We start from the raw sequence: 139,135 nt of genomic DNA, 5'->3' as shown, positions 1-139,135 counted from the left end.
GCTGCGTCTAGGCAGGCTCCTTCACTGAGTGCCAGGCTCTTTGCAGCTCGCTGCCTCCTCCTTGTGGACATTTGTCTCCAGCAGGGTCTCAGAACTTGGTGACTGTGTCATCAGAGAATTGAAAAGCTCAGCAGCCCCAGGGAGGAGGAACTTCTATTGCCCAGTATTCAGGGAGGGCCAGTCGAAGTATAAAAAGCCAGCAAAACTTACCTGGACTTCTCTCAGTCACTCTTTCTGCTCTGTTTCCTCTCTCTCATGTGGCATAGCCCTCTTTCCATGTGAGAAACTTACTTTTAGGAGAGAAGATATGTCATTTGCATCATACTGTGATTTTAAATGCACATGTCACCTTTGGGGAAGCATTTGCTCTTCAGGTTTTCTCCTGGACTGTGGATGTTACAGGTGGTTTTTTTCCATAGCAGCAGCTGGTGTGTGCGCATGCACACATGTGTGCTCTCTGTGTGGGAGGCATCATAGTTTTGAGAGCCTTTGCTGAAGTCACACTTCACTTGGCCGTGGAATCCCCTCTTAAACAACCTGCCCTGCTCGCAGTGATCAGTGGGTTCAAGTTCATATATTCTCTCTGGGCTCCTTTGTGCTGTCGTTTGTGATTGTTTTCCTCAAGGCACACAGCTGAGGATCAAAACTGGGAAGAGAATTCAATCCCTCCTTCCAAGAGCTGATAATGCATCATGCCAAATCATTTCTTCATCAGTTAACCTAGCTTTTCTTTAAATTGGACCTCAGGGTGCTCAGAATTGGGTCAATCATCATAATGGAATTCTGACACACTCATCATTCACCCATGGACAGTCCACTTTCATTCATTTGTTTATTCCAATGTAATAAGGCTCTGTAAACCCAAAGCAAAAGCTAGGGCCTTGGCAATAACCTATGTTTAACTATATACTCATCCCACCCCACTCCCCAAATTGGGAATCATCCTGATTCCTATGTCCATCAATCCTTTGCTTTCATTTTTAGGTAGTTTTATTGCATCTATATGCATTCCTAAAGATGCATTTAAAAAATGTTAGTTTCTTTTTTTTTTTTTTTTTTTTTTTTTTGAGATGGAGTCTCACTTTGCTGCCTGGGCTGGAGTGCAGTGGTGCGATCTCAGCTCACTGCAACCTCTGCCACCCAGATTCAAGCGATGCTCCGGCCTCAGCCTCCTGAGAAGCTGGGACTGCAGGCATGTGCCACCATGCCTGTCTAATTTTTATGTTTTTAGTAGAGATGAGGTTTCACCATGTTGGCCAGGCTGGTCTTGAACTCCTGACCTCAGGTGATTCACCTGCCTTGGCCTCCCAAAGTGCTAGGATTACAGGCATGAGCCACTATGGGCCTTTTCTTTCTTTTTGTAGAGATGGGATCTTGCTATGTTGCCCAGGATGGTCTCGAACCCCTGGGCTCAAGCAATCCTCCTGCCTCTGCCTCCCTAAATCCTGGGATTACAGGTGTGAGCCAATGTGCCTGGCTGGTTGCTTTTTTGATTTAAGATTACATTGCTTAGATTCTTCTGTATTGTGGCATGTCTGTTGTTTTGGCTGCTGCATAACGTTCTGCTGAGTGAATAGCCCACATTTCTTCCATCTGTTCTTCCACTGAAGGGCATGTGGGCTGTGCCTGGTTTTTATCTGCTGTGACCAGCACTGCAGAGAACTTTCACATACATGTCTCCTGTTGTCTGTGTGCTAGAGTTTCTCTTCATCTTCCCATGTGATAAGCGGTAGTTAATTTATTTATTTAGAGACAGAGTCTCACTCCATCACCCAGGCGGGAGTGCAGTGGCGTGATCTCAGCTCATTGCAACAACCACCATCTCCTGGGTTCGAGCAATCCTCCCACCTCAGCCTCCCAAGTAGCTAGGACTACAGGTGTGCACCACCACACCCAGCCAATTTTTTTTTTTTTTGTATTTTTAGTAGAGTCGGGGTTTTGCCATGTTGCCCAGGCTGGTCTCAAACTCCTGAGCTCAGGCAATCCGCTCCCATCTGCCTCCCATAGTGCTAGGATTACAGGTGTGAGCCACCGCGTCCAGCCAGAAGCATTTATTTAAGGTCGGCTGCATGTGTTGCCTATGCTGAGGTCACATATGGTTGGGTTGTGGGGCTGTGGGGCTCTGCAGGAAAGCCATGTGACTTATGGAGAGGAACCTGGGATTTCGGCTCAGACAAATGTGATTCAAGGTCTACCTGAGCCACTTATAAGTTATTTGACTTGGAACACTTTCTTGACTTCTTTGAGTTGCAGTTTTCATATTTTAAAAACAGAGGCCAGGTGCGGTGGCTCACGCCTGTAATCCCAACACTTTGGGAGGCCGAGACAGGCAGATCACTTGAGGCCAGGAGTTCGAGACCAGCCTGGCCACCATGGTGAAACCCTGTCTCTACTAAAAATACAAAAATTAGCCAGGCATGGTGGCAGGCACCTGTAGTCCCAGCTACTCAGGAGGCTGAGGTAGGAGAATCGCTTGAGCCCGGGAGGTGGAGGTTGCAGTGAGCTGAGATTGCACCACTGCACCCCAGCCTGGTAGACAGAGTGAGACTTTGTCAAAAAAAAAAAAAAAAAAAAAAAAAGAATAATGTATAAGAAATGAGGAGAGGTCAAAGCATGGCTGGGAGGAGGACTGCACGGCAGGTAAGCATGCTCACTTTAAAGTCAGCATACCAGTCTCACATGCACCAGAGCACTTCACTTACTAGCTTATGACCTGAGGCACACACTTAACGTTTGGAGTCTGTTTCCCTGTGGTCAGGAGTAATTGCACTGAGCTCTGAGGGCTTTTGGGTGGATTTGATGAGATCATCCATCCATCCTTGCCCCGGTGCCTAGGATACTCAGTCAATGTGAGCTGCTGTTGCAGACCTGGGACTAACGTGAGCTCCGTACACAGGCTGAGTGTTAGCAGGGTGGGACACTGCAGAGGAGATTCAATATCAGATTCAGCATATTAATGTTAATTGAATATAATAATGAATATACTACTATTTCCCTTTACAGACTTCAAATATCAGGGATCAAAAGTACAGATTTCCCCAAACTTTCTTTTTTTCTTTGAGACAGAGTCTCGCACTGTCGCCTGGGCTGGAGTGCAGTGGCATGATCTTGGCTCATTGCAACCTCCGCCTTCCGGATTCAAGCGATTCTCCTTCCTCAGCCTCCCGAGTAGCTGGGATTACAGGTGCCCACCACCACGCCCAGCTAATTTTTTGTATTTTTAGTAAAGACGGGGTTTCACCATGTTGGCCAGGCTGGTCTCAAACTCCTGACCTCGTGATTCGCTCGCCTCGGCCTCCCAAAGTGCTGGGATTACAGGTGTGAACCACTGCGCCCAGCCCAGACTTTTTTATTCAGAGTATCCTGGGGTGAGGCTTGGGGGTTTGCATTATTATAAGGTTCTAAGGGTGACTCTGACATGAAGACAAGTTCAGGAACTCCTGAACTGACGGCGTCAACCAATGCGCCCTGGAAAACCATTCAGAAAGGGCTTTAGTTTCCCAAAAGAGATGAAGAACTTTAGTTGAGCAGGAGAGCACTGGACAGAATTAAGAAGAGAATCTAGACTTATTAGGGGAGGAGGAAGGACATGACCTAGACCGCCACATTGCACGTTCATGTAGAAGATGGTGTTAATGACCCCAGTGTCACCTCCAGAGCACAGCATGGTGCCATCTGCCATGGGGTCTCCTAAAACTGTGCAGCATATTCCAGTGTTACCACCAGGAATAACATCTATTTATATTGTTTACAGTGTTTCCCTCTAGAGCCAGAGTACTTAGGTTTGAATCTAGATTCATCCCTTACTGGCTCTGTCTCTACAACTTCTCTTTGTGTCAGTTACCTCATCTGTAAAATAGGGATAATAATAATGTATATCTCAGGTTGTTGTAAGGGTAAAGTGGGTTAATACGGAGGGCTTCATAAAAAGGCTTAGAAGAGTGTCCACACTTAGACAGTGATATGTAGGTGTCGACTATTGCCTTCATCTTTGTCTTTGTCTTCGTCATCATCATCATCAACATCGTCAGTATTCTGCCATAAATTCCACTTATTATAGAAGTGCATCTAAATGTGCTTCATCTAAAATGCAAGCAGCACTATTAAGAAAAAGAATAGGAGAGGGATAGCTATTGTTTTCCTCTCCCTAATATTTTGAATAAGAAAAGATGCAATTTCTCAGTACGATAAAACATGGAAAATATTGCTAGTTATCCTCCAACTCTCCCCTTTTCAGTAACAGAAGTTTTGACTGGGCACAAAATTTAAAAACATTTCTCAGCCTCCTTTGCAGAGAGGTGTGGCGACATAACTGAATTCTGGCCAACAGGATGTGAGAGCAGAAGTCAAGCCCAGAGAGAGATTGGAGCAAACCCTCCTCTTCCTCTCTTCTCTTCCTCTGGGTGGGATGTAGGGGTGGTGGTGGGTGCTGGAGCAGCCATCCGACGCTGAGATGGAAGCCCAGTGCTGGATGGTAGAGCCATGGGCTGCAAGAACCCTGAGGCTCTGGAACTGCCATATTAGCCTTGGACTGCTTACCCCCAAATGTTGGAGGAAAAATAAATAGATTTCTATCTTGTGTATGCCCTACATAAGTTGGCTTTCAATACAGTAGCTGAGTGAGTATTCTAGATTATATAGTTGTTACATGTATAAGGAATAAACATTCTACCAGGTGGCCAAAAGAGCAAAGGAATAGGGAGAGATGGAAGACAAATCCTTATTTGAATGATGTAAAGTAAGAGACATAGGGAAGGGAAAGTGCTGGATCTAAGGCGAGGTGATGAAGGTGTCTACGGACAGTCACTCTCAGGGTCATGCCTCCACCTCGGGAAGCCTCCTTAGATTTTGTGCCCTACGTGCCTCTCTTGCCTTGCTGTGGTCTGGACCATGGAAAGGAGACAAGATGGGTAATAGAGGGATAGGAACTGAAGAAGAGGGATGGGGGTAATGTGGAGAGAGAGGAGAGGCTGGGGATGGATTTCAGTAAAAAGGAATCAAAGGAGAAGAAAAGAAGAGGGGGAAGGGGAAAGAAAAAAGTAAAGAGTAGCTTTCAAGTTAGTGGTTCAACGTGGAAAGTTTTTAATTCAGAGAGAATATTTCTTCACACCTAATATTTTAGAAGTGGGAGCAGATGGAAGGTCTTATTTTCATCTTCCTGCCCTAAAAATTAGGCCATAGGCAGGAAGAAAAATATTGCACCAGCAGGAAGAATATGACAAAGGACCGCGACTTATGATAGTCAGGTGTGTGTCAGCAGCCCCAGTGCAGCACAGCCAGGTTTGAAGTGAGGTCACCAGCAGTGGATGTGGCTGAACCAGAGGGGAACCTACTTTTAAGACAAGTTATGAGAATGGGCTTTTGGTCCCATTTCCAGAAGGCCACATCACGGGTGTCCTAGCTGCCTTGTGCTGTTCTATCAGCTATGGCATCAGGATCTGCCCGGCAATTAGTGGCTGTGAGACACACTAAATAAAGCCAGCCTTGAATAGTCTCCTGGAGTCTAGCACTGTCTGCCTTTTATACGCCCAGGCATTTCATAACCTCATTGTCAGTTCTGCAGTTTCCTACAGCATGAAGCAGAGAAGGGGAGATTTGGACTCCAGGGAGGGGCCATCGGGTAGGGGGCAGACACCCTGAACATTGCAATTATCTAGAATTGCTGTTTTGTCCAAAACAGCAAAACAAATGGTTGTGCCTGCACACATAACTCAGATAGGGCTTTATTTCCTTCAGAGAGCTGGGAGAGAGTGTTGGTAGAATGGAGGTAGCTGTTTGGTAGAAATAGAAGGAGAGAGCACTCATTTTTCTTAGGGGAAGGCTGTAAGTCTGGGAGGAGCTGGCCTCTGTTGCTCTATCATCTCCCTCTAGATAAATTACCCCATTACTGGCCAGGTGCAGTGGCTCACCCTTGTAATCCCAGCCCTTTGGGAAGCCGAGGCGGGCAGATCACAAGATCAGGTGTTCGAGACCAGCCTGGCCAAGAGACAAGCCTGACCAATATGGTGAAACCCCATCTCTACTAAAAATACAAAAGTTAGCTGGGCATGGTGGCAGGCGCCTGTAATCTTAGCTACTTGGGAGGGTGAGACAGCAGAGTTGCTTGAATTCGGGAGGCGGAGGTTGCAGTGAGCCGAAGATTGTGCCATTGCACTCTAGCCTGGGCAACAGAGCGAGACTCCAACTCAAAAAAAAAAAAAATTTACTCCTTTACTTTAGTGGACCAGTGGGGAAGGAGCAAAAAGAATGGGTGAGAACGTGAGCTTGAGTCAGGCCTGTGTGATTTATTATAAGTATTAGCTATCATTATTAAAAATAGTTTCTTACTGTGTATAGCATGGACATTTAATGTGACATTGGATTGAATAATGGGATTGCATGCAAAGGGTTTAGTGTCAAGGGAGGTCTGATCTATAAACCCATGTGGTTAAGGTGGAAGGGACTGTCCCCTCCACCTCTCCCGCTTCCTCTTCCACTACTTTCCCACTCTCCCTAACTATTTTCCTCAAGAACTACCTTCAGGTTGCATTTGCTGGTCTTCACCTGGCTTCCGCTCCTAACCTCCACGGAAATGGCATTTGCAGCGATCACCAGTGCCCCTCCTGCTTCCAGACCCCAGGGCCATTCTCGTTTGCATGTTTTCCTGGACTTCCATGCTGGTGGGTACTCCGTCCTCCTCCAAACTCCAGCCTTCTTGGCTCCTGTGGCTCTGTGTTCTCTGGATTTTCCACCTATTTGCTTTTTTTTTTTTTTTTTTTTTTTTAGCCATTTTCTCTCTTCTTCCTGGATTCCTTGTCTTCTTTCCATTCTTTAAATTGTGTTTACGCCCAGTGTTCTGCCCTGCTTTCTTCTTTTCCTTCTATACACTTACTGGGTGATTGCAGCCACTTTCGTGATTTCAACTCCTGCTTAGGATCAGCAACTGCTCTTAGGCTCAGATATCCCCCAACTGCAGGTTGCAATGCAGTGGGGTGTGCTGCCACTTTCAGTGACCCTGGACACAATGGAATGGTCCAGGATTGGGCACTTGATGAAAGTCAGGCCAATCTCAGTTCTTCCCAGGCAGGGTTTCTTTTTACTTTTAACTGAGGCTAAGGAAGGAAGTAAGGCTTTCTCTGGGAAAAATACTCCCAAGATGGAAAACGTGAGAGGTGTCAGTGGCCATATTTCCCTCCTCTTGGAGAAAGCTGTCTCTAGGGTGAGAGAATAGAGCTCAGAGTGGACAAGGAAGAGAGAACCCAGGGGCTGTTTGATTGCCGGGTTCCAGTTGACCCCGACATCCAACAGGATCCTTGCCTTTCCCATGGATTTTCTTTGAATGATGGGTGATATCCTCGTATTCCTCTAATGTATGTCCCCTTTTGCCTGAGTGTGTTCTAGGTAGGTTTACAGAACCATGCCTCATCTTCTGGATAAATGGTGACTGAACAGGCACAATGATGAGACACAGGCACTCAGTGTGTACTGAGAATCTATCACAGGCCCCGGTGCTTGGCTTGGAGCTGCAGAGAAGCCTTCTAAGGCACTTTTTTTTAATCCTGAAAGCACTGGCTTTCATCTTCCTTCTTATCTCCAGAGATGCCTCATGCTTTCAGCCTCATGAGACACAAACATCAATCAACATTAATCCTGAGATACTGCCCTGGGCCAGACATGACAGGATGCACTTTATCAACCTCTTAATGTAGTGTATGTTTTAGGTAGAAGCCAGACAGGACAGATTTTCCCCAATCTATCAATTCCTACTACTACTTCTTTTTGGAAAATCAACTCTGACTCCCACCCCCACAAAAAATCCGGGGGTTTTTAACTTGAAATCTTGGAGGTGAAAGGGTGCCAAGAAATTAGCTGGTCCAAGGAAGATGGCCATGATGGAAAAAAGGGGACAATTTGCACAATAGGATCTCAATTTCAGAAAAAAGATACACACCCAGGATAAACAGGAAAGTATTGTCACCAGAATGTTTGCAAAAAGATAATGAAGCTGTGGCGATACTTGTTTCTCTCTTCCGGATCTTGCAAAATTTCTATAGTCAATATATGTTACATTTAAATTAGGAAACAAAAAATAAATAAAAAAATTAAAGTTATTCTCTTTCTTAAGCTGGGTGGGGGCACGTAGGTGTGCATTTTATTATTCTTTATAACTTACTTATAGGTCGTATATACTCTTTGTAGAAAATATTTAATACTGTAATTTTTTTGGTTGCAGAAGCTCTTGTTGAAATAAAATGTAATCTGGAGGCCAGGCACAGTGGCTCACGCCTGTAATCCCAGCACTTTGGGAGGCTGAGGCGTGTGTTTCACTCGAGGCCAGGAGTTCAAAACTAGCCTGGCCAACATGGTGAAGCCCCGTCTCTACTAAAAACAAAATGTAATCTGGAAGCTGCATTAAGTGATGCAGGGGTGGTCCTGGGGGCCGGCTCCCTGGTTCTCCCCTCCAACGCCCAGAGACAACCCTATGCACAGCCAGGACCTCAGGTGAGAACAGTGACGTCTGGCGCCCCAGGTGAGTGGTGAGCTGGGACTAGATTCCTGTCCTTCTAACATCTTGCCCAGCTTTTCCCCCATTCATTGCCTCTCTTCACTCAAGTTTCCTTCTTGATTTTTCCTTCTTTAAACTCACCAATGCTCAAGGCCTAAGGGATAAAACTAATGCTACATTCCTCTTCCCTGATGTTCTGTATTCACTCACTTTCTAGGATTTGTCCTTAAAATTTGAGTTTTTATTTTGGTAGATGGTGAATGGCAGGAAAGGAGGAGGAAGGTGGTGATGGAGAGGTGAGGAGAGAGGGCTGGGGTCTGCTTGCAACTTCAGCCTGGTGGCTTGGTTGCCTGGTGGCCCCAACGGTGGGTTCTTGGATCAAGTGTGGTGATGTTTTCTGGCTGCTGCTGGGTGAGATGGGAGCCGACTGTTCCCAGAGGCTAAAACCACAAACAGGACAGTCTGTGGAGGCTCCGTGCCCCTTAGGGACCTAGAATCCTGACGGGTCTAGCTGAGGGCTCTTGGCATGGCTGTCCAGGAAGAGGGAACTTGTTTCTGATTCTCAGCAGGCAGAGTCCTGTGGATGAAGTTATTCTGTCTCTATCGATATGAGCTCTGGAGTAGCTCAGCTCTGGAGCAGTGAAAACCTGGCGCATGCACACCAACCCTTGCTTCCCTGTCTCATCAGCCATCACTCTTCACTCAGTACTCAGTGGCTGCGATAGCCCGGGAAGCCCAGGCTCAGTCCCATCCTTATCAACTCACTTTTCCAGGCACACCTCCAACTGATTGGAGGGGACAAAAGAATATTTTCCCATCCCTGGGAAATGCAATGTGCCAGGCGCTATCACCCACTGGATGCTAGGTTTCGGCTTCAGGTGAGGCAGTGAGAACCCTCCTCAACTGCTACCCTCCCCTGCTCTCCCCTCCCCCTCCTTCCCCATGGGATCTGTAGGGCCCGCAGCTCTGCATTGGCTTTGCTCAGACACACCAGCCTCAGGGTGCAGCTGCTGTGCACTGGGTGACTGCACTGCCTCTCCTGTCACTGTGAGTCCTGGCATCTTAGTTCTCAAACAGGCAGTTGAGTCAAGAAGAATGATGGCCATTCCTTCATCTCCTCACTTTTAGGATCTGGGCCAAGCTAGGACACAAACCAGGCTCAGAAATGAGGCTTTGGCTCCTGGCACCCACAGCTCTGGATTTGCAGGACAGATAAGACACGGAGCCTGTCCCGGAGCTCTTTCAGCCAGCTTCCCCACAGACAGCAGTTTGAGTTGCTGGGCCAGGCTTTGCTGGGTCCATTTAGCCTGGGGCATCTGAGAGGGGATGGTGGTGTCCTTTATCTCCAGGACTCCCACAGAGCGAGTGGACTGCAGCTGGGCTCTGGGTGCCTTGTGGCTGTCCTTGGGAGGTTGCCACTTGACCAAGGGAAGGAGATGGAGAGACAGCCTGAGATTTGGGGTGTGTAGAAGCTTCTCCCTCTGATTGCCCTGAATTTAGGTGAGATTTCAGTGGCATTGGAAATCTAAACTTAGGTTTGGAAAGGAGGTCAGGCCAGGTGCGGTGGCTCATGCCTGTAATCCCAGCAGTTTGGGAGGCCAAGGCAGGCTGATCACCTGAGGTCAGGAATTCGAGACCAGCTTGGCCAACATGGCGAAAGTCCATCTCTACTAAAAACACACACACACAAAAATCAACTGGGCATGGTTGTGGGCACCTGTAATCCCAGCTACTTGGGAGGCCGAGGCAGGAGAATCACTTGAACCTGGGAGGTGGAGATCGCAGTGAGCTGAGATTGCACCACTACACTCCAGCCTGGGCGACAGAGTGAGATTCCGTCTCTGAAAAATAGAAAAGAAAGGAGTTTCAGAGTGTGGTGGCCCTCCTAGGAGGACCCAGGAATGTGTGATTGTGCCATACAGTTTATGCATCTGGATAATAATAATAATAATACCTACTTTATTTGACTTGCATGGCATTTAAGCAAAGTAATAACAGAAAGCATCTAAAGTGGTCTCTGAAACAAAGTAAACTCAGTAATTCTTAGCAATTATTATGTCTCTGGCCATGGCTGGCAGACCCTGGACCTGAACCTGGGTGGCAAATGTCACACTGCCCTGCTCTTTTTCTTTTTCTTTTTTTTTTTTTTGTGACAGAGTCTCTCTCTGTTGCTCAGGCTGGAGTGCAGTGGTGTGATCTTGGCTCACTGCAACCGCCACCTCCCGGGTTCACGCGATTCTCCTGCCTCAGCCTCCTGAGTAGCTGGGACTACAGGTGCCTGCCACCATGCCCAGCTAATTTTTGTATTTTTAGTAGAGACAGGGTTTTACATATTGGCCAGGCTGGTCTCAGACTCCTGACCTTGTGATCCACCCACCTCGGCCTCCCAAAGTGCTGGGATTACAGGTGTGAGCCACTGCACCTGGCCCCTGCACTTCTTTAATATTGTGCCTGGAAGGTGCTGGGCATGGAGTGGATGTTGCATGACTGCTTCTTGCAGAGCCTCAGGAGAGCAGGGAAGGCTGGGCTTCCCAAGCAGACTTAATTGATTGTGTGTGTTTGTGCTTTTGTTTTTTGGGTATTTGTTCATTCATTCATGCATTCATTCAAGAAAACTATATAGAGCATATATTATGGGCACTGGATGTTGGAAATGCAATGGTGAGCAAAGAAGACCCATTTCTTGCCTTCTTGAGGCTTATAGCCCAGTAGGGGGAGACAGACATTAATCAAATGTGCACCAATAAATGTCACATTACAACCACCATAGAAGAAGGAGGTGCTCTGGGAACTTCCATCAGGGGCATTGACTCATCTGGGCTCCAGCCATGTCTCACCCCATCCACTTCCCCCACATGGCCTAGCCCACCGTCGTCTCACACCTGGAAGGCTGCAATTGCTTCCTCACAGTCATCCCCAGTTTCCTGTCTTACCTCTGTCAATTGTTTTTTCCTCGCAGCAGCCAGTGTGATCCTTTTAAAGTAAGCCAGATCATGTAATTCTGCAATGGCTCCCTGCATCATTGAGAGTAAAGTCCAGCTCCCTACTAAGGCCTATGGGCCCTTAAATGATGACTCTGTTTCCTTTCTGATCTTGTCTCATTCCACTCTTGCCCTCATTCCCTCTCCCTGAGCCATGGTGTCCTCTCTGCTCCCACCCCAGGACTTTTGCAGAGCAGCCCCCTTTACCTTGCACTCTTTTTTTTTTTTTTTTTTTTTTTTTGAGATGGTGTCTCCTGTCGCCCAGGCTGGTGTGCAATGGCGTCATCTCGGCTCACTGCAGGCTCCGCCCCCTGGGGTTCACGCCATTCTCTTGCCTCAGCCTCCCGAGTAGCTGGGACTACAGGTGCCCGCCACCTTGCCTGGCTAATTTTTTGTATTTTTAGTAGAGATGGGGTTTCACTGTGTTAGCCAGGATGGTCTTGATCTCCTGACCTCGTGATCCGCCCACCTCGGCCTCCCAAAATGCTGGGATTACAGGCGTGAGCCACTGCGCCTGGCCTACCTTGCACTCTTTACTCGCAGCTGTCAGTGTGGCTCCCACCCTTCTTTCAGGTCTCTGTTAAAATAAGATAACACTTTATCATAGATACCTTCTCTAAAGATGTTAATATGATAGCATTTGCCTCCCCTCACTCCCTCTACCCTTTTTGTCTTCGGGGCACTTATGACCACCTGGTACATTTTATATGTGTTTATTTTCTCCTCTCCCCCTCCCGCTAGGAGAATGTAAGCTTCTTGAGGACAGAAGCTTGATTTATTTGTTGCTGCATTCCAGCACCTAGCACAGTATTTGGCATATAGTAGGTGTTCAGTAAATATTTGTTGAGTTGAATGAATGATAATTTATTTGAGATTTGGAGGAAGAGTATGAGTTAACCAAGCAAAGAGAGGAAAGGAACATTTTAGGCCCAGGAAACAGTGTGTGAAAAGTCACTGTAATCAAGGGAATGTGTTCTGTCTGAGGAACCAAAATCTTTGTGGTTGCCCCTTGGGGATTGAGAGGGAGGTTACTATGGGCTGAGGCTTGGGAGGTCAGCAGGGGCCAAACTGAGGTCCAGCAGAGGAGTTGTGAGAGCCCTGGGAGGCTGTTGAATGTTTCTTACAGGGGAGTGACAAGATCAGATTTGTTTGCAAAAAGACCATTCTGGCTGCATGGTGGCGAAAAACTAAGAGTGAACATGGGCAGACCAGCTGGGAGGCTATTGACAGATGATGATAGCTTGGGCTAGGTTGGCAGAGAAGAAGATAGAGAGATGGACAAATCTGAGAGCTTTAACAGGAGGAAACATTGAATGGGCTCCAGGCAGGACAGAGTGTGGGGATGAAGAGACAGAGGGGTCAGGGATGAAAACTAGGAAACAGTGTAAGGTGATGGGACTCCTTTCTGGAGGGCATAATTGTGAGTTTACTTTGGACTTGTTGAGTTAGATGCATCTTTGAGACGGCTCAAGTGCAGATATCAAGGAGAGGGATGGCAAGGAGGTCTGAGGTTAGAAGAATGTTTGGACTAGAGATTGAGTTTTCCAGAAATCTGCTCAAAATGGTTTTTAGACCCAGGCTCTGACTGACTTTGAGGATAGTTATGTTTGGGATCTGTAGGTTTATGTCTTGCTGAAACTGGGAAAATTTTAGCCATTATGTTTTCAAATACCTTTTTCAAACTCTACTTTCTTTTCTTCTTCTGGAACTTCAATGACATGAATGTTTGCTCTTTTATTACAGTCCCACAGCTGCCTAAGGCTCTGTTCATCTTTTAAAGTCTATTTTCTCTCTTTTGTTCAGATCAGACAATTTCTATTGTTCCGTGTTCAAGTTCACTGATTCTTTCCTCTGTCCTCTCCCTCCTGATGTTGAGCTCATCAGCTGAATTTAAAAAATTTAGTTATCATATTTTTCATTTGTAAAATGTCCACTTGCTACTTCTTTGTGTCTATTTCTTTGCTGAGATTTTCTATCTTTTCATTTATTTCAAGCATGTTGAGGAGATTGCCATAGCATTGTGTTCCAACATTTGCTTGTCAAGTAGTTGCTGCTTATCATCTCAGTTTCTTCCTTAAAAGAAAAAAAAAGCAGTAGAATAAACAAGGACTGCAGGTGTGAATGGAGACCACCATAAGAAGAGATAGGGAGGCACCAAAGCAGAAGGCAGAGCATGTAGCCCTTGCTCTCTGTAGCATGGTCAGCCCAGAGTCTAGGAGTACTGAGCTGTATGGAGGGGAGAATGGAGCTCAGTAGGCAGAACCGTGAAGCTGCTTTTCACCACCTTCCTCCTCTCTCTTCTAGTTGCCTGGGGCAGAAGTGTTGATGAGAAGTGGGTTAACATAGTAAGTATGTGGGGGACAGTTGAAATGGCAAAGACTTTCTGCTTATTTCTGGAGCCATGTATATGTGCTTAGTACAGGAATTGAGAAAATCATGTGCATTATTCCAGAGATTAATTCCAACCCTTCTTACCTGCATATAGCATCAAAACCTCCTTTTTTATTTTGAAATAATTTTAGATAATTTAGTATCTTATAGTTTGCAAGAAACTCTTCCTTCCTATCTTTCTTTCTCTTTTTTTTTGAGACAGAGTCTTGCTCTGTCGCCTAGGTTGGAGTGCAGTGGCGCAATCTTGGCTCACTGCATCCTCCGTCTCCTGGGTTCAAGCCTCCCGAGTAGCTGGAATTACAGGCATGCACCACCACACCTGGCTAATTTTTATATTTTTAGTAGAGACATGGTTTCACCATATTGGCCAGGCTGGTCTCAAACTCCTGGTCTCAAGTGATGCACCTGCCTTGGCCTTGCAGTGTTAGGATTACAGACGTGAGCCACCACACCTGGCTGCAAGGAACTTTCTTTCTTCTTCTTCTTCTTATTTATTTATTTATTTTGAAACAGAGTCTCACTCTGTTGCCCAGGCTAGAGTGCAGTGGCGTGATCTCTGCTCACTGCAACCTCCACCTCCCGGGTTCAAGCGATTCTTCTGCCTCAGCCTCCCGAGTAGCTGGGACTACAGGCGTGTGCCGCCAAGCCTGGCTAATTTTTGTATTTTTAGTAGAGACAGGGTTTCTGCCTGCCTCGACCTCCCAAAGTGCTGGGATTACAGGCATGAGCCACCTCTCCTGGCCTGTAAGGAACTTTCTATTCATCAACTGATTTAACTTGCACAGCAACTCTGTGGAGGTAAGGCAAAGTAGACATTTTTGGGGCCCATTTTCACAGATGAGGAAACTGAGGTTCAGTGGTTATCTGACCTGCTCAAGGTCATCTAAAATGTGATCAGCAGAGCTGAGACTAGAGTTCAGGGGCTCTGACTCCCACTGCTCTTCCCAACTGTCTGAGGCCAGGGGCAATTGAGGGAAGTCAAGGGACCAGGGTGGAGGTTAGTGGGTGGTGAGGAAACATCTCCGAGGGGGTATGCACAGAGAAGGGTGCTCAGTGGTAGCAGATCATGGCCAAGGATGGTCACCTCTTTGGGGCTGGGCTTGGTGGGTGGTTTCAGTTCAGTGGGCGTCAATATACCTCAGAGCAGAACTTGGTTTTGAGGGTTGAGAACTCAATTGTGTTTTCTATTTCAGCAAACATTTGCCTCCCCAAGTCTCAGGTCCTGTGCTAGAGAAAAGGGAGAAAAATTTACGTTTTTTTTTTTTTTGGAGACAGAGTCTTGCCCTGTCGCCCAGGCTAGAGTGCAATGGGGTGATCTCAGCTCACCGCAACTTCCACCTCCTAGGTTCAAGCGATTCTCCTGCCTCAGCCTCCCAAATAGCTGGGACTACAGGCGCATGCTGCCACTCCTGGCTAATTTTTTGTATTTTTTAGTAGAGACGGGGTTTCACCATGTTGCCCAAGCTGGTCTCGAACTCCTGAGCCTCAGCCTCCCAAAGTGCTAGGATTATAGGCATAAGCCACCTTGCCCGGCTCGTAAAATTTACTTTCACAACCAGAGGAGTTAATTGTCACCCCATCCAAATTCTCCAAGACAAATTTATAAACCAGATTTCCAATTTGTTGGTTTGTAATAAGAGATATTCCTGGCACAATAATTAGTTATTTTCACCTACCAGGTGGAAGATCTGTTCAGGAGACTAAATGCTCATTCTGAACATCACTTGGAAAAAGAAAAAAAGAACTAGTCGCCAGGAATGGATCCTGTCTAAGGTTGCCTGGATTGAGCTAATTCAGTCTTCTGTGTATTTCATTGTGTGTTACATGTGCCTCAGTAACAGGCTGTCACTTTCTGCTGGAGAAACACTAACACACTATTACTCCCAATTATTATTTCTGGAGTCTTTCCTGGTAGTTACACATGCCCGTCCTGCCATCTTCAGCCTCATGGGTCAGATAAAGTGCCTACGGGTGGGACTCATAAGGGTTCTGAAATCTGGTGGTCCAGCATGTGAGTCCTGACCCTGCCACTCCTTGTAACACAGGCAAAAACATGTAACTTCCATTTCTTCTTCTATAACTGGGGCTGAGGCTATTCCCAAGGAAATTCCTGGAGTGGACTTGCCCACGGCTACACAGGGCGATGAGTACGTGGATCACCGCAACATGGATTGGGTCGGCAACCCATCAGAAATTTTATTAATGGCGAAAGGACTGATAAAATGTGGGATCTGGAAACGATGGAAAAGTCCACATCAGTCAGAGGAAGAAGGACCTTCAGCTTCTTGGGAAGATCTCAGGACTTTGATGTTCAGTTGAACCTGAATGGGATGTTGATTGATTTGAATTTTACGTAAAATAAATATTCAAGAGTGGGTATTTCTAAGAGGAAAAGAATGGGATTGGGGTTAGGGGAAGAAAGATAAACAAAGTAAAAATAAAAAAGCAAAAGAGGACTTACGTGTGGTGCTAAAAATCACAAGCTGGGGTTTATAATTAATTGAATTATGTGCATCTGGGGTCCAGTGTAAGAAAATTAAGTAAAAGGAGGATAACGTCATAGGTTTGATGTAAGGGCTGAGATTACAAAAAAAAACCAAACAAAACCCAGGACAGTCCTTGTGCAGGGTTTCAGTCAACATTACAGCCATCCCTCCTTTCTTCTTCTTTCTCCAAGTTATATCTGCTTTATGCTAGTTACTTCCTGATCATATTTCAGGAGGCAACTGAACTTCATAAACCATGAACAAATCATGGCCTGGGATAATGAGTCATGGGCTCCCTCTCTTGGGTGGGGATTCCTTTTGTCATTAGTTTTACAAAGCAGGGGGCCACAGGACAAGATTCTTACAGCAATGAGGTAAGAGTCCCCCTACTTTGCAGACAAGGCCACGGAGGCCTATATAGGTAAATAACCTGGCTAAAGTTGGGAAGCTGCTCCATGGAAGATCATGGCCTTGGGTCGTGTATTAAACATTCTTGAAGCACCTGCTACTGTGAGGCACCCCACTGGGTGCTGGAGATATAGAGGTGAGTAAAATGTAATCAGGGCTCTCAAAAGGTTTGAGTCTACTGGGGAGGCAGAGTAGAAAACTCAACAAGTACAAAATGCCTCCAAGTGTTACAGTGGAGGTGAAGAAAGTGTGTACTAGGTGGTATTAAGGCCCAGCAACCTCTGACAGTTTCACTATTAAATGTTTCTTTCTAAGGAACAGGATATGTTGGCTTTCTTTGGCCTTTCAGCTTCTTCAGACTTTGGGATAGGTTTGCATAGACCTGCCCACTGTGAAACAGGCTCTATCAGCTGCTGCCTGTAACCATCTCTCCTCCGGCTCAGGCCCTATCCTGGGAGCAGGAACTTTGACCTCTGGCGGCTTCCAGGCTCCTTTTCCCCAGTGTAAATGGACACTTGGAGTTGGCCTGCTTCCTGATTCATCAGACGTGACTGGACATATATGAACCCCAGCCCTGGACAGCCTGAGCTGGGACATCCGGTACTTTTGAATTAAGTGGTGGTCCAGTGACAAATGTCAGGACCACCTATTACTGTAGCACAACTAGTGTCTCGACCTAGTTCCATGGGCATGCCTGGGGGCCACTGTACCATTTCACAAGGTTTTGGAAGGTCATTATCAGTTGAGTGCTGATCCCTGCCTCTGGTTGCTGAGTGGAGGACATTCACTCATTCATCTCTTCACACAGCACGCATTTACTGAGCACCCGCGGTGAGCTGGTCACTGTACTCACTGCTGGGATATGAAGATGAGTCAGACACCGCACCTGCTCTGGAGTGGGGGTTTCTATTCTTATTGGAGGGGGGAACATAGATAACCTCACTCTGGCTTCTGGTCGGGCTCAGGTTGTCAATGGAGGAAAATGACTGAGGCAAGTCTCAATCATTTTAGGAGGTTAATTTGCCAAAGTTAAGGAAACGCGCCCGGGAGACAGGTCTATACCTTTCTCTGAAGATGATTTTGGGGGCTTCAATATTTAAAGGGGAAAGGGCAGGATATTGAGAAATACACAATTTTCTTGTGAGAGGGGAGTTGGGGAAAATAGCCATTCATGCCTTTGTCTGGCTCAGTGAATCTGCATTTTTACCTAAGATAACGTAAACAACAGGGCAGAGGAAACAATCAGATATGCGTTTGTCTCAGGTGGGCAGAAGGATGACTTTGAGTTCTGTCCTGTGTCTCGCACCTGCGAAGATAAGTTATCAGTTTACATTGGCATGGGGAAATTTAACAGAAATGCTTTAAAGATCACAATGTGAGGAGGTTGGTAGCCTGTCATCCTTGTCATCATCTCATTTAGGAACCAACATGGGAGGTAGGTTTGCATGACCCGGTTCACTGCTTGACTTTTTCCTTTGGCTTAGTTTGGGGTCCCAAGATTTATTTTCTTTTCAAGGAATGGCAATGGGCGGCGCCAGCAGGAGAAAGGAAGGTGAGAGTTTCTCCTGCCCAGGTGCCACCCTGCTGGGCTGGAGTGTCCGTTTTCCCCCTTTGAGGGCCACAGCCCCTGTGGCATGGTCCTGTCCTACAGTTCCTGTGGGTTCTGGTTATTCCTGACACCTCTCCCTGCGTTAGAGGTGTTGTGGCCCCGCTGCTGTTGCTAGTCCTGTTTTTTCTCCATCTCTTGTTGATTTCACTTAACTCTTTCCTTCTCTTTGTAAATTTCCCCTGCATTAGATTATTCTGTTATACCAACTGAGCCTGCCATTGGCCCACTCCCAGGATCCTGACGGAATCATGATCTCTCCTTCTTGTTTGTATACACAGCGCCTTTACTTAGTAGATGCTCATTAAGTGACTGTCCAATTAATAATAATGTAACATGTTAGGGGCTGTGTCAGCAATTTTTGGGTAAAATTTGCCCTCTGAACATCCAACTTCCAGTTCTGATGTCAGATAAATCTACTGGATTAGTTATTTGAAGACACAATGATACATAAAAATGTGACTTAACTTGTTTGTTTTTGGAAGTTGTAGGCTCTTGAGAAACTGGGTGCCCTGTGATGCTAATTATTATGAGAATTAAAGCCACAAAGTTTCTGTTGTGATTAGTAGTTTTCCTGTCTCCAGCTTCTGCTTTTTCTGAACAGCTCTACGTTTAAACGTTGATGCAATGAGAAAACAACAAAACTGAGGTGTCGAAAAGAGAGACGCAAGGGAGTAGTAGGAAACATGAAAGCCGGTTTCAGTCCAGCTGACAGAAGCTCCCCAAATGTTGGCAGATGAGGCAGAGAGAGCAAAGAGACACAGTGACACTTCTGCCCCTCCTGGACATCCTGGGTCCGGGGAAGGGGGTGGGGGAGGCTGGTGCGAACTTGAGGAGCAGGAGGCCTGGTGGCTGGGGAAGGGGAGGTGGGTGGGGCTGGGGTGCACTGGGGAGAGGACGAGGGAATCAGAGGGATGACTAGAGTTTCAGGCTCCAGCCTCAGGTGGGTGGTCTCTGCTGATAACAACCAGAGGCCCAAGGAAAGCCACCAAGTCAGGCCTGGTAGTCCAGAGGGCACAGAGGCAACCCAGGGTGTAGTGGGGAGCCCCTCCAGGGCCAGGCAAAGTCTTGCTCAGCATGAGGTCTGCAGCTGCAAACACAAAGTAGGACTCACACTTAGCAGGGCCTCCGTATGCGGCAGCAGAATGCACAAATGGATTCGAGTTGCTCTGAACATTAGAGAAGCCCAGTGGGGAAAGGAACGCAGGGTCTGGGTCAGGTGCGGTGGCTCATGCCTATAATCCCAGAGCTTTGGGAGGCTGAGGCGGGTGGACCACCTGAGGTCAGGAGAGGAGCGCCGTGTATGTACCATCAAGACAGCCCTGGCAAATGCTTTTTCACAGCGGTCACAGAGAACCCCAGCAAGGAAGAAGTGGCTGTGTGCTGGTGTGCAAAGAGAGATGTTTTCATGAACCCAGGGGACATGGGATGATTGCTGTTTTGTCACATGGGAGTGTCCTGTAACTCCCACCCTCCTTCCCAAAGAGCACAGACTGTGTCTGAGAGCTGGTATGTGTGTGCACGTGCGCACATGTGTGCTTGCACACGTTCTGCAGGCTCCTCCTCTGTTCCAGTATCAGAGTCATATCTCTCTCATCTGTTTCTTTTTTCTTTTTCTTTTTTTTGAGGTGGAGTTTCGCTCTTGTCACCCAGGCTGGAGTGCAATGGTGCGATTTTGGCTCACTGCAACTTCCTCCTCCCGGGTTCAAGGGATTCTCCTGCCTCAGCCTCCCAAGTAGCTGGGATTACAGGCACCCACCACCATGCCCAGCTAACTTTTGTATTTTTAGTAGAGACAGGTTTTCACCATGTTGACCAGGCTGGTCTCCAACTCTTGGCCTCATGTGATCCACCCGCCTCGGCCTCCGAAAGTGCTGGGATTACAGGCGTGAGCCACTGCGCCCTGCCAGGGTGGGGGTTCCTAACTAGGAATACATAGAAGGACTCTGGAGATTCTTTTAATAGGATATGCGAAACTCAGTGTATGTGTGTGTTTTCCTAGGGCATGGGTCTATAGCTTTTGTTACAATCTCAAGGGTATCTGTGACCTCAGCTCCCTGAAGTTAAGAACACAGGGGATTCTCTCTCGCCTTGAATCCCCCAGAATTCACTCACCAGCCCTGTCTGGTGTGGATATGAAGGTGAAGGAGAGGCCTCGGAGGCTTGGGGTGGGACCCATGGGCTCCTAACAGTGGCATTGCTCATCTCTAATGTTCCAGATCTTTTCTGGAGAGCCCTCTCTCCTATTCTAGGCTCTGCTTAGCACCATCAACTTTGCATCCCTTAGTAGCCTGAAATACAGGGGAGAGAAGCAAACGAAAAAGGAGACCCATGGGGAAGTTTTTTGCACAGACGAAGGCAAGTGAGTCAGCTGTGCAGGGTGGGTTGAGGAGGAAGATGCAGGAGTCATTGGCGTGGTGAGGTGGGGGGCACTGGGGTTTGAAGCCCAGCAGTCGCTCACTTTGGGGCTTTTGTCCCTCTGCATAGGTGCTTCTAACGCTGCCAGCTCCTGATGCCAGCACTCCTTTCTCAGCCTGCTCTCTGCTCAAATTGAGTATTAAAAAAAGAAATAAAAGCCACAAATGGGCTGGTGTGAGCAGATGGTTTCGGTCATAACCACAAAAACCTTCTTGTTTCACGTTCCTGATCGACACTGCTCTTGCATAACGCCAAGTCCATTACACTGATGAAGAAAATGCTGGCATTATCTGCCTGTTCCAGGGATGATGGACTGAAAGTTTGTGTCCTCCTTCTTCCCCCACCAAAGATTCATATGTTGAAATCCTGACCATGAAGCTGATGGTATTGGGGGTTTGGGAAGTGATTAGGTCTTGAAACTGGAGCCCTCATAAATGGGACGAGTGCCGTTATAAAAGAGACCCCAGAGAGCTTTGTAGACCTCCCTCTCTGCCATGTGAAGATGGAAAGAGAAGGCAGTCGTCTGCAACCCAGAAGAGGCCTTTGCCAGAGCCTGACCAGGCTGACACCCTGATCTTGGATGTCCAGCATCTATAACTGTAAGAAATAAATGACTGCTTAAGCTGCCCAGTTTGTAGTATTTTAGTTACAGCAGGCTGAATGGACCAAGACATAGGGTGAGCCACTGCAGGGCCCCCTCTTTTTTCTGGACCAGAATGTGCTCGATGGAGATTCTGGGCACCAAGAGACAGAGGGCAGTGGGAGAGTTCCCTTGTTCTTTATTCCCTATTGAAGTAAAATGCTCACACATAATTGATGTCATGAATTTTTTTTTTAAGTTGGCATCTCAGTCTGTCAGCCAGGTTGGAGTACGGTAGCGTGTTCTTGGCTCACTGCAACCTCCACCTCCCGGGTTTAAGCGACTCTTATGCCTCAGCCTTCTGAGTAGCTGGGATTACAAGCATGCGCTACCACGCCCTGCTAATTTTGTATTTTTAGTAGAGATGGGGTTTCACCATGTTAGCCAGGCTGGTCTCAAACTCCTGACTTCAGGCGATCCAACTGCCTTGGCCTCCCAAAGTGTTGGGATTACAGGCGTGAGCCACCTCACTCGGCCCACGTCGTGACTTTTAGTATTTTTTGACCATGATTCACAGTAAGAAAGTTAGTTACATGGCAATACTTGTATGCACATACAGAAAAAAAAAAAAAGTCTCAGTGTTTATCATTATGACCTGAGATGTGCTCTGATTGATCCTGACATACCCTGTTACAGACCAAAACATGACTGAGGCAGGTCTCAGTGCATTAGAGGTTTGTTTAGCCAAGGTTGTCCCGGAAAAAACACAGATCACAGATGCGTTTTCCAAAGGAGGTTTTAAGAACTTTTTTTGTTTTTTGAGACGGAGTCCTGCTCTGTCACCCAGGCTGGAGTGCAATGGTGTGATCTCGGCTCACTGCAACCTCCGCCTCCCGGGTTCAAGCCATTCTCTTGCCTCAGTTTCGTGAGTAGCTGGGATTACAGGCACATACCACCATGCCCGGCTAATGTTTTTGTATTTTTAGTAGAGATGGGGTTTCACCATGTTGGCCAGGCTGGTCTGAAACTCCTGACCTCAGGTAATCTGCCTGCCTCAGCCTCCCAAGGTGCTGGGATTACAAGTGTGAGCCACTGTGCCCGACTGGGAACTTCGGTCTTTGAAGGGGAAAGAGAAAGCAGGAGGGGAAAAAAGGGAGGGAGGGGAGGCAGGGAAGCAAATTGTTACATTCCTGTGAGGCTCTGATTAGCTTTGGTAAAACTACATTTTACACCTGGAAAGAGGAAGTGGAGGGAAAAGTCAATGATGTCTTGCGCGCAGCTCAGTAAATCTGCATTTGACTTAAGATAAAGTAAACATGTGAAGAGCGGGAGTACAGGATTGTGCCATTGCAGCCATCTGTTTGGGAACAAGAGGAAGACAGCACTGGTGACCCAGTTCCTAAGCTTCTCTTTCCCTTTGGCATAGTGAGTTTGGGAATCTGAGATTCCACTGGTCTCTTACACTACTTGTAAGGAAAAAGTCTGCTTAAGACCTACAACCAGGTTGCAACCCTCAGTTTGGACAATACTAGTCTCATTGTTTTTGCTTCCTGCCAGAAAGAGCAAATCTTCTGTGATAACAGTGTCTGGAGCCCCAGAACGGGTCATGCTCCCCTGGCAGCTGAGAAGGGACAGGAATGACAAAGGATTTCTGATTTCGGCCTGTCTCAGAGCCTTGATCCAGCAGGGGAAAGGAGCATTCTGACCTTTCTCCTTTTTTTTACATTAATCATTTTTTTTTTCTGGTGCAGGGAATCATAGGACTCAAATGCAACTTCCACCCATGGGGAGGTCTAATGATAACGCTAGTCTCATCTTACAAGGAGGCAAGTTTCTCTCATCTAATTGTGGAGGAAGGGCTGTCCAACAAAGCAAGTCAGAAGGAATTCCTAACTGAGGGATATTACGCTGGGGCCTGCACGGGTACTTCATCTCTCTCGGCGTAGACTGTGGTCTCTCACAGGACACTTGAGGTGACCTAGGTCTTCCCTGCTTAAGACCAGTGGCGCCAGTTTGAGTGTGGTGGCTCAGGCCTATAATCTCAGCACTTTGGGAGGCCGAGGCGGGTGGATCACCTGAGGTCAGGAGTTCAAGACCAACCTGGCCAACATGGTGAAACCCCATCTCTACTAAAAATACAAAAAAAGTTAGCTGGGCATGGTGGTGGGCACCTGTAATCCCAGCTACTCGGGAGGCTGAGGCAGGAGAATCTCTTGAACCTGGGAGGCTGAGGTTGCAGTGAGCAGAGATTGCACCACTGCACTTCAGCCTGGGTGACAGAGCGAGACTCCATCTAAAAAAATCCCCCCCAAAAAAACAAAAAAAAAGACCAGTGGCTGCCATCCAAGTCCCGTCTGTGTTTGGAGAAGGTATTACTCCATTTGGCTGTAGTTGGCAGGTCAGGCCTGGTTTGGGATTTTCCAATTGTCCCTATCCCTTGGCCTCATTGGAAGCACCATGTCTGCTGTCACTTACACACTCCGCCATTGATGGCATGCAGTGATTTAGTTTTCCTGTGCTTATTTCCTGAGAGCAAGGCAGCAGGGGTGAGGGTGGGTGTCTCATATTTCTTTGAATAATGTGAGGTGTTGTGTAAGAAACGCAGCCACATATACACGGATTTTATTTTATTTTATTTTAGACAAAGTCTCACTCTGTCGACCAGGCTGGAGTGCGATCTCACCTCACTGCAACAATCTCTGCCTCAGCCTCGTGAGTAGCTGGGATTATAGGCGCATACCACACCCGGCTAATTTTTTTTTTTTTTTTTTTTTAGGGTTTGGCCATGTTGGCCAGGCTGGTCTCAAACTCCTGACCTCAAGTGATCTGCCTGCCTTGGCCTCCCAAAGTGCTGGGATTACAGGTGTAAGCCACTGTGCCCAGCCTGATCTCTTTACTGTTTCCAGGCTGTTCTCCCCCCACTCTCCCTTTCTTCTTTCAGAACATGCTCACAAAGCCCCCCTAAGTGGTGGGTACTGGAGACAGCAGAGTGAACAAGGCTCAGCCATGCTGGGTGCACTGTGGGTCTCAGACAAGGATGTTGGTGATTACAATCACCCGGTCTCCTGGTGGAAAAGTACAGGGGACCATGGGAATGCACAGAAGGGTGGTGTAGCCCAGCGTTGAGACGGGCTTGCAAGCGGGGCTTCATGGACCCCAGTGGGTGAGGATGTGAATTCCGGCTTCTACTGGGCGTCCATTGATGTGCCCCTGGCCAAGAGGGGTCAAAAGACCTACAGGAAGAAGCTGAGGCACAAAATACAATTTTAAAGAGTTAACTTGAGTTGAAGTGAGGACGGCTGTCGGAGACGCACTTCCAAGTTGCCTTTGGGAGTGGTCTGCTTGGCTTTTGTTACAAGCAGGTTTTTTTTTTTTTTGTTTTTTGTTTTTGAGACAGAATCTTGCTCTGTCGCCCAGGCTGGAGTACAGTGATGTGAACTCAGCTCACTGCAACCTCTGCCTCCTAGGTCCAAGTGATTCTCCTGCTTCAGCCTCCCGAGTAGCTGGGATTACAGGTGTGCACCACCACGACCAGCTAATTATTGTATTTTTGGTAGAGATGGGGTTTCACCATGTTGGCCAGGCTGGTATTGAATTCCTGCCCTCAAATTATTGCCCACCTCAGCCTCCCAAAGTGCTGGGATTCCAGGCATGAGCCACCGCACCTGGCCTACAAGCAAGTTTTGAAAGGCAAAAGGAAGCAAGGAGGGGCTGACAGTCTGGAGTTGTCTGATGTGAATTCTTACTAGTTCACAGAAATCACATCGGTCGGTGACTGGCTGTGCATTGTTGAGCTCGGGTGTGAGTTATGGCGTCCAGTGCGTGGTGTTTACGGTGTTCGTGGCTACGTGGTGTCCGTTCGTCTAGGGCCTGCATCGCAGGTGGCTTCAAGAGACAATTATTTCGCTCAAGTGGGGAGTGAGACGTGACTGCTGTCACATCTGAATGCCTCTCTGAGTCTGCGCATTTAAAAGGGCTTGCATTCCTCAGATAAAAAGTCCCTTTTCTTTCTCATTACTCCCCATGTGGCCTGGCTGAGGCCACCCCCGCGGGAGAGAGTTGGGCTTCTCACTGCTGAGTGGGGGTGGAAGTCCAGGTTCCCTACCCAGCCTTCCCTGACAGCACCTGGCAGGGGGATTGGATGCCTGGTTACAGCTGGGTGGAGGTAGACGTCTAAGCTCCCACTCTGCCTTTGCTGGCTTGGGTGGTGGGGCCATCATTTTTTCTGGGGTGTTCTGTAGGGTAGAGAAGTCATTGTCTAAGTCTTCTCTCTTGCTAGGTTGCTCCTTCCCTGTTTTTTCTTTTTTTTCTAGAGAGAGAGGGACAGCTTTTGTTGTTGTTTTTCTGTGCCTGTTATTGTTTCTGCATTGGTGGCCTCTCCATCAGGGCTGTCTCCAAGTCTGGGATACATAAAGGAAAGAGAAAACCCAGATAACTTATTGCTACATTGTTCCGTGGACCCTACTGTCTGTCCACCTTTCAGTCCCTTCTCATGCTTGTTTTATTTTTATTTTTTATTTTTCAAGACGGAGTGTTGCTCCGTCACCCAGGCTGGAGTGCAATGGTGAGATCCTGGCTCACTGCAACCTCCACCTCCCAGGTTCAAGCAATTCTCCTGCCTCAGCCTCCCGAATAGCTGGGATTACAGGTGCCTGCCACTATGCATTCCCGGCTAATTTTTTGTATTTTTAGTAGAGACAGGGTTTTGCCATGTTGACCAGGCTGGTCTCGAACTCCTGACCTCAGGTGATCCACCCGCCTCGGCCTCCCAAAGTGCTGGGATTACAGGTGTGAGCTACCATGTCTGGCCCTCATGCTTGTTTTATACCCAAGATCAGGGCTTAGTTCTACTTGGTGGGAGGGATAGGGAAAAGTCTGGCTACTTCATCTTCATGGAAACGTTAAGTGCATGGGATGGTTTTAAGGGCCAGGCATACAAGGGCTCACATTGTTTCTGTGATGTCCCACCAGACAGCCTCAGTGTCCTGGTTCCCCTGGATGTGGTGGCAGTCTGGTACCCAACTCTGGGCCTGGCCTTAGACACCTGTGCAATTTCTTACATGCTCCATGGTGACCATAGAAACCAGCATGAAGGTGATGACGCTGATGGAAGGGCCCAGGTCCTCCAGTTGCCACCTAGAGATCTGCCTGACTTTCCTTTGTCTATGATCTGACTGAGAAATACACCTTTATTGTGTTAAGCCTCTGAGATGTTAGGGTTGCTTGTCGCAGCACTGTCTATCCAGACCCTAAATTGTTTAAGATCTCTTCTTCTTTTTTATTTTTTTCTTAGACAGAGTCTCACTCTGGGCCCAGGCTGGAGTGCAGTGGCATGATCTTGACTCACTGCAACCTCTGCCTCCTGAGTTCAAGCAATTCTTACACCTCAGTCTCCTGAGTAGCTGGGACTACAGGCATCTGCCATCACGCCCAGCTAATTTTTTGTATTTTTGGTAGAGATGGGGTTTCATCATGTTGGCCGGGGTGGTCTCGAACTCCTGACCTCAGGTGATCCACCCGCCTCGGCCTCCCAAAGTGCTGGGATTACAGGCATGAGCCACCGCGCCCAGACGCAAAATACTTTAAGTGAAGAGTGCAGCTGGTCCTCAAAAGGAGCTATTGCAGGAAGAAGCCTGGGGTCTGAATCGGGGGTGGCTGGGAGTCCTCAGGGCCCCTTCTCCTCCACAACCGTCAGTGTTGTGTTTACAGCAAGAAGTAATTGCTGGCCATGCAGTGGAATGTGGGGAAGATGGCTCCGGCTGCTGCTGTTGAGTCAAACCGAGGATCCTGGCTTGGCCTTAATCTGGACTCAAGGGTCTAGACCGGGGACTCTCAGGAAGGCCCGAGGACTTACTGCATTTTCACCTGACCCAACAAACTCAAGCCAGGATCAAAGGGAGATTGCACTTTGGGAGCAGTTTGCCAAAAGTCTGCTCTACTTCATGAAACAGGTTCTGGTTGTAGGCTCTGGTCAGGAAAGAACGCTCACAAGCCAAGAGTGGCCTTTTTGGAGAGAAATCTGTCAGGCTAAGTGTGTGTCTACCTTGGGACTCAGCAACCCTGCTGAGGCAGGCAGAGCCCAGAAAAACTCTCATGCAGGCCCTCAGAGGCCAGGCTAGAGCATGCTCAGTGCTGTGCTGTCTGGGGAACAGGGAGCTGGGGGCAGCCCAGGTGTGCAACATGGGGGAGGGGCTGACAAGTAAACCCGGCACCTCCTGTAGTATACAAGCTCCAGTTCTAGTCAACAAACTCTATGGCCCCATGGCAACATGGATGGGGCTTAAAAACCCAGTGCTGAGGCCTGGCATAGTGGCTCACACCTGTAATCCCAGCACTTTGGGAGGCCGAGGCGGATGGATCACCTGAGGTCAGAAATTTGAGACCAGCCTGACTAATATGGTGAAACCTTGTCTCTACTAAAAATACAAAAATTGACTGGGCATGGTGGTGTGCACCTGTAGTCCCAGCTACTCGGGAGGCTGAGACAGGAGAATTGCTTGAATCTGGGAGGCGGAGGCTGCAGTGAGCTGAGATCGCACCATTGCACTCCAGCTTGGGCCACAGGACAAGATAATGTCAGAAAAAAAAAAAAATCCAGTGCTGAGTGAAAAAGCTAAAACCAGAATGAGATCGACGGCATAAAGCTGGTGACATAAATTCTTTTTGCCGAGGCTGAAACGCAGCGGTGCAATCATAGCTCACTGCATCCTCAAACTCCTGGGCCTAAGCAATCCTTCTGCCTCAGCCTCCTGAGTAGCTGGGATCATGGGCGTGTGCCACTATGCCTGGCTAATTTTTAAATTTTTTTGTAGAGATCGGGTCTCACTATGTTGCCCAGGCTGGTCTTGAACTCCTGGAATCAAGGGATCCTCCCACCTCAGCCTCTGTGAGCCACTGTGCCCAGCCAGTTATGTAAACTTAAATACACTCCTACAAAGCCGGCATGTACACCTGACAATCACACAAGTGTATGGATGTGCACTTATAGGCATTAGAATGGTTGCCTTTGGGGCAGGGGAGTGGAAATGGGATATGAGATAGAAAGGACTAAACAGAGAAATGATGTGGGATGGGATTTTGCTTGGACACATTAACTCAACCCACTGCACCTGTGGTGCCCTACACAGAGCAACAGTGAAGGCAGATTCACCCAGAAAAGAATGCTGGGAGAGGGGCTTAAGACAATGATGCAACCCAGGTACTGTGCCGCACAGAGGCAGCACCTCGACTCTGCCAGAGTTGGCTTTGCCGGGAAGCTTTATCGGCATTTTGAAGGATGTGTAGGGGCTCCAGGTATCAAGGAAGGCAGGTGGGAGGCTGGAAGGGCTTTGACAAACACCATATATGCAGGCGTGGTGGCTTGAGGAAGCAGCTGCTGTTTGGGAAATTAGAAGTACTGTGCTTTGGAATGGCTGGAGCAAAAGTGTGAGCTGGGAGGATGGAAGGAGGCTGGGTCCTGCAGGGCTGTGTGAATCATGCTGGAGTCTGGATTTGATCACAGCTAAGAGGAGACAGTGAAGATTTTACAGCAGGAAGCCACTGAATCACATTTCAAAACTTCCTCATTTTCTTTCAGCCATACCACCAACTTCTGCAATCTCCCCACACGAGTGCCTGGATTTCAGAATCTCTCTCAGTTTTTGTTTCTCTGGCTGTTGCTTCTTAAAGCTTGCTTGTGTTTTTTCAAGTGCTACGCTGGACCTGGGAGAATTCTCTCCTTGGTCATCACGTTCTCAAAGATTTCACCACATTATTCTTCATCTCTAATGTTTTCATCAAATCCCACCTATTTCTCTCATTTTTCAAAATACAACTTTTCATCTGGTAATTTCAGTTTGTAGAACTTTACCTTGATTGTCTCTCAAGAGGTTTTTTTTTTTTTTTTTTTTTTTTTTTTTTCTTGGCAGAGTCTCGCTGTGTCTTCCAGGCTGGAGTGCAGTGGCACGATCTCAGCTCACTGAAACCTCCATTTCCTGGGTTCCAGCGATTCTCCTGCCTCAGCCTCCCAAGTAGCTGGGACGACAGGTGCGTGCCACCACACCGGGCTGATTTTTGTATTTTTAGTAGAGACGGGGTTTTGCTGTGTTGGCCAGGCTGGTCTCGAACTCCTGGTCCCAAGAGATCCACCCACTTTGGCCTTCCAAAGTGCTGGGATTATAGGTGTGAGCCACTGCGCCCGGCCCAATAGTTATATAGTTTCTTTTTGTTGGATAATTAGGGTCTTTTAAATTTTTCACTACTATGTGTTCACATTTTCATTTTTTTTTTCTTAGAATAGAATATGAAAAGTGGAATTACTGGGCGAAGAGAAAGCCCGTTTTTAGAGTTCTTCTCACTTACTGCTAAATTGCTTTGCAGAATTAGAGCACTACATCACCTATAGACAGCATATGGGTTCCACCACGCTGTTACCTGCCTTTACTGAGCATTACCTTAGAAAACCTCTTGGCTAATCTGGGAAAATTTATAATTTTGTTGTTTTAGTATATCCATGTGGTTGATTTTCAGTGAGATTAAGTGCTTTTCCTTCTGAATGTCAGCCATTTGTATTTCTTCTTTTGAGAATTGTAGGTTGATAGTGTTTGCCAATTTTTCTTTTAGTTTGAGTATTTTTCATTTTGATCTGTATAAGCTCTCGATGTTTTTGGTAATTTTGTTTCAGTTTTTTCAGTGTTGTTGTCTTTTTTTTTACACCCGAGTAATTTTAGTTTGTTGTAATTAACTCCATCTTTGTGCTTGGATTTCAAGTTCTGTGAGCACCACAATGATGTCGTGGAGACATCTGCCCATCAACCAGGACAGGTTTTCCAGAAGATCTGCCCACTCAGCTCTCAGCATACTGGACAATTTTGATTAAACAAACACTCCCCTTTGTCCCCAGCCCTCTCTGTCTGTTGTTTCCTTTCTCTCCACTTTCCTTCTCAGAGCCTCTTATAAAACAGTGTCTGTACTTTCTTTTTCTTTCTTTTCTTTTTTTCTTTTTCTTTTTTTCTAATACAGGGTTTCACTCTCTCACCCAGACTGGAGTAAAGTGGCGTGATCTTGGCTCACTGCAACCTCCACCTCCCAGGCTCACGTGATTCTCCTCCTCAGTCTCCTGAGTAGTTGAGATTACAGGCACATGCCACTACCGCCTGGGGAATTTTTGTATTTTTAGTAGAGACGGGGTTTCACCATGTTGGCCAGGCTGGTCTCGAACTCCTGACCTCAAGTGATCCACCCGCCTTGGCCTCCCAAAGTGCTGGGATTCCAGGCATGAGCCACTGCGCCTGGCCAGTGTCTGCATTTTCTGACTCTGTTTCCTCATCTGTCATTTACTCTGTAGTCACGCCCACCTGTCTTCTCTGCTCACCACTCTACAGACATGCCCTTGACAAGGGAACCAAAAACCTTACCGTCAGTCAAATCCAAATGCATCTTCTCTTTCTGCATCTTACTTGACCTCAGCAGCCCTTGACTCAGCTGAGCACTTCTTCCTCCCTTCTTTCTCCTTTCTTTGCTTTCAGACTATCTCAGTCAGCTCAGGCTGCTATAACAAAGATACCACAGATTGGGTGGCTCACACAAAAGAAATTCATTTCTCCCAGTTCTGGTGGCTGGAAGTTCAAGATCAAGATGCTGGCTGAATCCGTTCCTGGTAAGGGCTGTCTTCCTGGCTTATAGGCGGCTGCCTTCTTTCTTTATCTACACATGGCAGAGAAAGGGAGAGAGAAAGCAAGCTCTCCTGTATCTCTTCTATGATTCTATGATTTTTTTTTAATTAAAAAAAAATTTAAGAGACAGGCTTCACTATGCTGCCTAGGCTGGAGTGTGGTGATTATTAACAGGCACTATCATAGCACACTGCAGCCTCCAACGCCTGGCCTCTAGTGATCCTCCCCGCTCAGTCTCCTGAGTAGCTGAGACTACAGGCTGGCACCACTGCACCTGGCTTGTGTCTCTTCTTATAAGGGCGCTAATTTTATTCATGCAAGCCCCACCCTCATGGCCTAATCATATCCCAAAGGCCCCAACTCCAAATACCGCCACCTTGGGGATTAGGGTTTCAGCGTATGAAACTGGGGGGACATAAGTATTCAGTCTACAGCCCAGACTCTCCTGGTTTTCCTTCTGCATCACTAGGTGCTCCTGATTCCACTCTCCTAACTACTACTACCTTCCTCCTTCCCCTCCCCCTCCTCCCCTCCCCCTGCCCCTCCCCCTCCTCCCCTCCCCCTGCCCCTCCCCCTCCTCCCATCCCCCTGCCCCTCCCCCTCCTCCCATCCCCTTCCCCCTCCCCCTCCTCCCATCCCCCTCCCCCTCCTCCCATCCCCTTCCCCCTTCCCCTCCTCCCATCCCCCTCCCCCTCCTCCCATCCCCCTCCCCCTGCCCCTCCCCCTCCTCCCATCCCCTTCCCCCTCCCCCTCCTCCCATCCCCTTCCCCCTCCCCCTCCTCCCATCCCCTTCCCCTCCCCCTCCTCCCCTCCCCCTCCCCCTCCTCCCATCCCCCTCCCCCTGCCCCTCCCCCTCCTCCCATCCCCTTCCCCCTCCCCCTCCTCCCATCCCTGCCCCCTCCCCCTCCCCCACCCCTTCTTCTTCTTCTCCTCTTCCTTCTTCTTCTTCCTCTTCTCCTTCTCCTCCTCCTCCTTCTTCTTCTTCTTCCTCTTCTTCTCCTTCTCCTTCTTCTTCTTCCTCTTCTTCTCCTTCTCCTTCTTCTTCAACAAAGTTTCACTCTGTCACCCAGGCTGGAGTACAGTGGTGTGATCTTGGCTCACTGCAAACTTGGCCTCCCAGGTTCAAGCAATTCTCCTGCTTCAGCCTCCCTAGTAGCTGGGATTACAGGTGTGTGCCACCAGCAGGCTAATTTTTGTATTTTTAGTGGAGATGGTGTTTCACCATGTTGGCCAGGCTGGTCTTGAACTCCTAACCTCAGGTGATCTGCCTGCCTCAGCCTCCCAAAGCGCTGGGATTATAGGTGGGAGCCACCATGCCTGGCCTTGCCTCCTTTTCTTTTGCATCCGGTGCACTCTTCTGAATGCCAGTGCAGTCTCATTCTGAACATCACCTTCTCAGAGGCTTCTCAGACCGTCCTGGGTGGTTCTTGGTCATATCACTCTGTTTAATTCTCTCAGAGCAACCATCATGACCTCTTGTGCCTTGTTTCTGCATTAATTTACTACAAGCAGCTGGGTAGTGGGAGATAAGGACACAGATCCTTGAGCCAGGCAATCTGGGCCCTCCAATCCTAGCTTCATATGAATGCCATCATATAGCGCCTCACCACTGATGGGTCATAAGGCCTTCAGCAGGTTGATTGGCCCCTCTGTGCCTCAGTTTCCTCCTCTGAAACATGGGGATAATAGAAGTTCTACCTCACAGGGTTGTTTGGAGGATTAGAATTGCAAGAATGGGAACCATTCTTGGCAGAAATATACTCTAAGTTTTTATACATTGATTAATTTAGGAGCATCTTTTCTATATACATTAATATAGCACATCGCTGCCCTCTTTCTTTATGAACTTTTCCCTTTTATAATTCTCTACTATTCTAATTATATCAGAAGTAACCTTAAAGCTAGTAAGAATCATCTTTTAACTTGCTCACTTCTCTTTTCTATGGAGGAGGGAATTTCCTGAGCTCTGTGCAGTTCCACGGGCAGCAGCTTTAGTGACAGCCTGAAGAGCAGGAGGTAAAAGTTCTGGGCTGGGGCAGTCCGGGGAGTCAAGGAAGAGAAACACGTTGCTGTTTTTGTTCTAGTAGTTGTTGGGGAGGTCCGTGAGAGAGAAGGGTTAGATGTTCATCAGGCTGAGTTTGAGGTGTCGGTGGAGTCAGGGTGGAGGTGTTTTGAGGGTGTGAGGCACAGTAGGATTAAAGCAGGGGCAGGGAATGGAGTTGTCCTGTAGGAAATCCTATGTGTGGCTGGAGGAGCAGGTAGGAGCTGCTGCTTAGAGGGCCAGGGGAAGTCCTCAGGTGAAAGCTACCTGCTTCTTCTGGGGTCCTATGGGGCTGCACTAAGTGGAACGCAGAAGAGTGCCAACTTGTCAGGCTGCCAAATGAGGCAGATGGGGCCAGGCGGGAGCATCTGTATCTTCACCAGGGCTGAGCTAGACTCTACCTGGACCCTCCCTCTGGCCTAAGATCACTCTCTAGGTTGTCTCTGTCCTGGTAAATCCTCACACCACCTAAAATAGCTTCTATTACCCTCAAGAAGACTAGCCCAAGAGTGCTCTGCTTTCAGGGTTCTGCTTCCAATTACCAGTGGGAATGATTGCTAGTTGCAAGTGGGGAGGAGTCCATCGTCAACGCCAGAGGATGGCAAACTCCTTTTGCCAGGGCCAGCTGTTACAGATTTTAGGTTTTGTGGGCTCTGTGGTCTCTGTCACAACTACTCAACTTGGAATTGTTCCCATAAATTTTATAAAATTAATCAGGGAAGAAGGGAAGGGGAGAAATGAAAATAAACCAAGCTTGCGGCATATTTGGCATTAATCATGAGGTCAGCCTGCTCTCTGTCCTGCTTCTTCATATTTGCTGCCTATTCCCCCAGAATTGCACAGACCCTGTTGTAAGACTATAATCCCCCTTAATTGCACCATAGGTAACATCTTAAGCATTGCGAGACATTAAGTTTTCCATTTGAGGTATTCTTATCAGGTCTTGTATACCAGTGAAACTACTGATGCCAGCTGGTCTAGAGGAACCCAAAAGAAACAGATTCACCAAAGAAAGCCATTTCCAGATCATGATGATTTCATCCATCCTACCTTGACCAATCAATGATCCCAATTTTCCAGTTACTTGCCCTCCACAATCCCCTTAAAAGTCCCAGCCCAGAACTTCTCAGGGAGATGGATTTAAGGGTCCCTCCCATCTCCTTGCTTGGTCACCCTGTGATCATTAAACTCTTTCTCTGCTGCAAACCCTGTTGTCTTGGTGTATTGGTTTGTTCCAGTGCAACGGGCATATGAACTTGTTGGTCCTGTAAAAAACTGCCATTGTAGCATGAAAGCTGGCATAGATAATACATAAATGAACATGTGTAGCTGTATTCCAGTAAAACTTATTTATGCACACTGAAATTTTAGTTTCAGACAATTTTCATGTGTCATGAATTAAAAAAAAAAATCCCACCATTAATAATGTGAAAATGATCATTAGCTCATGGGGTGTATAAAAACACAAGGTGAACTGGAGGTGTGGTTTTGGTGTGTGTTCATCTCTTCCATGGCCCTACAAGTCTCATCATTTGCCAACCTGTTTTATATTGACGTCCTTGTCTACACTCCCACACGATGGGAAGTTGTACTTTGGATCTCACACCCCTGTGTAGTGCAACTTAGGTGCTTGTTCTCATGGAATGTAACTCCTTATAACTATAGGGAGCGGAGATGCCTTGATGCTCCCATGAGCCCATCAATGGGGTTTCCCCTCACCCTGTTCCATTGGCATAATGACCCTTCATGGATCCTAGCTTTTGGCAGGGGGCTCTGCTCCCGCTCCCTGTCTTGTATAGACCTGAGACATTGTCTTCTGTCCCTGAGTGGCTATTTAAACAGCAGCCCCTCTCCTCCTCAGGCCCAAATTCATTTTGACTGGTCCCCATTAGCCTCTTGGTATCAGATCCTGCTCACAGACCTGGGTTTTAGTTCCCTTTACATTTCTAATACCTGGAATTTCCTTTTATTGGATTTGACTTCAGTTTGGAACCAGATGATAGCTTCTGTGTCAACTCTGTCTTACTAGGTGGTCTGGAGTTTGGATTTTCTAATTGGATTATAATGAAATGTGCCTATATTAGACATGGTGAGTTTATAGTTTTTCAACCATCAACACATGCCTTTGCTTATTCCCATTTCTTTTATTTTATAAACAACTGTAGGGATAAGATTTTCTAAAAAGGAACCAGAAGAAAACATAAAAGCAGAACCAAGAAGGCTGAAGATTTGTTTGATCCTCTTGGTGGAGAGAACTGAAGCCTGCAACTGTTGTCTCCGCTGAATAAATGGCACAAGGGTTGCTATGGTTTGAATGTTCCCTCAGAAACTAACTCGTGTTGAAACTTAACTGTCAATGTAATGGCATTGGGATGTGAGGTCTTTAAGAGGTGATTAGGTCATGAGAGCTCAGTCCTCCGAGTGGATTAATGCTGTTATCTCCAGAGTGGGTTAGTTATTGTGAGAGTGATTTCCTGATAGGGTGAGTTCAGCCCCCTTTTTCTCTCTGTCTAGCAGGCTTGCCTGCTGTCTTGTCTTCTGCCATGGAATGACCCTTGTCAGATGCCACTATCATGCTCTTGGACTGCTCATCTTCCAAAAGCTAGGAAGGTGAACAAATCTGTTCTTTTTATTATTATTATTTGAGACAGAGTCTCTCTCTGTCGCCCAGACTGAAATGCAGTGGCGTGATCTTGGCTCACTGCAACCTTCGTCTCCTGGGTTCAAGCAATTCTCCCACCTCAGCCTCCTGAGTAGCTGGGACTACAGGCTCATGCCACCATGCAGAGCTAATTTCTGTATTTTTATTAGATACGGGGTTTTGCTATGTTGGCCAGGCTGGTCTCAAACTCCTGACCTCAAGTGATCCACCCGCCTCAGCCTCCCAAAGTGCTAGGATTACAGGCATGAGCCACTGCGCCTGCCAACTTTTGTTCTTTACAAATTACCTAGCTTGTAGTATTCTGTTATAATAGAAGAAAATGGACTAAGACACAATTTTGTGGCTACTGTCAGCTCTGCTCATTCTGGATCCCTCAAGTGTGTGGCTCATGTCACACATGGGACCAGGGTCCTGGTGTTTTATTGTTCCATCCAGGGCTCTATTCTATATATAATATTTATTTCTTTTTTTTTTTGAGATGGAGTCTCACTCTGTCGCCACGCTGGAGTGCAATGGTGCGATCTTGGCTCGTTGCATTGCAACCTCCACCTCCTGGGTTCAAGTGATTCTCCTGCCTTGGCCTCCCAAGTAGCTGGAATTACAGGCACGTGCCACCATGCCTGGCTATATAATATTTCATCAGATATGGTGGTACAGAAAAGATAAGAAGTTGTGCTCTTACAACAAAAGTTTGAAATATCAGATGATCCAGTAGAGTTCTAAAAGATAGTAAAGATTAGAGGCTGTGAGTATCAAAGATGGGTATCTCTGGGGAAAGAGAAGGAAAGAAATTATATTTTCAGATAGCTATGTCTTAGAGAAGAGTATCTTCTGTTGTGCAAGTTGGATTAGAGAGAATGTATAGCTAGTAGAGGGACCAGATGAGAAGCTATTTCAATGGTCTAGGACTATTCTAAAGGTATTTAATATTAACTGGGCAGTTACTATGTTCCAGGCACTGTACCAAGCACTTTACTTACATTAACTCATTTATTTCTTATGGCAACCCTATGAGAAAGAATTGTCATGAGTACTCTATTTTACAGATGAGGAGACTGAGGATGAGAGTGATTTAGCAACATGCCCAAGGTCAGATGATTAATAAATGATGGAGATGAGATTTGAGTTTGTGTGACTTCAGAATCTATGCTGTTGACCATGACCCATATACTGAACTAGGTTAATAGTGTATAACCAGGTGGAGATTCCCTATAGGAAGTTAGAAAGTAGGATCTGGAGCCCAGGAGAGATATTGGGATATTGGGTTAGAGGAAGAGGTGTGAAGTCATCCGCATGGAGATAACGGTTGAGAAAGACATGGGGAGTGCTCACCACAGCTCCTTAAGTAGAGGGTGTTTTATGATTCAAAAGTAGGCAGCCATAGAGAAGGGAAGCTACTTAGATCGATGAAGTAATCCCAGATAGGAAGAAGAGTGAAAGAGGCAGGGAACAGAGTTTCCTCTGTTGGAGAGGTTTCATAAACTGGGACTGACTTTCATGAAGTTCTGAGTCATGAAACCTCAGGGGGTGACTCAAACACTACATTCACATTAAATGAAGGCCAACAGATTTTCCTGTTTGTGCTTAGTCCATTCTCAGAAACGTCTCTTGCCACTGTTTCTCTTCTGCTAAGTAAGGCTTAAAATTAGGAAGCATCCTTTAAAAGGCAAAAGAGGAAATAGATGAGTGAGAACACAAAGGAAACTTGGACAAGTAGAAAGTGGATGACCCAGGCTCTGTTACATATACTTGGATTCCAGCTGGGACCTAGATTTGCTGAGGACGGCAGCCAGGGAGACAGGACCATGTGGCTGCTCCCAGCTCTACTCCTTCTCTGCCTCTCAGGTGAGTGGGGCTGTGGCTTTGGGAGCTTGGTTTTGCAGGGGGCAGGACAGTAGGTAGAAGAGCTGTCCTGGGTTCAAACCAGAGGTGAAGTGTCCACAGAAAAGGGAAAGATACATCCGTTCATTCACCTGTGCATCCTTCTATACATTCAATCATTCATCCATGGATCCTACAAACACTTACTGAGCACCAGATATGTGCCAGGACTATTCTGGGTGCTGTAATTAAGAGTAACTTCTGAATGGAGGGAGTCAACTAACTACAATACAATGTGGAAATTACTGTTGTAGAGACTCATTCATGTGGTGATGAGAGTATGCAACAGGAACCCCTCACTTTGCTCTTGGAAGGGTGGGAGATGTCACTGAGGCTTCATTGGAAGTCCATCCTGAAGGATGAATGAGCTGGCTGAGTGGGAAAGGAATAGCTTATGTGCAAGTGTGAGGACATTAAAGACCATGGAGAGTTCAAGAATTAACAATAGTTCTGTTTTGACAAAGCTTAGTGTAAAGGGGTTGGAATGGTTTGTGAGAAATAATTAATGGGCTGGGTGTGGTGGCTCACGCCTGTAATCCCAGTACTTTGGGAGGCCAAGGTGGGTGGATCACCTGAGGTTAGGAGTTTGAGACCAGCCTGGCCAACATGGTGAAATCCTGTCTCTACTAAAAATACAAAAATTAGCTGGGCGTGATGATGCACGCCTGTAGTCCCAGCTACTAGGGAGGCTGAGGCAGGAGGATCGCTTGAACTTGGGAGGCAGAGGTTGCAGTGAGCTGAGATTGCACCACTGCAGTCTGGCCTGGGTGACAGAGTGAGAACCTGTCTAAAAAAAAAAAATGCCATCCTCAACATCTACCTTAAATCCTTCCTGGAACAAGGTGTGGTGTAAACAAGTAAATGAAACTGTCCTGCACAGGTTGGACTTCATAAGAGAAACTCTTATTAATAGACATTCAAAATGCAAAAATGCAGGAAAACACATTTGTCTCTGGGGAAATAAATTTAGGCTAAAAATTAGAGGACATTCTTCATGTTTGCACAACGAATTTTATGGTTGAGTTCCCTCAAAAAACATAGAAACTGCCCAATGTAATGAGAAGGTTCTTTCTAGAAGGGTGAGTGAAAATGACAGCAATTTAAAAGAAGAAGACCAGGTAGGTGACACTGACTCAAACTCCTGGGCTCAAGCAATCCTCCTCTCTTGACCTCCCAAAGCACTGGGATTACAGGCATGAGCCACTACACTCAACCAATGTTTGCTCATTTTGTATTTGAATTTGCTTCCTTTTTCTTTGCCCTTTCCATCTCTCTTTCCACTCCTATCTCATTCCCCACCCTCAGGCTCGCAATGTGACCTGAGCAGGTCCCTCTGAAAATCTTAACTGGGAAAGAGAGATGGAAAGGGCAATTCTAGCATGGAGGGGAAATGACAAAGAGGAAGGAAGCAAATTCAAATACAAAATAAGCAAACATTGGTTGAGTGTGGTGGCTCACACCTGTAATCCCAGTGCTTTGGGAGGTCAAAGCTGGAGGATTGCTTGAGCCCAGGAGTTTGAGATCAGCTTGGGCAACATAGCAAGACCCCATCTCTACAAAAAAAGAAAAGTAAAAAATTTAAAAAGAGCAAAACTAGAATTCTATTTATTATGCATTTTTATAACCTACAAACACTTCCAAATAGGATAGAATTTAACCCTCTGAGCAGTTTTGTGACCTAGGCAGGGCAAATAGCATTGACTCCACTTTATAAATAAGATGATGAAGGGAGATCCGACGACATAAGAACTAAGTAGACAAGCTGGAAATGACATCCAGATCTGTGTCCTCCACAGAGCTCTTTCCATTGGCCATGGAGGTGTCAAGAATAAAGCTAACCTAGTAATAGTCACAAAATAGCTGACCTCTCTGCAACATCATCTGGTATTTCCATTCTGAACTGATTGCTGTCCAATATTTACTAGCTCCCATTAACCTCAAGCAACCAGCAAGCACGTGTTTCAACAAGTGCACAGACGCATTTATATAATTCCATCAATTATTTCCAGGAACATGCTGGATTTCCTTGAGAACTGCTAATTTTGCATTCAGGTAACACTCTAGCAGGACAGAGGAAAGTATCTTGGAATTAGCATAACCTTCTTTTTCCTTAACTTCAGGTGCCCAGGATTAGATCATGGGTCATGGAACATTCTCTCATCACTGGTCCATTCAAGACCTTCTTTCATTTTAATTATATGTAACTTAACAAACATCTGTGAGCTCACTGGCCAATCCATGAACTAGAATGTTATCAACAGCATAGGTCTACCCACTCCTTCCCAATCCAATCCTGGTTCATCTTTCAAACAACAGTAATTTGGTGTCATCTGCCAATACTTTGCATGAAAATTTGCTTTTGTTGTATTTTTACATTAAGTAGAATATTGGGCTAAGCAACCATAAGCCATGCTCTACATCTGAGGGTCTGTGATTTAATCAGCCACACCCCTCATCTCATCTTTTTCTTTCCTCTTCTTCTTCTTCTTTTTTCTTTTTTTTTTTGAGAAGGAGTCTGGCTCTGTCACCCAGGCTGGAGTGCAGTGGGGTGATCTTGGCTCACTGCAACCTCCACCAATCAGGTTCAAGCAATTCTCGTGCCTCGGTCTCCTGAGTAGCTGGGATTACAGGCATGTGCCACCACACCTGGCTAATTTTTGTATTTTTAGTAGAGACAAGGTTTCACCACGTTAGCCAGGCTGATCTCACCTCCAGTGATCCGCTCACCTTGGCCTTTATCTTTTTCTTTAAGCTCGCCTATCCAGGCTCTCCCCTCTGCAAGTTGCCTTGCTTTACCTCCATTTTGGAGATGGCTTTGCTTACTGGGCTCTAGATACTACTCTTATCCACACTCCTGCCCTACCTCTGAAATATAAGTCTTTACAAGTGACTTCCTTTTTTTTTTTTGGCCGGAGTCTCGCTTTGTTGCCAGGCTGGAGTGCAATGGCACGATCTTGGCTCACTGAAACCTCTGCCTCCCAGGTTCAAGTGATTCTCCTGCCTCAGCCTCCTGAGTAGCTGGGACTACAGGTGCACACCACCATGCCTGGCTAATTTTTGTATTATTATTATTATTATTTTTAAATGGAATCTCGCTCTGTTGCCCAGCCTAGAGTGCATGGCGTGATCTAGGTTCACTGCAACCTCCGCCTCCCAGGTCCAAGTGATTCTCACCTTCAGCCTCCCAAGTAGCTGGGATTATAGGCACCCACTACTATGCCTGGCTAATTTTTGTATTTTTAATATAGACAGGGTTTCACCACGCTAGCCAGGCTGGTTTCGAACTCCTGACCTCTGGTGATCTGCCCGCCTCGGCCTCCCAAAGTGCTGGGATTACAGGCTTGAGGCACCACAACCGGCCAATTTTTATATTTTTAGTAGAGACGGGATTTCACCATATTGGCCAGGAAGGTCTCGATCTCTTGACCTTGTGATCCGCCTGCCTCGGCCTCCCAAAGTGCTGGAATTACAGGCGTGAGCCACTGTGCCCAGCTGTGACTTCCACATTTTAAGAACCATCTTCTGTCTTTTCAGAAGATGAATTTGAATTGGTTTCATTTCAATGAGAAGGTTGCCTGCTGGAGAGAATAGCCATCGTGAATGCAGAAGGCCCTTGCTTTTCTAGGGTGACCTTCCAGATTTGCTAGGTTTGGGGTTCCCAATAGCACTTTTAGACTTTTCAGGGTGAGATTCTGCCTCTGCAAAGGGACTGATGTTTGCTTGGCTTAGAATGGCTTGAAAAGTTGTAAAGTTTGTGAACCAGAAATATCCCCCAAACCTGGAGTTTTACCCAATAGAGACCTGGGGAAGGAAACAGCTCAGTCCAGAGGTAGCTAAAAGTAAGTGGCTCTGGGCCCTGGAAGGGACAAAATAGTCCCATGGTTTCCTCCCTCAGCTATGCTCTCCCCAGTGTGTGTGTGTGTGTGTGTGTGTGTGTGTGTGTGTGTGTGTGTGTGTGTGTTTGAGAGGAAGAGCGAAACATTTGCTTCCTAGCAGGGCTGAAGGAGCCCAGGTTGTAATCAGGAGAGTGGAGGACAGATTCCAGAGGAGAAAGCCTCTTTCCAGAGGCCAGGGGCAGAAGGCCAGGCCAGCTCTTATGCAATTGAGGAATTAAAGACTTTTTGGGCTGGAAGGAGCCTGGAAAGCTCTCTTGAGTCTGACTTCCCATCTGCTGCTGGCATCTTCTTGATTGGAGTGGCAGGAATTCTAGGACACATTCAGCTCTGAAGGGACTGGCTCTGATCCTGGCAGAAGAAGAACAACCCCAAGCTCTCCCGGAAGGATCCCTTTAGGAAGCAGCACAAGCAGGCCCCGGCTCCATCACCAGACTCTTGGCTATGACAAGCCCTTTGTACCCTGCCAAGCTCCCATTGTGGGAAATGCAGTCCTGAGCTCTGTCCAGAACTTAGAAGAAGGTGCTGCTGGGATGCACCACCTCTAGGAGGGAGCTGGAGGCAGGTGGAAGGGAGGAGGTGAGGATCGGCTCTCAAATCTCAGGAAGGGTGTGCAGCTGCGGGGCAACAGGTTCTTGGGGGAGAACGTAGGTGGGGAGCAGGGATTTGGGAATGGGAAGATTCCTGAGGGCACAGCATCCAGAGCGAGGAAGGTTCTTACGAGAATTAGGACAGCAGAGAAATGGGGAGCGCTCAGAAGGTGCGGGGTCAGGAGCCACTTTGCTGTGGTCGAGGGAGCACAGAGCGGGAGAACACAGGTTTGGAGCAGGGTTTGGGGTAGGGGCTGGGAAGGGGTCAGGGTGGGGGTGACAGGTGCTACTGAGTGTGGAAGGGACCAGGAGGGTGGGAAGAGACAGTGACAGTGAGATTTTCTCAGGCCAAGCATGGTTGGTGGGGTGAGGAAGGTGTGCGTGGTGGCAGGTCACACATCTGCCAAGGCATATGACAGACAGAGCCAGCTGCGGACAGAGTGGGGAGAAAAGGCAGATGGTGGGAGGAGGGGAGGGAAATGAATGAAAGCCAGAAGTCAGGGGCTCCTCCATCCTCAATCACCTCAGATCTAGATGTAGTTAGCTCAGGAGCCCAGATAGTCATAGGACCCACAGATGCCAGGGGCTCTTTCACAATTTCTGCTCATTCTAACGGCTTAAGCTTCCGTGGCCCCTGCGCATGTTCATCCTCTTATTGTGAACTCAGGTTACTTTGAGGGGGTGCAAAGCTCAGCCTCATCACGGTTTCTCTTTCTCTCCCTCTCTCTCACATCCACACACACGTGCACATGCACATACACTCAAGTTCAAACAAAGCCTCTTGTCAGTTTTTCGGCACTTGCTTAAGATATTGGGGAGCTCTGCTGAGCATCACATCCCATACTGCCTGAACTTCTGCCTACTTACAGCCTTTCTTTTCCCTTCTCTTTCCTTCCATATCAACTTCTCACACTTTGCCTCCCGTATTCTAAACCCCACTTTCCCCCCAGGACCCAAATCACCTCACTTGGTTACAGAGAGCAGCTTCCCTCTTTCCTCTGAATGCATGGTGACCTCTGACACTCAAGACTTGGGGACTATTATCGGGGAGGGTCATCTTGTGTCCCAAATTCAGGTAAAGAAGCTTATCAGGGCTTCCTGTGGGGACAACCCCTCTTCCCAGTGCCATGTTGATTCTTTCTGGACAGTGGTTAAGATCAGAGCTGGAGAGTATTTTTCCTCCCACAAGAACACTCTGAAAGTGGAGGAAACCACAAGTTGTGCTTTTAAAGAATAAGCCTGAGTTTCAGAAGACCCCGGAATATATGGCTCTCACTCCAAAGGGAAGTGATCTTGTATATGACCAAATCTCATGCCTGGCAGAGGCTGCAGGGCCCAGGACAAGGCGGGATGACCAGCTCCTCTCTGCTCCTGCCTCCAGCTTTGGTCTCCAAGTGCTGGGGCCCCTGTGCTGTGACTTGGTGTCTCTACTCTCACAGGGGACAGGTTTCTGCTCTCACAGGGACTCTTTGGCTTAGGTCCTAAGCTCAGGTATTCCTCCAGGTCCCCCTCCCAGGAAACACCCAGGTCTCCCTGGCAACCTTCCCCTTAAGCTTCAGACAGACAGCTGCTGATGGGGCCATCTGGATGGAGACCTGGGACTCGGGCTTGTGTTTTCCAGGCTGTTTGTCTCTGACGGGCCCCGGCTCTGTGAATGGCACCGCAGGGGGCTCTCTGAGAGTGCGGTGTCAGTATGAGAGCATGTACGAGGGGTATAACAAATACTGGTGCCGAGGACAGTACGACACATCATGTGAGAGCATTGTGGAGACCAAGGGAGAAGAGAAGGTGGAGAGGAATGGCCGCGTGTCCATCAGAGACCACCCGGAGGCTTTCGCCTTCACTGTGACCATGCAGAACCTCAATGAAGATGATGCTGGATCTTACTGGTGCAAAATTCAGACAGTGTGGATCCTGGATTCGTGGTCACGCGATCCCTCGGCCCTGGTTAGGGTGTATGTTTCCTCAGGTAAGAGCTCCCCTCACTTCAGCAGCAGGGCTTTGGGGTGTGACTGGACAAGGGAACAAGGGTGGGCGGCACACTGAAGTGTGCCTCCAAGTCTTGTCTTGTCCTCAGTCACAGTGGTGTTGGGAGGAGCCTATGGCATGGGCATGGAGAGAGGCGGCTGATCCTTCAGACTTGGGTGGGCTGGGGGTGCACAGCTCAGGCGCCGTCACTCCCATAGGTCCTGGGCCTCACCCCATTTTCCAGCATGGAGGAGGCCCCTTCATGCTGAGCCAAAGCTGTTTCCACCTTTGGGAAGCCTGTACCAAAGAAGAAACACTCCTGTACATTTGCAGCCTCCTCATAGAACATCCCCCTACCATGTTGTTTTGAAATATGTCTTGCTTGGGAAGACCTTCCTGTTTAGTAGCTTCTTGAGTGGAAGCTACTCTTTCTCTTACTCCCCCTATGCTAGAGGGCCATGGATTCGTGTCCCGATTCTTCCTGCCCCCATCACAACTTCCGCCCTATGACTTTCCACCTGCTTCCTTTAAATGCTGTGCCAGATGGCCATGCCCACCCTCTACCTGTGCTCGACAAGGCCGACCATCAGCTTCCAGGCTGCTCCCCCTCGTTCAGCAGAGACCTGCCAGTGCCTCCACTCCAACTACTGCCATTATCTTGGCAGGTTTTAATGAATAACTTGGCAATCTTGCCTTGGGTTCCTTGACATTCTCAACCTTGGTGTCCTTTATTTTCCACTCTTTTCAGAATTGCACCCCATGGAAACATCTCAGAGCTTGTCATCACCCAACCTGGTTGCTGCCCAGAGTCTTACACTCAGACATTCTATTTTCTGACAACTTTTCATCAATCAGCTCTCCCCCATACTCATGCCACTGTCCCTATTCTCAACCCGACAGTGACCTTCTGTCTTCTGATCCTTCCCTCCATTTCCCCCAATTTATTGCCCCCATCACTCCTGTTCTGACCTCACTTCCTTCCTAGACCACTTTGAGCCCCTGCAATAGATCACATTTTCTTTTTTCTTTTTTGAGACATGGTCTCACTCTGTTGCCCAGGCTGGAGTGCTGTGGAGTGATCTCGGCTCACTGCAACCTCCACCTCCTGGGCTCATGATCCTCCCACCTCAGCCTCCTGAGTAGCTGGTACTTCAGGTGTGCACTACCATGCCTGGCTAATTTTGTATTTTTTAGTAGAGACAGGGTCTTCCCACGTTGCCCAGAGAGGTCTCAAACTCCTGACCTCAAGTCATCCACCCGCTTTGGCCTCCCAAGGTGCTGGGACTATAGGAGTGAGATACCATGCCCAGCCTCACATTTTCTTCTCTTAGCAGCACTCATAACTCCCATATTCCATTTCCTTATCTACCTGACAAAACCCTCATCCCTGGATCAATCCTAAAATAAAGGTCACTAATCATCCCAGTTTGCCCAGGACTAAGGGGTTTCCTGAATGTGGGATTTTCAGTGCTAAGGCTAGAAAAGTCCTGGGAAAGTTGGTCGCCCTGTCTAAAATCCACCTGCTCTAGTGCTGCTGGGGAAAAAAAAGTGAGAAAATGGTGCCTGTGGCTGCCAGTAGAAGTTAAGAGTTTCCAACATTACTCTCCCATACATCTACGTTCCTGAGAACACACAGGACATCAGTTTCTTTCCTTCTCCACTTGCAAACTTTCATGCAATCTACACTCATTCTTCCCCCTTCCCTTTCAGGTTGAGGACAGGCTTCCCCATCCTGTCCAAGGGTGATCCTCCTGGGGCTGGCTCCTTGTCCTGTGGTTTTCTGCCTCCCCATCCCTCTTGAACCAAATTCCCCTCCCCCCTGCCCCTTAGCTATCCACACCATCTCCTGTCCTCAGACTCACACTCTAACATGTCTCTCACTTCCCAAAAGCACCCCATGGTCTGGCATTTGCCTCTGCTAGGTGAAGCCCATGTTTCCCTCCCTGCTGGCCTGGGGGTGGATCATGCTCCTCCCCTGTGCTCCCGTTGCACCTGCTGGGGCTCCTTCCCAGGGCCGCTTCCAGCGGAATTGAGTCCGTCTGTTTATGTGTCTCTGCCCCTTCAATGGGGTAGGGCTTATGTCACGTCCATCAACGAATCTCCAGCAACAGAGAGGTTGAACTCCGCTTATCGGATCACACCGAGGCTGTGTCGGGCACCGGTGAAGGGCTGAGCCTCCAGGACAACTGCTTTAGGGAGATCATGAGCTGGGGGTCCAGTGGCAATGAGGGAGTAGACTATGTCAATAGTCTGGTGGTCACCTGAAGTCCTTAGGAGGAGCCGAGTGTCAACCTATCCCCTCCCTAGGGGTGGCCTACAGTGGCCTTTCCACATGGACCAGGTGCAGTGGCTCACGCCTGTAATCCCAGCACTTTGGGAGGCCAAGGCGGGCAGATCACCTGAGGTCAGGAGTTCGAGACCAGCCTGATCAACATGGAGAAACCCCGTCTCTACTAAAAATACAAAATTAGCTAAGAGCGGTGGCATATGCCTGTAATCCCAGCTACTTGGGAGGCTGAGGCAGAAGAATCGCTTGAACCCGGGAGGTGGAGGTTGTGGTGAGCTGAGATGGCACCATTGCACTCCAACCAACCTGGGCAACAAGAGTGAAACTCTGTCTCAAAAAAAAAAAAAAAAAGAGTTTCCACATGAAGGGTGCTCAGAGTCCCCTCTCATGTTCTCTATGAGGCTTCTTGGGCCACAGGCTGAGCCATCTTCCTTTAGACTCCTCCTTCCCCTCCTCCTCCTGGAACTCCACATCTGGCTGCAGAAGCCCAGAGAGACCCCTGCCCTCACCCCAGGCAGAGTGGGATGAGGGCAGAGTGGGCAGAGTGGTAAGAGTCTTTCTCTGAGATGCAGAGAAAGACCTGGCACTTATTGGAGGGGACTCTCATGGCTGGTTCTGGTAAGGGCTCCTTTTGTCCCTGAAGGGTTTCACCCAGGAGGTGCCCTGGATCTGGCTTCAGAGGATCTTTCCAGCCTCTTCTGTGAGTGGGTGATTCTGTGTGACATCCATATGGGTGCTCTGTGCCTGGCTGGGAGCCCAGGCACGGCCTGATGCATCATTTTCATCTCCAACAGCAACTACAACCCCAAGGAGGACCACACGTCCAGCTACACCTCCCATCTTCCTGGTGGTGAACCCTGGGCAAAACCTCAGCACCGGGGAGGTGTTGACCCAAAATTCAGGGTAAGCACCCAGGGCCTGGAGGCCATGGAGGGAGCAACCCTGGGGTGGAAGCTGGTGGGTGGGGGTGGCACACCGTGACCTGAGATCGTCACTGTCTGCTGTTTCTCTCCATCTCTGGTCCTGATTCTCATACTCTCTGAGGCTGCATGTGGATGCTGAGTGGGAAATATCACTTGTGCTGTGAACGCCTTTCCCTATGGGGCAGCTACTGGGACTCAGGTTGAAGGTTGAGTTCAGGTGGACGTGCAGCCCCTCCTCCCTTCCCTACTCCTTCCTGTCTCCTTCCTCATTCAACTCCGGACTTGGGGTCCCTGTTCTGTGGCCCCTTTCAAAGGTCTTTGCTCAGCTGGGGATTTTGCCACCAGGAGCTATCTGTGGGGTCTGTGGGGAGATGGGCCAGCTCCAGGCTGGAGTTTGAATCAGTTCTCTCTCCTCTCCCAAAGAGACCCAGAAAGGGCTGTGATATTGCTGCTAGACCCTGAGGGGAGGGAACAAGGGGCTGGAGTGGAACAGTGAGAGTGGTGGCTGGGGGCGATGGCTCACGCCTGCAATCCCAACACTTTGGGAGGCCGAGGCGGGTGGATCATTTGAGTCCAGGAGATTGAGACCAGCCTGGGCAACATGGTGAAACCCTGTCTCTACTACAAAATACAAAATTAGCCAGGTGTGGTGGTGTGCCTGTAGTCCCAGCTACTCAGGAGGCTGAGGTGGGAGAATCACTTGAGCCCAGGAAGTCAAGGCTGCAGTGAGCCATGATTGCGCCACTGCACTCCAGCCTGGGTGACAGAGTAAGACTCTGTCTCAGAAAGTAAAAAAAGTGAGAGTGGGGACTGGTTTTAAGAAGTCAGTTGCTAAAGTGGAGGCTGTGAGTGGGACAGGGACAGAGAGAGTGTTGTGGAGCGCACTCCTGGAAGTGGGTCCCTCTTCTCTCTTCACTCCATCACCTCTCCTTGATGAGACCCCCCGGGCAGTCCTTGATGGAGGGAGAAGGAGGGATGGGGGCCACAGAAGGGGCTGCCCTGGCATAGGTCCTTTCCCTGGCTGCTCCTGGGTTATTTGGGCTCCAGAGTCAGAGCATAGGGTGAGGTGGGGAGAGAAGGGTCCTGGGGGTTCTCCCGGGGAAGTGACTCATTTTCACCATGTCCCCCACAGGTTCCGGCTCAGCAGCCCTCACTTCCTGCTCGTGGTCCTTCTGAAGCTGCCCCTGCTCCTGAGCATGCTGGGTGCTGTCTTCTGGGTGAACAGGCCTCAGTGGGTTCCTGCTGGAAGATAGAGCCAGGCTGACCCAAAGCCCTGCTGAGCCCCATCCCCAGGAGTGCCCTGTGCAGGGAGTCAACCTTTCAGACTTGATGCGAGAGATCTGTGGACTCCGGAGGGATTTATTGTTCCTGTGCCTCAACGGAGGGTCCTGGCTCTTAGAGGACACTCCTCTGGAATCCTCAATGTGCAGCTTGGGGGTCCTCCTTTCTCCTCCCCAGTCCCCTGCCTCCCTGCCCTCATGCCCACTTCCCAAGGGCAAGAATTCCCTGGAAGTTGGCCGGGCACCATAGTGAGTGCCTATAATCCCAGCTCAGGAGGCTGAGGCAGGAGGATCGGTTGAACCCAAGAGTTCCAGGCCAGCCTGGGCAACATAGAGAGACCCTGTCTCACAAAGAGAGACACAGAGAGAGAGAAAAGGAGGGAGGAATGGAGGAAGGGAGGGAAAAAATTTTCTGGAGGAGCCTGGCCCTTCATTCTTCTTGGCACAAATGCTTCTCAGGCCAGTTTCCCCCAGGGCAATAACTACCTCCTTCCTGCAGACAGGAGGCTCCTGAGGACACGCCCCTCACAGCCCCAGCCTTTAGGCTCACAGAGCTCCATCCCTTCTCTGGGACAACCCCAAGGGAGCTTGGTCCCGGCAGAGCTTGCTCATGCAGTTGCCCAGTGTCCCACGTGCTCAGGGCTCCTCTCCTCTTCTGACGCCCCTTGGGTCTCCCTGGCTTTAAGGCCTCTTCTCTCCCTTTAACCAGGCAGTGTGTGGCTGGGCTCAGAACATCTCTGCCTGGGTGGGCCATGGATGAGCTGCTCCAGGTTAAAGTTCTGGGGCGAGTTGAAATGGTAATGGGAGAAGGAGCTGGTGGGTGCCCCTGATACCACTCCTGGAATTCCCCCACCTGGAGATGTCCAATGCACAGGGTCAACAGAATCAGTTGTGTCCACTTTAGAAGTCTGGCTGAGACCACCTGTTAGCAATTAACCTTTGCCACAGGCGGAGCAGACATCGTTTTTCAAAGACAGGATGGAGGGCACAGAGATGAAGGATACTTGTCCACACTTGAAGGGCACAATGCCATCATCACCACTGGGGACCCCTGGCTCAGGAACGAGCTCAGTTGGTTCTTTGAATATTTGTCAATTACTCCGTCTCCCTAAAGTTTGTGGGGAGGAATCCCACAGTCTGCCACAAGCAAGCATCACCATCTCCACTTGCTACCTGCATCTGGACCAGTGCTCTCCCTCTGCCCCCAGGCCTGAGCTCATCCTGAGCTAGTGACGCCAGTGTCCAGAGCACATGGAGTGACCCTCTGAGTGCCGAGTGCTCAGGCAGAGCTGCCGTGCTCTGAACTTGAGCTCTGGTGGGGCTCCCAGCTCCATCATGCATGGTGACTCGGGGAAAGATGGGGCTGGCCCAGGACTCATGCTGAAAGAGAAATTCAATCTAACAAGGCCCATATTAATTATATTAACCCAGGAAATATGATGATGAGCAAGAAAGGAGCTTATGATTTATTTTATGAGAAGGATAAGCTCCCAAGTCAATACAGCATAGGAAGAACTCTAGAGCCACAAGAGATGCTTCCTCATGTCAGGGGGTTCGTGAGGAGAATATCATGCCAAGCTGGCCAGGTCAGGGAAAGAAGGTGACATTCATGTGTGATGTTGAAGGAGGTATAGGATTTCAGCGGGGCAGGGATGGAGCAACAGGGAGAGAGAGAGAGAGAGGACAGAAAAACAGCATAAGTGAAAGCAGAGGGGCAGGAAATAATCTTCATAACAATAGTCACTTATGGAAGACCTATTAGGAAATGGACTGTACTGTTCACATACACATGCTCATGATAGGATGTGTCTAAGATTCCAATGGAGTGAAATTTTCCTGTGGCAGGCCAGATGGAACTAACCTAGAAGAACTCAGGTGGTGGCAGGTTCAGAAGGCTTAGGACTCAACTCTTATTTAAACTTTGATTAGCTATGGTGGGATGGATTTGAGCAGAACAAGATGGGATTGCAGATGTGCTTTAGGAGGACTTACCGAGCAGATGTAGCAAAATCTGAAAGGAAGAATCTGGGAGTCCGGAGTCTTAAGCCTGGAAAACCAGAGGAATGGGGCATCATTGACAGAAGTAGAAAGTCAAGAGCAGGCTTGGATGATGCAGAGCTTAGTTTTCTGTGTGTTTGGAATTATCAGGCAGAGAGGTCTAGCAGATAGCTAGAGATCTGGGTTAGCAGAGTGTTGAGGGCTGGAGAGGAAGGTGTGTAGAAAGATTAACCGGAGCCCAGGAAGACGTGAAAGCATGGAGGGAAGAGTTCAGAACCAAGGACAGAGCCCTCGGGGCACCTACCTTTAAAGACAAAGGGTAGGAGGAAGAGACATTGATCAAGGTGCTGGAGCAGAAACAAACAGGTGGAAGATGAGAAGTCAAGAGCCATGAATGTTTCAAGGAGGAGAGCAGAGCTAGAGAGGTGGAGGAGGACTGGGATTGAGAGGAGGCTATTGAGCTTATCATTCACAAGGTCACTAATGAAGTTCAGAAGAGCAGATCAACAGAGCAATGACAGCAGAAGCCAGAAGGGAAGAGTTAAGAAAGAGTAGACAGATGGCCGACAGCAGGTGCAGGAGAAAGAAACAGTGGATTCTCCATGCTTTGAATTTTCCATTCTCCCTTACTCCCTTTTTTTCTTCTATTCTTCCTTTCTTTTTTTCCCTTTATTTACTCATTCATTCAATAAACTTTTATTGTGTGTCTATGGTGCATTGTTCTGGGCATTACAGATAAGGACTTAAACTATGTAGAGTCCCTACTCCTTTAGAAGGGAAGATTAAGATGTAGACTAACAATAGTGATGCAGTGTGTTAGAATTTGTGTCAGGGTTCTGCACAGTGCTCTGTGGGGGCACAGAAGGGAGGCACTCCCATGAGGGCCAAGCAGAGAAGGAAAATTGAGGGCTTGATTTATAAAAATAGGGCAGAAGACTGGGGGATGATTGTCCCAGACAATGGTAGGGAAGAGTCATAGAGCATGGTGGATACCAGGACCTTCAGGAGCCACGTTACCATTACCATGTATGCAAAGTGCATGTGAGGGAGGAGTGAGATATGGGGCTGGAGCCTCAGTGTGAAAGGGCTTCATGGCAGACCAAGGAGTTTGAACTGTGTTCTGGAGACCATAGGGAGCCCCTGGAGGTTTTAATTTTTGAAACTTTTATTTTGAAATAATTATAGGCTTAACATTGCAAATATAACATAGAGTCCTGTGAATCCTTCATCCAGTGTCCTTCAATGGTGACATATTATATAATTGTAGGACAATACCCAAACCAGGAAACTGGAATTGTTACAATACTGTTAACTAGACTGCAGACTTTATTCAGTTTTCACCATTTTTAACATACATTGGTTTATGGATGTGTTTGTGTAGAGTTCCATGCAATTTTATAGATCCAGGTAACTACCATCCCAGTCAAAATACAGAAACAATCCGTCATCACAAGGATCTCCCTCATGCTGTCCCTTGTATTTGCACCCCTATCCCATTCCTGTACCCTGGAAACCACTAATCTGTTCTCCATCTCTACAGTGTTGTCCTTTTGAGGACAAATGAAATTATGCAGTATGTAGTATTTCGAGATTGACTTTTTTATTCACTGAGCCTTGAGATCCATACAAGTTGTTGCACTTACCACAACCAATAGTTGATTCCTTCCTATTGCTCAGCAAGATTCCATTGCTTGAGTGTACATAATTTGTTTAACCATTCACCCACTGAACCCAAACAAGACATGTCTGTGCAAGTAATGGCTGCTGGACTGTGACCTCTGAGTAAAGGATAGGTGTTTCAGGGCCTCATTTTTATTCTTGGGACCATATGGTGCCCCCAGCAGGCTTGGGAAGTGACCTTCTAAAGTGCACAGATTGGCCTGCAGGGATGCTGTGTGGGCCAGCTCCAGGCTGCCATTCAGAGGCAGAATCAACTCTGCTCTCTGGCCTTGTGACTGGGGACCAGGTGGCTTCACCCCTTCAGGTCCCGCTATTCTTATATGTGACATGAAGGCGCTAAATTACGATTCTTCCACAAGGCAGTTTAAAAACACGGCTGCAAATTTCTTGACACTCCTTCCATTAAGAGTTGTGGCTTAGGTCCCCTCCCCTTGGGTCTGGGTGGGTTGTGACTGTTTCAACTTGTGGACTAGAGCAGTGTTTCTCAACATTTTTTCATTGTTATCCTAAGATAACAATGAATATCCCTAAAAAAAGAATATCCCTAAATATCTCCCCTAAATATTTGGTATTTGTGAATACCGAAGATGTATTGTACATCTATCCATTCACCTGTCTATCTATCTATCTATCTATCTATCTATCTATCTATCTATCTGTCTGTCTGTCTGTCTGTCTATCTATCCATCCATCCATCTATATCTCTGTTTTGTATCTAAAAAGAGTAAAAATATTTTTCCACCCTGCAAGAACCAATATTTGCCCCCATGGGGAATCCAAGAGGGCCTCTGTATGGCTTCCAAGGCTAAGTCAGAAGAAACCCTGCAGCTCCCTCTTCAGTCTCTTGAAACGCTTGCCCTCTGGATGGTCTGCGGATATTCCCTCTTAGAACCCAGCTGTCACAGAGAGGCCACATGTAGGGTCTCTGGGCAACAGTCCCAGCAGAGCTGTCTTGGATCACCCCAGCCCATGCTCCAGACTCGTGGGTGAAGAAGCCTCCAGATGACAATAGCAACCAGCCTGTGTGACCAGGGTTCACATTGCAACAACACAGGCTGTTCTCCTATGCTTAGCAGCATGCAGGCTGCTGGAGCCTGAGGTCTTGCCCTTTCTCAACACATGAACCATATGGACACAGGTAGTCAAGATGTGGCAAGTGGTGAGTGTTCCCAAAAACAAACTTTCCACTGTGTCAATAGTCCTCCGTGCTCTACCCCCCCTGCTCTGCCCTCCACACTCTGCCCTCCACGCTGTGCCCTCCGTGGCTCAGCCTCCATGGCTCCTGACACTACTCTTGGCAAATCTTCAGCTTCATTCAGAGAAAAGTTATAAAGCGAACCAGCACCTGTTCACAGCTGATGAGATCAAGGAGAAGAAATGAACACTAGCAAATGGCAGTTGAAGAACCCGTCTCAGGAGAGGAAGTGCTCAAGGCAATAGAGGAAGAGTTCAGATGGAAAATTCCCCTCCTTCTTAGAGAAGTTACAGACAACAAGATCTCTCCAAAAAAAGGAGCTAAGAAAAGAAATATAGTAATTCAAAAAAAAGTATTTAAAGTAAAATATGGAGGAAAAAATGAGCAGGCAGAGTTCAGGAAGAATGTAAGTGGAAGAGAATAACAATCCTAACAACTTTATTGAGGGGAAATATATATACCTTTGAAAATTAGAAAAAGAGTGTGTTGTTATTTAATTACAAGTGAATCGGGGGGACTGACACATGAGGGCTTAGCATCTTGCATTTGCTGTTGCACAGCTCTAGAGGTGGAAAGGGCCAAGCTTGGGTTGAATCAGGAGTGGGTGGTGGTGGCTGTGCCAGTTCTGAGCCGGGTGGGGGATAGACAGTGTGACAGGCACAAAGGGGATAGAGCCGAGCCCCTCTTGGGATGGAAAAGTCCAGATGGGCCCTGGGGCTTCTGCAACTGAACGATAGTCCATTATCTCTGACAGGGTCATCCTGGAGCCACAAGGAAAGGAGGCCTGAGGGAGGATCCATGAAGGTGAGATACAGATGCCTCCAAGGAATCAGTGTGCAAGGGGGATGTCCTTTCTTTTTCCTGCTCCTGAGGCAGAGGTGGCAGAAGGCAGAGAGGCCCCGTCAGCATCCCTGTGCTGTGCAGAGCCAGCTGGGAGTGAGATTGCATTCCTGAGGCCAGGATGAGGGACACTTCATCTCTGCAGGGACCCTTGTCTCCTGGGGAACTGCAATTGCTGCTTATCACCTGATAGGAGGCCAGAGGTTCTGCTTGCCCCCTCCGAGGGTGTCGATGGTGTGGGAGCTGCGGTTCCCCGGCTAAGGCTGTGATTTTATTTCCCCCTGGAGGCCCCCTTAGCACTGCTCAATTGCAGCACAGTGCAGAGCAGGCCCACGAGCAGCAGCCCCTTCAGGGAGATCGGGAGCAGGAAGTGGATGTTGCAGAGCAGGATCCTGGACAAAGGGATCAAGATGCCAAGAGTGAGCCACCTCTTCCCTGAGCCAACACATGCCACCCTGGTCAGCTGCCTGGTCCCCAACCAGGGAAGCCCTGTGCAAGGGGCAAAGGCATGCCACCCGGAGGCTGAGCTTCCAGTGGCCTTCCCACAGGCTCAGTATGGGGCCCAGCCCCTTCGCTGCCCTTGGCTGTGACTGCCCTGCCTTTAACATTATTTGCCGAAATGGCATCTCACTATATCCCCCAGGCTGATTTTGAACTACTGAGCTCAAGCCATCCTCCTCCCTTGGCCTCCCAAAGTGCTGAGATGACAGGCATGAGCCACTGCGCCCAGCCAGGCTTGCCTTTGTTCTTCTCTCCCACAGTCCCTGCTGCTCACCTGTGTCCCGCCAAGCTCGAGGGTCTGCTGTGTCCTGTATTCCTGCTTCTGCTCCTCTCTCTGACTTGTGTCTCCCTTTGTCACTTGTGCCCATCTTTCCAGCTCAAATCTAATTATTATTACCTCTTTGAAGCAGAGGAAGATTCCCCCACTTCTGTCAACCTGGCTATTTATCTACTTGGTTCTCCTGGGAGGGGTCTCTTCCTGCTTGGACCCACTTTATGACAGCACATCTGAGACCTGCTGCCTCATATTACCTACATGTTTAATATTTGGTCTAGCTAAATGAGTGGGTTCTGGGGAGTCCCCATCGGCGTGTAAGAGTTTGATTCCCCAGTCTTAGCCCTCATCCACTCCCCCACACCCAGTGCCAGGGCCTCTCCCCTCAGGCCATCCCTGTTCTCTCCCTGAAGCTGGCCTCCAGCCCAGGGCATGGAAGCAGTGATGAGTCACGTGAATTTAACTCAGGGTTTTCTTGAGTGAGAGCAGGACTGCCATATCGCACATCCTAAAAATACCCTTTAAACCACTGTGCTCTTTTTGCAAGTTCCACTCCCCGTGGAGCCGCCGCACCCTTGGTCTCTCCCCACCAAGTTTCCCCTTGTGCCTCTCCCGTCTCGCTAGAAGTCCTGGCACTGCCATCCCCACTCAGCAGAACAACCGCTCTGCAAACTGTGGAGTGAGACGAAAGCCAGGTCAGGAAGCATCCCCAGTGCCTCGCCTCTTCCGGACTCCTAGGGAACACAGGCTCGGTGCTGGCAGGCTCCAGGGAAAAAGACCCTTTGAAAGGAACGGAGTTGGGCTGGAGAAGGGAAGGGAGCCGGTGGAGCAGGGAAGGCAGGATCCAGGGAGAGAAGGAGCCTTGGCCCTGGACTTTGAGGGACCCTGAAGCACCAGGCTGTGATGGGGTTAAACAGGGGCAGCCGCGTTTGCGCTGTGATGAGACATCCTATTGATCCCTTGAAAGGAGATGGGCTTCGGACTGATGTCTACACCCGTCTACCATGCTGGGAATGTGAAAGAAAAGCAAGAGGCCCAGCTTCCCGCTTTCCTGCCCTGCCCGTCCCTAGCCTTGGCTGGAGAGTTGGAGCGACGGGCACACCCCTGCCTGTGACTGTGGTAGGCAGAATAGTGAACCCCACCAACGATGTCGTAACCCCGGAGCCTGTGAATATGTTTGATTACATGCAAGGGGGAGTTAAGGCAGTGGGTGGATTTGAGACTGCTCGTCAGCTGACCCAGGGTGGATTATCCTGGATCATCTGGCTGAGCCCAGTGGAATCACCAGCGTCCTTATAAATGAAAGAGGGAGGCAGGAGAGTCAGTGGAGCAATGCTCTGTGGGAGACTCCACTGACCTTTGCTGGCTTTGGGTAGGAAGGGGCCATGAGCCAAGGAACACGGGTGGCCTCTAGAAGATGGAAAAGGCAAGGGAACAGGTCCTCCGCTGGAGCCTCTAGAAGGAACCAGCCCTGTTAACACCTTGATTTCAGCCCAGTGAGACCCATTTCAGACTTCTGGTCTCCACAGCTGTGTGATCATGAGATTGTGTTGTTTTAAGCCACCAAGTTTGTAACAATCAGTTACAGCAGCCACAGGAAAGCCACACAGACAGCCGCCCTTCCAGAACACCCAAAGCTTCACTTCGCTTTTGCCTCCTGGGGCTTGAGGGACTCAGTGGGGCATGGAGCCCAGAGCCTGCTCTCTGGAGCTCAGCCTGTTGCAGCTCATCAGGGAGAATCTCCTGCAGTGCTCAGGTGTAGACAGGGAGGGGAAGTCCCGCTACAGACGTCACTGTTTCTCCCCTGATGAGCTCCACATGAGGGACCCTGGTGAGAGCCCCTGAAGGGACGGTCATGGGGTAGCCTAGGGAAAGGTCTGTGGGAGCACAGCTCTGCTCACCCGGTGAGGGGGCTGGTAAGAGCCGTGGGCTGGATGCTGTTGGTGCTCTGGGTGAGAGAAGGCCAGGAGGCCAGAACTGTTGCAGTGGTTGTTCTCATAGGTTCTGCTGTGTGTGCTGTCCCAGGTGAAGCTGTGTCTGCTGTTCCAGGCACAGCTGTGTGCCTTTTCCCAGGCACAGCTGTTTCTGCTTTTCTAGGTACAGCTGTGTCCATTGTCCCAGGCCCAGCTGTGTCTGCTGTCCCAGGTGCCGCTGCTTCTGTTGTCGTAGGTTCAGATGGTTTTCTTGGAGTTGCTGCTGGACACGCAAAGGATAGTTTTGAGGGTGACCTAGGTGGCTTCCCCATGTCTCACATCACCCCTTACCCCTCCAAGGACTGTGAAGCATTTAGTCTTAGGACTACAGGTCAGCCACAGTTGTTTAGTTTTGCATCTTTTTGGTATCTTATCTAAAATGTAACATTATTTCATTTACAAACACCACTGCACCACCTGGGAAGGACTTATGGCGAGAAGCTATGCAGGCAATTTACAAATATTCAACTTAGTCCCAGAATCCTGCGTTGCACAGCTGAGCATGGAGAACCACACTCTGCTTCCCTGAAGTTCTACATCAGAGCCAGCCAGCCCTTCTCTTGAGTCTCAGCCTGGGCTCCAGCAGGCTGTTTGTTGCCTGCTGTGTAGCGAAGTGACCCTCAGAGCCAGCTGCCCCTCCCTGGGCCCTGCCTGGGGACTCAGGACTCCTCTCCCCTGCAGCTGGGCAGAGCAACTGTTTCCAGCTGAGGTTTTCCTGTCTCCCCAAAGCTTCCTTATTTCACTAGGCTTGGAGGGTTGCAGCCTCTGACTCTCCCCCAGCTCCTCCTTTCCTTCCGCTCATGCCTTTGTTCTCTTTTTAAGTCAATTTCTGAAACATTCTAAAACCAGCAGACTTCCCCACTGCACACGCACACAGGCACACCAGATATGCATATACTAAGCTGAAAAGGACTTTTCCCTGCTTTGTAAATGGGCCCACAAGTAACAGATATATGATTGAGCTATAGCATCTGTGCATGTGCATGGGGAGCTGACAGTTTCCCTGGTGCCCATGGCGGAGATGACACTGATGGCTCTGGGGGCTGGGCTGTGGAGTGAGGATGACAGCCTGACTCTCTTTCTGGGAGCCCCCTGTCCTGAGTTCTCAGTCTCCTCAAAGGCTCGGGGCAGCCAGGGGAGGCCCGTGGGAGGGCTCTGCACTATGCCGGGCTCTGTTTTTCCCTCTTTCAGGAACGGGTCAGAGTCTCCCATGCCTTCCTTTGTCCATATGTCACCAGAGGAGGGAGAGGAAGAGAGAGAGGTGGCTCCAAGGAGAGGGTCGCCAGTGGGCTCTTGGTCACTACATGCTTGTCCTGGAGCTGAGACTTCTGGGATTGCGATTTTCTTGCATTCCCCTCCCTGTACACCTGACAAGTCCTCCCGTCAGGCTGGGGCTGCTCTGAGGGGGCACGGGTTGCCCCAAGTGACTTGCAGAAGAGAACCTGCCTTCTTTCTTACCCTGCACTGTGCCTGCCCAAGCTGACCCGGTTCTGCTTGGCTCCCTCTGATAATAGCAGATAGAGACGTACAGAGATACTGAGGCTTGCTCTGTCTTCCAGTCTTTCCAGAATCTTGGTGTAACCCCTCCCCCCAACACACACACGTGCACATGCACACACACAGGCACACAAGCAAACACAGACATGTGCACACAGACACACACGGGCTCATTTGTACGCATACATCTATGCACAGCACACACATAGACACAGGCAAGCCCAGGCACACATACGCAGGCACACACAAGCACACACAAGCACATGCACACACGTAGTCCCACGACAATGTCAAGACAGCATCACTGAATCCTCTCGGGTCAGCACCAGAGTTTGGTACAGGAGGGAGCCACTCCTACCTGGGTAAATGGTCACTTCAACTTGGACCCCAAGGTCAGTGCCTGTCCTCTCGAGCCCACACCAGTAGGTGTCAGTGTCAGACCTCCACAGCATCTTCATGGTTATGGTGAACACATGGTTTTTCTTTTTTTCTTTTTTTTTAAAATTTTATTATTATTATACTTTAAGTTTTAGGGTACATGTTTCTGATCGTCCCTGATGGACACCCAGTCTCTCTCCACTGTTTGCTCTGATCCTGTGATTGTAATGAGGATTTTGCAGGACTGCCAGTTCTTTCCGTGGCCCCACTACTTGCTGTAGGTCTCCCAGCCTTGGTCATAATGACACTGCACTGTCAGTGAGTCCCATTCTGTGCCACACGCAGCTCCAGGACCATAGATGGAGAAATACTCTGGAAGACAGAACCCAACGTCCAGATCTTCCCTCCCTGGGCACTGCCCAGGGCTTCCGCACCTCCCTGGGGACCAACCAGGAATCTATCCTCAGCCCCCAAATTGTCAAATTCTCACATCCATTTGTTCCTTAATTCCCTGGCAGTATTTCTTTTGTTGTCACCCCTCTGACAAAGTTCTTCTGAGGGCTCCAACTGCCCAACACAGTGGTCTGTTCATGCGCCATCCTAGTGACCACTGAACACCCTCTCATTTTGGAAACCTTCCCTCCTTTGCCCCGAGGTGACACCCACTTCCCCACCAATCCCTGGCTCTCACTGCAGCCACCAGTTTATTTTATTTATTTATGTATTTATGTATTTATTTGGAGACGGAGTTTTGCTCTTGTTGCCCAGGCTGGAGTGCAATGGTGCGATCTCGGCTCAACGCAACCTCCGCCTTCCGGGTTCAAGCAATTCTCCTGCCTCAGCCTCCCGAGTAGCTGCGATTACAGGCATGTGCCACCACGCCTGGCTAATTTTGTATTTTTAGTAGAGACAGGGTTTCTCCATGTTGGTCAGGCTGATCTTGAACTCCCGACCTCAGGTGATCCGCCCTCCTCAGCCTCCCAAAGTGCTGGGATTACAGGTATGGGCCACCGCTCCTGGCCAGCCACCAATTTATTTTAAAATCCCAGAGCTGAATAGGTAGACATCCTGGCTTCCCCCAACTCCTCCACCTACTGGCACTGCACCCCACACCCCTAAAAACCCTCTCCTGTGAGTCTGCACATGTGATAAAGTTTCATGGAACCAAACACACCTACACCTACACACACACACACCCAACACTCACACACCCGTACACACACTGAGTGCACAGTTGTTTTGCTTTGCCTAAGCACCATGCTATTTTTGTCTCCATACCTTTGCACAAGTTGCTCCGTTTGCCCAGGAAGTTGTCTCTTCCTTGCTTGATGGACTCAAACCCTTATTCCCCTCCCTGAAGGGTTGGTTTGGCCCCACCCTGGTGCCACCAGACCACTTTGTGCCTGTCTCAGTTGTTGCACTTACAACATTGAACAATGTTCTGGTCTTTGGCTCGTCCAGAGCAGAAGCTCAAGAAGGCTGACGTGTGGGGTTGACTTACATTCCAGAGAGCGATGACATCCTTGCCTCATTGCCTGTCTTCCTCCCTGTAACTCTGAGCTGCTCCATTTTAGCTACAACTCACGACAAGCTGTGGAGGCTTCTAAACTAGCCAGATGTCTGAACCCCGCCATGACTGTGTGGGTCTGAGCTGGAACCTGAGTATTTGTTCTCCTTTAAAGTTCCTCAGGGATTCATGCATTTAAGTTTGTATATATGTGTATATGTGCATGTATGTATGTATGTATGTATGTATCTACCTATTTATCTATTCTTTCATCTATCTGTCCACCTGTCCATGCATCTATCTGTCTCTCATCTATCGTCCATCCATTTACTTCTCTCTTATGTATCTATCTGTCTATCTATCTATCTATCTATGTATCTATGTACCTATCTATCTGTCTGTCTATCTATCTATCTATCTATCTATCTATCTATCTATCTATCTGTCTATCTATCTATCATCTGCCAGGGTTGAGAAGAATCAGAATCCTAGAAACCTGACACCATTTATGGTTTTTTTTTCCTTTCCCAACACCTAACCTAGTAACTGTCAGATAACAAAACATTCCTTCCTTTTTTTCTCTTTTCCTTCCTTCCTGCTTTCTTATACGTAAGTGCATGAATGAGTGCATTTTCCCGAGCTTGTCTCCTTCCCTCCAGCACAGACCCTCTCTGTTTCCTGCCCAGCCTTTTGGGTTCCAGTTCCTTAATCCCCAGGCCAACTTACCTGGGAGGATGAGAAAGAGCAGGGCCAGTGAGCGCCACATGCCCCTGCCTGTCTGTGCTCTCTTCCTGGTGATGAGTTAATACCAGCTGCCCTCCAGCAACTTGTAACTGAATGCAGAGGCAAACTGCTTTCTACTTGTCTAAATCATTTTTTTTGTTCGTTTTCTCAACTGTTTCCTTTTTTTTTCTTTAGTTACTTCCTAAATTCATGAATTAAGAGAAACATGGTGCTGTCCTTTGGGAGTGTGTGTGGTGTGACGATACGTCTTCAATGAACTGGGGAAGTAAAGGGTCCAGGCCTGGCCTGGGCTCCGTCTGCAGCTGTCTGTGATTTAGGAGCATCTGCCAACAACACAGGGCAGGGAGTACAGTAAGGCTCAGAGCGTGGACGGAAGGGATTGATGGAGGCACGCTGGCTTTGCCTCAGAGTGTAGAGGGAAGGGATTGATGGAGGCTCACTGGCTTTGTCTCAGAGCGTGGAGGGAAGGGATTGATCGAGGAGCGCTGGCTTTGCACTTTGGGAAGAACACAGCACAATGCTCCCATCCAGCCTTGCTGGAGAAACAGCCTGTGCCCCAGGCTCTTTCCAGGCAGCCCCACAGCAAGGCATCTCAAACCACCCTTCCAGCCCTGGGCTGTTATCTCTTCTGGAGCCTGACTCAGTGCTCCTCTCTAGGAAAGCTTCCTCTGGGTCCTGAGTCACTCCAAATTGGAGGCTCGTGGTAGGTAGTTGGGGAAGGGGAAGTTGCCTTTCTTCTCTAGCCCCACTTTGCCCTGGTTGCTTCCTCCCCACCTCTGCACATTTTCCCTGCGGTTGGCTGTTGGCCAATCTAACTGCACCGAAACTGCTTGCTCTATTGATCCTCAAAGTGACTTTCCCAGACTCTCCCCTCTTCCTTTAGATGGTCCCCTTCCTCTTCTGTCACCTGCTCCCTCTTCCTCTCCTCTTTGTTCTTTGCTGAAGCCCTTCCTTGCTCTCACTGCCTAATTCATTCCCGCCCCTGCCACCCTGCATCTCCAGGAGCCTGTCCTGATGCTCTCCTCTGGGGCCCTTCTCTCCAGGGAGTGTCCTCACCTGCACTCTAAAGTCACCTCTATGCACAAGACTGTCAAAAGCAGTTTGTCACCTGATTTCCTGCCTCAGTGCTTGGCTGTCATTTCCAGTGCCTATTGGTTGTTTCATAGAGATACCCACTTTGTTAACAGCTCAGATGTGCTCAAAATTAAATTCTGTGTCCTCTTCACTCTAAAACTGGTCTGTTACTGTGCCTGGTCCATGGCCCTGGGGCTTCCCGACTCCCTGCTGTATTCCCCCCTTAACCCCGTCAGTTTAGCCTTCCTAAGACAAAGCCCATCATATCTTCACCTGCAAAGGGCTTTGCAGGGGTGGGGGATTAGAGGCAGAGCAGCAGAAAGCTTTGCCAGTGGGAGCAGAGGAGGGCGTGGTGGGTCAGTTCTTGGGGAGGAAGTGCTGGAGGAGGCCCCTGAGCAGCCTCTGTTTATGTTTATTTATTTATTTATTTTTGAGACAGAGTCTTGCTCTATCACCCAGGCTGGAGTGCAGTGGTGTGATCTTGGCTTACTGTAACCTCCGCCTCCTGGGTTCAAGCAATTCTCCTGCCTCAGCCTTCCGAGTACAGGCATGTGCCACCACACCAGACTAATTTTTGTATGTTTAGTAGAGACGGGGTTTTGCCATGTTGGCCAGGCTGGTCTTGAACTCCTGGACTCAAGTGATCTGCCTGCCTTGGCCTCCCAAAGTGCTGGGATTACAGGCGTGATCCTGGCCTTCTGTTTATGTTTGAGGCTGCACCTTCTCTTGGGATTTTGGAGTGTCTCGGTGAGCCCTGGTGCTGCTGTCTAGAGCCAAGAACTCATGGGAGGGGGCAGGACTTCAGGGACCATAGACTGACTTCCTTCGTTCCTTCCTTTCTTCCTTCCTTTCCCAGTTTTATTAAGGTATAATTGGGATAAAATAAACTGCACATATTTAAAGTGCACAATTTGAAACACTTTTCTTGTTGTTTTTATGATTTTTTCAAATGTATTATTTATGGCCATTCAGCTAGTTTCAAGTTCAGGGCCATGATGCATAGTGTGCTGTGAACATTTTAGATCATGCCTTTGGTGGGCATCTAGTACCCTCCTTAGCAGCTTTTGAAGGGATCCCTATTCCCTTTATCTGGAGAAAAAATTGTGCTGTAGATCAGGCTGATATGGTTTGGCTGTGTCCCCACCCAAATCTCATTTGAATTGTAGCTCCCATAATCCCCACCAGGAGGGACCCAGTGGGAGGTAATTGAATAATGGGCGCGGGGTTTTCCATGCTGTTCTTGTAATAGTGAATAAGTCTCATGCGATCTGATGGTTTTATAAAGGGGAGTTCCCCTGCACAAGCTCTCTTGCCTGCTGCCATTTAAGACGTGACTTTGCTCCTCATTTGCCTTCTGCCATGATTGTGAGGCCTCTCCAGCCATGTGGAACTGTGAGTCCATTAAACCTCTTTCATTTATAAATTACCCAGCCTTGGGTATGTCTCTTTTGGCAGCATAAGAACGAACTAATACACAGGCCAAGACCTAAGTTTAAGAGAAGTGAAACTTCAGTGAAGACTCAATCCTTAGCCTCAACAAGTCAGGCCCCTGTAGGGAAAAGTAGGAACCTGAAGATGGGACATTTGACAATTCACTTGAGCCCTTGAGCCTCCCACTGCAGAGTGGCCCGATGCACTTGTTAGAAGATAACAGCTCCCCTGTTGAAGATGATGCTGAGGTCTCCAATGAAGCAGATGCCTCACCAGACATTGCTGCCCCCTAAGGATCTACTTGAGGAATCTGCCCTCATTTCTCTTCCTGACCGATAACTGACGTTGAGTGTCAGCCTGGCCCACCTAGGGACACGCTGGGTTGCTAAGGGAGAAGGAGAACTAATATATGCTGGCATGAACCAGTTAGAAGAGTCTGTGTGAGAGTGGATCCCGGGGCAGTGGACTATAGTGCTGAGCCAGGAAGGGTTTTTCAACATAGAGGTACTCATCCATGCAATGTAGGAGGTCTCACCACTTGCAAAGGTGGGAGACTGGTCCTAGTGCACTGCTGGGATGGCCCTGAGAAGCTTAGAAGCAACAAAACCCCACATTCAATGATGTAAAGATGTCATGGAAGGATGTGGAAGAAGGGATCAAAAGGCTCAAGGAAACACAGAGCATCTTCAGGGCAGTGAACCTACTCTATAGGATGCTCTCATCATCCATTTGTCCAAACCCATAGAATATGCAACACTAAGAGTGAACCCTAATGCAAACATGGACTTCAAATGGTCATGGTGTATCAATATAGATTCACCAATTGTAACAGATGTCCCACTCTGGTGGGGCATGTTGATAATGGGGGAGGCTGTGCCTGTGTGAAGGTAGGAGGTACATGGGAAATCTCTGTACTTCCTGCTCAATTTTGCTGTGAGCCTAAAACTGCTATAAAAAAGCAAGGTTGTTTTTAAAAAGACTCACATGGAATTATTTGATTGTGTTTTCAGGTAAAATACGCTAGTTTCACTAAATTAGTATTTAATGAGTATACTCCAATACCAGGGAAATAAGAACTATGTTGGTGATGGGGCATTAGCATTATGGAGAGGCTCAGCAGTGGCTGTCTCTGTAGGCCAGGCTCACGGGAGGAGATGCCATTACATAACTGAGCTCCATAGGAGCAATGGGGCTGAGAGAATTCCAGAAGGGAAGAGGGCAGGTGGAGTCACTGGGCGGTCTGAGACAAGCTGAGCACTTGGACCAGGCAGCGAGTCCTGAGTAGAACCAGAGGCAAAATCAAGATTCTAGAGACAAGAGAGGAGGCCCAGTGGTTCTTGCCCCAATTTTTAGAAATGATAGAAGTGGATACACTTAGCAACCAGTGCATATGAATACTGACTCTCTGGTCTGTGTGGTAAAAGTGGTCAGACTGGGGAAGGCCAAGGGAAAGCCGCTGAGGCTGTCCCTCTGCTGTGGCCAAGATAGTAAATCCCAAACAATATCACATTCTGCCAGGAACACTGAGATCAGTGCCACCCTCCAAGACAAAGAAAACAAGGCAGTGGTCCCACTAGATCTGCCTTTAATTTACCAAGGTCAATGGGCCAGTGAAAACTAAACCAAGAGGCTGGGCATGGTGGCTCACACCTGTAATCCCAGCACTTTGGAAGGCTGAGGCAGGAGGATCACTTGAGCCCAGGAGATTGAGGCTAGCCTGGGCAACAGAGCAAGATCCTTTCTTTACCGAAAAGTGTTTAAAAAAAATTAGCCAGTGCAATGTTGCACAACTGTAGTGTCAGCTACTTGGCTGAGGCAAGAGGATCACTGAAGCTCAGGAGTTGGAGTCTGCAGTGAGCTATGATTGTGTCACTGCACTCCAGCTTGGGCAACAGAGTGAGACCCTGTCTCCAAAACAAAACAAAACAAAACAACAACAACAACAACGAACCCACCACCATATTAAAGGAATAGCCAAATTTCCAGCTTCTGTGCCAACAGTGACAAGTTTACTAGAATAGACGTGCATAACCTGGTGTGTTGTGTGTGACTGTTGATCTGGCAAAAGCATCCTTTCCGGCATCACCAGGAAGGAGGAACAGAGGCAGGCGCATTCACTCGGCATGGACAACCGTATACTTTCATAGTCTTATTCCAGGACTGTGTTAATTTTCTTCTTCTCATAGTATTGTTCTAAGAAACTTGAATCGTCCAGCCATTGCCCAGAACATAAAGGTAGTCCCCTGTGTTTATGACATCATGCTAATTTCACCTGATAACAAGAAGAGGCTAGCAACTGGATGTGCTCCAGAGACTGGGAGATAAACCCTACACTGGTTTAGGGGCCTGCCATGTCAAAAGATTAGGGGTATGGTGGTCTGGGGCATATTGGGTGTATCCTCAGAGTAAAGGGCAGATAAAATAAATTGCATTTTGCAACTCCTACTTCTAATTGACCCACCTGATAAAACTCAGGGGAGGCTTTGAACTCAGAGCCAGCAGGTGTGATGAAGAGTGTGGGTCAGAAGTGGGAATGGAGACTGGGGACCCAATTGGAGCTTTGTTCATGGAGCAGTTGCACAAACATGTTTTTGTTTTGTTTTGTTTCTTTTTTGAGATGGAGTCTCACTCTGTCACCCCGGCTGAAGTGCAATGGTGTGATCTCAGCTCACTGCAACATCCGCCTCCCAGGTTCAAGTGATTCTCCTGCCTCAGCCTCCCAAGTAGCTGGGATTACAGGCGTGCGCTGCCTTGCTGGGCTGATTTTTGTATTTTTGGTAGAGACGGGGTTTCACTATGTTGGCCAGGCTGGTGTTGAACTCCTGACCTCAGGTGATCCACGCGCCTCGGCCTCCCAAAGTGCTGGGATTATAGATGTGAGCCACTGTGCCCGGCCAAACATGTGCATCTTTACATATACCCCCAAATGCCTGGAGGCAGGCACTGACCCCCAGGCAAAAGAGCAGGAATTCTTTATTTTAATATAATATCTGGGGAAGCCATGGCAGTGAGAATGCTGGAGCTCAACTTCAGTCCTCTTCATTCTAGAATTTAGAAGACCCCTCTCTACCCACGCACCTTAAAGTGTAGCTTGTAAGTCAAGAAAGAATCAAGGGTTCAAATAATTTGGCATGATAAATTGGAACTATTTTCTTTTCTTTCTCTTTCTTTTTATATTTTATTTTATTTCAATAGTTTTTGGGGAGCAGGTGGCTTTTGGTTACAAGGATAAGTTCTTTAGCAGTGACTTCTGAGATTTTGGTGCACTCATCACTGGAGCAGTGTACACTGTACCCATTGTATAGTTTTTTATCCCTCATCCCCGGCATCCTTTCCCCTAAGTCCCCAAAATCCATTTTATCATTCTTGTGCCTTTGCATCCTCATAGCTCAGCTCCCACTTATAAGTGAGGATGTACAATATTTGGTTTTCCATTCCTGAGTTATTTCACTTAGAATAATGATCTCCAACTCCATCCAGGTTGCTGTGAATGCCATTATTTTGTTCCTTTTTATGGCTGAATAGTATTCCATGGTGTATACGTACACCACATTGTCTTTATCCACTCATTGCTTGATGGGCATTTAGGCTGGTTCCCTATGTTTTCAATTGCAAATTGTGCTGCTATAAACATGCGTGTACAAGTGTCTTCTTTGGAACTAGTTTTTTGCCCAGGCTAGAGAGCAGAGGTGCAATCTGGGCTCACTGCAATCTCCACCTCCCAGGTTCAAGCGATTCTCCTGCCTCAGCCTCCTGAGTAGCTGGGATTACAGGTGTGTGCCACCACCTGGCTAATTTTTGTATTTTTAGTAGAGATGGGGTTTCTCCATGTTGGCCAGGCTGGTTTCGAACTCCTGACCTCAGGTGATCTGCCCGCTTGGCCTCCCAAAGTGCTGGGATTACAGGCATGAGCCACCAGAGCTATTTTATATACTATTTACTCCTACATACTCTGAGGTCTCAGTTAGCTACACTTTAGCTTGTTCTCAACTATGATTGGATAACCAAGAATCAGCAGACACTTGAGGAAGGCTCATAATATAGAAGAACCAGACAACAAAACAAAGATGCGACCACAGAGTGGAGGGATATAGTTCAAGGAACAGAAGAGAGTTTGAAAAACATCAGTAATCAAAGAACCAAAAAAACTTTTTAAAATAAAAATACAGCCTCTAAAATCAGTATTTGATCCAAGGATTGGAAGAGAAAGTAAAAGCATGAAATAAACAATATAGAAAGCTCCCCAAATGTAGAACAAAGCCCACAGATACGGAAAATATAAAACAGGAGAGACAAAATGAATCGATTCAAGAGGGAAAGGGAGAGAAAGAGGGAAGGGACCGTCCAAAGAAAGTGGGGAGAGACTGGGAAAGTCAGTTTGGGTGTCAGCAGAACAAGTAGATTCCAACAGCAGCCAGGGGAAAGTGTGCAGGGATGGGGAGGATGAAATCAGGGCAAGAGGAGGCTAACGAGAAAAGGCAAATTCTCCATTCCTGACCTTCCCCACTGAGCCCGGCTTTGGCTTCAGAGTGACTTCAGAGTGGCTTCAGAGTGACTCATGATCCCAGAGGAAGCGTTCCTGGGGGCAGGGGCAGTGGGTCAGACAGCCCAGGGCAGGAAGAGGCAATGAGATGTCTTACAGTGGGGCTGCCTGGAAGAAGCCTGGGGCATGGGCTTTCTCCAGCAAGGCTGGGTGTGAGTCCTGTGCACTGTGGTCTTCCCAAAGTGCTCCTCTCCCCGCACTCCTCATGGCCGGCCTTGTCTGTCCTCTCCTCCAGGCAGTAGATCCCGCAGCTCCTCAATGCCTGGGTTCCTCCTGGCTCCTCCTGCTCCTTGGCTCCTACATGCACTCCCGTGCAAACCTGACCAGTCCTGTACCCATTTTCTTTTCCACATGCACAAAAGTTTGGGCACATCTTGCAACATACACTGTACCTTAGTCTTTTCAAAGAATGACACCTCTTTTCTCCCAATATGTAAAAGACATAACAGGAAGTGAGCAAGAAACTTGAAGGAGATTCAAGTAGGTTTGCGGCGTTGACTTCCGAGCTTGGATTCAAGTCCCTGAAGGGCACCAGACACCTGTGATCACCAAGGAGAGGAGAGGAGACAGGACCATGTGGCTGTCCCTGGCTCTGCTGCTTCTCATCCTCCCAGGTGAGTTTGGCTGGAGCTTTAAGGCGCTGGAATGACAGAGGCTGGGCTGGAGACAGAGACGCTCTGTTCTCAGGAAGGAGACACGTCAGGGAAAACGACAGCGCCAATTCATCCATCCATGCCCGTATTCATTAAATAGCAATCAAGTTTTTGTTATCTGACAGGTTCTGTGTTAGATGCTGCAGAAACAAAGACAAAACAAAACAAGTATAGCTTCTTGTTGGAACAGTGGTTCTCAACCCTGACTGTTCCATATAAACAGATGAATGAACAGATATGAATGAAGGAAGGAACTAATGAGTGAGTCCATTCTTGAAGAACTTTTTTTTTTTGAGATGGAGTCTCGCTCTGTCGCCCAGGCTGGAGTGCTTCTTTCACTTAGCATGATGTTTCAAGGTTACTTGGTGTCGTAGCACAAATCAAAGCTTCATTCTTTTTCATGGCTGCATAGTATTTCACAGTGGATATACCACATTTGGTTTCTCCAGTCATTTGTTAATGAACCTTAGGGTTGTTTCCACCTTTTAAAAATTGTTAGTAATAATGTTATGAACTTTCATAGCACAGTTTTGTGTGGAGATATGTTTTCAGTTCTCTTGGGTATATATCTAGGGGTATAATTGCTGAATCCTACGTTAATTCTATGTTTAACTTTTTGAGGAATCATCAAACTTTTTTCCCAAGGATTTATATTTGAGTACAGCTTTGGCTGTCATGTCAACAAATTTTGATATGTAGTGTTTTCATTTCTGTTAAAATGTAACAAATCTATGTGCTTCTCATATTATCTATACTCAGATTAAGCTTTGTAAGAAAATTTTTCCTTCCAATCTCAAATTTATTTTCTTTTAAAATAGGTTTTTATTATTATTATTATTATTTGTAGAGATGAGGACTCACTTTAATGCCCAGGCTGGTCTCAAACTCCTGGGCTCAAGTGAGCCTCCCACTTTGGCCTCCCAAAGTGCTGGGATTATAGGTGTGAGCCACCATGCCTGGCTTCAAATTTATATTCTGTAAACAATTTTCAGATATATTCTCCTTCCTTTCCTTCCTTTTGAGACAGGGTTTGCTCTGTCACCCAATCTGGAGTACAGTGCTGGGATCAGGGTTCACTGCAGCCTTGACCTCCCAGGCTCAAGCCATCCTCCCACCTCAGCCTCCTGAGTGAGTAGCTGGGACTACAGGCATGCGGCGCGACACCCAGCTAATATTTATTTATTTATTTAGTCTCGCTATGTTGCCAGGGCTGCTCTCAAGCTCCAGGGCTCACGCGATTCTCCTGCCTCAGCCTCCCAAGGTGCTGATATTACAGGTGTGAGCTATCACACCCAGCTCTTATTTCTTATAAATAACTTCCAGATATATTTTTCCTTTAAATATTTACCTTAATTGTTGTCTTTCCATTCTGATGCAGAACTTTTTTCAGAGCCAACAAATGAAGCCCTCAAACACATCTTTCCCCAGGAGATCATGTGTAGCTTCTTAGTTCCCTTCAGATGCCATAGAAAGCAGGTTTGGGCATGGAGTCCAATTTCTGTTCCAGGAATTCCTTGGGTTGTGGAGCTCTGCCTGTTTGTGGTGAAATTGTCTTCTGCTCCCACCGTGGTGACCCTGGTTTTTCAAGACATTCCAATGAAGTCTAAAGTTTTCATTCATCCAGGGATAATAATAATAATAATAACAAACATAATATAGTAACATAGAGGTAGATGCCATTATTATTCCCAGTTATAGAAAACAAAGGCACAGTGTATTAGTCCATTTTCATGCTGCTGATAAAGACATACCCGAGGCTCAGTAAATTATACAGAAAAAGAGGTTTAATGGACTCACAGTTTCACATGACTGGGGAGGCCTCACAATCATGGTGGAAGGTGAAAGGCACGTCTTATATGGCAGCAGGCAAGAGAGAGAATGAGAGCCAAGTGAAAGAGTTTTCCCGTTATAAAACCATCAGATCTCGTGAGACTTATTCACTACCACAAGAACAATGTGGGGGAAACTGCTCCATGATTCAATTATCTCCCACCTGGTGCCCCCACAACACGTGGGAATTATGGGAGCTACAATTCAAGATGAGATTTGAGTGAGGACACAGCCAAACCATATTACACAGAGAGGTTAATTTGCCCAGGTTCACAAAACTTGTAAGTGGTAGAGCCAGGATTCAAACCCAAGCACTCTGGCACAGCCTGAACTCTTACCCATGACCTTGGGTGTCTCTTGGCGTTTCAGAGACGACCTCTCTCCTGCCACAGGAATTGCTCCCAGGGCTTCTTCAAGTGCTCCAATGTGTTTCTAGTTCCATCTCAATTTTACGCTGCAATAATCACAGCTACGGTTTATTGCCAGTGCATAAATTATCAAAATCAATCGTTTCTTTAGATGGGTCTCCCTTTAGGTCAGTTGAATTTAAAGAATTTCTGACAAAGGTCTCACTTAAGGTATTTCCACTGTTTTGAATTGTTTTCAAGTGAAAGATTCGGCTGACGAGTTCATGCAGACTAGTCTTGTCCTGGAGCAAATTGTTTGAAAAGTGGAGCTAATTAGGTATGCCCTGTTCCTCACCCTTTAACTGACTTGAATCATGCCCATTATGTTTAGAGAAGAACTTATAAGATGCAGGAGGGTGTGGAATGGGTGCTGCTCTGTTTATACCTAACCTTTACTTGTGTTTATCTTAAAAGTTAGTTTTTCCTAGGAATTTTGGAAGTGGAATTTATAACAATGTATGGCGAAATGGAGACCTGTGTGATGTGGATCCCATAGCAGATAGAGACCAGTTGGCATCACTATTTGGTTGATTTCAAAGGGATTCATTCAGGGTGATTAGCTACAGCAGAGCCACCAGAAACCATTAGAATCACCAGGAACAGCCAAGCGTCAAGGCAGCGATCATTCTTCTGGAAAAGGGCCTTCTGCCATTTCCTCCTCATCAGACCAGTATAACACAAAGATGGTTGCCAAAGAGCGTTCCTTGGAATATAAAGATTTGTTGGCCATAGGGAGAGGGAGAGGGGTGAACTACAGGAAGCTATTATTGCTCAATGCCAACATTTGTGTTTCTTTGGGGATCTGCAGTTGTGCTCTTCAGTGATTTTCCTGGTGACTTTGACCCAGTGGAATTTTGAAGGACAAAGATTTGTCTTGAGAAAAATGTATTCCTTCCTTGACTGTTATAAGGCAGTTAGATTTGGCCGCTACTCCCAATGCAGGAGGCTGTGGCCCTGCCCTTGGGGTGGGAGGTGACGGCACATGAATTTGTGTTTTCCAGGTTACTCCATTGCCGCTAAAATCACTGGTCCAACAATAGTGAATGGCTCGGAGCGGGGCTCGTTGACTGTGCAGTGTGCTTACGGCTCAGGCTGGGAGACCTACTTGAAGTGGTGGTGTCAAGGAGCTGATTGGAATTACTGTAACATCCTTGTTAAAACAAATGGATCAGAGCAGGAGGTAAAGAAGAATCGGGTGTCCATCAGGGACAATCAGAAGAACCACATGTTCACCGTGACCATGGAGAATCTCAAAAGAGATGATGCTGACAGTTATTGGTGTGGGATTGAGAGACCTGGAATTGATCTTGGGGTCAAAGTTCAAGTGACCATTAACCCAGGTAAGAGGGAGTGTATATACGTGTGTGTCTCTCAGGTCTTGCTCTGTCCTGGTCCCTGAGGTCCCACTTGAGTAAATTAACTGTCACTCAGAGTGACCTGTGACAGAGGGTGGCTAAGTCCTGAGGTCTTGCTATGGTTTGAATATTTGTCCCCCCAAAACTCGTGTTGAAACTTAATCCCCAATGTGGCAGTATTGAGAGACGAGGCCATTAAAAGGTGACTGGGTCATGGGGGCAGAGTTCCCATGAATGAATTAATCCATTCATGGATTAAAGGATGAATGGGTTATCATGGGAATGGAACTGGTGGCTTTATAAGAAAAAGCAGACAGACCTGATCTAGCACACTCAGTTCCATCACCACGAGATGCGTGGAGCCACCTTGGGACTCTGCAGAGAGTCCCTGCCATCAAGAAGGCCCTCACAAGATGTGGCTCCTCAACCTCGGACATCTTAGCCTCCATAACTGTAAGAAACAAATTCCTTTTCCTTATAAATGACTCAATTCCAGATATTCTGTTATAAGCAAGTAAAAGTAGACTAAGACAGGTCTCACAGGACCCTGAAGGACTGTTTGGGATTGAGGGGATCTCTTCAATGACTCCATGGCTCCCAGGGCTTCCTCTAGGATGGGATTAAGTCTTTCTAGGCACATTTGTTTTTTTCTCTGCACAGCTCAGTGCCTGAGTCTGTTGCCCACAGATGACAGGGTGATGGTTCCAGTTTCAGCCCAAGGGCCAAAGGGACCCCCTTCCCTGGTAACCAGAGACCCCAATCCCTGCCAGTGCCTTCTTGGAACTTCTTTATAGCACTAAGTGCCTGTGTCAGAAAAGGAGAAGGGCCTCAAGTCAATGGCCTTAGCTCAAGAAACTAGGGCAAAAAAGATCAAAGTAAACTCAAAGCAAACACCAGAACACAGATAATATTAAGACCACAGTGAAAAATTAATGAAATCGAAAACAAAAGCAATAGGGAAAAATCAATGAAATGAGATACGTTTTCTGTGAGAACATCAGAAACACTGTTAAACCTCTAGCTAGACTGATAAGGAAAAACAAGAGCGAAGATATAAATTACTAACATCAGAAATGAGAGAGGTAACATTACAACAGATTTTATAGCTACTAAAGAATAATAAGGGAATATGTGTCATAAACAACTTTTATGCCAATATATTCAACAAGTTAAATGAAATGGAAAAACATCCTTGAAAGGCACAAACTACCAGTCACAAGAAGAAATAGATAACTGGAATAGCTCTATATCTTTTAATGAAATAGAATTTGTCATTTGCAATCTTCTCACAAAGAAAATTTCGACTCAGATGGCCCTTTGGTGAGTTCAGGACCAGATAATATCAATTCTCTTTTTTTTTTTTTTTTTTTGAGATGGAGTTTCGCTCATGTTGCCCAGGCTGGAGTACAATGGCATGATCTCAGCTCACCACAACCTCCACCTCCCGTGTTCCAGAGATTCTCTTGCCTTAGCCTCCCGAGTAGCTGGGATTACAGGCATGCACCACCATGCCCGGCTACTTTTGTATTTTTAGTAGAGACAGGGTTTCTCCATGTTGGTCAGGCTGGTCTTGAACTCCCAACCTCCGTGGAGAAGGGTATAACTGGCAGGGAATAAGCAGTAGCTGAGCAATATATTCTCCCGGTTCAAAAACCCAAAGATCTTGTGACATTACCACTACTGGAATTTCTCCTTCATAATCAGAATCAATAACTCCTGGGACTATAGTAATGCCCTGTAAATTAAGACAGCTTTTACCCAAAATTAATTCCATGTATCCTGTTAGCAAAGGTCCCCAAATACCAGTGGGAATCTTGGTGGGTTTGTCTCCTCCCACTAATGTTACCCGTTCTCTGACTGGGAGATTGAATCCTGTGCTTCTGGGTGTTCCTGGGGAGAGGGAATCAATGTGCCTCCGGGAACCCATCCCTGAGACAGGGCTGTGGGCTGGACGGGGAATGCCCCCATTGTTTGTGGGGCCCGGGTCCAGGCCCCCTTCTCGTTTCCTGGAAGGCGGGTGCCATTCTGATGAAATTTTGAGCAGCATTGACTAGCCCAGTTATTTCCTTTATTGCAACGAGGGCAAAGTCCTGGAGTTTTTTCTGTGGGCGGGGTGGCTGGGGGTGGGGGGCTGCATTATAAGATCCCTTCTGCCCAGAGGTCTGATGGTATTCTTTTTTGAAGTGTCCGATTTTTCCACAATTATAACATTTTCCCATTTTAGGATTTGCTCCTTGGCCCTTTTTAGATTTGTCCACTACTAAATTAGCCACTGCTTGAGCCAACATTGTAGAGCGATGAAGCTCAGTTCCCACATCTTGACAAGCTTTGAGAAAATTTCCCATGTTTTTTGTACATCTCACAGGTGCCAGTGCACGTTTACAATCTGCATTTGCATTCTTAAAAGCTAGAGTCAAGGTTAGCATTTCTGTAGCTGCAGTATGAGGAATCTGATGCTTCACTGCCTCTTGTAATCTTGCAAGACAATGTGCATTGGCCACCCTTATATGATATGTAAAAAAGATTGTACTGGGACCCCTTCCTCAGGAATTGTGGCCCAGGCACGTTTAGCAGCCAAGGCACACTGCTTATAAGCAGCGTCTGGGAGTGCCATGTGATGTTCCAGGTCTGAATAAGGACGATTACCTAACAGCATATCCTCTGTAATGTCTCCGTGTCCAGCAGCACGATTCTGTCTAGCCTGGTCTGCACACAGTTCTTGCCAATTTAAATTCCATGTCAGGTATGCACTAGCAGACAAACAAGTGCAAGCCAAATGCTTTACATCAAAGGGTGGAAGGCGCATAGCACCAAATATAGATTCTAGCAATCCTAAAGTAAATGGGCTTTGTACTCCATTATTAACTACACTCGCTTTCAATTCCTTCAGCAACGTAAACTGTAGTGGGGTGTGTTCATGAATAAACTGCTGCGGATTATTTGGATCGGGCTTTACGGAAATAGGAAAAGCGCAAGGTCCTAAGGGCTCTCCAGCTATAGCAGCAGAGCGTAAAACTCTTTGTACTGGGGTCTCTATTTCTGCTACTGAAGGAGGCAGTACAGATGTTTCTGCTACTGGAGGGGGTGACACAGGCCAGTTTTCATCCTCCTTCTCCTGTTTATTATTTTTAATTGGTACTGTGGTTGGGACAAAATATTTTTTCAGATTTTTAGACTTGGAATATGATTCCTGCTGTCTAGCAGAATAAGGAGATAATGGCAGGAGGACAGCACGGACTAAACTCCAAGCAGAAAAAACAAAAGGATCAACTTTAAGACCTTTTTGGTGGGCCCGTTTTAATCCTTGTCCTACTCTGTCCCAAATTTCTACATCAAGACTGCCTGTCTGTGGAAACCACGGGTTATGTATAGTGACCTTCTTCAGCATCTTAGTTAATGTTTGAGAACTAACCTGAGCACCAGTTTGTTTAAGTAAAACTTTAAGCAAATGCACATAATGTTGCACCTCAATAGACAAATTCTGCTCCATGTTACCCTTATTCAGAAAACTTCCCATTCCCAGTACCTCTCTAGGGCACTGACCTGATATCCCAGTACCTCTTCAGGGCACTGACCTTGTATCTGCTGCCGCTCCCAGTACCTGTTTAGGGCACTGACCTTTTATCGGCTGCCGGCAGACTTGTCCCGGGGTTTCTCGTTCGTCTTGTCAGTTTCTCTTTCTCTGCTCCAGCAGACCTTCTTTGCTCACGTTCCTGTCCCGGCCACCACTTGTCACTGTTGGTTGCTAGGGGATTGAACAAAGGGGGATGAATGCAGAAATGAAGACAAAGACAAAGAGATCTGTCTTGAAAGAAGGGGTCAGGGAGCTCCTTGCTTCTCGTGAACAAGGGCCCTGAGCTTCTACAGCCCTTCGTATTTATTAGGTAGAAAGAGCAGGGAGGGAGAGGTAATGGTTGGTCAGCTGCTTGATTTATCACAGGTACACATGATTGCTTTCTTTGTACAACAGGCTTCAAATGTTCCTATAGATAATCACAAGGAACACAGTGCTTGGGGCATGACTGCCCTCAGTGCCCCTTCCGGCAGCAGACACAGTTGCCAGTTTTCCAACATCCTGCTTTCATGAGAATAGTTTTCTGTTCTCTCATATAGCCTCCAGTGGTACACCACGTTGCTCATGACTCTCATTCTTTCGGCCTGTAACAAAAGTTAACATTACTGACCTTGACACCAAGTGTTGGAAACACTCTTGAGTACCTGGAGCATCATATCCTGCAGGTGGGAACGCACATGATGCAACCACCTGGGAAAAGAGTTTGCAGTTTCTTCAGACATGAAACGTATGCCTGCCAGAGATGATCCAGCCCCTCAGCACTTCCATATTTAGTCAAAATAATAGAAAGTTTTATGTTCACACAGAGACTTGTATGTGAATGTTCATAGCAGCTTTATTTGTAATAGCAAAAAACTGGAAACAATTCAAGTGAGTGGATTTTTTTTAAAAATGTGAAATATGGGCTGGGCGTGGTGGGTCATGCCTGTAATCCCAGCACTTTGTTAAGGCTGAGGCAGGTGGATCACTTGAGGCAGGAGTTTGAGACCAGCCTAGCCAACATGACAAAACCCCATCTCTACTAAAAATAAAAAAAATCAGCTGGCTGTGGTGGCACTCACCTGTAGTCCCAGATGCTTGGGAGGCTGAGGCAGAGAATTTCTTGAACCCGGGAGGCAGAGGTTGCAGTGAGCCAAGATCATGCCACTGCACTGCAGCCTGAGTGACAGAGAGAGACTCTGTCTCAAAAAAAAAAAAAAAAAAGGTGAAATACTCACACAATGGAATACAACTTGCAATAAAAGGGAATGTTCTACTGATATACCAATGATAAAATAGTTATGCTGAGTGAAAGAAACCAGCTCAAAAACTGATTTACACTTTATGATTCCATTTTTATTAGATTCTGTAAAACGCCAACTCATTGACAGTAAGAGAAAATGGATCATCCCTTAGCTAAGGCTGTCACAACAAAATACCACAGACTGGGTGGTGTAAACAACAGAAACGTATTTCTCAAAGTTCTGGAGGCTGGAAGTCTGAGATCAAGGTGTTGGCAGGTTCAGTTGAGCCTGAGGCCTCCCTCCCTGGCTTGCAGGTGGCTGCCTTCTTGCTACCCCTTCCTGTGGTTGCCCCTCTGTGCTCGCATGCCTTGGTGTCTCCCTGTGTGTCCTCATCTCCTCTTCAGAGAACGACACCAGTCAGATGGCATTAGGACTTACCCTAACAAACTCATTTTAACTTAATTGCCTCTTGAAAGGTCCTATCTTATCTCCAAATACAGTCACATTTTGAGTTACTGGGGACTAGCATATCAACATATAATTTTTAGGGGGCCACAGTTCAGTCCCTAACACCTGGGGACAGAGTAAGGGGAAGGGCAGGCATGGGGATTATGAATGTGTTGACTGTCCTGATCATGGTGGTGGTGTTACCGGGTATATACATACATCAGAGTTTAACATATTGTTCTCTTTAAATATTTACAGTTTATTATGTGTCAGTTATACCTTGATTTAATCCCAGAAAAATGATATAAAAAGACAAATATGATGCTGTGATCTCTTATTTTTAGATTGCTCCTAAAGCAAACTTAGAATATCAAAACTCACTACACACACCGTCAGCGTGAGTAGGGTGTGGTCCAGCAGGAATTGGCACACAGCAGAGGCTGGGATGCATCTGACATAGCCAGACTTCAACGGGGGTAGGGAGGGTGAGATTGGGAAGCTGCTGGAAGACAGGAAACGGCCAGAGAGGGAAGAGCAGAGGTGGAGGGCGCTGGGCCTAGCTGCAGAGAGCCAGGAATCCCGGGCTCTCCAGAAGTGGCTCAGCGAGGGGGCCGCCAGCTCAGCGGCCGAATCACTCCAGAACAGGCAGTAAGGAGTTCACCTTGGCCGTGGCCGAGACTCAGAAAAGAGCTAGCCTAGCCCGAGGAGAGCGGAATGCTGTCGAGTGTGCTAAGCTGTGCCATGCAACTGATGATTGCAAATTCCCTTCTTAGTCTGCTCCTCAGAATTTCTCACATGGTAATAATTCAGTAACTTCTCTTTAGAAGATAATTCATGTAATATTTTGGATGCTGACCAGAGAGTCTTGGACCCCAAGGCAGAGGCTCCTTAATTCCTAGGTGGAGAAGCCTTAGGGCCACAGCCAGAGCTGGGCCATCCATGGAAGGGGTGAACCGTGTTCTGCTTTGTAGGTTTAGACACACAAACTGCAGTCCCAGAATGGACAACCACAACAGCAAGCCTGGCTTTCACAGCTGCAGCCACCCAGAAGACCAGCAGCCCCCTCACCAGGTAGGTGGAGCCAGGTCCCACCACTTTCCCACAGGCCTGGCCCCTTGGCCTCTCCTCTAACAGGGGTTGCCAGATACAACAATAGCATGCCCAGTTACACTGCAATTTCAGACAAACAACAAAACATTTTTTAGCATAAGTATAGCCCAACTATTTCATGGGCTATACTTATACTAAAAAAGCATATGTTGTTTATGTGAACTTCAAATTTAACTGAGCATTCTATGCTTTTATTTGTTAACTCTGATAACCCTGTCTTCTGGGGGTACTCAGGCTGGGACCCCCATAGGCCCCTGCTGTTTCGTCTTTGTATCAGTAAAGTCACTGCAAACCTCCGGTGGCCTGCCCCAACCTCAGTTTAACTTTGAGGAAAATAAGATTTCCCATCTAAGCGATGGCTACATGAAGCTACATGCAAACTCTGCATGCAAAGCCATGCTACATGGCTACATGCAAACTCTGCAGCACAGACATGAGCCACCACATGACTGAAGGTGGCAGGAGAGGGGCCTGAACATGCCCTCCCCACCTCCTGGGGTCAAGAGGGCATATCGAGGTTTGGCCTCTAGTGGGTTAGGAGAGACACCTCTCTCATCTGCTCCTAGTTTCTGCCCAAGAACAAATATTGTTCCAGCCTCTCTCTCCCGAGACACTGGAGTAGGGGAATGGAAAATGCTAGGGGGAAAGGGGGAAGCTGGAAGTTTGGCGTTCTCACCCTCCCAAGCTGGCAGAGGGGTCTGGAGGATTAGTCTGATGCTCACCAGCCTTGGAGGTGTCCAGAGGAGTCCCCAGAGGTTGGCACCTGTGAGCTAGCCATTGGGTTCCATCACGGCCTGCTGTGGTCAAGCCCCTCAGGTCAAGGCTGGAGCCCAAACCACAGACCGTCCTTCTCCTGCTAGAGCCCAGCGCAGAGGCCCATGTCTCTGGCTCAGTCCTCCTGGAACTACTCCTCAAGGCCTGCCAGTTCCCTCTGCGGTTCAACTCTGTTTTTTTTTTTTTTTTTTTTTTATTCACTCTATCTTGAGTTCTGCAAATGTGTCTGCAGAGCTCCACCCGCGGAGCTGGCTTTAGGACTCCTTGACTGTTTCTTTTTTGTTTTTTTCCTCCTCCATGCTTTTGTGCAAACTGATGGGATTTTAGCTGTCAGTGGACAGAGGGCAAGGGACTCCAGAGGTGTAGCAGGAGAGCCCCAGGAGTGAAGATGCTGGGAAGGACCTTTGGGGGCATTTTGACCCGTGGCCTGCTGTATAGCCCCTCCTCCATCTCCTCCAAATACCCTCAGTCCCATCTGAGGTCTCATCCAGCATTCTGGAGTTGGATATAATTTTGATTTTTCTTTTCTTTCTTCTTTTTTTTAGAGATGGGGCCTCACTATATTGCCCAGGCTGGTCTTGAACTCTTGGGCTCAAGCAATCTGCCTGCCTTGGCCTCCCAAAGTGCTGGGATTACAGGTGCGAACCACCACGCCTGGCCTGATTTTTAAAATTTATCCATGAGCTGAGAGTGGCCTCAATTTGCGCTGAGGTGAAAGAAACAACGAAGGCCCAAGTTGGGAGGTCGAGACCCTGGGAAGTGGGTGGAGGATGGTGAGGGGGTGGAATTGATGGTCAATAAGGTTCTGGGCCTTACACATCCATAGAAAGTAACAGGGAACATAAGGAACCCCAGGGCTGGGTGCTGGTCCACAGGAAGAGGGTCAGAGCAAGGTCGGCCTCCAAGGCCTTCAAGAATATGATGTCAGATCTGATACCTGAAAGGTGGGTAGCATTTGCACAGGCAGCGATGAGGGCGGAGAAGCCCTTTGGGTGCAGAATGCAGCAGAAGCCAAGGTAAGAAGAGACAGGGAATGCTAAACCCCTTCAAGATAGGTGAGGAGGAGTTATGGGAGACCAGCCAAAAAGGCCGGATGGGAGTTGGCATACGGGACCTTGAATGCCAGGCTGAGTTTACTGGAGGTGTAGGGAGGACTGGGAGCCTCACTGGTGAGCAATGTGACTGTGCCCCGCCAAGAGGGCTGGCCTGGCTGGGGTTCCAGCCTTGCCCTCACATAGACATTGGAAGCCAGGATCTGGGCATAGAACTGAGAAGACCTGAGACCTCTGACCCAGGAGGCAGCTCATTTCCTGTCACCGTGTTCCCACAGGTCTCCGCTCAGCAGCACCCACTTCCTGTTCCTGTTCCTCCTGGAGCTGCCTCTGCTCCTGAGCATGCTGGGGACCGTCCTCTGGGTGAACAGACCACAAAGAAGGTCTTGAAGGAAGAAGAGTCAGCCCGATGATGAGAGTCCCAATGCCCATTGACGTCCTGTCCAGGGAGAAAGGCCCTCCCACAGAAGAAAAAACATTTTCTTTTCTCTTCTTTTTTTCTTTCTAGAGATAGAGTCTTGCTCTGTCACCCAGGCTGGAATGCAATGGTGTAATCTCTGCTCACTGCAACTTTCCCCTCCCAGGTTCAAGCGATCCTCCTGCCTCAGCCTCGAGAGTAGCTGGGGCTACAGGCACATGCCACCACCCCCAGCTAATTTTTAATTTTTTTTGTAGAGATGGGCTTCTGCCATGTTGCCCAGGCTGGTCTCGAACTCTTGAACTCAAGAGATCCTCCTGCTTCGGCCTCCCAAAGTGATGGGATTACAGGTGTGAGCCACCACACCTGGCAGAGAAACAACATTTCTATGGGGAATTGACTGTGGTTCTAGAGGCAGTGCTGGCCCCAGCTTCAGGGAACAGCCCCCCAGTCCCCTATCTCCTGCAGACGTGCCACCTGGGGCTATTCCCTTCTCTGCATAGTCCCTGGGACCTGACAGAGCCCTTCTTCCTTCTGAGGTCTCCAATGCAGTAGAAAACAGAAGAAGAATGCGTTTCCCCCCCAAGGCGCCTGTGCCATAGTGGACATTCGTGATCTCAGGTCTGTGAGCCACGTGCAATGTTAACAGACCTGTCTTTGTGTTCCATGGAGTTCAAGTCTGTGGTCAATAACGGGTTTCAAAATCCTAAATCCACGAAATCAGAAAAACGGAACCAAACTCTGGTAATGGGCAAACTTAAGGGAAGATGAGTACAGAAGAGAGCAGAGGTTTCCAGGCTGCCGTGCCAGCTGCTCTCCTGCCACTTGCGGGGAAGGGAAGTCGGGAGATTCCTAGACGAGTATGACTGAAGATGATGGGAAAACACAGCCTCCTTTCGTCACCGTAACACTTTCTATTAGTGTCGATTTTTACATTTTCTTACCTCTTTTAAGAGTATTACAGTTGGCTGCTACTCTCAATTTGGGGTATATGGGGAGATCACCCATACATTTTGGGGACTGTGACATAATCCATAAACTAGATGCCAGAGCTAGAACTGTGAGCTGGGGATGGCTGGGTCTTCAGTACCGCCTGCCTGGGTCTCCAGGGTGGTGCTCAGTCTTGGATTCTAATGACTGAGCCCCCTGCCCAGTGGAACCATCTGGTGGTTAGGACAGAGGCTAAATAACAGAAATTCCCTTCTGGGAACATGAACCAGGATCACCCAGCTGCCCTCTGTCAGGTCAATCTCTATACCCAGGTGAGACCCTTATTCACTCCCCACCATCATTCATTCGAAAAGGCCGGGTGCAGTGGCTCACTCCTGTAATCCCAGAACTTTGGGGGGCTGAGGTGGGTGGATCACTTGAGGCCAGGAGTTTGAGACCATCCTGGCCAACATGGTGAAACCCCATCTCTACTAAAAGTACAAAACTTAGCTGGGTATGGTGGTGCACACCTATAATCCCAGCTACTTGGGAGGCTGAGACATGAGAATCTCTTGAGCCTGGGAGGTGGAGGTTGCAGTAAGTCGAGATTGCACCACTGCACTCCAGCCTGGGTGATTGAGGGAGACTCTGTCACAAAAAATACATAAATAAAAATAAAAAATAAGCAAAAACATTTATTAAGCATCCACTAAGTACCAGGCACTGTTCAAGTACGGGTATCACCGAAATAAAGAAAAAGACCTGGGTAAGTGCCATGAAGGCAGTCTACAGGCTCAAAGATAAAGGATCACTCAGCTAGAAAATGATGAAATCATAGTTATTATCCAGACTCCCCCACCCCCAGCCTCACCCTTCATGAGCTCTGCCGCTGCTCTCTGGGCTGACCCATGTCCTGTCTGCTGCCCAGGCTCTGACCAGCACTGCTCCCAGGCCCCACTCAGCATGGACACCCCACCAACTCATAACACTCTCTGAGCTCCCACGTTCGCATCTTGTTTTTAACAACATATTGAATCTTTCTATTGACTCTCTGCAGCAAAAGATGAGGACTTCTGTATCTTCCTCTTTTCCCACCATCCTCTTCCCCGTACTAATATTGTCAGTATGGTGGTTTTTGTATTGATGATATTTGTTGTTGGTTTTTTTTGTTTGCTTGTTGTTGTTGTTGTTGTTGTTTTTTTTGAGATGGAGCCTCGTTCTGTCGCCTAGGTGGGAGTGCAGTGGCGCGATCTTGGCTCACTGCAACCTCCGCATCCCGGCTTCAAGCAATTCTCCTGCTTCAGCTTCCCGAGTAGCTGGGACTACCGGCACATGCCACCATGCCCAGTTAATTTTTGTATTTTCAGCAGAGACGGGGTTTCAACATATTGGTCAGGCTGGTCTCGAACTCCTGACCTCAGGTGATCCACCTGCCCCACCGCTGGTAACTGTTTTTAAAAGTGCAATCTAGCCAGAGTGAACAGGGACAAGAGTCAGACTGGGGAGCTCTTGTGCCTGTTCAAGAGGGAAGGCCCTGTGGTAATCAGGGAGAAAGAGCCGGGTGGGAGGGCAGTGGAGAAAAGTGGACAGATCTGAGGGTCCTGGGTTGACACAATGGCTGGGGCATGAGCAAAAGGATGAGCCAAGGATGTTGCCCAGGTGACTGGAGTTTGGCCTGAGAAAAAGGGGACCATGGGTGTAATTTACTGTGATGAGAAGAGGATCAGGCTGGGGAGTTTGCAGGAGGTCAAATCAAGAGTTTCCTTTTGGGGGCCGGGCGCGGTGGCTCACGCCTATAATCCCAGCACTTTGGGAGGCCGAGGCGGGTGGATCACGAGGTCAGGAGATCGAGACCACCCTGGCTAACACGGTTAAACCCCGTCCCTACTAAAAATACAAAAAATTAGCAGGACATGGTGGCGGGCGCCTGTAGTCCCAGCTACTCAGGAGACTGAGGCAGGAGAATGGCGTGAACCCGGGAGGCGGAGCTTGCAGTGAGCCAAGATTGCGCCACTGCACTCCAGCCTGGGCGACAGAGCGAGACTCCGTCTCAAAAACAAACAAACAAACAAAAAAACAAAGATGTAATCCTTGACCTTAGAGAATCACAGTTTGGCAGATACACGTGTTCTACCTCCACTCAAGGTGATTTTACCCGCCAGGATGAAGGCACAGGCAGCAAGCTGCCTAGATTACTTCAAACTCCCTTCTCAGAGCACCAGGAGAGAAAGCATCTGCTTTATCCCAGCCTCAGGTTCCTGGTTTCTGGTGTCTCCTTCAAAGCAACAAGGTCTGAGTAACAAGGTCTGAGCAGCAAGGTCTAAGTGGCAAGGTCTAAGCAGCTTGGCAAGACAATCGGGACATTTAACCACATGACTTCTCAGCTTCAGACTCCAATCATAGTCGCCGGGGAACCATAGGTCACCAAAACCAGCAGCTCAACGTGACTGTGCTTTACTTGTCTTATTCTTGCCCTTCACGACCTCAATCTTTGTCTTTCCAATTCCTCCCCAGACCTACTAGCAAGAGGCAGTTAACCAGATCAACATCCTCATTCTTATGGTTGAAAGAATGCAAATCGATTCTCATTCTGCCATTTTCCTTTCTTGTTTTGTCGAATATCTCAAGGTTTCTCTTTCCTGTCAGACTAGCTAATTTGCACAATTGCATCTAAATTTACTGATTTAATTCTTTCTATAAGCTAACTACTCTGTTCCTGCTACCCATATAAAAGATTCTTTCTCTAGTCAATACTCAATAATCAATAACATTCATAGACATGTACTGGGAATATATTTGAATAAACACTGTGGTATTGATGGATAAAGGGTCTAGTGTAGCAGAAACTAATTACAAAAATGATAGCAAACAAATAAAGCAAAATCAAATATCCATGACAAATCCAAAAGCAATTTCCTTGGAAAGATGTTGACAAGTCTAACGAAATGAAAGATATATGATGTTGACCTCTGTAACTGAATTAACTTGGTCATCTTCCCAACAAGATCACTATTTGAGTAGAATTTCTTTTTTTCTTTTTCTTTCTTTTTTTTTTTTGAGACAGAGTCTCAATCTGTTGCCCAGGCTGGAGTGTAGTGGCGCGATCTCAGCTCATTGCAACCTCCGCCTCCTCGGTTCAAACGATTCTTCTGCCTCAGCCTCCCGAGTGGCTGGGATTACAGATGTGCACCACCACGCTCAGCTAAGTCTTTGTATTTTTAGTAGAGATGGGTTTTCATCATGTTGGCAAGGCTGGTCTTGAACTCCTGACCTCAGGTGATTGGCCCGCCTTGGCCTCCCAAAGCGCAATGATTACAGGCATGAGCCACTGTGCCTGGCCACTATTTGAGTAGAATTTCTCACCTCATTTGCCGTACTCCCTCCTATACCTGTGGGACCTAGTACTCCCGGGTAAACACTCTTTTTCATTGGAAGCTAGCTTGATGGTACCTTATCCCGCTTCCCTATCATCACAACAGGTGGCTCTCCCCTCTGTTATCATATTGCACTAAAATTCAGTCAAATTTTCCATCTCTTGTTGGGGGTACCCAATACCACTCCCAGGTTTAATGATTCGCTAGCATAACCATGGAAAGGAAGTCTAGAATAACAAACTCCATTTTGCTCCTGACCACACCCCTACCCTGCAATACCTTTTAGCATATAACCCAAACTAACTGTGGGAGGAATTTAGTGTATAGTTTAACTTTTTTTTTCTTCTCTTTTCTTTTTTTCTTTTTCTTTTTTTTTTTTTGAGACAGTCTTGCTCTGTTGCTCAGGCTGGAGTGCAGTGGCACGATCTCGGCTCACTGCATCCTCTGCCTCCTGAGTTCAAGCAATTCTCCTGCCTCAGCCTTCTGACTAGCTGGGACTACAGGTGTGCACCACCACACCCAGCTAACTTTTGTATTTTTAGTAGAGACGAGGTTTCACCCTGTTGGCCAGGCTGGTCTCGAACTCCTGACCTCAGGTGATCTGCCTGCCTTGGTCTCCCAAAGTGCTGGGATTACAGGCATGAGCCATCACACCTGGCTATAGTTTAACTTTAAAGCAAGGATGATAATAGTCCCTTTGCAACACCCCTGAAGGAATAAGGAAGACATACACACAGTAACAATGTTATACTGAAGATTTATAGGAGCATCGTGACCTGACCAAGAACAAAGAAGTTAATGCAACCTCCTCAGCTGATGCCCAGATGTCTGTGGTCACCTGTCACTTCCCGGCTCAACCTCCTCCTTGTTCTGCCTTCCCCAATATAAAAAGAAGCTTGAGATTCATGCCTTTTATGATTGCTCTTTAGGACATGAGTCCACCATCTCTTTGGTTTGCTGGCTTGTAAAGCCATCTTCCTTGCCCCAAAAGCTTGTCTCTCGACTTACTGGCTGTTGCTTGGCAAGCAGTTTGAGCTTTGGACTCGGCTACACTAGAAGGACTCAGAGCTCAGAAAAGCTGTTATACTCATGGTTATGGTTTATTACACTGAAAGGATATGGATTAAAACCAGTAAAGGTAAAAAGTGCGTAGTGCAAGCTGCCAGCTGTCCTCTCCCAGTGGGATTTTGCAGACAGTGTTTAATTCTCCCAGTGGGATTTTGCAGACAGTGTTTAATTCTCCCATCCTAGCAACAATGTGTGACAACACACACAAAGTGCTCCAACCAGGGATGCTCACCCAAGCCTTGGTATCCAGAGACTTCATTGGGGTCAGTCATATAGTAATGGAACACCTGTAGAACTGACCTCAGTGCCTAAGTCTACAGAGATCAAATTAAAACTACATAGCTCAAAGATCCCCCCACCCACCCAGGAATTCCATTGACAGCATCAACCATCTAGCACGGCTAGAAGCCCCCGCCATAATCACATTGTTAACATGAGCTATCCAGCATGGCATCAAAGCCCCCAGATAAACAAAGACACTCTAACCAGGCAGGATATTCCAAGGGTTTAGAGCTTATCTCCCAGGAGCAAAGCAAGGGCTAAACCTTTTTTGGGAAGGTGCAGCGTTTGGACAACCTAAGCCTGCTGAGTTAATATTTTTCCTGCATACATCCCTGCAATTGTAGCAGAACTGAGTTTCAAGCAAATGAGTTTCAAAGAATGACCAAAATGCAGCAGTGTTCTACCACTGACTATAATGCATTGCTGCTGGATTTTGGTCATTACTGAGAACCACAGCCATTAGTTATTATTGAGAACCACAGCCCTTATGGAGTAGCAGAGAGCTCCTCTGATTTCCTGGTCCGTCTACTAAAAAGAAAACTGTGCTGAAGTGTTCATCCTCCTCATATTGGAAACAGAGCCTCTAGTACCCATCAGGACCCTGCAGGGCCTCAGTCTTGTTCACCAGTGTGTCTCCTCGTATAGCAGTGTCTGGCACAAGTCACCTGCTGGATGGAATGCAAACACATGGCATGCGGTTCTAAGATGACCCTCCTGCCTGCCTGCTCTCCCTTGACCCAGAGACAGGAGGAGCTGTATGATGTGGGTTTCCTTTATCTTAGTTAATAACAACCTTATTGCTGGGATTGGATCCTTCCAAGAGTATGTATCCACTCAGGTCTAGTGCCCACTCTAGGTGGGCACTAGAAGGTATGTAGAGAATTAGGTGCTTATAATATTGCAGAAAGGGCTGAAGAAGCAGCTCCTAAGCTTGTCCCTCCCTCCTCCCTCACACCCAGAACAGCCTACTTTTGAGGCCCCTAGGGTCACACAGAGAGCATGAAGTCTTGGTATCTGCCAAGCAACTGCCTTCCGCTTCCAGGAAGCTAGAGAATAATTTTATGAAGCTGCAATCCAAGGAATCTTCCTAATGGAAGTCAGATGAAGAAGTTGTCACTGCCCTCACTGCTTCTTGTCACGCAGGAAGCTAGAAAACATATCCTGGAACTCTGCTTCATGAAAGTCTCCTGTTTCTTCTAATCCTTGTTTGCCATCAGCAATGGCTGAGAGCCATGGAAGATAACCTCTGTCTAACTGGGCCTTTCAAATGGCCTCAGAGACACCTTAGTTGGTGGAATCCAATTGTCTTCCAAATCCCTGATTTCCAAATGAGGAAAGTGGCAAGAAGCCTCACTGTTTCTGCAAAGGTCTTGCCCCAGACAGGGTTCCTCCAGGGAGAAGGAGCACAGGTGACTCATGCTGAGAAGCCAGAACAGTGAAGCATTGGGACAGACACCAGGACGTTGTCTCAGTCAGCTCAGGCTGCTGTAACAAAATACCACAAACTGAGTGATTTATAAACAAGGGACCTTTGTTTACTATAGTTCTGGAGGCTGGGAAGTCAAGATCAAGATGTTGGTAGATCTGGTGTTTGGTGAGGACTCTCTTCCTGACTTGCAGATGGCTGCCATCTTTCTGTATCCTCGTATGGCAGACAGAGTGCTATGGTTTGAGTGTTTGTGTTTCTCCAGAATTCATGTGTTGAAAACTATCCCCAGTGTGACGGTATTAGGAGGTGGATCCTTGGGGATAATTCAGTTGTGGGAGTGTAGCCCTTATGAACAGGATTAGTGCCCTTATAAAACAGACCCCAGAGAGCTGTCTCACCCTTTCCACCATGTGACGACACAGCAAAAAAAAGTACTCTTTATGAACCAGAAGGTGAGCCCGCAACAGACACTGAATCTGCTAGCACTTTGATCTTGGACTTTCCAGCCTCCAGAACTGTGAGTAATGCATTTCTGTTGTTCGTAACCCACCCAGTCTATGGTATTTTAAAATAGCAGCCTAAATGGACTAAGAAAGAAAGTGAGATCTCTCTTCCTCTTCTGATAAGGGCACTAATCCCATGATGAGGGCCTGATCCTCATGACCTCATCTAACCCTAATTACCTCCCACAGGCTTATGTCCTAATATCACCACATTACGGGTTAGGGCTTCAACATACGAATTTTGGGGGGGAACTCATCAATCCATAGCAGACACCCAGAAGCAGACTTTGTTGTGTTGTTAACTTCCCCTGAATATACTTCCTGCTGTTCTGCGAACAGATATTGAATGAAATAAGACTTAGAGGAAGGCCTTTTCCACTTGCCATCTCTCAACCCATCTCACCCCTGCCTGAGTGTTGCAATCCCTACCTTGCATCATGAGAGCCAGAGGTGGGACCCCACCGAAGACTGGGTTCAAATCCTGACCTCCCCACTTCCCGTCATGACAGTTTAGTTCGTCTTTCCAGCTCTAGTCAACTCATTGAAAAGTGACCTGGCAGGGGTGTTGGGATGGGTATGTGGGATTTAAATACACAGAGTGCATGGTATGTAGAAGATCAAAAGAGAAAGGTTTCCCAGAGGGATGCCACCACCTTCAAATGCCTCTGCTCAACTCCTGGGACTGAGCAGGATGGATATTTTTATTCCCATTTCACAGATGAGGAGACTGATGCTAAGAGACTTTTGCTGATTTGCCTAAAGTCATATAACTAGTGAATAGCAGACCCTAAAATCTGAGCCAGGGCTCCCAGCTTATGGCCAGAACCTTCCTCACTGTGCTACATGGCCCACATCATCAGAGTCAGGTAGAGACCCTCTCTGAGCCAGGCTCCCCATAGTGCCCCAGCCCCCATGTTGGGAAGACCCTCCCCACACTCTGCTCCCTAGAGAGCCCCGTATTTGTAACAAGATCCCAAAGAGCCATCCATTGCCCAGAGCTGGTCAGGAGGCTGCCCTCTTGGTGACGTCTCCCTTGAGTGCCAGTGGGGAGGGAGGAAAGTGGGCAGTGGGGTCCACCACCCTTGGGCACTTGCCCATTCTCACCATGATGCACAGGATACTGAGAACCACTCCCCAAATGGATTGACGTGGGGTAGTAGAGGTGAGAGAAGAGTGGCCCAATGCCTTAATACATTCCTGATCCCCTTCCCTGGAAAATATGGAAGGAGCGGAGCTCTCACCCTCCAATTCAGTTCACAAGGCTGGGGCCGAGCTCTGTCTGCGTCTCTGGGTGCCCAGATTGGTCCTGCCTTTGTGGAGGCTACAGCCTCACCTGGAAATGGATGCCATGCAACAGGACAATGACAGCACAGGGACATGAGATTAAATACAGAAATAAGCATTGCAGGTAACAGGGACCCCAGAGGAAGGGGTCTGGAAGGCCTGGAGCACGCAGGGATGCCTTCCAGGAGAGGTGTGGCCTGAGCTCATCCTGGGAGAGTGAAAAGGGAGGATGATGGTCTTCGAGGAAGCAGAAAGACAAGCACAGCCCCGAAAGGCAGAGAGAAGTGTGTGGGCTACTCACACTGTCCTACACATCACATGCCCCGAGTTTGCCCTAAGAATGCACCCCTCCCAGATGAGATCTTAACTTTCTGGAGGCCCCAAGAGCTGTCCCTCAAGGGCAGCGATGGGGGGAGTCTCAGTGTAGTGCAGTGCCAGGCAGGGCCCTGGGCTCCCCGTCCTGCTGTGCCGCATGGCCAGTGTTCATTATTCTCAGTCCTCCCCTAGCTCTGCCCTCCTGGAGCGGACAGCATTTGCCAGGACAGGTTTCAGAGACAGAAGGACAAGGGCCTGCTGGGGAAGGGACAGCAGCTCCAGATGCTGGCCTTGACATGGAAAAAGCTTGGATGTCCCAGATGTGGGCCATCTCTTCAAGGAATTTGTCATCTCCTGGGGGACTCCAGGGCCCAGAGCACATCTGCTTCAAATGTGGGTTCCCTGTGACATTGCCATGTCCTTTGCATTTGGCAAAGTGTCTGGTCCTAGCTAAAAAAATGAAACACAACACACAGGCTGTTTCTAAGCAGACCCTGCAGCCTCTCCCTGCCCCGACCTTGGATGAGTGAGAAGCACGGAGTCGGTGTGCTGCGGGGGACCCTTCCAGCCCGGTTAGGGAACCTCCAGTAGAGGGTTCTGTGGTTGTGGGCAGTGACTTGCCGCCTCTCCCTGTAAGAGGACTGCGCTTCTCCCTCCCACTGACTTCAGGCTTGACCCTATGACAATGAACGGTGAGCAGGAGCCGCATGTGCGCTTTCTGAGCAGAGGCTCAGAGAGCCACCTGGTGCCTTCCCTCTCCTCTAGCGGACTGGGCTCCGCAGCCTGGTGCCCAAGCAATGCTGACTCACCGCTTGCGTATAGACGAGCGAGAAACAAGCTTTTGTGGTTACAGCATGCTGGGATTAGGGAGTTTTGCTATGGCAATGTGAGCCAGAAAGAGCTGACTAATACAACCCCGGGCACCCGGTGGTTTGTCCAGACGAGGATGGTGAGAGTGTTTGCGGGAAAAGTCTGCAGCTGTGCGTCATCTCCTTCACATACTCAGATCCCTTCTTCCCAAGAAAGGCACGTTGAGCAGCCCTTGACGCAGAGTCAGGGAGGGCCAGGCGAGCCTTTCCTTAGCGCCCAGAGCTAGGCACAGAGGGCGGGGCTCGCAACCGGCTGTGCAGGCTGCAAGGGGAGACATCTTGATCACTCCCAGCTCCTGCTTCCCCTCCACACACATGCACACACCACCCCACACCCCACACACATACACCACATGTACACACACACCACCCACACCCTCCAACACATGCACACACCAACCCACACCCCATACACATACACCACATGTACACACACACCACCTACACCCCCAACACATGCACATACCACCCCACACACATACACCACATGTACACACACACCCAACACATGCACACACCACCCCACACCCCACACACATACACCACATGTACACACACACCACCCACACCCCCCAACACATGCACACACCAACCCACACCCCATACACATACACCACATGTACACACACACCACCTACACCCCCAACACATGCACATACCACCCCACACACATACGCCACATGTACACACACACCCCCAACACCCCCCAACACATGCACACACCACCCCACACCCCACACACATACACCACATGTACACACACACCACCTACACCCCCAACACATGCACACACCACCCCACACACCACACACATACACCATATGTACACACACACCCACACACCTCCCCACACACCACACACATACACCACATGTACACACACACCACCCACACCCCCCAACACGTGCACACACCACACACATACACATGTACACACACACCCAGACACCTCCCCACACACCACACACATACACCACCCCACACCCCACACACATACCCCACATGTACACACACACCACCCACACCCTCCAACACATGCACACACCAACCCACACCCCATACACATACACCACATGTACACACACACCACCCACACCCCCAACACATGCACACACCACCCCACACACATACACCACATGTACACACACACCCAACACATGCACACACCACCCCACACCCCACACACACACCACATGTACACACACACCACCCACACCCCAACACATGCACACACCACCCCACACACCACACACATACACCATATGTACACACACACCCACACACCTCCCCACACACCACACACATACACCACCCCACGCCCCACACACATACACCACATGTACACACACACCACCCACACCCCCCAACACGTGCACACACCACCCCACACACCACACACATACACATGTACACACACACCCACACACCTCCCCACACACCACACACATACACCACCCCACACCCCACACACATACCCCACATGTACACACACACCACCCGCACCCCCCAACACGTGCACACACCACCCCACACACCACACACATACACCACATGTACACAGACACCCACACACCTCCCCACACACCACACACATACACCACCCCACACCCCACACACATACACATGTACACACACACCACCCACACCCCCCCACACCCACACATGCACACACACACACTACACACACCACCCCACATACCACACACATACCCCACATACCACACACATACACCACACACCACCCCACACACCACACCCATACACCACATGTACACACACACCACCCACACCCCCCAACACATGCACACACCACCCCACCCACCACACACATACACCACATGTACACACACATACTCACACCCCCCCACGCCCACACACGCACACACCACCCCACAGACCACACGCATACACATGTACACGCACACCACCCACACCCCCTCACACCCACACATGCACACACGTACACACACGACACGCACCACCCCACATACCACACACATACACTACATACCACCCCACACACCACACACGTACACCACACATGGACACACACACACCACACACACTCCCACACCCACACATGCACACATATACACACTACACACACCACCCCACACATCACACACACGTACACACTTACACACTACACACATCTCACACCACTCACATCACACACACCACACACACATTACACACACCCTACCCCACATACCATACATATACACCACATGTACACACATCTCACACCACACACGTGCACACACATACACACACTACACACACACCACCTGTGCACACACACCACACACACATGCAAACACACACTACATGCATCCCACCCCACACATCACACACATACACCACATGTACACACATACACACACTACACACACCCCACCCCACACATCACACACAGACACCACATGTACACACATACACACACTACACACATCCCACACACACCACACACACCACTCACACCACACACACCACTCACACCACACACTCCACTCACACCACACACACTACACACATACCACCCCCCACACACATGCACACACATACACACACACTACACACATCTCACACACACCACTCACACCACACACACCACACATACACACACACTACACATACACCATCCCACACACCATGCACATACATCACACGTACCTACATACACACATACCACACATACTACACACACTACCCACACCACACACTACACACATATCCCTCATACCACACCCATATACACACATGTGAACACACACAGAAATATGAGGACTCCAAATGCAGCAAAAAATGAACAAGCAGGAAACACATTTACTGAAACACCAAGGAGGAGACGTTTGATAACAGAATGCCAGGAATTTAGAGTTTCCTAGTTCCAGAAATCTAAGTCCCTGGATGAGGCATTCTGAAGCTGTGCTTGCATTTATAAATCCTCCACAGCCATTCTGTGGAGGATTCAGGCACGCTTCTGGCCAGGTTCCCCCGAGTTAGCTCTTGATATGTTGAAACTCTTATATGTGGTCATCTTAGGCGACAGGAAGAGCCACACAGGTCAAAAGCAAGGCTTATAGATGGTCCACCAAGCTCTGTGTGGTGCCAGGTCTATGGAAACGGTCAGGCACGTGACCAAGACAGGGACCTCTGGGGTCTGCTGAGGTCAGAGCAAGAGCGAGAGGTTAAGAGGTCAGAGCCTCCGAGGTTGCACCCAGCCTATCTGTACCACCAAGGATCAGAGATAGACCAGCGGGCATCGTGGGTGTGCCCCTACCCCGTGCAGTCTCACAGGCCCGGCTCTTAGAAGGGTCCCACGTTTCATGCTTGGCTGTCACCATCTTGAAATTCTTAATAATTTTGGAACCCTACGTTTCATTTTACGCTGGGCTCTGCAAATAGCCGGTCTCATCCAGTGAAGGCTGAGCCGTACCCTGGGGCGGCTCATGCTGGCCACAGAAAACTGGCCATTCACAGAGGGGAGGACCTGCCCAGAAAATCCAGATGGCTGCTGGCCCAGTCTCACTGGTCCTGGGCCATGCTGTGATTTGGAGAAGGGCAGACCTGTCAGCTGTGGGTAATGGGAGGGACATTGTCTTTACCGGGAACAGAAAGGGGAACAGCAAATGCAAACATGTTTTATTAGGAAGAACTTCAGCAAGTTCTCAAAACTGTTTCACCTGACCACATAGTGCCCCGTGGCCCCAGCTTCCTCCATACTCTCACCAGCTCTGAGAACCAAACCCAGAAGAGGCCAGAGAAGGAAACGAGAGGTGTCCAGAACCGCAGAAGAGGGGACAGGTAAACTGACCTTCTGTGACTGGGCTCCAGCCTCAGACCCTGCTGCCACAAGGAACTTCCGTGCTGGTGAGATGACTCAGAGGGCTGGGGCTGCCATGCTGCCTTCAGCTCTGCTCCTTCTCTGTGTCCCAGGTGAGCAGGGCAGGTCCCGGGTGCAGGGAGGTCTGCTCTGGCGGGTCAGGGTGAGGTGGGCATGAGAAAAGGCTGGCGAGGGGCAAGGGGAAGAAATGATATCAAGAAAGAGGGAGTGAGGTGTGCATAGAAGCTTCTCAAATCTCTTTATCGGGATAGGGTGGGGATTAAATGGTAAACTGCTTCCCACACAGTAAGCCCTAAGTAGATTTGGCAACTTTAATCATTATTACCATCATTATTAAGATCAGGAATGCCACCATGATCCATCAGAGAGAAGGGAGAATAGGGGACAGAAAACCAGTACTTACTAGGCTAATCACTGTAATAAATGTCTTGTTTCCCATTATCTAATTCAATTCTTATTGCAATCCTGATGAAAACAGGAGACCAAGGCTCGCTCTTAGAGGTGCAAATAATTTAGATTAAACAGTTTATAAAAGGCACAGTCAAGGTCCAAACCTAAATACTTTTATTTCCAAGATCATTGCTCCTTCTACAATTCAGTGTGAATGTCTGCTGTGCCTCCTTGTAAAGCTTCACTTACATATCTGGAGGCATATGCTGCATCCCTGCGTGGGACCCTGGGTGTCCCCACAGGTCTGGGCTAGCCCCAGGGCTGCTACATAATGGGCCCCCAGAAGGGTGAGACAGCTGGGAACTTGTGGTCCGCCCTGGTCCGAGAGTTTCCATAAATGATGGTGGAGGGAGAAAGTCAGTTTCTTTGCAAAGCTGGGTAGGTGGGGAGCTTGCTGGGTGGCAGTGGGGTCGGGATGGAGGTGGAGGAGGCTGCCCATGTTGGCTCAGGGTCAGGGTCTGGACTGAATATCCAAGAAGAAGGAGGCTCCGTGGTGGGATTCAGTGTGTGCCCCACAATGTTTTTCCTCCCAGATCTGTGGAATTAGCCCCAAATCGTCAAGAGAGGTTTAAGGACCTGAAAGAGCAGGCTAACAGCGCCCCCAGAGCCTGAGCTGAGAGCAGCAGCAATAGCAGGGGAGGACTGGGTGCGCCCACTCCTTCCTTGCCCCCAAGCCTGTGCCTGGGAGGCAGTTAGCTCCCTGGGACAAGGCTCCTGGACCTCAACACTGTGGACATTTGGTGCTGCGTTATTCTGTGTGTTGGGGCCTGTCCTGTGCATTGTAGGATGTTTAGCGGCATCCCTGGCCTCTACCCAGCAGCAATTCCCCACTCTAAGTTGGGACAACCAAGAATATCTGTAGTCATTGCCAAATGTTCTCCCGCCTGCTCCCCCCCCCGCCCCCCCACCCAGGTGAGAATCACTGCTTCAGAGAGGCAGACAGCGTTCTAATGCAGAATAGGTCAGTGGGCCACTCGAGCCTGCTTTCTGGGAAATAAAGTGAGAAAACATGAGATAAGAAAATGAAGATGCAAAAGATAAAGTTTCCTGGTTTTTTTCTTTTTCTTTTTCTCTTTCTTTCTTTCTTTTTTCTTTTCTTTTTTTTTTTTTTTTTTTTGAGACAGAGTTTCACTCTGTCGCCCAGGCTGGAGAGCAGTGGTGCGATCTCGGCTCACTGCAACCTCCACCTCCTGGGTTCAAGTGATTCTCCTGCCTCAGCCTCCTGAGTAGCTGGATTAGAGGTACCTACCACCACACCCAGCTAATTTTTTGTATTTTCAATAGAGACAGGGTTTCATTGTGTTGGTCAGGCTGGTCTCAAACTCCTGACCTCAGGTAATCCACCTGCCTCGGCCTCCCAAAGTGCTGGGATTATCGGCATGAGCCACCACACCTGGCCAGATTTTTCTTTTAATTCACAATAAAAACATAGCAAAGCCTCTCCATCAGTGGATGGCAATATATTACCTAGATGGATGGATGGGTAGATGAAAGATGGATGGATGGATGGATAGATAGATAGATAGATGATAGGTAGACAGATTACATCCACAATTCCTTTTCAGGAGCTTGGCATTTTGCCAAAACCATTTCTCTATAGCCGTTTTGCCCTGGGTTAACCACCTCCCTGTCAAGAGCAGATGAGACAGCGGCTGTTTAGGACTGGCGAGGCCCCCGAGGCAGGAAGCAGAGAGTTGATGGGGCTGGGTCCTAATCATTTGGACCCGGAGCCTGCAGAGTGGGTGGAGGAATGAGAGAGGGGACTCGAAGAGGGAGAGTAATGTGGAAATATTGGAGGGGGCAGAGGACCTGGAGAAGAGGCCCAGGACATGCCAAGGTGGGTGGCTGCTGCAGAGAATTGGGGGTGGGGAGGAAGCTCTGATGGGAGTCCCCGTGGAGCGGTGCCCTACAGATGTTAGGCAACGGCGAGTGTTGCTGCAGGATTCTGTCCTGGGGTAAAATTCCAGGCGTAAATGTCCTTGAATCACAAGAACAACCTCTTTCTACATGGCCCCTTGATATCCCCACGGGCAGCCCCATATTCTCTGTGACCCAGACCTGGGAGCAGGAGGCCTCATCTATATGGGCAGGGACTGCAAGTATGAGGCCCACAGATGATTTGGGAAAGGGGCAGAGCCAGAAGCGCAGGCTTCCTCCTTGCCCTCCGTACTGGGCTGCTTCTGGTTTTTCCTGGTTCTCAATATTATTTCCTTTCCTACTTCATCCATCCGTCCGTCCATCTCTCCAGCCATCCATTTATTCAGAGTGTACTTAGTGACTTCATTCAATCATTGGTGTTCGATGAGGACAGGTGTTTCTTCTCAGGACTGACACTTCTGGGGGACCCAGAACCCGTCTGAGGCCACCGAGGTGAAGCCTCTCCCCCTGGTATTATAAGATGGCTGAGCACACCCAGGCTGGGCATGGCCTCTGGAGTCTCAGGATCCCACACCGGGCATCTCCCTGGGTCTCCCCCTGCAAATAGCCCATAGCTCCCTGGTTCCCGACTCCTCCCTCCTCCAGCCTCAGGCAACACTGGGCTTGCAGAGGACCTGACACTCAAGGTTCCACTGATCCAGACTCTTCCAGGTGAAGACGGGGAAACGGACTTGTGTTTTCCAGGCTGTCTGACTGTGAGTGGCCCCAGCACAGTGATGGGTGCCGTGGGGGAAACCCTGAGCGTTCAGTGTCGGTATGAAGAGAAATACAAGACGTTTAACAAATACTGGTGCAGACAACCATGCTTGCCAATTTGGCAAGAAATGGTGGAGACCAGAGGGTCCGAGGGAGCAGTGAGGAGTGACCGAGTGATCATCACGGACCATCCTGGGGACCTCACCTTCACCGTGACCTTGGAGAACCTCACGGCAGACGATGCAGGAAAATACCGATGTGGGATTGCAACAATACTGCAGGAAGAAAGCCTGTTTGGTTTCCTGCCCGATCCCTTCTTCCAGGTTCAAGTGCTGGTCTCCTCGGGTAAGAGCCTTTTTTCTCAGGCATCTGAGGCCGTCTTTGCAGAGCAGCCATAGAAATTTTGGCCCAGGAGAGAAGAACTGGGCCTAGTGTGGTGCATCAGAGACTCAGGACAGAGTATATTGTGTGAATGTGTGTGGGAAATACATGTGTGTTTGAGTGAGTGGGAGAGTGTAAGTGTGTTTAAGTGTGTGAATGTGAGTTGTGTGCAAACATGTAAGAGTGAGTGCAGGTGTGAAGGTGTGTGTGAAAGCAGGTGTGTGTGTGTGAGAGAGAGAGCAGGTGTGTGAGTGTGTGTGTGTGAGGGAGCAGGTGTGTGAGTGTGTGTGTGAGTGTGTGAGAGCAGGTGTGTGTGAGTGAGTGTGTGTGAGTGTGTGTGAGAGCAGGTGCATGTGAGTGAGTGTGTGTGAGTGTGTGAGCAGGTGCGTGTGTGTGAGTGTGTGAGCAGGTGTGTGTGTGTGTGAGAGAGCAGGTGTGTGTGCGTGCAAGAGCAGGTGTGTGAGTGTGCGTGAGTGTGTGTGAGAGCAGGTGTATGTGAGTGTGTGAGAGAGCAGGTGTGTGTGCATGTGAGTGTGTGTGTGAGAGCAGGTGTGTGTGAGTGGGCGTGTGAGTGTATTTGTGACGTTGCGTGAGTGCACATGTGAGAGTGTGTGTGCAGGTGTGAGAGAGTGTGGGTGTGTGAGAGAGAGTGTGTGCTGGAGGGTAGTGGTGGTGTGTGGATACACTGGCAAGGATGGGGGGTTTTGGAACCTAAGCCTAACTGACCTTCGGCATGTCGATTTTCAGCAAGATGGGGGACACCAACGTGGGAGAAGGTGGTCATCCTCTGGTGTGGGTTTATAAAATGCCCACCTGGCCCCAGAGTAGGGCATCCGTTGGGACGGGGTTGGGGGGATGCTCTATTACTCCAGTCAGGCTTCGGTCTGCCTATGGGGAGACGATGGTCCTGGAACATCTGTCCAGCTGCCTCCTTGAGCGTCCTCTGCTTTATGAAGTCAGAACCATGCAGGCTCCAGGTACTCAGCTGGGAAGAGTCAGGCGTAGGGCACTGAGCCTCTGTTCTTTATCCTCAGCCTCCAGTACTGAGAACTCTGTGAAGACACCTGGATCTCCCACCAGGCCCAGCCAATGCCAAGGGTAAAATGCACGTGTCCCAGTGTCTTTTGTCATGTGTGTAGTTTCTTTCCTAGGGTGGGGCTTCCTAGACACAGGTTTCCTCGATTATTCACCCACTCAACAGATATTTATTTGGTTTTTGTTTGTTTGTTTGTTTGAGACAGAGTCTCACTCTATCACCCAGGCTGGAGTGCAGTGGCACAATCTCGGCTCACTGCAAACTCCGCCTCCCCGGTTCACGCCATTCTCCTGCCTCAGCCTCCTGAGTAGCTGGGACTACAGGCACCCGCCACCACGCCCGGCTAATTTTTTTTTTTTTGTATTTTTAGTAGAGACGGGGTTTCACCATGTTAGCCAGGATGGTCTCGATCTCCTGACCTCGTGATCTGCCCGCCTCAGCCTCCCAAAGTGCTGGGATTACAGGCATGAGCCACCGCGCTGGGCCAACAGATGTTTATTTGTTATGTGCCAGAAACTGATGGAGATTCTAGAGATGCAACAGTGAACAAAGGGTCAAGATTGTGCTCTTGAGGAAGTTGCAAATAGGTAGATTCAGGCAATGGCCAGATGGATAGATAGATAGACAGACAGGCGGACAGACAGATAGATGGATAGATAGATAGATAGATAGATAGATAGATAGATAGATAGATAGATAGATTGATTGATTGATAGACAGATGATAGATAGATATGATATGAAAGACGATAGAGATGGCTGGCTGGCTGACTGGATAGACAGATGGAGATGATAGCTGGTAGAGAGAGATATGTAATAGAGACAGATAGGGAGATGATAGATCAAGGAAATATGTCAACTAATGATAATTACTGTGGAGGAAAATAAAGCAGGTGTAAAGAGATAGGGTGCCAGGGCGTGTGGGAAGCTGGTGGGGCATGATTTGGGCTATCAAGGAAATACAAGATGTTCCACGGAAACAAAGAACAAAGGGACTGTCTTAGTTTGGGTTTCCCCCAAATCAGGTCCTGAGACAAGGACTTAGGAGCAATTTGTTTATTGAGAGGTAATCTCAGGAAGTACATTGAGAGAGCAGAACGTGAGACCAGGAAAGGGAAAGGGCAGTGAAATGTGCTGTAATGAAGGGGTTATCCCTGTAGTAACTGGAGTCACTGGAGCCTAATCCCTCTGGGCACCCTATGAGAGATTGTGTAGAACATTCTTCAGAACTGGAGACAGAATCTTCCAGGCAGAAGGCACTCCTGGGGGCATGAATTCTGTGGCCCATCTGGCCTGCTCTGCACAGGGAAATGTGTGCATTCCTGTAGATAACCTCAGGCAGAGATGGGGAGCTTGAGCTGGGAAATCCTTGGTGGGGCCAAGACTGCCTGCAGCTGCCAGGAGCTCAAACGGGCAAAGGTGATATGGGGCAGGGCGCCAACAGGGTTTGTTACAGGGACTAGTCTTAGAGAGGATCAGGGAGGGCGTCAGACAAGCCCTGCAGGTAGAGGGCTGGGAAGGTGGAGAGATGGCACAGTGGCCCATTTTGGGGACAGAATGCAGCATTTGAGGAGTTGGAATGGGGGGAAGTGTAGTGGGACCCATGGAGCGAGAGGACTGGCCATGGGCTGAGCTTGGAGAGGTCACTCCTTGGGTTTGAGATTGTTAAGCAGTTTAAGCAAAAGAGCTGTTCTCGTGATCGTATTTAATTTGAGTGAAGGTGGTTGTAAAGGAATATTTCATTCTTGAGGTTGTTCCCAGCAAGAGCTGAGTTCCTGCAGGCATCAGTGGCTGCGGGATCTGTTCAGGAAGTTGTTTCTGGGAGCCAGTTCCTGCCTGGGTTAACATATCTCTCTTCTTCTCTATCCCTCACCTTCAGGCATCTATTGGGTCCTGACACTCAAGGTTAATTCTGAGCAGAATGAAGGTCAGGAGCCTGTGACCCTCAGCTTGGGGCTGCTTGACCCTGGTACCCACCAGGCTTGATGCTGACATTGGGTTTGAGGGCACAGGATGAGACCTCGAGGGAAGGCAGGGGAGAGGCTGAGCCTGGGACTCCCCGGAGAAGGCAGCTTACTACTGGTCACTCTCTCCGTCTCACAGGTCCCTGCCCAGCAACACCTGCTTCCTGCTTCTTCCACTCCTGAAGGTGCCTCTGCTCCTGAGCATACTCGGTGCTATCCTCTGGGTGAACAGGCCTTGGAGGACTCCTTGGACAGAGTCATGAACAGGAGAACTTGCAACACCCCATGCCCCTTGGAACCCTGTCCAGAGACACAGCCCCTCTGACTGCAAAAAGGACTTCTGACCCTGACCCTCATATTTCTTTCCATCTTGTCACCGGATACTTTTTAAAAGTTAAAAAAAAATATGTAGGCCAGGGGCGGTGGCTTACACCTGTAATCCCAGCACTTTGGGAGGCCAAGGCAGGCAGATCCCTTGAGTCCAGGAGTTTGAGAGCAGCCTGGGCAACATGGTGACACGTCATCTCTACAAAAAAAATACAAAAATTAGCAGGGTGTGGTGGTATGTGCCTGTGATCCCAGCTACTTGGGAAGCTGAGGCAGGAGGAACGCTTGGGCTCCGGAGGTGGAGGTTGCATTGAGTCGAGATTGTGCCACTGTACTCCAGCCTGGATGACAGAGGGAGACCCTGTCTCAGATAGACAAAGAAATAAATAAAATATATCACATACACAAGAGTATGTATATGAGGTATCTATACAGTTCAAGGACTAAAAATAAACATGTGTACCCACCATTCAGCGTAGGAAATCAATCATTATTAAGATGATTTGAAGCCCCCCATATGCCTCTCCCTGACCTCATAACTGTCTTTCCCCTACTGTCAGAGTTAAATACTATCTTAATATTTCTTGGGGTAATCACTCCCTTGCTTTAGTGTGCTGAGCAAAGACATGGTTGTTTTTGAATCCTGCACAGAGGAAATCATACTGTTGCAAGTTCTTCTGCTCATAAACCATATTGGATTTTTTTCCTTTCCTGACAGTAGATTGTAGGGAACTCCCTACAAACAAACAAACAAAAACAAAACAAAACTGTGATTGGGCCGTCAACTGGTTTGGTTTAAGTTGGTTTACTGTTATATGATGGGACCCCTCTGAGTTTTTCAGGGACCAGGTTAATGTATTGAGGACATGTTTAAAAATGTACCTGAGACTGGGCATGGTGGCTGTCATCTGTAATGCCAGCACTTTGGGAGGCTGAGATGGGATGATTGCTTGAGCTCAGCCTGGGCAACATAGCAAGACCTCATGCCTACTTAAAAAAAAAATTTAGCCAGGCATGGTGGCACACACCTGTAGTCCCAGCTTCTCAGAAGGCTGAGGCAGGAGAAATGCTTGAGCCTGGGAGATGGAGGCTGCAGTGAGCTATGATCATACCACTGCACTGTGGCCTGGGTGACACAGTGAGACCCTGTCTCAAAACAAAACAAAAAAATGTACCTGGATTTGTTTTAACCAGATATGGTAAGGCATGCAGATACGGAAATGACTGTCACGAAGAAATAAGTTTCTACTCACAGACCCCTAGAAGCAGGAGGTGCAGTGTGCCACGTAGGGCCACACGGGGAAGCACAAGGGCGGGTGAGGGGGCAGAGAGAGAGAGGAGATGGATGTGGGAGCCTTTATTGTGGTTTTCAGAGGAAGTGATAGGCAAGGTAAGGTAAGCAAACAGCAGGCTTCAGAGTGTGTAGTTTGAATTATTCTGATGGGCTGGGATACAAGAGTGGTCTCTAGTTGTCTGGTACCTGGCCCTGGGGTGATTTAGGGCAGGGGAAAGAAAATATCCCAGACTGCAGGAGCCTGCTGAAAGGAAGCAGGTGGGGGCATGGAATCGGGAGTGGTTTGGTTTGCATATCAAAGGCAGACTTGCAGGCCAGTTGTTTACTTTCTCTAGGAATTAGTCCTGGGAGAGAGTTATTTGGATGGATATATTTGCCTATCTGAGTGGCTAAAATAAAAAAATAGTGACTATGTAGCAGGAAGAGCCGCAGACAAAACCCCTCAGACACTGAGTTAAAGAAGGAAGGGGTTTATTTGGCCGGGAGCATCGGCAAGACTCCTGTCTCAGGAGCCGAGCTACCTGAGTGAGCAATTCCTGTCCCTGTTAAGGGCTCACAACTCTAAGGGGGTCCGCGTGAGAGGGTCCTGATTGATTGAGCAAGCAGGGGGTACGTGACTGGGGGATGCATACACCGGTAATTAGAACAGAAGAGAAGAGGAACAGGGATCTTCACAGTGCTTTTTTATGCAAATAACCGATTAGGTCAGGGGTCTATCTTTGCCAGGCCCAGGGTGTGGCGCTCGGCTGTCTGCTTGTGGATTTCATTTCTGCCTTTTAGTTTTTACTTCTTCTTTCTTTGGAGGCAGAAATTGGGCATAAGACAATATGAGGGGTGGCCGCCTCCCTTAACAACACCAAATGCTGAAGGATGTGGTGAAACCGGATCACTCCTATGCGGCTGGCAGGAATGTAAAATGGTGCAAACTCCCTGGAAAATAGTTTGTCAGTTTCTTACAAAACCAACCATGCAAGGACCATATGATCCAGTGAATGCATTCTTAGGTATTTATCTCAGAGAAATGGAAACTTATGTTTACCCAAAAACCTGTGCATGAAAATTCACAGCAGCTTTATTCATAATAGTCCTGAACTGGAAGCAAGCCAGACATCCTTTCAGGGGTGAACGGTTCAACAAATTGCAGTTCATTCCTACTACAGAATGCCACTCCAGCACTAGAGAGGAGCCAGCTATTGATGTACGCAACAACTTGGATGAATCTCGAGGAGGTTATGCTGAGTGAAAAGCTCCAATCCGCAGTTTACATACTGTATTGTTCCATTTCTATAACACCCTCAAAATGACAAAAGTACAGAGATAGATGACAAATGAGCAGTTCCCATGGCTTAGCAATGGGGGATGTGGAAAAGGAGGGATGTGGATATGAAAAGGCCACTGCTTGGACAATGTTTAGTTTCAGCTTAAAAACTCTCATCTCACCCTCTACAACTGCCTCTCCCCTCCAGCCTCCTCTAACATGTCCTCTGGCTCATGTCTAAGTGGATATGTCACACGTGTTTGGGAAGTCTTTACCCAGGAAGAGGCTCCTCTCCTGACCAATCTAACCCAGCCCTCTTCACATCTCTCTTATTTCCTTTAAACACCCTTTGCAGGCAACGTCAAAAACACGCTGTCTTTTGAAAACATAAACTTCTTGCTCTTTGAGAGCTGGAAGTCTGGGCAGAGATGAGGTGTACCTCGTTGAGACCCTTCTCCTGTGCCTAAGCCACCTGTCAGCCAGGAAGCTTGCTGGTGTTGGGAGCTCTGGCCCAGACCCTTACCATGAAGAGTTGACTACAGCAGGTGGGATGGGCACTAACAAGGAGAAAGGGGTGCAGGGGCAGGAAGGGGGTGTTTCTTATCCCCACAGCTGCCTTCCCTCAGACCTTTCCTGGCACTGATTGTAGTTAGTGCTTCAAAGAGCTGCTTCCCTTGTTCACAGATAGTAAGAGGCATTGAAGATTGTCACCAAACCAAGTTCCAGCCTAGGTGAACATGTTCAGTAGGGACAGTGAGTGTCTCTTCCTCTCCCAAAAGTAAGGTATTAGACATACTTGAGGCCGGGCGCAGTGGCTCATGCCTGTAATCCCAGTACTTTGGGAGGCTGAGGCAGGTGGATCACCTGAGGTCAGGAGTTCGAGACCAGCCTGGTCAACATGGCAAAACCCTGTCTCTACTAAAAGTACAAAAATTAGCCAGACATGGTAGCAGGTGCCTGTAATCCCAGCTACTCAGGAGGTTGAGGCAGGAGAATTGCTTGAACCTGGGAGATGGAGATTGCAGTGAGCTGAGATTGTGCCACTGCACTACAGCCTGGGTGACAAGAGCAAGACTCCGCCTCTCCCCCAAAAAAAGACATAACTGAGACTAATTTATAAAGGAAAGAGGTTTAATTGGCTCATAGTTCCACTTGACTGGGGAGGCCTCACAATCATGGTGGAAGGCAAAGGAGGAGCAAAGTCACATCTTACACGGTGGCAGGCAAGAGAGAGAGAGCATGTGCAGGGGAATGCCTCTTTATAAAACCATCAGATCTTGTGAGACTTATTCACTATCATGAGAACAACATAAGACCTGCCACCATGATTTATTTACCTCCCACCAGGTCCCTCCCATGGCACATGGGTATTATGAGAGTTATAATTTGAGATTGGAGGGAAGACACAGCCAAACCATAGCACCCACTCTCCTTGCTTGGCCTACTTGGTCTGAGGGGACCCAGCCACTCGTTTGTTCTTCCATTTCATCTTGTTGCCCTGTCCCCATGTGGTCTTTATGTTCTAGCCACAGTGTGCATCCCTTCCCAGGGCCTTAACACCTGCTGTTCCTCTCCCTGAATCCCTTCCCCCAGATCTTCTTACCTCTGGCTCTTTCTTATCCTTTTGGTTTCACGTGTGATGTTGCCTCCTCTGAAAGGCCTCTGATCACCCTTTGCAGGGATCACCCCGATTGTCTTGATTATGGGTCCCTGTTTATTTCCTCCACAGTTTGCCAAATGCTGTTAATGTGTTTCCTTTGGGTGGTTTCTATCCATCTCCCTTTACATCACAGCAGCATTTGGGTCAGCTTCGTTCACCACGAATGCCCCAGCATCCAGCTACAGAGTGTGGTGACAAATGTTGGCATAAAAAAAAATACTTGCTGAGTGAGTAAATGAATAAGGATTGGATGTGGCTGCAGAGACTGGCTCTGGGCAAGTGTGGCCCAACTATATTAGATATCTGTTGATAAATAACAAATTCCCCCAAGACTTCAAGGCTGAAAACAGCAAATGTTCATTATCTCATGATTTTGAGAGTCGTGAATCTGAGAGTTGCTTAGCTGGGTGTTGCTGGCTCAGGATCTCTCTTTCATTAAGTTCTAGTCAAGATGTTGGCTGGGGCTGCAGTCATCTGAAGACTGGACTGGGGCTGGAGGATCTGCTTCCAACATCACATATTCACATGGCTGGTGGTGGGAGGCCTCAGCTCCTTGCTCAAAAGAGCTGCTTGTGAGTCTTCAAGACACAGCCACCAGCTTTCCCTGGAGATAGTGATCCAAGAGAGAGCAAGGCACAGTACCATTGATGGCTTATCCTTGGAAGTCATAGCCCATGGCCCATATCTATGGATCACAGAGGCCCACCCAAATACCATACAGAAGGAGACTCTTCAAGGGTGTGGGTGTCTGATCTGGGTGGCTGTTAGACATGGGTAGTCATTTCCTCAAATTTTGCTGAGCTGTACATTTATGATGTGTATTATTTTGTTTGTATGTTATACTTCCATCAAAGAATTTAAAAACCAAAACATGAGATTATACCTCTGAAAGTTTGCTTGACTTTCTTTTTTGGTTATAGTTTATTGATCTTTTTTCCACCTAAGAAAGAGTTTACATATATTAATCTCTCCTCCTTCCAGCTACCTCGCCAACAGCTCTGAGAGAGTAAAGAATCTGACCAAAAGCATACGGTATAAGTGATGGTGTCAGCATTTCTCTGGCACTAATGCCCTAGAGTCTCTTCACTGGACCAGGACACTGAAGAGGACAGAGTGACCCAGGGATGGCAAAAGGGAAAAGCAGAATCCTCAGACCCAGGAAACAGAATGAGAAGGCGGAGGGGGCCAAGGCGACCCAAACTGAGAAACTCCAGGGAGTCATTGTTTTCGAAGTCCTTCCACCCACTGCTCTCTCACTCTCCTCTCACTCCTCCAGTGCCTTTTGCTTTTCAGGAAACACTTCGAAACTGAAAGCAGCCTGTGCTGGTCCCTGGCTGTGCTGACAGGTTGAAATTTACAACAGGGAACCAGTGCAAAGACAAAGGTGATTTGAGAGTGGACATTGGGCTTTAGGTTTGAGTACGTGTGTATGTGACCCTGTGGGAATTTCTTTCTTTTCTTTTTTTTTTTGAGATAGACTTGCTCTGTCTCCCAGGCTGGAGTGCAGTGGCTCGATCCTGGCTCACTGCAACCTCCACCACCCAGGTTCAAGCGATTCTTGTGCCTCAGCCTCCCGAGTAGCTGGGACTACAGGTGCATGCCACCACTCCAGCTAATTTTTGTAATTTTTTGGTAGAGACAGGGTTTTCCCATGTTGGCCAGGCTGGTCTCGAATTTCTGGCCTCAAGTGAGCCACCCCCTTTGGCCTCTCAAAGTGCTAGGATTACAGGCATGAGCCACTGTGCTAAGCTAATTTTTGTACTTTTAGTAGAGATGGAGTTTCACAATGTCGGCCAGGCTGGTCTCAAACTTCTGGCCTCAAGTGATCTGCCTGCCTCAGCCTCCCAAAGTGCTGGGATTACAGGCGTGAGCCACTGCACCCTGTGGGAATTTCTTTCTTCAACTCTCAAGACTGCACATGAGGACCTGATTCAGGAAGATCCACACAGAAACTCAGGAAGACTCTGGCTGGGGAGGCCCCCCCTCTAACCTGCAGAGTGACCTCTCCACAGACATTGCCCAGAGTTGATTAACTGTTTGGGTTTCAAGGCCTGCCATAGAGAAATTTAGAATACAACGCCTAAGGATTCAACAAGCTGCACATTCAATATCATAGAGCCAGCCACTGAGGAAATTGAGTCTCTTTCTCTTTTGCAAAGGAAAAAATAATTAAGCAAAGATTAAAGCCCAAAGTGAATGTCTTTCCTTGGGCTGGAATCAGAAATATCTGCTTTATTCCTCTCTGGCCTTCAGGGCCTCCCTAAGGTCCAGAGAGGCCTGGGCCATTTCTATTTTTGAGAGAGAGAGAGAGAGAGAGAGAGAGATGAAAAAACAAGGTTACAAAACTGCAGTATATTTTAAATGAGGGAAGTTCACAGATCAATTTCTTGGTACACAAAAAGCAATAAAGTATAATTAATTGAGCTATAAAAAAGAAGATTGTGACTGGATGCAGTGGCTCACGCCTATAATCCCAACAGTTTGGGAGGCTGAGGTGGGAAGATTGCTTGAGTCCAGGAGTTTGAGGCTGCAGGGAGCTGTGATTGTGCCACTGAACTCCAGCCTGGGCAGCAAAGCAAGACACTGTCTGCAGAGGGGTGGATAATAAAAGGACACGTATAAATGTATGGGTTCAATACTTCTGCCAACCAGCCCTGAAGTTTGTGGAAGGAAAATAAATCTCCAGACCCCACAACCACCAAGCCAAAGGGAAAAGCCAAGCTGGGAACTGTTTAGAGCAAACCTGCCTCCTGTTCTATTGCTAAAAAAGATAGCTACTAAGATTAAAAAAAAAAAAAAAAGCTACATACCTCCCTCACAATTCGTTCACAAGGAAATTCCTTGTGGACAAAGGACAGATGTAACTCAATGTCATACCTTTACTCTCTGAGATAAATGTATATCTGATTGCTTCCTTTGGAAAGGCTAATCAGAAACTCAAAAAAATGCAACTGTTTGTCTCTTATCTACCTGTGACCTGGAAGCCCCCTCCCATTTTGAGTTGTTTTGCCTTTCTAGACCGAAACAATGTACATCTTACATATTAGGTTGGTGCAAAAGTAATTGCGGTTTTTGCCATTAAAACTAATGTTGCCCAGGCTGGAGTGCATTAAAAGTAATGGCAAAACTGCAATTACTTTTGTACCAACCTAATATACTGATTAATGTCTTATGTCTCCCTAAAATGTATAAAGCCAAGCTGTGCCCTGACCACCTCAGGCACATGTTGTGAGGACCTCCTGAGGCTGTGTCATGGATGTGCCCTTAACCTTGGCAAAATAAACTTCCATAATTAATTGTGATTTGTCTCAGATACACTTTGGTTCACAAGTTGTATAGATAATCTAACTTAGGTCTGGCACTGGTTATAGTTAGTGCTTCAAAGACTGCTTCCCTTGTTCACAAATAAGAAGCATTGAAGATTGTCACCAAACCAAGTTCCAGCCTAGGTGAACATGTTCAGTAGGGACATTGGGTGTCTCTTCTTCTCCCAGAAGTGAGAAGTTCAACGTGCAGTGTGTGTGCTGCTTCTCAATACAGTGGAAGCCATGGGCCAGAATCAGATGTGTCCTCCTCTTTCCTGCCTGGTTCCACCCCCTGCCCTGGGCACTTGTCTTTAGGGATGAAACTTGCTCTGGTCAGAACTGCCCATTGAGCTTCAGATCCTGGTTGCACCTTGGCCCCTGGTCCCTGGCCCCTTGAGTCTGGGGGTGCCTGCACTGGCCCAGGGAGCTTCTCTCCTGAGCTTTCTGCAATCTCCCATCTCCAGCCTCAGACTTGAGACAGGGCTGGACAAGGAAGCGGAGAGGGGAAGAAAGCAGAAGTGGGGCTCAGACCCTGGGAGAGGGGACTCCACCTTTTCCTACCAGAGCCTGGTGCAGTGACAAGTGACATCTGAGAAATGACCACCAGAGATCGGGCTGCTTGGCTACTGGCAGCTCTGTTCCTCCTGAATGTCTCAGGTGGGTGGGTGGGCCCTGGACATGGAAGTAGGGACATGGAGAGAGGGCAGGAGGACAGAAGAGCACCGAGGAGCTGTCAGCAGCTGCCTCACCAGCTGAGCGCCAGGCTCCAGGGCACAGCGCAGGTGACTCATGTCCCACCGCATCCTCGACAGAGAAGGCCCTGACGGAGAGGTGCCTGTGACTGTCATTGCCACAGTTATCCAATCCGAAATGCCATCCTGATGCACCACACATACAATCATAGATGCATGCACGTGCACACACAGGCAGGCACACACACAGTGTTTTCCCAGTCCATGCCCTTCCTGTCTCCATGGAAACCCCCCTCCCCATTCCCACCTCTGCAGGGAGGGAGCTACTCACCCCTCAGTTCAGATTCCTGGGTGGACAAGGGCTGTCTGCCTGCCACTGTCTCCTCTACAACCCCAGGGTCCGAGAGGCCCTGACCCCAGATCATCCCTGACCCAGGCCCATCTGAGGAGAAGCTGGGACTTTGGCTTGTGTTTTCCAGGCTGTTTTGCTGTGGGCGGCCCCAGCACTATGCCAGACACTGCAGTGGGCATCCCTGAATGTGCAGTGTCAGTATGAGGAGGAATACAGGACTTTCAACAAATACTGGTGCAGACAACCACTTTTTCTACTATGTAACAAGACTGTAAAGGCCAGAGAGTCAGCGGAAGTGAGGAATGGCTGAGTGTCCATCAGGGACCATCCTGCAAACCTCAGCTTCACAGTGACCCTGGAGAGCCTCACAGAGGAGGATGCAGGTGGATGTTTGTGTGGGGTCAATAGACTATTGCTCCAAGAATTTCAAGATCCTGTCTTCCAAGACCTCGTCTTCCAGGTGGAGGTGTCAGTGTTCCCAGGGGAGCCCCCTTCACTCAGCACCAGGCCTGTCTGAGTCTAGGGCTGGTCATTCTGTCCCTGAAGTGAGAAATGGGACAGGAGTGTGTGAGGTTGCAGGCAGTGACTTAGGACACAGTGTCCGTGTGTGCGTGCATGGGTTTGCTCTGTGTGTGTGTGTGCATGCACAGCTGTGTGTGTGTGTGTGTGCACGCACGCACAGGTGTGAGTTGTGTTTGTGGTGTGTGTGTGTGCATGCACAGGTGTGGGGTATGTGTGTGTGCATGCACAGTTGTGTGGTGTGCTTGTGTGTGTGCACCCGTGTGTGTGTGTGTGCTGACATGCACAAAAGCACATTTGCACCTGTTGTTCGAGACTCCTCTGTGTGCCCCACCCTGAAAGTGTCTGGCCTTGTGGGGCCACCAGACTGGCTGACATTTGGGGTTGAGTGGACTTGGGTCCCATCATTCAGGGAGCACCCCACTGAGTTCCTGTCCTTACTTCCAGCCTCACTGCAGCCACTGCTATACCCAGGGCCCTGGCTCCGCAGTCACTCTAGGTCATGCTTCACAGAGTAAATGTCACCCCTCCCTCCTTGGCTGGGATGGGGTCTGCAGCCAGGTCTTCTTTCCACAGACTCTCACGTTCCCCTAGAGAGCAGGTCGACTCTTGCATCTGAAAGTGCTCATCTGGCTATGAAGGACGTGGGGATAAGGCTAGGGAGGGGCCCAGGGCCTGGTCAGGCCTGCGTGTGGCCGTGGAACATGTTGGACTCAGAGCATCTGTCCAGCATGTACTGAGTGATCGTGTCTGTGGAAATCAGAGCCGAACAGGTGATGATGAGTGGGAGACTCAAGCGAGGTTACCAAGACTGACCTGTGATGCCCCTGCAGCCCTGACTGCAGCCTCCAGTCTCAGAGCTCCACGGGCACCTCAGGTCCTCCCGTTACCTCCCAGCATGCACCTGGCCCAGCTCAACCAGACAGGACAGCCCTGATCCCAGCCCACACCCTGGGTAAGGTTCGTGCCCCCAGGACTGCCTCGTGGGCAGCCTTCCCTGTAGGCTGGGGAGAGATGGGAGGGTTGTGTCTCCCTTCTTCTGGACCCTTCTTTGCTCACTCCTCCCACACCTAATGTGAAGGTCCTACTAAGTACCAGGCGCTCCTGTCAGGATAGGGTCACAGCAGGGAACCACCCAGCCACAGTCTTGCTCTGGTGGAATTTGGGTTCTACCAGGTGGATTCACACAGTGAACAGGTCAGCACAGAGGCTGACAGACAAATACAGCAAAGTTTGATGACTGCTGGGAAGAGATATTTGTGCCTTGGGTTTGGGGAGCATGTGTGTGGGTGTTGGAGTCGCTATTTCACCGACAATGATCAGAAGAGGGTTTGTGGATTAGAGGACATGAGTGTGGAGACCTGCAGGGTTTGGGAGCAGGGCACTCTGGGGTCTGGGGGACGAGGGGTCCAGGCGGAGGGAGGAGCGAGGCAAATGTCCTGCAAGGGAGTCCTGGGACCTGGCCAGGCCAGGACAGGGGGCAAATGCTCTGGGGTCCGGTGACCCCGGCCCTCTCCCCTGCCTCCCTTGCAGCCCTGGCCCGAGTGTCATCCTGTTTGATGAGCCCAGTCCTCTGAGGAGCTGAGAGCTGAGCTGGGCCATTCGTTCATTCCTTCAACAACCATGAATTTTACAGGCTGATGTTGGCAACCAGAGGGCAGGTGCCAGTCATTTGTGAATAACATGAATAGTCCTGACCTTCTTGGGAAATGATGGCCATATGGACATCAAACTACATGACTGATTCCATGCGCCAGTGAATAACCCCCAGATGTAGAGATCTTGTGGGCGTGGTTCTCACCTGGATCCCTCCCCATCTCTATGCACCATTCTCATGGCCATGTGCTTCCTTATAGGCAGTCCTGAGACTCCAGGGATTCTCAGGCTGAAGGTCAGGGACTAATGGTCCCTTTAGAGGAGTTGTCATATACAGAGTTTGTCCTTACAGGGATTTGTGCGGCCATAGGACCTGGGTTCACAGACAGGCAGAAGGTGGAGGGCACCTGGACCTCCCCTGGGGAGATGACTCACTGCCCGTCACCGTGTCCCCACAGCCCCCTGTTCAGCAGCCCCTACGTCCTGCTCCTTGTCCTGGAGCTGCCCCTGCTCCTGAGCATGCTGGGTGCCGTCCTCTGGGTGAACAGACCTCAGAGAAGCTCTAGAAGCAGGCAGAGTTGGCCAGAGGGTGAGAACCAGTAGCATCTACTGTCCATCAAGGCCCTGCACTGCGACGAAACCCCTCTGTGGGACTGGAATGACCTCCTGACCACTCCCTCCCGGGCTGCTGTCTCCACATCTTCTAGAATTCTCTGTGAGCCTCCTTTAGCCTTTTCCCTGTGCCTGATCTGCGAGTCACACGTGAACCTGATGGACACGGACGCCCTGAGCTGTGACTCCATGTCTCATGTGAACGCCCCGCCCAGCTGAACCTCGGACTGTCACCAACACCTCTAAGTGCCTGATGCCCTCTCTGCACCTTTCCATTTCTCCAGGAGCTTGGCATTGCTTCCTTCACCATTTTCACAGGGAGGGGCAGGTCCAGGACTCCCCTGCACCTTTGCCACCATAATTGCCCATACTCCCTGGGTCCGGGAGTGCAGAATATGTGGCTGCTTCCATTTGCTGAGTGTGTCAATTCAATGATGCTTTCGAACTTCAAGAAATGACAATACATAGATTCTGGACCTATCATGCCCACTAAGTCAGACCTGGGTGAAAACTCCATTGTTCCCTGATCTCCACAGGCCTTTGCTCAGAATAGTGGGCCAAGCCCCATGCTGGGCCTCTCAGGATTGGGGTCCCTGCAGAAGAGGATCCAGGATTCCCCCAAAACCTGACAATTCCCTTCTTTATGTAGACACATCCTGGCCAGTGTCTTCTGGTCCCTCTGGGAGGGCTGGTAGAAGATTATCAGTGTGAATTGTGGAATGGTAGCCAGGCCTTTCCTTCCTCCTTCCTCAAGGGGACCTGACCTCCCCTTCATTCCAGGGCTGTGGCTTTTAACTGACTCAAGTATGGAAATTGGTTGAGGGCCGTGACTTCTTGATATGGTAGTTAACTGAGTCTTTTGCTCACTAGTGTAGACCATGTCTGCTTATACAGACAAAGGAAGACGTTATCAGCTGACCATTGTTTCAGTTCCAGGGATGCCACACCCAAGACCCCTATAAGGCAGATGATTCCCATGAGTCCACCAGGTCAAGGAGGGCCACGCCTGGGGGTCCTCACCTATTTTTCCATTCAGCAGGTACTTATGGGAGCTTCTGGTGTATCAGACACTGACCTGGCATTGGAGTCCAGCCGTGAACACCCAGGCAAGGAGCCCTGTTTTCATTGAGCTCACGTTCCAGGTTGGGGATAGAAATGATAAACAGATGCAAAAATAGACGCATAAATTCCAGAAGAAATATGAGAGTCAGAGATGAAAAGAGTCACGGAATAAAATAAGAGAAGTGGGGTGACTGCTGTGCAGGAGCTGAGGGGGACTGTGGTGCAGCCCCTCTAATAGGCGCTGAGCAAGCAGGGATCAGGAGAAAGGAGGGAGTGAGCACCAGGATGCCTGGAGGAGGACCCCTGAGGCAGAGAGAGCAGGTGCACTTGTCCTACCAGGGGCAGACACCTCCCTGGGTCAGGTGGCTCCAGGGCCTCCAGACAGCATTTCCTGTCTCTTCCCCAGCCTGGGCAGGAAATGGTGCACCAACTTTGGACGACTAAGTCCTCTGAGGCAGTGGTACATCAGGACGTCATGCATCCATTCACCCATTCATCCTTTCAACAGCCAGTTTGTTAAACTGCACTTGGCAGACCCTGGAGTGACAGTGGGCACAGCTGTGAACGAGACAAGAGGCTGCACCTGCTCTCAAGGGGCGGCCAGTCTAGATGGGAGCAGACATTGACCTGCCAACAGAAAGACTGAGGAAGATGAGAGGGAAGTGTGAAATGGATCATGAGGACCCCTAAAAAGGGAGCCACCATAACCTGGGAAGGTCAAGGAACATGCAGGCAACCCTGTCGGCTGGAGCCAGGCAGAGGAGTGGCAGGTTGAGGGTCTGGACAAAGGCCTGAGTGGGGAGGGCGGCAGCACCGGGGTGAACCTGGATCCAGGAGGCTGGAGACACCTACCAGGTGCTGGGAGGCTGCCAGGACCTGTGTGCAGAGGCCAGGTCAGGTGGGTGCCATCCTGTGACAGCAGGAGCCATTGGGAGTTCAGTAGCGCCTCCCCAGGGCCACGTGTGTGTGTCAGGGATCACGTTGCTGATTCTGTGGAGAATGAAAGGGGTGGGTATGAGCAGAAGGGGAGACCAGGTCAGCCCATGGCAGAGTTGGGACACTTCAAAGCCAGGCCCAGGCCAGACCTGAACACTGGGCTAATTGGAAGCCCTGGGATTGCACTGGGCTGGAGACAGTCCCATGATGTGAGTCTGGGGGCATCAACACCAATGACCCCAGTGCATGCTGTGTCCCTGAGAGTGTAAATGGAGGGAGGACAGGGCAGGTCGAGGGTGCAGGGACCCCTTCATCGTGCCAGGTTTGCCCAGACTCCCGTCACTCTCCACTCGGCCTCATGGCTGTGTGCACACACTGGTGCTATTGGGCGTGATAGGAAGAAAGGAACGGAAATCTGTAGGAGGGTTGGGAGAGTCAAGGAATATGTTTAAAGCACGAGAAGGTGGAGAAGGGGTGATGCCCCCCAGGACAGGCAGGAGGCAAATCCTGTGTCTGACCTGCCTCTTTGCCCTTTCCAGGGTAGAGACACCCTGAGCCCATCACATCAGGAGAACCAGCCATGCTGAGTGTGGACAGACCTGGGTTCCCGCTTCCTGGGAAGGCCTGTCCCCCATGACTGCTCCCTGGGGAGGCACCTGGCCATCACAGTGGACCCAGGATAGACACCAGCAGCCGCTGCTCATGACAAAGTGTCCTCTCAGTCACCAAACCCCCCTCCGTGTGCCCTGGGGTGTGTGCTGGCTCAGTCGCAGCCTCACATCCTCCACAAAGTCCCACTTCAGCATCTTCACATGTCTGAACTCTCTCTCTATTTTCAGTTCTCTGCCCTGATTCTCACTGGGGCATGGATTTCGGCAAGAAGACAAGATGGAAAAGGAGGGTCTCGGGTGGGTGATGCCGCTCTGTGTGTAGGTCTGGGGACAGGGGCACAAGAAGAAAACTCCCCAAGCCTGTGGGATTTTAACCTGGTTGGGGACTCAGCACCAAAAAGGGACATGCAGATGGTGTCTGGGTTCATAGCGCTAACTTCTGAGGCCAGAAGAAGAGCTGGGGGTCTTAGGGGCAGAGCTCTCTGCGGGGACCTAGCTGAAGATTAAGGGACACAGCCTTTCTCTGGTCACCTCCAAGGCTAAAGAAGGTGGCAGATTTAGCCTCCAACCACAAGATTGTCCATCCTGACCAGGAAGTGACATGTCACAGAGGGTGGGGCAGCCCACGTGGTAGGAAATGGCCCGGCTTGGCTCTGCCTTCTGCGGTGTGAGTAACACACTGAAGCCAGAAGCTGTGGGCTGTGGGGAAGTGGCTGCATTCCCACCCAAGGGAACCTGGACTTTGCCAGACTTTGGGGTTGAGAGGAGCCACTAGCACCATCCCAGAGCTGTCAGCACTGGCCTCAGCCTAGGCGGCTCCCTCCCTGAGCTTCCTGCACCCTGACCCTCTCCAGCCTCAGACCTGAGACAGGACTGGACAAGGAAGCAGAGAGCAGAAGAAAAGCAGAAGCGAAGCTCAGATCTGCTGGGAGGAGACTACATTTTGTCCCCTCCTGGGGTCTTGCACAGTGGCAGGTGACATTCGTGTTACAGGAATGACTGCCAGGGCCTGGGCCTCGTGGCGGCCTTCAGCTCTGCTCCTCCTGCTTGTCCCAGGTGAGTGGGCCGGCCCTGGACTCGGGGAGCTCTGTCCTGAGTGGGAGAGGGCAGGGAGGGGTGCAGGCGCTGGAGTAGCGGTCACAGAGGGGAGCAGGGGCAGGGAAAGGGGAGGAGGGCAGAGGAGCAACCAGGAGCGGTCAGCAGCCGCCTCACCAGGGGACAGCAGGCCGCAGGGCACAGCATGGGGGAGGCCTATTCCTCTGTGCCCGAGACAGGAAGCCCTGGTGGGAGGCGATGCTGGGACTGTCATTGCCAAAGTTATCCAATCACAAATTTTATCTGGGACGATCACACACACAGTCACACTCACACGCACACACAGTCACACTCACACGCACACACACATGCACACACAGTCACACTCACACGCACAGTCACACTCATACAGTGTCACACTCAGTCACACAGTTACACTCACATGCACACACAATCACACATGCACACACTGTCACACAGTCATACTCACGTGCACACACAGTCACTCACACACAGTCACACACAGTCACACTCAGTCACACACAGTCACACAGTCACACTCACAGACACAGTCACACACAGTCACACACAGTCACACTCACACGCACACACAGTCACACTCACGCACACACAGTCACAGTCACACTCACATGCACAGTCACACTCACACAGTGTCACACTCAGTCAAGACAGTTACACTCACACAATCACACATGCACACACAGTCACACTCACAGTCACACACAGTCACACTCACACACAGTGTGACACTCAGTCAGACAGTTACACTCACATGCACACACAATCACATGCACACACTGTCAGTCATACATGCACACACAGTCACTCACACAGTCACAGTTACACTCGCACATGCAGTCACACACACAGTCACACAGTCACAGTCACACTCGCACAGTCACACACAGTCACACTCTCACACAGTCACACTCACACAGTCACACTCAGTCACACTCACATGCACAGTCACACAGTGTCACACTCAGTCAAGACAGTTACACTCACATACACACAATCACACATGCACACACAGTCACACACACAGTCACACTCACATGCACACAGTCACACTCGCACATGCACACAGTCACACTCACACAGTCGCACACAGTCACACTCGCACATGCAGTCACACTCACACACAGTCACACACACACAGTCACACACAGTCACACATGCACACACAGTCACACAAAGTCACACTCACACAGTCACACAGTCACACTCACAGTCACACACAGTCACACTCACACAGTCACACACACATGCACACACAGTCACACACAGTCACACTCACATGCACACACAGGCCTGCACACACCCAGTGTTTCCCTAGCCTGGCCTTTCCAGTCTCCATGGAAACTTCCCATGCCCTTCCCACCTCTGCCCAGAGGGAGCCTCCCACCCTCAGTCCCTGTTCCTGGGTGGACAAAGCCTGCCTGCCTGCCATTGCCTTCTTCACACCCCCAGGGTCCATGAGGGCCTGACACCGGGGCACCCCTGACCAGGACCCTCTGGTAAGGAGACAGGATTTTGGCTTGTATTTTTCAGGCTGTTTTCCTCTGAGTGGCCCCAGCACCGTGGCGGGCCCCGTGGGGGGATCCCTGAGTGTGCAGTGTTACTATGAGGAGGAACACAGGACTCGCAACAAATTCTGGTGCAGACCACCACAGATTCTCCGATGTGACAAGATTGTGGAGACCGAAGGGCCAGCAGGAAAAAGGAACGGCCGAGTGTCCATCAGGGACAGTCCTGCAAACCTCAGCTTCACAGTGACCCTGGAGAATCTCACGGAGGAGGATGCAGGCACCTACTGGTGTGGGGTGGATACACCGTTGCTCCGAGACTTTCATGATCCCGTTGTCGAGGTTGAGGTGTCCGTGTTCCCAGGTGAGCCCCTCCTTTTCTCAGCACCAGGCCTGCCTGAATCTAGGGCTATTCATTCTGTCCCTGAAGAAAGAAGTGGAACAGGAGGGTGTGAGCCTGGAGGTTGGTGACTCAGGACACTGTGTGCCAATGTGCGTGGAAGAGTGTGAGTGTATCTTTGTGTATGGGTGCCTGCATAGGAGTGTGGTGTGGTTTGTGTGTGTGTGCACCTGCATGTGTGTTGGGAGGGTGGGCACCCACAAAAGCACCCTGGCCCTGTGGCTGGAGACCCCCCCCCCGCTGTGTGCCCTCCCTCACAGCCTCAGGCCTGAAACTTTCCTGGGTGGGGTCTGTGAGGCCACCCCTGACTCTGGGGTCCTTGCTACCTCCCTGTACTGACAAGGGCTGGGTCCATACTGAAGGGCGCCCACTGTCCCGCCTGGGTCTGACTCGCTCTTCCCCACGGGGAATGGGACCCCCCCCATCACTGGCTCTTCTCACTCAAGGCTGCCCCTGCCCTGGGGACTGCATGGATGCCGCCCTGTCTGGAGGGTCCTGAGGCCGCAGCCTCACAGTCCTGTCGTGGGAGCTCCTGCAGCAGTCACTGGAGGACACAGGAAGGAGCCCCAGAGCCCTGGGTGGGGTTCCCATGCTCCTGGGAACTGCATCCTGCCCCCGAGGCTGACCTCTGTGTCCCCCTTATTCTCTGGCACCTTTTACCACAGGAGGGAACCCAGGGAAACCCCAGAAATTGCCCCCTCAGGCAGAGGGACCTGCGGATGGAAATGAGCTCTGAGACTGGCATGGACCTGAGGGCCCTTCCCCCTACCGCAGATCATTCTTCCCTCAAAGTCCCCCTCCTGTCTCTCGAGACACAAACCCAGTGGCCTCAGTGCGGTTGCTTTTCCATCATTTTCTTCTGACAACATCCCAGGTTCCTCGGAGCATCTTCTTGTTCTCCATTTCCTGGGGGGGGATGCGTCTCTCCTGTGCCCTTTGTGCCTTCCTATCTAGCAGTGAGGAAGTAAGATCCTAACTGAGGGTGCCGGGGAGAGGAGGAAAGGGCCCTTATCCAGCTGTCTTCACCGCGGGCCACCTCCCAGGCTTCACCGGGCATCCCCTCTCTAGATCTTTCTTCCTAGGCATTCCCTCCTGCTGAGAGGATGGTCCAATGGCCTCGTGGGGCCGCGGCATGGCTGCCATTTGGGGCTGAGTGGACTCGGGTCCCATCATTCAGGGAGGACCCCGCTGACTTCCTGTCCTCACTTCCAGCTTCTCTCCAGCCACTGCTGTGCCCAGGGCCCTGGCTCCGCAGTGACTCTGGGTCACCCTTCACAGAGTAAACATCACCCCATTCTCCCAGGTCACCCTGTCCCTCCCTGGCTGGGGGGGAACCTGGAGACCCGTGCCTTTGCCACAGGTGAGTAGGGCAGCTCTCACATCTGAAATAGTGTCCTGGCTCTGCAGTACCTAGGGATGGGACAAGGAGAGGCCCAGGACCCTGGTCAGGCCTGGGTGTGGCCGTGGGGCATATTGGATGCAGGGCATCTGTCCAGCACATCATTGGTGACCTTGTCTGTGAAAATTGGAGCAGAACAGGTGAGAGTAAGTGGGAGACCCATGTGACGTCATCAAGGTTGACCTGTGTTTCACCCACAGCCGGGACAACCACAGCCTCCAGCCCCCAGAGCTCCATGGACACCTCAGGTCCTCCCACGCAGCTGCCCGTGCACACCTGGCACAGCGTGACCAGAAAGGACAGCCCCAAACCCAGTCCACACCCTGGGTAAGGTGCCTGCACATAGGACTGGGCCACGTGGGCGGCCTCTCCACTGCGTGTGATGTTTAGGGGACTCGGGTCTCCCTTCTTCTAGTCCCTTCTTTGTTCGCACCTCCCACACCAAATGTGAAGGTTCTATTAAGTGTCAGGCGCTCCTTTTGGGATTGGGTCACAGCAGGGAACCACACAGCCACTGTCCTGCCCTGGTGGAAGTTGAGTTCTACTGTGTGGATTCACGCATTGAGCAAGTCAGCACAGAGGCTGATGTACAAATACAGCAAAGGGTAATGAATGCTGGGATGAGATATTTGTCTCTTGGGTTTGGGGAGAGCTTGTGTAGGTGTTGGAGTTGCTATTTCACTGACAATGATCAGAAGAGGGTTTGAGAATTAGAGGACATGAGCATGGAGACCTCAAGGGTTGGGGGCTGGGCACTCTGGGGTCTGGAGGAAGAAGGGTCCAGGTGGAGGGAGGAGCGAGGCAAATGTCCTGCGAGGAGCCTTGGGACCTGGCCAGGCCAGGGAAAGGGGCAGATGCTCTGGGGTCCGGTGGCCCCAGTCCTCTCCCCTGCCTCCCTCACAGCCCTGGCCAGTTTCATCCTGTTTGATAAGCCCAGTCTTCTGAGGAGCCGAGAGCTGAGCTGTCCCTTCATTAATTCCTTCAACAACCACTGAAGTTGTAGGGCATATTTTTGGAGACTCAGGGTAGGCACCAGGTACTCACTGTGAATGAAACAAATGGTCTCTGCTCTCCTGGAAATGCTGTGTACAGGAGAGGTGACATCAAACAAATAACGCTTTGTGAATTCCGGGACCCCAGCTGAGTAACCCTCCATGGGGAGCACAGAGGTAGACAGCTGCATTCTGGACACAGACCCTGCCTGGATCCCTGGCATGACCTCACGTCCTCTCATGGTCCTGCCCTTCCTGTGTCACAGTCCTCAGGTCAAGGGCAAATCTGAGGCTGAGGGTTAGGGGCCGTGATGCTGAGATGGGATGGACTGTCCAGGGGGGTGCTTATGTGGTTGGCTGTGGTCACAGGATTGGGACACAAGGGTCGGGGGATGGTGGAGGGCACCTGGGCCTCCCCTGGGGAGGTGACTCACTGCCCATCACCGTGTCCCCACAGCTCCCTGTTCAGCAATGTCCGCTTCCTGCTCCTGGTCCTCCTGGAGCTGCCCCTGCTCCTGAGCATGCTGGGTGCCGTCCTCTGGGTGAACAGACCTCAGAGAAGCTCTAGAAGCAGGCAGAGTTGGCCCAAGGGTGAGAACCAGTAGCATCTGCTGTCCATCAAGGCCCTGCGCTGCAACAGAGCCCCTCTGTGGGACTGGAATGACCTCCTGACCACTCCCTCCCGGGCTGCTCTCCCCACATCTCCTGGAATCCTTTGTGAGCCTCCTTCAGCCTTTTCCCTGTGCCCGATCCTCATGTGTCACACATGAACCTGATGGACACGGACGCCCTGAGCTGTGACTCCACGTCTCACGTGCACACCCCAGCCAGCTAAGCCTCGGGCCGTCAGCAATACCTCTGAGTGCCCGGATGCCCTCCCTGCACCCTTCCATTTCTCCAGGAGCCTGGCATTGCTTCCTCCACCGTTTTCACAGGGAGAAGCAGGTCCAGGACTCCCCTGCACCTTTGCCACCATAATGGCCCACACTCCCTGGGTCCAGGAGTGTAGAATATGCAGCTGCTTCCATTTGCTGAGTGTGTCGATTCAATGATGCTTTCAAACTTTAATAAATGACAATATGTAGGTTTGGGACGTATCGGGCCCACTCAGTCAGACCTGAGTGAGAAATCCACTGTTCCCTGATTTCCACAGGCCTTTGCTGAGAATAGTGGACCAAGCCCCATGTTAGGCGTCTCAGAATGGGGGTCCCTGCAGAAAAGGATCCAGGATTTCCCCCAAAGCCTGACTATTCCCTCCTTCAGGTAGACACATCCTGGCCAGTGTTTTTAGGTCCCTCTGGGAGAGCTGGTAGAAGATTCTCAGTGTGAACTGTGGTGGCATAGCCAGGCCTAACCTTCTTCCTTTTTCAAGGGGACCTGACCTCTCCTTCATTCCAGGGCTGTGGGTTTTAACTGGTGCAAATTTGGAAATGGATTGAGGGCTATGACTCCTTGATGTGGTAGTTAAGTGAGTCTTTTGCTCAGTAGTGTAGACCATGTCTGTCTATACAGACGAAAGAAGATGTTATCATTTCCCACCACTTCAGTTCCAGGGTCGCCATGATGACCTGGCCAACACCAAGACCCCTGTGAGGCAGATGATTCCCATGAGTCCTCCTGGTCAAGGAGGGCCTCGCCTGGGTGTTCTTACCCTTTTTTCCATTCAGCAGATACTTATGGGAGCTTCTGGTGTATCAGACACTGACCTGGCATTGGAGTCCAGCCGTGAACACCCAGGCAAGGAGCTCTGTTTACATTGAGCCCATATTCCAGGTGGGGGATAGAAATGATAAACAAATGCAAAAATATATGAATAAGTTCCAGAGGTAATGTAAAAGACAGAGGTGAAAAGAGCCACGGAGCAAAATAAGAGAAGTGGGGTGACTGCTTTGCAGGAGTGGAGGGGTCTGTGATGAAGCTCCTCTAATAGGTGATGAGCAAGCAGGGATCAGGAGAAAGGAGGGGGTGAGCGCCAGGATCCCTGGAGGAGGAGCCCTGAGGCAGAGAGAACAGCAGGTGCATGTGTCCTGCCAGGGGGGCATCTTAGACTTGGATCTGGAAAACACAGGAAGCAGATCCCTCTCTGGATCTAATGGCTCCAGGGCCTGCAGATAGCATTCTCTGTCTCCTCCCCAGCCTGAGCCGGATATGGCACACCAGCATCAGACAATTAAGTTGTCTGAAGGCAGGTAAGACTTGAGAGAGTCATACATTCATTCATTCAACAGGCAATTTGTTGACTTGCCCTTGGCAGACCCTAGGATGGTAGCAAGTCACAGCTGTGACCAAGACAAGATACTGACCTGGTTCTCCATGAGCTACCAGTCCAGATGAAACCCACGAACAAAACAGTGATAAAGACAAGAGGGAAATGTGAAATGGGTCATGAGGACCCCTAAAAAGGAAGCCACCATAACCCAGGAAGGTCAAGGAACACGCAGGCAAACCTGTCAGCTGGAGGCAGGCAGAGGATGGGAGGTTGAGGGTCTGGACAAAGACCTGAGTGGTGAGGGCGGCAGCACCGAGGTGAACCTGGAGCCAGGAGGTTGGAGCCATTTGCCGGGTGATAGGGGCTGCCAGGACCTGTGTGCAGAGGCCAGGTCAGGTGGGTGCCATCCTGTGACAGCAGGAGCCATTGGGAGTTCAGCAGCACCTGCCCAGGGCCGTGTGTGTGTGTCAGGGGTCACATTACTGATTGTGGGGGAGAATGAAAGGGATGAGTAAGAGCAGAAGGGGAGACCAGGTCAGGTCCCCGTGGCAGGGCTGGCTACTGCCAAGCTGGGCCAAGGTCGGACCTGAACACTGGGCGGATGGGAAGGCCTGGGATTGCACTCGGCTGGCGACAGTTCCATGATGTGAGTCGGAGGCAACAGCACCAATGACTGCAGTGCACGCTGTCCCTGAGAGTGTAAATGAAGGGAGGGCAGGGCAGGACAAGGGTGCAGTGACCCCTTCATGGTGCCAGGTCCACCAAGATTCCCCTGTCACTCTCCACTCGGCCTCTGGTGCTACTGGGCATGATAGGAAGAAAGGAATGGAAATCTGTAAGAGGGTTGGGAGAGTCAACGAATATGCCTAAGGCATGAGAAGGTGGAGAAGGGGTGATGCCCTCCGGGACAGACAGGAGGCAAATCTTGTGTCTGACTAGCCTCCTTGCCCTTTCCAGGGTAAAGACACCCTGAGCCCATCATGTCAGGAGAACCAGCCATGCTGAGTGTGGACAGACCCGGGTTCCCGCCTCCTGGGAAAGCCTGTCCACCATGTGTGTTCTCTGGGAGGCACCTGGCCATCACAGTGGACCCAGGACAGACACTAGCAGCCACCGCTCAACAACCATGAATTTTACAGATTGATGTTTGCAGCCACAGGGCAGGTGCCAGTTTATCTGTGAAGAAGACTAGACAGGGCTCCTGCCTTTGTGGGAAATGCCATCTGGAGAGGAGCAGGCATTCGACAGATATCCAGGTTATTGATTCCTGCACCTCTGAAGAGTGTGCTCCTGCACATGAAAGGCTTTGGTAGAGATTCTTTTGGATTCAGGTCCTACCAGGTCCCTGGGTGTCCCCTCACATTGCTGCTGTGGCCCTGCCCTGCCTCAGCCCACAGCCCTGAATCTCAAGGCAATTCTTAGGGTGATAATTAGAGGCCATTGGTCTTATGTATCTGGCTGCTATGTCCAGGTTAGGTCTTGATTTTTGTGGCCACAGTACCTAGGCACTGGGGATAGAGGCAAGGTGGAGGGCACCAGGGCCTCCCCTGGGGAGCTGACTCACTGCCTGTCACCGTGTCCCCACAGGTCCCTGCTCAGCAGCCTCCACATCCTGCTCCTGATCCTCCTGGAGCTGCCCCTGCTCCTAAACAAGCTGGGGGCTGTCCTGTGGGTGAACAGGGCTCAGAGAAGCTCGGTGGGGAGGCAGAGTCAGCTGGATTGTGAGAAACAGTAACTCTGATGCCCATCCATACCGTGCCAAGCAACATACTCCCTCTTACGTATGAGAATGGCCTTCTGACCAACAAATCCATGTTTCTATCAGAAGATTTAGAGGCTTTTTTCTTGTGATGTATCAGACACACAAAAGAATACATGCACTTTACACCAAGAATACTCTTTAACCCATGTGTGCCCACCAGCCAGTTTAAGTAATAGAACATCATTCATACTCATGAAGCCCCAAACCGCTTTCTGATCTTATGCAATTTCTTTTCTATCCTCCTCTCAGAAAACCACATCCTACATTTTCTTTTATTATATCTTTTTTTTATAGAGATGGGTCTTACTATGTTACCCAGGCTGGATTTGAACTCCTGGGCTCAAGCAATTGTCCTGTCTCAGCCTCTGGAGCAGCTTGGGACTACAGGCATGCACCACGGCACCCGGCTCACATTCTGATTGTTATGTTCATCATCATCTTGTTTTAAGGGATTTGCCATATACATGCATATGGATTTCCAAAGGGTGTATTGTTTAGCTTTATTTTTGAACTTTCTGTGAATAGTATTAGGCATTTTTATTTGTAAGCAACTGGATTTTATCATTCAACACTTTTTTTTTTTTTTTTTGAGATGGAGTCTCGCTCTTTCACCCAGGCTGGAGTGCAGCGGTGCAATCTCAGCTCACTGCAACCTCTGCCTCCCAGGTTCAAGCGATTCTCCTGTCTCTGCCTCCTGAGTAGCTGGGACTACAGGCATGTGCCACCATGCCCAGCTAAATTTTTGTATTTTTAGTAGAGAGGGGTTTCAACATCTCCTGACCTCGTGATCCACCCGCCTCGGCCTCCCAAAGTGCTGGGATTACAGGCGTGAGCCACAGTGCCTGGACCATTCAACACTTTGTTTGAGTTTCATCCATGTTGATGTGTTGATGCATTGGTGTGTCACTTCTTTGTATTGGTCTACATTCTGTTGTATGAACATACCACAACTCGCACATCCCTCTTTCTTAAACAGGCGTTTAGGTTGTTTCTTTTCTCTCTTTTTTGTGCTCTTTTTTCCTCCTTCTCTTTCTCTATCCTTTCTCTCTCGTCTTCTCCTTCCTCTTCCTCCTCCTCTTGTCCCTCCTCTTTCTCCTCTTCATACTTTTCTCTGCCTACTCTTCCTGCCTACTTCTCCTCCTCCTCCTCCTTTTCTTCTTTTTTCTTTTCCTCCTTCTTTTTTTCCTCCTCTTCCTCCTGCTCTTCCTACCTCTTGGTCCTCCTCCTTTTCTTTTTTCTCTTCCTCCTCCTCCTTTTCTTTCTTCTCCTCTTCTTCTTTTGTTGCTTTTACTTATAACGTTATTATGAACATATATCCTAATTTCATCTGTCCAAAAGTGTCTCCTAGAGTAGAGGTCTAAGGGAATAACTGCTAGGTTTTGCTGCATGTGTGTGATCAGCTCTACTAGGCAATTGCAAATTATTTTCCAAAGTAAATGCACCAATTTTTGCTCCTTATCAGCAGTGCTCCTGCTTGAATCTTCTCAGACTTTCTAAATTTCTTCAAGTTAATGGATATGAAATGATATCTCATTGTTTTAATTTGAATTTCTCTGCTTACTAATATTAAACTCATTCTCATGTGTTTTTTGGTTATTTGAATTTTCTCTTTTGAGAAATGCTTCTTCTAATCTTCATCTACTTTCTGTTGTTTGTCTGTGTTCTTTTTTTTTTTTTGAGATGGAGTCTCACTCTGTCGCCCAGGCTGGAGTGCAGTGGTGTGATCTCGGCTCCCTGCAAGCTCTGCCTCCTGGGTTCACGCCATTCTCCTGCCTCAGCCTACCGAGTAGCTGGGATTATGGGCACCCACCACCACGCCCAGCTAATTTTTTGTATTTTTAGTAGAGACGGGGTTTCACCATGTTAGCCAGGATGGTCTTGATCTCCTGACCTCGTGATCCAATTGGTAGAAGTCCTTTGCAAGTCTTTTGTTAGTTACCGGTGCTCCACATATCCTTTCCTAGTTTATTGGCTTTATGATATCTTTTGAGAAACAGGATTTTCACTTTAATGTGCAAATTATTCATTTTCCTTAATGGTTTACACTTTCATCTTGTTTAACCAATTATGGATACTCCCATGTTAAAAAAAAATCTCCTATATTTTCTTCTAAAAATTTTTAAATATTCCCTTTCACAGGTAAGTCCTTGACCCGTTTCTAAATGATTTTGTTTCTAGGCTGAGATAATAATCCATTTTTCTGTCTTCCATTTGGATAAACATTATCCACATTTTCCCAGCAATCCGCAATGCAACCCCTGGCATGTATTTATTTCTATGTCTGCTTGGACCTTTTTCTAAGCACTCTATTATGTTGAATTTGCCTAATTGCTTATTTTGGAACCAACACAACTTGTTTTAATTACTATAGCTGTATTTAAATGTCTTGTTATCTGGTAGGGCATGTCACTATACATTGTTCTTTGATATTGGGAATGTCTTTGCAAATATTGGCCATTTCCTCTTCTGCAGAAATTTTAGAATTAACCAGTCAACGTACTAAAAAAGAAAAAAAAATTATGTTGAGACTTTAAATGTAAATGTATGAAATTTATCTTTATAATAATTTCTCTGTCTATGAACATGGTATGTAATTCTAATTATTTATGAGCTTTTAAAATGTCTTTTAATAACATTCTATTATTTTCTCCTTGATATTTGCTCATATATTTGTTAAGTGTAATTCTGGATATTTTATGTTTTTATTCTTATTTTGTGGCTTTTTTTTTTTTTTTTTGAGACAGAGTTTTGCTCTTATTGCCCAGGCTAGAGTGCAGTGGTGCAATCTCGGCTCACTGCAACCTCTGCCTTCTGGTTTCAAGCGATTCTCGTGCCTCAGCCTCCTAAGTTGCTGGGATTACAGGTGCCCCCCACCACGCCCAGCTAATTTTTTTGTATTTTTAGTGGAGACGGGGTTTCACCATGTTAGTCAGGCTGGTCTTGAACTGCTGACCTCGTGATCCACCCGCCTCGGCCTCCCAAAGTGCTGGGATTACAGGCATGAGCCACCGTGCCCAGCCCCATTTTGTGGCATCTTTTATTGCATTTTCAAGTTATTCATTGTATGCATGTAGATAAACAATTGATCCTTACTGATTATATATATTTAGCAACTCTGCAAAAAATCTTAGTAATTGTTTTCAGTTTTATATGTAGATAACCAATTAATCTATAATAATTTAGAGATTTGTTTTTCTTTCTAATTCTCACGTCTTTTGTTTCTCTTTCTTATTGTATTGTGCAGGCTAATCAAAGTGTTGAATCAAAGTAGTGATTTTGAGCAACCTTGTCCTCTTCCTGATTTTAAAGGAAAGATTTTGCCACGGGTTGTAACGGGTTGCTTATAGGCACCTTTTAATTCCTAGTTTATCAAGAAAAGTAATGGATTTCAGATAGTGCTTTTTGTGCATCTACATGATTATGTGGGGTTTCTTCTTTATTCTATTAATGTGATTCATTATATTAATTTTTTTAGATGAAGCCTCATTCTGTCACCTAGATTGGAGTGCAGAGAAGACGATCTGTTACCCATCTAGAAAGAGAAGTGAGAATAAAAGCATTATTTTAGTCTCCTTCCTTTCAGTATGTGATCCAAGATGGAGAACACAGTAGGGGGCGTTCCCCCAACTATTTTCTTTCCCTGGTTCCTGGATCCTGGCACCCATTTAAATGTGCTGGCCATGACTGCAGGCGTGACCCTTCAAGCCATGGCACCAGAGAAACTAGACTTCTGGGCCTAGTTACACTTGCCCAAGCACCTTAGTCTTTTGTCTTTTATTTCTCTTTGACCTCCTGTGTGACCTGTGTGCTTCCCTAAAAAAAACAAAAACAAACAAAAAAAACCAATGATTTTAAGAAAAACTACGGGCCAGGTGTGGTGACTCATGCCTGTAATTCTAGCACTTTGGGAGGCCGAGGTGGGTGGATCACCTGAGGTCAGGAGTTCAAGACCAGCCTGGCCAACATGGTGAAACCCTGTCTCTACTAAAAATACAAAAATTAGCCACACATGGTAGCGGGCGCCTGTAATTCCAGCAACTTGGGAGGATGAGGCAGGAGAATCACTTGAACCCGAGAGGTGGAGGTTGCAGTGAGCTGAGATCATACCACTGCACTCCAGCCTGGGTGACAAGAGCAAGAATCCATCTCAAAAAAAAAAAAAAAAAAAAAAAAAAAAAAAAAAAAACTACATAGTTGGGCAAAGCCTCTTTAAGGGAGGGGGTGTGCTAGATTGAACTTTATATCTTGCTATTATTATGGCCTGTGCTAAAGCATTTACCCTTAGAAAAATGGTTCTGGTTAACTTCTGGCCTTAAAAATCCCCTTACTAATTAATTACCATCTTAATCGGAGACAGAATAGGTGCCTTAAAGGAACGTAGGAATCGAATGGCCATTTTCCTGCCAATGGGACAATATTGAGACTAAAATTTGGCTATGGAAGACATCTTAACTCCTAACTGCTAAAGGCAGAACTTTTCCATTTCAAGAAGAGGCCTAGAGCCTGATTTCTTTTTTTTTTTCTTTTCTTTTCTTTCTTTCTTTTTTTTTTTTTTGAGACAGAGTCTCGCTCTGTTGCCCAGGCTGGAGTGCAGTGGCGCTATCTCGGCTCACTGCAAGCTCTGCCTGCCGGGTTCACGCCATTCTCCTGCCTCAGCCTCCCGAGTAGCTGGGACTACAGGCGCCCGCCACCAGGCCGGGCTAATTTTTTTTGTATTTTTAGTAGAGACGGGGTTTCACTGTGTTAGCCAGGATGGTCTCGATCTCCTGACCTTATGATCCGCCCGCCTTGGCCTCCCAAAGTGCTGGGATTACAGGCATGAGCCACCGCGCCTGGCCGAGCCTGATTTCTAATCGTGCAAAAAGAAGCTGCGGTTTGCCATGAAAGAAATATCCTTTATGTAGAGGATTTCTATTTCTACTAGGTGGCACTGTTGGCTTAGAAATACTATGTGCTCACCAGAGACGTGGTAGTGAGTAACCTCACCGTGGGAGAAAGGGGAGAACTCTGTTCCTAGAAGATTGCAACGGCATCTTCCTGATTTTGCCTAACAGTATTACTTTCCTAGGCTGTAAAAATCGCTACACATTTCACACAGAGAAAGTGTAAGAGACCCAGACAGAGAAGGAAGGCAAGTTTTGTGACAAGATAGTTGAGGATTCTTTGCCAACACCCAGAATGGGCCACCAGAGGCTGGGTCCAGTCCAGGGGCCTTAGAATCATGCCAGGGTGTGCTCTGGCCAGAAATTGTTAGTTGCCTTAGAACTTTTCCCAGCCTTGCACAATGGCGAGGTCCTCCTGTGAAAAGAAGCTGATTTGAAACGTGGCCAACATTCCCAATGACCCAGGGGTGTTGGGGGGTTCTCCGTGTTCTCACCAGCAAGCCTCACATTCGAGTCTTCAGTATGGCAGCCAACACTAAGTGTATGTACCCGGCTGATGGATGCCCATTGACTTATTTTATTTTAAAATAGAGGCTAAGAGTGCCGCGGAATGATAGAAGAGATTTTAAGCTCACTCCCATACTTACCACTCCGATGAATGTCGTACCTTGGATTCCTGGCCAATACACCAAAATGATATGGTTCTGATGACTGGAGGAACACCAGGGTCCTTGGTCTCCCGCTGGTTTGAATAAAACAACATGGGCACATGTGGAGTGGTTTTAAGGAGTGGAGAATTTAATAGACAAGAAAGAAGGAAGAAAGAGGCTCCCCCTGTTCTGAGACTGAGGGAGGCGGGCTCCAAGCTGAAAGAGGGAACCTCGAGTGCGGTGGAAAACAGCGTTATATGAGGAGGCTGGAGGAGGCGGTAGCTGATTTGCATAGGGCCCAGGGGATTGGTTTGACCAGGTATGTCATTCAAGTAGCCCACGAAAAAACTAGCCTTCCTGCCCTAGCCTTTCAATATGCAAATACAGGCGCCATGATGTTCTACATACATGGGGGTATGTAGGGGCGGCCATGTCGCCAGGCACATGTGGGGACAAGAAGAAGAGGCGGGAGTCTCCATGTTTGGGTGGACCCAGTTTCTAATGGCCTGTATTTGCATATCGAAGCTTGCCTGCCCAGCTCTAAGAGCCAGGGCTTTTCTGATAGACAAGAAACATTTATGGAGCCGCTTTAAAAGAAAAAAAAAATCTTCCCAAGCACCTCTTTTCCTCTCTATCTGCCTAAAATAATTTCTTAATAACTCCTATAACAACAACAAACATTATGAGCCCAATTAATAGATACAATAACTGAGGCACAGAGATGTTGATTGCTTTGTCCACAGTCACGCAGCTTGTAGGTGGTGCTCGTGGGGTTAGAGCCAGGTCTGTCTGACCCAACAGTCTGCATGTTTATGCACTTGGCTATAACACCTGAACAAATGAATCTTCAGGTATGCCCAGCATGACCCATCTGACATCTGAGTTGGGTGTTCCCTGCTGCTGGGACCCATCACTGTGGTATAGAACAGCTCTGAAATTGACTCCCAGAGTGTTATACCCCTTGGACCCAAGGCCTGCTAGGCCAGATGCCCCCCACCCCACCCCTTCTGCAGACGTATCTCCCCCTACCCTAAAGACCCTGCACAGTCCCTTCCCTCCTCTTTTTTACATAGTGATGATGCTCAAGCCCTGTGGCCCAGCCCTGCCAAAAAATGACACCTCTTTTGTTGAATAATTAAAAGCAGGAACTACCCACTCTATAAAAGGAAGTGAATGAGTAAGAAAGTCAAAGGCGGTCTAGATGCGCAGAAGGTGCAAGCCTGAGCTCAGGCAGAACTTCCAGAGTGCATCTGGGATCTGCATTTGCCACTGGTTGCAGATCAGGCGGACAAGGAGCCGGGAAGGCAGAGCCATGTGGCTGCCCCCCGCTCTGCTCCTTCTCAGCCTCTCAGGTGAGTGGGGCTGGGGTCTTGGGCGCTTGGTATGACAGGGGCAGGGCAGGAGGCAGAGGGCATTTGTCCTTCCACATCCAGGGAAATGAGAGGTGGCTTTGTGGAGTCATTCGACAAAGGTGCACTGGGGACTGACATCGTGTGCTTCGGGGCCTGAGGACATCAAGAAAAAAGAGGAGGAGAACTGGCCGTTAAAGAAGACTCCAGGCTTGAGGTGGTGGCTCACACCTATAATCCTAACACGTTGGGAGGCCTAGTTGGGAGGATTGCTTGAGTCCAGGCATTTAAGACCAGTTTGGGCAACATGGTGAGACCTCGTCTCTACAGAAAATGAACAAAAATAACCTGGGCGTGGTGACACGTGCCTGTACTCCCACCTAGTTGGGAGGCTGAAGCTGGAGGATCCTTTGAGCTCAGGTATTCAATTCTGCAGAGTTATGATCGCACCACTGCACTCCAGCCTGGGTGACAGAGCGGGACCTTGTCTCAAAAAAAAAATAAAGTAAAAAAACTCCAGATGGCTTAGTGGGTGGGACATACACATAAACAATGAGTGATTGCAGGACACAATAAGGCACTGGTGGAGGTGTGTGTGGAGGATGAAGCAGTTCTCTTTGGTGACTAGAGAAAGACTCACGAAGCTGTGCACTTGATGTGCCTTGTAGAAGGAAGGTCAGTCTCTGAAGCAGAGCTGAGAGGAGAATACTCTAGAGAATTGTGTGTGTGTGTGTGTGTGTGTGTGTGTGTGCTGGGGGACCTGTGCAGAGAGATGGAGGCTTAGAAAGAATTGTGAATTCATGCAGAGGGAGCTGTCAGTGTGCAGGATGTCTTGGAGGTGGCGAGTTGGATATGAGGTTGGAAACACAAAAGACAGGATTATGAAGGCCATCCATGCCAGGCTCAGGAGCTGAGACTTTCAAAGAAAAAAATTCTCAAGAACCCAGGTGGAAAGTGGGAAGGGCTAGATGATCTTCTCCATGGCAAACCTTGGTGGACACCTAGAGGGCATTAGGGGACAATCTAGAATTTTACGCAGGGTGTGCAATGTGTGTGGGCCACACAGTTTTCTCCTGGAGCTTAGGGACTGACCATCTGGCACAGATAGAGCAGTCCACAGAAGGACAACAGGAAAGAGCACGGCTGGGGAGTTCTGAGACCCGACTCCAGTCCTGGCTGGACTTCAACCCTTCAGCCCGTTCAACAGGGCTCTGCTCCAAGCTGACGGCTGCCCTGTTATTTCCGTCTCTATCGTTCGTCATACCAACTCTTGACAACACATAGAAGCCTAATTAATAGTTCCAGCCATTATATTCTGTGGTTAGAGAAACCCCCACATATTTTTTTAAATGGGATTAATTACATCGTGAGCCCTTTACAGTTTGAATGACTGAAGCTGGGATTGATGGCACTTTGTTCAATGCAGCAGCATCTCTTTTCTGCTGTTAGTGATTGCTGACGAATCCAATTTATGTTTTTGGGTATTCTGTTTTTGTCTTTGTTTTTTGTTTTTGAGACGGAGTTTCACTCTGTCACCCAGGTTGGAGTGCAGTGGTGCAATCTTGGCTCACTGCAACCTCTGCCTCCCAGGTTCAAGTGATTCTCCTGCCTCAGCCTCCCAAGAAGCTGGGATTAAGGCGCCTGCCACCATGCCTGGCTAATTTTTGTATTTTTAGTAGAGACGGGATTTCTCCATGTTGGCCAGGTTGGTCTAGAACTCCTGACCTCAGGTGATCCACCCACCTTGGTCTCCCAAAATGCGGATTACAGGCATGAGCCACCGTGCCCGGCCCCGAAAAGATTTTTAGATGCTCAGGGCAGGTGCAGCTGATCGTAAGGAGGAGACAGTCTCAGTACCCAACTTAGGCAGCGGTATGGAGAGGAAAGCAGAGGGAGCTGTCAGTGTGCAGGATATCTTGGGGGTGGCGAGTTGAATATGAGGTTGGAAACACAAAAGACAAGATTATGAAGGCCATAATCCTTAGGAGAGGAGAGTTGGGGAGGATGCTGCTGGGGCTGGGAAGACCTCTCCAGATGCCACTGTTATGATCCAGGCACAGATGAAGTCCTGACCTGTTGATGAGCTGTCACTGACAGAGCAAACCCCAGATGTCTGGTGTTAGACATACATCCAAGTCTTCTTTTAAATTTAAAAATAAACAATTTTTTGAAGACAGTGTCTCACTCTGTCACCCAGGCTGAAGTGCAGTGGTGGGTGATTATAACTCACTTCAGCCTTGAACTCTCAGGCTCAAGCGATCCTCCCACCTCAGCCCCACAAGCAGCTGGGACCACAGGCATGCACCACCACTCCTGGCTAATCTTTTGCTTTTGCAGACATAGAGTTTCACCATGTCGCCCAGGTTAGTCTGGAACTCCTGGGCTCAAGCGATCCTCCTGCCTCAGCCTCCCACAGCTTTGGAATTACAGGCATGAGCCACCTTGCCCAGCCTACACACATCCAAGTCCTATTACCACCTTCGAAGTAGAGCGTAGCATGACTGTCTTATGAATAAGGAAGCGAGACTTGCAGAGGTTAAGCAACTCTGCCAGGGTTTCCCAACTAGTTCAGCGTCAAGTCTTTCTGCATCAAAGCTCACACTCTCTCTGATATCATGCTGTACTCATGGCCTGCGATGGCAGAGACTGAAAGAAGAAAAAAAAACCCTGAGGCGCATCTCTAGGATAGAGATGACTAAACTGGCTACCAATCAGCTCTGGGGGCTGAAGGAGAGGACAGCATGAAAGAAAATGCCAAGCTCTTCTGGAAGGCTGGGTGGTGGAGCTGCTGGAAGAGAATCAAGTTGGTTCTGCTGATTGAATGCTATGTTAATTTCCAGTGGCTGCTGTAACAAATTAACATGAACTCTATGCCTTAGAACTGCACAATTTCATCATCTCATTGATGCTTCTGAAGACCAGAGCCTGGCGTGGTCTTACTGGTTAAAACTGAGGTGCAGGTAAGGTTGGGTTTCTTTAGAGCAGTGGTCCCCAACCTTTTTGGCACCAGGATCCGGTTTTGTGGAAGACAATTTTTCCACACCAGGAGTGGGGTGAGGATGGTTTGGGATGATTCAAATGCATTACACGTATTTTATACTTTATATTACTATTATATTGTAATATATAATGAAATGATTATACACTGCACCATAATGGAGAATCAGTGGGAGCCCTAAGCTTGTTTACCTGCAACTAGATGATCCCATCTGGGGGTGATGGGAGATAGTGACACATCATTAGGCATTAGATTCTCATAAAGTGTGTGCAGTCTAGATCCCTCACACACGAAGTTCACAATAGGGTTCTCACTTCTATGAGAATCTAATGCCGCCACTGATCTGACGGGAGGCGGAGGTCAGGTGGTAGTTTGAACAATGGGGAATGGCTGTAAATATAGATGAAGCTTCACTTGCTTGCCTGCCGCTCACCTCCTGCTGTAAGGTCTGGTTCCTAACAGGCCATGGGCCGTTACTAGTCTGTGGTCCTGGGGTTGGGAACCCGTATTCTAGGGGACAATCTGTTTCCCTGCATTTTCCAGCTTCTAGAAGCCATCTGCTTTCCTTGGCCAGTGGCCTCTTCCTCCACTTCAAAGCCAGCAACAGAGCATCTTCCTATTGGACTCTCCCTCAACCCTCTTTCACTTAGAATATCCATGGAGATTATTCAGGATACTCTTCCTGTCTCAAGGTCCTTAACTTCATCACATCTGCAGAGTCCCTCTGGCCATGTCAGGGGACATATTTGCATGTTCTGTGTATGAGGATGCCAACACCTATGGGGGACATTATTCTACCAATCACAAATGCAAAGTTCAAGAAAACTAACACAGCTTCAAGGAGAAGGCCCAAGCTGTGAGGAGGCGGCATCTGCCTGGGGAAATAGATCTGGCTCTCCCCACCCTGCAGAGACCCCTGGCCTGGGCCTGAAGCTCTGAGGCCAAGAGACAGTCAAGAGAGGCTTCCCCTGTGATTCTCTGACCCTTTATCCGCTTCTGCGTGATCAAGAAACCCGTGTCATTGCCAAGGAAAGAGCCTATCTGCACACAGACTAACTGGAGTCAATCAGTGGAGGCACAGACTGCCATTTGATTGTGCTCACCTCTAACCTGTTCAGCTTTCACCAGGCCTTTGTTACTCTTGCCACATCCAATTGCACCACTAGAAAAAAATACCGAAGGAGAGTAGTTCAGGGTGGGAGAGGAAGTGCATTCAGTTCTGCAACGAAGGAATCTGGGGTGGAGACATCCAGCTTGTCTTTGTAAATGGTGGGCTAGCTAAGGGGAGTCTGAGCTGCAAATATGGATTTGGGAATCATCAGGAAACAGGTAATCATTAAAGTCATGGAAATGGAGAGACTCCCTCCATGGAGACTTGTCAGGTGAGACAAGATGAAGGCTGGAGAGGGAACCCTGGGTACCCCCGCAGTGTGCTGGGGCTGGCTCACAGGAGCTGGCTTGGGACATCTTTTCCCAGCTCTGTGTCCAGTAACATCACATGGATTACCTGACATCTGCCACCTTGGGAGTATTTACACTACGGAATTTGGTAAATATTAAAACCAGATTTTTTTTCTTTTTCTTTTTCTAGACAAGAGTCTCACTCTGTTGCCTAGGCTGGAGTGCAGTGGTGCGATCTCAGCTCACTGCAACCTCCGCCTCCCGGATTCAAGCAATTCTCATGCTTCAGCCTCCTGCATAGCTGAGACTACAGGTGACTGCCACCACGCCCAGCTAATTTTTGTATTTTTTTTGTATTTTTTGTATTATTGTAATTTTTGAAACCCAGTAAAGACTGGGTTTCACCATGTTGGCCATGCAGGTCTCGAACTCCTGACCTCAGGTGATCTGCCCACCTTGGCTTCCCAAAGTGCTGGGATTACAAGTGTGAGCCACCGTGCCCGGCTCCTAAACCAGAGATTTTTTTCCCCCAGAGGGCTGGTTAAATATTTGGCTCCGATGAGAACAGCATTGAAAGGACAAGGAAAGAAGGTGGTAGGAGACCATGGTGTCACATACTAAGCAGGTCTAGAAGCTGGTGGGGGACTGGACTGAGAGGGAGATGGGGATGAGGAATCGGGTGTTCTAGAGACACACTTGGGACTCTTAAACACCAAACTGGCTCAGGCAACAGGAGCTGTATCTTGGGATTCTGTTTTCCAGGCTGTTTCTCCATCCAAGGCCCAGAGTCCGTGAGAGCCCCAGAGCAGGGGTTCGTGATGGTGCAGTGCCACTATAAGCAAGGATGGGAGACCTACATCAAGTGGTGGTGCCGAGGGAAGCGCTGGGATACATGCAGGATCCTCATTCGAACCGGAGGGTCGGAGCAAGGAGAGAAGAGTGACCGTGTGTCCATCAAGGACAATCAGAAAGACCGCACATTCACTGTGACCATGGAGGGGCTCAGGCGAGATGACGCAGACATTTACTGGTGTGGGATTGAAAGACTAGGAACCGACCTTGGGACTCCAGTGAAAGTGATCGTTGACCCAGGTAAGAACTTTCTCATCTACACGAGGAGGCCCTGGAGCTCAGGGCTGGGAAAGTCAATGCTCTTACCTGCTCCCCACCAAGGCTGAAAGGGAATGATGGTGAGCCTAAGAGAGAGAGAGAGAGAGAGAGACAGACAGACAGACAGACTGACTGGGAAGGAGGTGACAGAAACTAAGGGAGAGTGGCGGCCAGCATCGCTCTGCCATCTCAGTCCCTGAGGTCTCTCCAAGGAATCCAGGTGGGGTTTGGGATGGGGGTGGGAATGGGGACCTCAGCTTTGGTGACTGGTGGCCCAGCCCTGCTCATGACATGGCAGAGAGGGAACCTAGAGCGGCCCAGGGTGTCCTAGTATTGAGTCCCAGTAACTGCACCAACCCAGAGTAGCTCTGGGCATCTTACAATACCCTCCTCTCTAAGTCCCCAGCCACCTGCTCTGCTACTTTATCTGGCTGTGTAAGATGAGCACGGGGTAAGAAAGCTCCAGAGAGGTGCATGGGTGACAGTGGACGCTTTAAAGCGAAAGGATGGCTTCCATCACGGGCAATGTCAGGGACCACTCTGGCTGCCCTGGCGTCTCCTCCATGCCTTGGACTCCACTGACGGACTCTGGGGTCGTCCTGCTGCTGTTGCTGGAGTCTGGGAAGCAGCCGCCAACCCCCACTTCCACCCACACACCCGTACTCAGTACTTCGTCAGCTCATTGTCCACTCGGGTCCATTTGGTGGTGATGTGGAAATAGACAATGCCGGCTTTAGAACAAGCCTGTGTACTGTTGGGGTTGGGACCAAAGAGGCACATGGACACAGTGGCTGCAGCTGGGTAAAGAGGAGTCCAGAAAGGGTCAAGCAAGACTTCCCCAGGGCTGCCAAGTAGGGGAAGCCCAGAATATCTATGGGGGCAGAGAGGGGATTGAGCAAGACATGCAGGCGGTACAAAGAGACAAAAAACCGTGGCCAGTGTGGAGCTTTAGGGAGAGAGATCTTCCAGAGTCTTGGGTGGGGGACCTACAGGGGTACCAGCCTGTAAGACGATCAGGGGCTTCATAGAAACTGTTGTGACTGGAATTACCTGCAGCTCAGACAGGAGCCCACCTAGTGTGGCCAAAGCCTGGGCCTTTTTTGTTTTGTTTTGTTTAATTTTGTTTTGTCTTTTGAGACAGGGTTTCACTCTGTAGTCCAGGCTGGAGTGCAGTGGGGCGAACTTGACTCACTGCAGCCTCGACCTCCTGGGCTCAATCGATCCTTCCACTTCAGCTTCCTGAGTAGCTGGGACTACAGGGGCACATGACCACGCCTGGTTCATTTTGTATTTTTTGTAGAGATGGGGGTTCACCATGTTTCCCAGGCTGGTTTCGAACTCCTGGTCTCAAGCGATCTGCCTCCCTTGGTCTTCCAAAGTGCTGGGATTACAGGCGTGAACCACCGCACCTGGACAGCCTGGGACCTTTGAGAAGAATTTGCTGGGGCTGAGGACTGAAATAAAAGATCATGTTGGGTCATGGATACTCAGTGCCAGGCTGGGCTCAGGGCCCCCCCCACCAGACTGCCCCCAACAAATTGCCTATATAGTTGCTCCTAAAAATGTTCCGTTCCTCATAGTCGATGTTCTCTAGTTAAGTGGAGTGTGCCCTTTTCTTCATGAGCCTTCTGGAGTCCCCTTTCCCTTTTTCTGGACTACTCCAATTTCTGGACAGCCCATTTCCAGAATCTTCTCTCCTTAAGCCCTGCTCAGGCACCACTCCAGTGGAAAAGACCAGAAATTTATTTCCCCATCCAATAGTCCCACTTGCAGGATAGATGGAAAGAAAGTATGAAAAAA

General features: G+C 48.8%; 5 protein-coding genes and 2 long non-coding RNA genes across 9 annotated transcripts in view; 5 read left to right on the top strand and 2 right to left on the bottom strand.

The window, feature by feature from the left end:
- Positions 1–35,180: 35,180 nt before the first annotated feature.
- Positions 35,181–61,211, bottom strand: LOC129017821 (uncharacterized). The gene is made up of 4 exons (XR_008495146.2): positions 61,103–61,211; positions 55,022–57,214; positions 54,433–54,638; positions 35,181–35,651 (listed from the first exon to the last, which is right to left on the bottom strand). It is a non-coding gene; the product is annotated as an uncharacterized LOC129017821 (long non-coding RNA).
- Positions 37,292–51,239, top strand: CD300E (CD300e molecule). Its single transcript, XM_054458589.2, has 4 exons — positions 37,292–37,556; positions 43,697–44,044; positions 47,125–47,233; positions 48,386–51,239. The coding sequence occupies exons 1-4, from the start codon at positions 37,394–37,396 to the stop codon at positions 48,504–48,506; spliced, it is 741 nt and encodes a 246-aa protein (XP_054314564.2). The 5' UTR covers positions 37,292–37,393; the 3' UTR covers positions 48,507–51,239.
- Positions 61,212–66,753: 5,542 nt separating the features above from the next.
- Positions 66,754–76,266, bottom strand: LOC129017819 (uncharacterized). 2 transcript variants are annotated; one of them, XR_008495144.2, is made up of 3 exons: positions 76,032–76,266; positions 70,170–70,396; positions 66,754–68,961 (listed from the first exon to the last, which is right to left on the bottom strand). It is a non-coding gene; the product is annotated as an uncharacterized LOC129017819 (long non-coding RNA). The 2 variants fall into 2 exon arrangements; XR_008495145.2 differs by lacking the exon at positions 76,032–76,266 and adding an exon at positions 75,957–76,028.
- On the top strand, positions 68,662–81,621 carry CD300LD (CD300 molecule like family member d). The gene is made up of 4 exons (XM_054458587.1): positions 68,662–68,782; positions 72,060–72,398; positions 78,635–78,728; positions 80,872–81,621. The coding sequence occupies exons 1-4, from the start codon at positions 68,743–68,745 to the stop codon at positions 80,981–80,983; spliced, it is 585 nt and encodes a 194-aa protein (XP_054314562.1). The 5' UTR covers positions 68,662–68,742; the 3' UTR covers positions 80,984–81,621.
- A 13,162-nt stretch (positions 81,622–94,783) lies between these two features.
- On the top strand, positions 94,784–102,137 carry LOC129017817 (protein CD300H). The gene is made up of 4 exons (XM_054458586.2): positions 94,784–95,004; positions 97,985–98,341; positions 99,412–99,475; positions 101,516–102,137. Exons 1-4 carry the CDS (start codon positions 94,944–94,946, stop codon positions 101,637–101,639), a joined length of 606 nt encoding a protein of 201 aa, XP_054314561.2. The 5' UTR covers positions 94,784–94,943; the 3' UTR covers positions 101,640–102,137.
- Positions 102,138–116,262: 14,125 nt separating this feature from the next.
- Positions 116,263–122,108, top strand: CD300C (CD300c molecule). Its single transcript, XM_054458585.2, has 4 exons — positions 116,263–116,656; positions 118,208–118,546; positions 120,182–120,308; positions 121,431–122,108. Exons 1-4 carry the CDS (start codon positions 116,596–116,598, stop codon positions 121,576–121,578), a joined length of 675 nt encoding a protein of 224 aa, XP_054314560.2. The 5' UTR covers positions 116,263–116,595; the 3' UTR covers positions 121,579–122,108.
- Positions 122,109–131,664: 9,556 nt separating this feature from the next.
- The window catches only part of CD300LB (CD300 molecule like family member b), a 10,321-nt gene continuing 2,850 nt past the window's right edge, over positions 131,665–139,135 (top strand). Inside the window, exons 1-3 of one of the 2 annotated variants that reach the window (XM_054457481.2) lie at positions 131,696–131,829; positions 136,416–136,538; positions 136,988–137,317. In XM_054457481.2, the coding sequence (XP_054313456.2) occupies positions 131,790–131,829; positions 136,416–136,538; positions 136,988–137,317 (493 nt within the window). In that variant the 5' untranslated portion in view covers positions 131,696–131,789. Of the gene's footprint in view, positions 131,830–136,415; positions 136,539–136,987; positions 137,318–139,135 lie in introns of both variants that reach the window. The other variant, XM_054457482.2, reaches the window with a different exon arrangement.

Source organism: Pongo pygmaeus, chromosome 19, assembly GCF_028885625.2.
Source record: "Pongo pygmaeus isolate AG05252 chromosome 19, NHGRI_mPonPyg2-v2.0_pri, whole genome shotgun sequence".
Lineage (NCBI taxonomy): Eukaryota > Metazoa > Chordata > Mammalia > Primates > Hominidae > Pongo > Pongo pygmaeus.
This window is presented reverse-complemented; position numbering and strand designations above follow the sequence as displayed.

Excerpts from the sequence above, each read along its gene's own strand:
- CD300C (XM_054458585.2), top strand. The coding sequence starts at position 116,596 with ATGACTGCCAGGGCCTGGGCCTCGTGGCGGCCTTCAGCTCTGCTCCTC. Across the intron at positions 118,547-120,181 it reads TGAGGTGTCCGTGTTCCCAG|CCGGGACAACCACAGCCTCC; the intron begins GTGAGCCCCTCC and ends TTTCACCCACAG. Across the intron at positions 120,309-121,430 it reads AAACCCAGTCCACACCCTGG|CTCCCTGTTCAGCAATGTCC; the intron begins GTAAGGTGCCTG and ends GTGTCCCCACAG.
- LOC129017817 (XM_054458586.2), top strand. The coding sequence starts at position 94,944 with ATGACTCAGAGGGCTGGGGCTGCCATGCTGCCTTCAGCTCTGCTCCTT. Across the intron at positions 95,005-97,984 it reads GCTCCTTCTCTGTGTCCCAG|GCTGTCTGACTGTGAGTGGC; the intron begins GTGAGCAGGGCA and ends TGTGTTTTCCAG. Across the intron at positions 99,476-101,515 it reads AGGCCCAGCCAATGCCAAGG|GTCCCTGCCCAGCAACACCT; the intron begins GTAAAATGCACG and ends TCCGTCTCACAG.
- CD300LD (XM_054458587.1), top strand. The coding sequence starts at position 68,743 with ATGTGGCTGTCCCTGGCTCTGCTGCTTCTCATCCTCCCAG. Across the intron at positions 68,783-72,059 it reads GCTGCTTCTCATCCTCCCAG|GTTACTCCATTGCCGCTAAA; the intron begins GTGAGTTTGGCT and ends TGTGTTTTCCAG. Across the intron at positions 78,729-80,871 it reads ACCAGCAGCCCCCTCACCAG|GTCTCCGCTCAGCAGCACCC; the intron begins GTAGGTGGAGCC and ends GTGTTCCCACAG.
- CD300E (XM_054458589.2), top strand. The coding sequence starts at position 37,394 with ATGAGTGAGAACACAAAGGAAACTTGGACAAGTAGAAAGTGGATGACC. Across the intron at positions 44,045-47,124 it reads TAGGGTGTATGTTTCCTCAG|CAACTACAACCCCAAGGAGG; the intron begins GTAAGAGCTCCC and ends CATCTCCAACAG. Across the intron at positions 47,234-48,385 it reads GTGTTGACCCAAAATTCAGG|GTTCCGGCTCAGCAGCCCTC; the intron begins GTAAGCACCCAG and ends TGTCCCCCACAG.